The sequence below is a fragment of the Armigeres subalbatus genome, chromosome 2, assembly GCF_024139115.2.
Source record: "Armigeres subalbatus isolate Guangzhou_Male chromosome 2, GZ_Asu_2, whole genome shotgun sequence".
Taxonomy (NCBI): Eukaryota; Metazoa; Arthropoda; class Insecta; order Diptera; family Culicidae; genus Armigeres; species Armigeres subalbatus.
Window position 1 is genome coordinate 258,724,498 of NC_085140.1, and position 106,992 is coordinate 258,831,489.

At 38.5% G+C, this 106,992-nt stretch overlaps 4 protein-coding genes across 5 annotated transcripts; 1 reads left to right on the plus strand and 3 right to left on the minus strand.

Annotated features, from left to right (window-relative positions):
- Positions 1 to 17,910: 17,910 nt before the first annotated feature.
- Positions 17,911 to 19,296, minus strand: LOC134216229 (uncharacterized). Its single transcript, XM_062695177.1, has one exon. It carries the CDS (start codon positions 19,190 to 19,192, stop codon positions 18,065 to 18,067), a length of 1,128 nt encoding a protein of 375 aa, XP_062551161.1. The 5' UTR covers positions 19,193 to 19,296; the 3' UTR covers positions 17,911 to 18,064.
- Positions 19,297 to 37,522: 18,226 nt separating this feature from the next.
- On the minus strand, positions 37,523 to 86,523 carry LOC134212122 (ethanolaminephosphotransferase 1). 2 transcript variants are annotated; one of them, XM_062689692.1, is made up of 7 exons: positions 86,338 to 86,523; positions 85,968 to 86,129; positions 71,605 to 71,673; positions 41,480 to 41,932; positions 41,073 to 41,408; positions 40,832 to 41,008; positions 37,523 to 38,855 (listed from the first exon to the last, which is right to left on the minus strand). In XM_062689692.1, exons 2-7 carry the CDS (start codon positions 86,016 to 86,018, stop codon positions 38,784 to 38,786), a joined length of 1,158 nt encoding a protein of 385 aa, XP_062545676.1. In that variant the 5' UTR covers positions 86,019 to 86,129; positions 86,338 to 86,523; the 3' UTR covers positions 37,523 to 38,783. The 2 variants fall into 2 exon arrangements, with proteins under 2 accessions (XP_062545676.1, XP_062545677.1); XM_062689693.1 differs by having other exon boundaries at positions 86,378 to 86,512.
- Positions 86,524 to 93,612: 7,089 nt separating this feature from the next.
- LOC134216230 (anamorsin homolog) lies at positions 93,613 to 94,917 on the plus strand. The gene is made up of 5 exons (XM_062695178.1): positions 93,613 to 93,872; positions 93,939 to 94,136; positions 94,278 to 94,460; positions 94,520 to 94,644; positions 94,705 to 94,917. Exons 1-5 carry the CDS (start codon positions 93,731 to 93,733, stop codon positions 94,816 to 94,818), a joined length of 762 nt encoding a protein of 253 aa, XP_062551162.1. The 5' UTR covers positions 93,613 to 93,730; the 3' UTR covers positions 94,819 to 94,917.
- A 2,843-nt stretch (positions 94,918 to 97,760) lies between these two features.
- On the minus strand, positions 97,761 to 100,029 carry LOC134212123 (U3 small nucleolar ribonucleoprotein protein MPP10). Its single transcript, XM_062689694.1, has 2 exons — positions 99,776 to 100,029; positions 97,761 to 99,709 (listed from the first exon to the last, which is right to left on the minus strand). The coding sequence occupies exons 1-2, from the start codon at positions 99,874 to 99,876 to the stop codon at positions 97,825 to 97,827; spliced, it is 1,986 nt and encodes a 661-aa protein (XP_062545678.1). The 5' UTR covers positions 99,877 to 100,029; the 3' UTR covers positions 97,761 to 97,824.
- Positions 100,030 to 106,992: the final 6,963 nt, after the last annotated feature.

Here is a 106,992-nt window from a genome sequence, read left to right on the forward strand (position 1 = left end):
AGCCTCATGGTATACGAATGCAGAAATGGTAACTTGGCTTAGAAACCTCGCAGTTAATAACTGTGGAAGTGCTCAATGAACACTAAGCTGCGAGGCGGCTCTGTCCCAGTGTGGGGATGTAATGCCAATAAGAAGAAGAAGAAGAAGAAGAAGAAGAAGATCATCAGTAGCAGACAAGTGAAGCTTTCTCTCAAGATCAGTACTGCAATTTCTCATTTCAATTATAGAAACGCGAAAGATGAATGGCATGCTTCGAAAATCTCAAAAAAAAAATGTTCCGTCACAGGAAATGAAAGTATGCAATAGGCTTTATTTTCTTGTTTATTACCACTTTGAACTCAGTGAAATAAAGGAATATGATTAATTTATCAACTTGTCACTATTCTCCAAGTATGTCTATTAAAATAACTTAGGCATTTTAATTTTAAAATAAAGAACAGCATCCGTTCACGACTGCCTTTCATGCGAAATTGATCAAAGAACCCACGATTCTTTCATTTGGTCGCCTGAAATAGAAAAAGGCGCTTTGCTATCTGTCTTATGACGATCACGAACTTTTGCAGTACTGCTCAAGATTCTTATTTTATTTTGCTGCTGTTTGTGATTAGGAAGGAGCATGATTAAAAGTAAATCGTTTTTTTTCATGACTTTCTATACAAAAGAAAGCTGATCCGAGATAAAATTTCTTCAATGTACAAAACATAGTCGCTTAGTTACGGTAGAAAAATCAATCGCAACGATGTGCTTACGTTGTTCAACGTCTACCTTGCGGTCGTGTCTTGTACACAACCCTTCTGATTTTTCCCTAAATTTTTGTCCGTCTAGATTCACTGTGTAAAAATAAATATTATAATATACATTTAAAGGGCCCTCCTTAGCCGTGCGGTAAGACGCGCGGCTACAAAGTAAGACCATGCTGAGGGTGGATGGGTTCGATTCCCGGTGCCGGTCTAGGCAATTTTCGGATTGGAAATTGTCTCGGCTTCCCTGGGCATAAAAGCATAAAAGTAAGCTAGCCTCATGATAAACGAATACAACAATGGTAACCTGGCTCAAAAACCTCACAAACCTGTGGAAGTGTTTAATGAACACTAAGCTGCGATGCGGCTTTGTCCCAGTGTAGGGATGTAATGCCAATAAAAAGAAGAATATATATATATAAATATATATATATATATATATATATATATATATATATATATAAATATATATATATATATATATATATATATATATATATATATATATATATATATATATATATATATATATATAGTTACGCGTGAACCTTTCTGATCAACCAGCAAGGTCAGCATAACCGCCCTTGCTAAGACATCATCGCGCCACCGAGTCACCACGCCACCAAGTCACCGTTGTTACCAAGTGTAGTCAGCAGTTTTGGAGGAGTTCGACCCCGTTGGCCAGGTATTGCAGCGTAGACAGATTTAATTAATAAATAGGGTTCGATCAGAAGACGGACAGTTAGTCTTTATTCAGAGTAGGAAGTGTTAGTTACAATTAGATCTTAAGTAGTGAAACCATATTAATGTAATTAAAAGTGAATAAAGTTATTTTTTTATAATAAACAGTCTGTGAGACTTATAATTGGCGCAGCCGTACGGAACTGGCTGGAGTGAATCATTGTGATAAAAAAGTGGAATAAGGCTTGTACGCGACAAAATCTGGACACCTTTAAACACGTATAACTTTTGAAATAGCTCATCAACAAGTGAATTATTTCGTAGATTGATGAATGTATGTCTGTACTTTCTGAAAATATATTTCTCATAAGTGTTACAAGTACGTAGTGAAAGATGGCGTCGGAGGAATTGCAGGTTCGGAAAGAATTGTGTGCAGTCGCAATTGAAATTCGGGTCTCTCGATCCAGAAACTGACTAAAAACATTTTGTTTTCATGTGAACACTGTTCAAAGCGTTTTAAAATTTATCGATGCTTGTTTGACAACATCTAAAACGTTAGAGAGTAGAACAAAAACGGATTTTATTAGCCACCAGAAGGATACGAGCTCGAAACAAATTCTACTGAGGATGCCACATCTTTCGGCACGTATTATTTCTTTGAAAATTCAAATGTCACCAAGTTTCGTGCATACATCGAAGCATCGATAAGGAATGAAGCCATTTGAAGTAAAAAACGTACCGAAATAAACCAACAGCAGTTTATTTTTATTCTTAAAGTTTTGTGTCTAGATTTTGTCGCGAACAAGCCTTAGTTACGATTAATAACCGTGATTGAAGTGATTCCGTGGAAAGTATTCCAAAATACTTGAAACATCCGAAGCACCACAGGGAAGCTTTATCATCAAAAGTGAACCGCTTAGGACTTGAGGATCCCCCCGCAGTGAACACTTGGAGAACCAACACCGTCCAGCCGGGACTACGCACAACGACAGCATAAAATCGTGAGTAATTTTATTTAATTATCCTCATTCAGTGCAACTCAACCGCAAAGCGGGCATCAGTGTGTGATATTTTTATAAACATTCACGTCGTTAGTTTGTACTACCAGATAGGCAAACTAAGAGAGAAGCGAATCAACACTTTACGTGGGCTTCTTGGCAAGTAAGAGAGAAGCGAATCAACACTTTTAGTGGTCTTCTTAAATACTTCACACACAGAGATTTTTCTTTGTCCCCTTACATACGCATTCGACTGTGGTTTTCAGTGGTTTAATTTGATGCCAAAAACCAAGTCAGCGTTAAAGAAGCTCGAGCGCTGCTCAAAAGGTACAAATTAAAATTACCGACAGTAGCTCAGACTCAGAAGCTTCCAGTGTAGATTCTGGCGAATTCTCTCATATCCCAGTTGAAGAGACCCCAGATATCTGCTCTCTAACTTTAGAAAACATTACGATGGAACAGATTTCCGCCCAGATGAGTAACCTTACTCAAATGATGCAACAGTTAATGGAACGGCAAGATCAGCAACAACTGGCTATTAACTCATTATCATTGAACCAGCCAAACGTCGCTGCAATGCCGCAACAAAATAGAGGAACGATGGAAGACTTCTTTAAGCTTCCTGATCCAATTAAAGTCATCCCAAAATTCGATGGTAGCCGAAACCAGTTGACTGCTTGGCTCACAACGGTCGAAAACACTTTAGAAATTTTTAAACCCCTAGTAACACCAAATCAGTTTGCCATCTATGTGTCTGCTGTAATACACAAAATAGTAAGCAAAGCCAAACACATACTTTGACTTGTGGGCACCCGCAGACTTTTGAGGGAATTCAAGAAATTTTAAACAACGCTCTTGGCGACAGGCAGGAGCTAACATTTTACAAGAGCCAACTTTGGCAAACAAAAATGATGGACACTATGTCCATCCATAAATACTATTCAAGGTGTAAGGAGATTACGCAAAATATCAAGACTTTGGCTAAGCAGAAACAGAAGTACAAGGATAACTGGGATGCGATCAACGCATTTATTGAGGAAGATGCCCTAGCCGCATTTCTTGCCGGGTTGAAAGAGCCGTACTTTGGTTACGCTCAGGCCGCTTGCCCAGAGGACATGGAAGCTGCCTATGCTTTTGTTTGTAAATTTAGATCGAAAGAGGCTACCGCTTCCAATATGGAACAACTTCCAACAAGAAATAGACAGAAACACAAGAACTTTAGAAACGATGAGAAAAAGAACAGACCGAAAGACAAGACAGGCAAGACAGAAAATTTGAAAATAAGAAATCAGTTCAACCTATGGATATAGGTTCAACAAGATCGAAATTGACTCTTAATAGGAAACAATTATACAATACTGAAATCGCGGAACCAGATAAATCCTCAGAATCAGAATCAGAAGACGAAAACATTGATTCCTAAATTTTTGCTGGACTCAGCAAAAGTAAGAGAAACTTGAACTACCTACCTTACTTGACCAGTAAAACTCACAAACAGGACAGACCATTAGACTTTTAATAGATACAGGGGCCAATAAAATGTTATACGTCCCGGTATAATCACCAACATAACCACGACGAAAGACACCAGAATAAAGAATATTTCAGGAAACCACAGAATTAATAAGAAAGGAAAGGCAAACCTAATTGACAGAAACGTTACCCCACAAACATACTACGAATTGAACTTTCATGATTATTTCGATGGTATTATCGGTTCTGAATTTTGGCAAAATGTAAAGCTACAATCGATTACAATAAGGAAATCCTTATCATCAACAACCAAAAGATACAGTTTGACAAGTATTTTCCCGCTAGAAGATTATATTCACACACCTCGAAATTAATACATCAAAAGATGGAGATTGGATTGTCCCTACCTTTCAGAAACTGCACAGATCGATAGTAATTGAACCAGGACTTTATAATTCCACCAACAAAAAATCCATAGTTAAAGTAATTAGTAACAAAACTCAGTTGATCCATTAAAGAAAGGATATTTTGACCTTAAAGTAAATAATTTTGAAACGATAACACCCGTTGATTTAGAACCATGCTCTTCAATTGACAAAGACACACTATCTAAAATAATACGTACCGAACACTTATCACCACTTGAAAAGGATAGACTCTTCGAAACGATTCTGAAAAATCAAAGCGTACTTTTGAAACCAAGGGAAAAATTGACTGCAACATCTATTATAAAACATCAAATCGCTACCACTGATGATGCCCTGTCTATACTAAATCTTATCGATATCCACATGCTTACAAAAAGACGTCGAAGAACAGATCCAGGAACTTTTGGATAATGGTATAATTCGTCATAGTACTAGTCCATACTCATCTCCTATTTGGGTAGTCCCAAAGAAGAAAGATGCCTCCGGAAAACAGAAAATTAGAGTCGTCATCGACTACAGAAAGCTGAATGATAAAACGATTAGTGATAAATTCCCAATACCACAAATTGAGGAAATATTAGACAGCCTAGGAAAGTCCATCTACTTTACCACATTAGATCTGAAATCAGGTTTCCACCAGATTGAAATGGATCCAGCACACCAACCTAAAACAGCATTTTCCACCAGTTTAGGTCATTTTGAATTTACTAGGATGCCGTTTGGCTTAAAGAATGCACCCGCCACTTTTCAGCGGGCAATGAATAACATACTTTGCGAATACATAGGAACCATCTGTTTCGTATATCTAGATGACATTATAATTATCGGAAAAGACTTGAAAACCCACTTGGAAAATCTTTCAAAAATTCTTAATAGACTAGCATCATTCAATTTGAAAATCCAATTGGATAAATGCGAGTTTATGCGCAGAGAAACTAAATTTCTAGGTCACGTTATCTCTGAGGACGGTATTAAGCCTGATCCAGAAAAAATACAAAAGATTTTAGATTGGAAACTTCCTCAAACACCAAAACAAATTAAGCAATTTTTAGGGTTATCAGGATATTACAGACGGTTCGTCAAAGATTATTCAAAGCTCACTAAGCCTATGACAAAGTTTTTAAAAAAGAATCAGACTGTTAACACTGATGACACTGATTACCAAACTTCTTTTGAAAAATTGAAAAACATTATTGCGTCCGACCAAATCATGGCGTACCCGGACTTTAAATTGCCCTTTATTCTAACAACAGACGCTAGTAATTATGCTATTGGCGCTGTTTTATCCCAAATTCAAGAAAATGTGGAAAGGCCAATCGCTTTCACAAGCAGAACTCTAACCAAAAAGTGAAATCAACTACAGCACCATTGAAAAAGAAGCACTTGCCATCGTATGGGGAGTGAACAAGTTCAACGCATTTCTTCATGGTAATCAGTTCACTCTTTTCACGGACCATAAACCTTTGCAGTACATCAAAAACTGCAACAAAAATTCTAGGATTCTGAACTGGAGAATGGCATTAGAAAACTATGACTATACTATCAAATACAAACAAGGTAAAACAAACGTCGTCGCCGACGCTTTGAGCAGAAAATTAGAAGACAATTTAGAAATGAATTTCAATAACATACTTCCCCCCATTCCAGAAGATGAACCACAGGATAACCAAAGCAACCCATCCAACTCGGAAGAAGATGATGTTGATACCATCCATTCAGCGGAAACATCAGATGACTACTTCATCCACTGCACGGAGCGGCCTATAAACTACTATAGAAATCAAATTATTTTCAGGATCTCCTGAATCTGTACTGTCATTTCTGAAACCCCTTTTGAACATTTTCGACGTATAATAATATGCAGACCATGCTTCGACGAAAATACCGTTACAGATATTTTAAAGAAATACCATAATGGAAAGCAATCCGCTATCCTGGCACCCGAGAATCTACTACCAACAATTCAGGAATCTTACAGGAAAAACTTTAACGAGACCGGACACTTCGTAATTACACAATTACAAGTTGAAGACGTTACAAACAAAGAACGACAAGACGCCATAATCAATAAAGAACACGAACGCGCTCATCGTGGTGTGAACGAAGTAGAAAACCAAATTAAACGTAGTTATTTTTTCCCAAAAATGACCTCGAAAATCAAAATAGTAACTAAAACTTGTAAAATTTGCAACACCCACAAGTATGAAAGGAAGCCTTATAACATAAAGCTTTCTCCGAGACCAATTTGCGACAGACCCTTCGATAGAATACATATGGACATTTTCCAAATAGACAAACACAATTTCCTATCCTTTGTAGACTCATTTTCCAAACACGCTCAAATGATCCCAATGCAGACGAAAAACTTGATCGACGTTAAGAACGCCCTTGCACAATATTTTACATCGTTCGGAATACCCAGACAAATCATTACGGATCACGAAACTACTTTCAGATCCATTGATCTCAAAAACTATTTAGACCATTTGCACATAGAATTGAAATACGCGTCATGCTCTGAATCAAACGGACAAGTAGAGAAAACCCACTCAACAATTATTGAAATAGTAAACACCAACAAATACAAATTTCCAGATCTTAGTACTACAGCTATCGTTCTGTTAGCCATTTCCTTTATAACTCTTCAGTTCATTCAGTTACTAAGTTTACCCCAAATGAAATTATATTCAATAATAACAACATTGAGAGCCAAATTCAATTCGCAATAATTCAGAAGAACTATTTGAAAAGTTAAGGCTAACTTAGAGAAAGGTAAACAAGTTCAGGTTAATAGGAACCAGAATAGGAAGATCCACCAGAAATTTCAGAAAACCAAGATGTATTTTTGATTCCAAATATTAGAAAGAAATTGGATCCTAGAGCAAAAGCCACAACAGCACACGATATAAAGGAAAAAACTTTAAAAATAACAGAAACGTGAAAAGACATAAAAGTAAAATCAAGCGTATTAGGAAATAAAACTTATAATCCGATTCTTCTTTTTCTGATTTCGTTACAGCATTCGAGCGTTAGTCACCTCTAATTATTCAGAAGACACAAAGTAGAAATGTACACGAAGTTAATATTATTTTCGATTATTTTGAATGCGAATTGTCAGCACTTGGAAATCAAAAATTTAAATCATGATCCTCTTTTATTGCTACATGTTCGAAATTGTTATATTCAAACAGGCATTGTTAAAGTAATACATCCGATAAATTTGACTGTGTTAGAAGAAAACGTGAATTTATTCTTAGATATCTCAAGGAAAATAGATAGAACCCTTCCAATGTCGAATTTAATTGCGCGGAAAAGTAGGCAACTGTTAGACAACTTATATCAGCTAAACCCCTGCAGAAAACTCGCAGACAGAAGAGATGGGACTCCGTCGGGACAGCTTGGAAGTGGATCGCAGGTAGCCCAGACGCAGAGGACTTGCGAATCATTAACAACACCTTCAACGAGTTAATCAACGAGACCAACAAGCAGATACAGATCAACCATGTTATAAACGAAAGGATTACGAAAATCTCGGACACAGTGAATACATTGATCGATCATCATACAACTTTGAACACCATACTACTGAAGGATATAGACGCAATAATCTTACTTCTATCCATGGACGCAACAAACAATATTCTCGAAGACATCGAAGACGCCATTCTACGAGCCTGAGTTTCATTACCGAACAGCAAGCTACTAACAATCAAGGAAATTTTTTTGATAGAATCTATTCTCAACAAGCAAGGAATTGCGACAAGTTTTCCTGAAGACGCACTTAACTATGCCACCCCGAAAATAGCCAGTACCAATGAGATGATGCTCTACATTCTAGAACTTCCACAGACGAATGGAGATTGCAAGATTTTCGAAATTTTACCATTGATCACAAATAACACGGTTCTAACGAACACCCCAACTACGTGATCAAGTCTAACAAGAAGCTTTTACAACAAACTATCCAGAAAACGCCGTTCAGCAACTACACGAAGCAAAACCATTCATCGACTCTTGTGTATACCTGATAATTATGGGAATGGTAAGCCATTGCAACGCAACAACTACAAATCAAACGAATCTTCAACTCTTATCAGGAAATAGAGTACTCGTAAACAACGCAGTGAACCTGAATTTAACCACGAATTGCGGACCGCATGATAGAGCATTAACAGGAAATTATCTTATAGTTTTCATCAATTGCACCATCAAAATTGACAACCAGACATTCATCTCCAAAGAGATAACCATACAAACAAATCATTTGGAAGGAATACTCCCAGGATTGCTTATCAACAAGACTATCATCAGTCAATCAAACTTTTCAACGTTAACTTGGCAAACGTTGAGCAACAGAAAACGGATTGATCACGTACAACTCAAACAATTCGAGCATAGAAGATGGCTTTTTGGAATTTTCGGCGGTTTTTCAACCACCACTGTTTTAATATTGGCAATAGCAATTATCTGTCTTTACAGGAAACGAGTCGTTTTTAAGATTCATTACCCTCACACCAACGACAAAGCAACCAGAATTGAGAAAACTTCTAAGAACTCTACAAAATTGTCCGAGGACGTCCAATCTTACCCCCGCGTGAGTTACGCGTGAACCTTTCTGATCAACCAGCAAGGTCAGCATAACCGCCCTTGCTAAGACATCATCGCGCCACCGAGTCACCACGCCACCAAGTCACCGTTGTTACCAAGTGTAGTCAGCAGTTTTGGAGGAGTTCGACCCCGTTGGCCAGGTATTGCAGCGTAGACAGATTTAATTAATAAATAGGGTTCGATCAGAAGACGGACAGTTAGTCTTTATTCAGAGTAGGAAGTGTTAGTTACAATTAGATCTTAAGTAGTGAAACCATATTAATGTAATTAAAAGTGAATAAAGTTATTTTTTTTATAATAAACAGTCTGTGAGACTTATAATTATATATATATATATATATATATATATATATATATATATATATATATATATATATATTCTCATTTGTGACACATCAAGTTTCCTTTTTTGTCATTATCTTTTTTTCAACTGAACTCATATTATATGAAAACTATAGTTTTTAAAACTATAGTTTTATATATATATATATATATATATATATTTATATATATATATATATATATATATATAAAACTATAGTTTTAAAAACTATAGTTTTTCGCCATAAAATCAAAAATGAGTCAATACCAAATTTTAAAAACGACTTATCTGCTTTTTCAACAAAGATTGACACATGTATTTTACGAATATGATTGCACTCTAGGGTGGCTCAAATTAGTATGGGAAAAACTTTTTTAATTTTTTTGATGGGCCGCCCTCTTATTTGGTTCTATTTGATGCCCTGATGCTCTGGACAAAATTTCAGCCAAATCGGTCAACGTTTAGACGGTGATAAATTCGTTGGAAGTTTATATGCAAAAATGTATGTAGAAACATCCAAAACCAGTGAATTGCAGTTGGACGGCACAACTTACGATGAAGAACCATGATACTCATTCAGATCTTGAAGAATTTAATACAGAATGTTATGCAGAAAACCGCGAGAAGATTAGAGTTTATTAGGCAAAGATATTAGCATTTTACTGGAGTGTTGTATGCAGTGTTGGGAAAAACTCAAATTATTAAAACTCATGGATGATTCAAATCAATCGTGATTTGAAACGCATCAACTCAGTATCTAAAAACTCATGGCTGAGTTGAATCATCCATTTAAATCATCGTAGATTTTCTTTTTCTCCTTCGTTGAAAACCGTTAATTGACGTTCGTCGCATAGAACAATGAATACTATTGCTTGTGTAAAAAATAAATTGCCAGCAAATTGATTTTAAACGCTTTTTAGAGCGAAATGATTTTTTGACAAATGAGTTAAATGATGCATTTTGGCATGAAAAATTCTGGCGTGATGCAAATCTTAAAATTCGCAAACGAGTTTGCTCATGCGGGAGGGCTCGATTAGTGAGTTTTATGAATGATTTTACCAACACTGGTTTGGTGTGCTGTTAGATTCGTCAAATCGTCCGGAAAGTCTTTGTTTCAAAAGCAGATAAGTCGTTTTGAAAATTTGGTAAGTATTGAAGTATGGTTGAAAGAATATTTTCTTGAAAAAATCCTTCTAAAGGGATGTGCGACGATACGTAAGCCTCTAAGTGCTCGTAGTTAAAACCTAGTTTACTATCGGTAAAGCAATTCCGTTGAAGCTAAAAAGTGCGCCAATTCTACAACATAAGTCGTTTGGTACCGTGACTTATAGAAAACCGCTGTGTAGTGTTGTGTTTCGACGGTTTTTTTATGAAAAATAACTTGCTTCGACAATACAAGCTCTCGAAGAAATACCCCTTCAGACTTCTTTCTGTCGTGTGCCATTGTTCGACACTCAACCTAAATGTCGCTCAATAGTGGAATCGTAACTCGATCTGGATCAACATCTTCTTACCGGATCTTTAGCTGCGTTCTCGTGACGATCTAACAAAACACGATGATGGTGAGATTGCGAGCCTTGATGATCTCTGGATTAAAATGCAAGCGATGCTAACTAGTACCACTGTTCGTATTGAGACCAAAATTGAGAGCGGTAATGCGGCTTTGGAGAAACGTATCTCAAATATCGAGGACAAACTAAATGCTGTTCGGGATTAATGTGCCGAGAAGGTAAACAAGTTGGAGGTAAGTGTTGCTACCATCCGTACCGAAATGGAACTGGCTGTTGATGCTGCTAATCGGTTCAACAAAAATAAAGATCTAATCTTGTCTGGAATTCCATTCCACCTTCGTGAGGACCTGGCTGATATTTTCCGTGAAATTTCGCTCACAATTGGCTACAACGATAACAACCTTCCACTGGTGCATTTGTGTCGAATGGCTAGAAATCCTATTGCATCGGGTACCTCACCACTCATACTCTGTGAGTTCGCCCTTCAAAACGTGAGAAACGAGTTCTATCGTCAGTACCTTTCTAAGCGTTCGCTGTGTCTTCGAGATATCGGCTTTGAGAGTGGCAATCGCATCTATATAAACGAAAACCTCTCAAGCAATGCTAGACGAATTCGCACCGAGGCTATTAAATTGAAGAAACAAGGGCTTCTCGAGAATGTGACTACTCGAAATGGTGTTGTTTACGTTAAACGCATAGGATCAGAGGATGCTTCGGCGGTCTATTCACTTCAACAGATGGCCTCAGGAAAACCCTATCCTTCTAAATAACTCGTTTCCTACCATCATCCCTTGTATCCTGTCCTTCTTCTTCCTTTGATACCCATCGTTCCTGAAAGTTACAAAAAAAAAAGAAAGAAAACCTTATCCTTGCAATAACCATTTTCCTATTCTAGTACATATGTCCATGAATCCTTTCCTGAACGTTCCATGATTCCAGTCCTTCCTAAAAGTTTGTTGCTGCTGCTGACGGAAACGGTTCATCGATCCACTGCTGCTAATGTGAATTCTTGCTGTTATTGTTGTTTTGCTGATTTGCTGGACGAATGACGAACGATACTGATGCGGACTATGTTGATGGCTTCGGGATATTGATGTGATGGGTTCCTGCTGTTTTGAATGCTGCTGCTGCTGCTGCTGCTGTTGTTGTTGTTGATGGGGACATGCGAAGACGGGAATGATGCTCTGCTGCTTTGCTCGATAGATGATGAAAAATTATACTATCGCGGTGCTCAAAGGCGATTTGATGTTGATACGAAGAGTTGCTGCTATTTCGAATGCTACTATTGCTGTTGCTGATGTTGATGGTGTCATGTGAAGATGTGCTGCATGCTGGATGAAGGCTGAATATTTCTAGCAGTAGATTTGATAATGTACAATCGATTATTGTGAAGTTTAATATGCTGAATGTTCAACTGTTTCCTTTGCTAGTAGTATACTGCTAAAAAGTATGCTTGGAATTGTTTATACCTATTTTCTCTCTTTAAACTTGGTTTGGCTGCGACCAACTACATCAAATCAAAATCATAAGTCGTAATAGTATGTGCGTTATCATTAGAATTAGTAAAAAGTTCTCTTTAGATGTTAGTTATCTTTCTGTTGTTTGTTCCGTGGGTTGTGTCTCCTTGAAGTGTTTTGTTATGCTAATTGAAAATGGATAGTGCTACGCTTTCCAGTAGCAATGCTTTTGATGAAAATGTAATATCGAGGGCCGTTGTAAACGCTGTACTAATGCAAGACAAACTTAACATTGCACACATGAATGTGCAAAGTTTATGTGCGCGCAGATTCACTAAATTTGAAGAGCTGAAAAAGCTGGTAATCGCGAGTAAGATTGATGTAGCCTGTTTTACCGAAACTTGCACAAGTAACTCCATCAGTGATTCTATGCTAAACATCCAAGGTTTCAATTTAATCAGAAATGACCGTAACAGACATGGTGGAGGTATTTGCATTTACATAAGGAAAGGCTTGGCTTATCGCTTGGTTAGAAAATCAATCATAAGTGTAACTGATAGAAAAGAATACTTGATTTTGGAAATTCTTATTGGTGCTGCTCGTATTCTCCTTGCTGTTTACTATAATCCACCTGATGTCGATTGCTCTGAATTGCTCAAATGCCATTTCGAAGAATTTTCAGTTGGATATACGTCAACGTTCTTCATTGGTGATTTCAACACTAATCCACTCAAGCAAACTAGGAAGTCATTAATTTTCAATGACGTTGTTGCTGCTTTTGCATATAAAGTTGTCAACTCGGAACCCACATTTTTCTATCAGTCAGGTTGTTCACTCCTAGACCTGTTATTGACGGATACTCCTGATTATGTGCTAAAATTCAGTCAAATATCAATGCCTGGTATTTCAAAGCATGATCTCATATTTGCTTCTCTAGCATTTTATTTTCAAAAAGTTGAATCAGGTTATTGGTCTCGAGATTACTTCAACTATAATGATTCTTTGCTCTACGAAAGTTTCTTTAGGATCAATTGGAGTGACTATTTTTCTGTTGATGATCCGGATATTTTAACGAGTATTTTGAATAACAGTTTTAATAATCTTCATGATAATTTTTTCCCTTTGCGATTCCGCAAGTTTCGTAAAAATTCTTGGTTTAATCATCACATAGAGAAGGCAATGATTGAAAGGGATCTGGCGTATCGCAACTGGAAGAACAGTAAAACACTCGAAAACGATAGACTATTCAAAAGATTGAGGAATAAGGTTAATTCAATGGTTTCTAAAGCTAAAGTTGCTTATGATAAGCTAAAGTTGAATGTGGATCTCCCTTGTAAGCAGTTATGGAGGAATGTAAAAAACCTGGGGGTATCAACCAATGATAGTTCCCCAGAAGTGTATGAACACACTGCGAATGCCCTGCCTCTATTAGAGCACCTTTTTAATTCAATAATAACAACAAATAAGTTCCCTACAGAATGGAAACGTGCTAAGGTCATCGCAATCAATAAAAAAACAAATGTGAATACAATTTCGAACCTGAGGCCAATAAGTTTATTGTCTACCTTATCTAAAATTTTAGAGAAAATACTGAAAAATCAAATTACTGATTATATTAGCCGAATGAATTACCTTAATCCTCTACAGTCAGGCTTTAGAAATCGACATAGTACTGCGACGGCATTGTTGAAAGTACATGACGACATAGCAAAATCTATCGATAAAATGGAGTCACCATTCTAGAATTCCGGATAGAATGCCTGACGCAGTTGTCGAAGGAATTCCTGGGGAAAGCTTGCATATTGTTTTTTTCTGCCTATTTTATAATAAAGATTATTTCAGAGAGTATTTGTTTAGAAATTCAGATGTATGGTTCTAGTTTTCTATATCTTATGAAAGACTGCAGGATGTTTTATAATAATTCTTATGGCCGATTATATATTCTTTCTGAATATTAAGTTCGTTAATAATTTTCTCACTTTGTTAAAAAATATCTGATGAGCAATATATCAGGCATTTTTAAATCCATTATTTTTGTTAAATAAACGCACAACGCGAACGTTGCATTGTGAGCGTGAATGTGTCATGTTTATTGGCGTTGCGTTTTAGTACAAAACGCTGACTTCAACGCCCAGCGCGACGTGCAACGCACTATTGTAATCCAGCCTTTACTGTTGGTTGTGGATTTGTTTTCAAAGTACGATTCAGAAGACCTAAAAAAAATGCCCCCCTCTACTCTAAATTCTGGCTACGTCCATGGCCGTCGGTCAGGACTGGGCTTCGCTTTGGAGCTTCATTAAAAAAAATCAAGGGCTCTACAGGTCCTTGGAGCGACCCGGCTTCCCAAAAGGAGCAAATCGCCAGGCTCCGGATCGGACACACCAGGGTCTTCCACAATTTCGGCGTAGGCCCATTTCGTTCCCATTGCGATATCTTTGACGTAGTCAATAGTGATGAACACACCGGCATCCCGGTCAGTATTAGCCCAGTAAACCACATATCGTATATAAAATGATAAATTGTATCGCATATATTGCTATTTTCTTTCACATTCGTATATGACTGCTTATATAGATGGCTAAAATATGAATATTATTGTATATAATACCGGTAAAGGAAAATTTACGATTGCGTTTATGGAAGTCATAAACCTATATAAACAATATCAGTTTTATCGGATCAAATCGGAAATATCGTTTATGTATACAAATATTGTCATACAAATCATATACCGATGTGCGTTGTACGTATATAGCTTCCACCTTCTGCGCGTTGAGCACTGAGCCACTGAACCTTACCGATTGAATTAATTTCAAAATTACTTACTTCATTCCATCCGATCTGCCAAAATTCCGATTATTGTCGGTGTACTTTTTCACTTTCAACCAGTATCGCTCAATGTCTGCACTAACATTTTATCGAACAACTAAAATGTAATTAAGTTGTTAACACAGTTCGAGAGTAAACACGATGAAAGACTGATGCTGACATTTCATAATCGTTTATACGTGGGTTGAATCGTTTGGAATGATGCGCAATCGTTGTTATGTACGAACATTATCAGGATAATCATAAGTTGTTATCATATACGATTCAAGCCACATTTGTACGCACAACAACAAGGGATCCGAATCGTATCAATGTAGTTCATATCGTACACTGAAGCTCTTGTCAATAATAAATTGCCATCTAGATTTTGATTGTCAAAATTTTGCTGCTTTTCAAGAGTTGCTGAGTAGCGCAAGAGTAGAGCATCAGCCTTTAGTTCTAGAGGTCAAATGTTCGAGACAGGATTGTTACCATTTATTTTTCCAAATATTCACTAAGTCGTATAAATGTTCATGGAAACTCGAGAAAGTCGTTATTTGGCCCGTATATGGCCTCCACTTTAGTAGGTATATAGCGATTCGGTGCATTATATACATAATATCTTATGTGTATATAATGACCTATATCAATAGCAATAGGTATAAAAATGTTGACTGGGAGGGACGCACTTGCTGACGACGAAGCCGCTTCCAGAAAGACGCAGGATTATATTTCCCTCCTCCTCAGGCCTCATTTAATGATACATTTTTCCATTTTAAAAGTTTAAATTTGTACTAAAAACAGTGAAAATTATCAAAATGGCATGTTCTTAGCACAAATGACAAGTGACGGTCTACCCGAAAAACTGTAGTTTTTGTAAATTTTTACATTCGATGACAGCTGATTACACATGGATCCAATAATTAAAATATTGTTGAAGCCATCTTTCTCATGAGATGGTTTGTTATTTATATTTTTCGTTAAAATATATTCAGCGCAATGTTAGGAACAATTTTTCAATACAGTATACCTAATTTTGCGCACAACTCGTATTTCTTCGATATTTTCAACATTTATGATATAGGGTAACTGTACCCTTAGTGGAGGGCCCCGAAGAAGAAGAAGAAGAAGAACCCTTAGTGGAGGTAGCACCAATAGTGGAGGTAATGGGGTTTTAATAAGATTTATCATAATTAGACACTTTACGATGTTAAGAAAATTGAGCTTTTTAGTGGAATGTATTCACTTGTCATAAGACGAGTCTACCACTTTTAAAAAAAAGTTATGGAATTAAATGGGATTGCACAAACTCGTCTTATGACAAGTGACTTTACGATGGTTTCAGTTGATGTGTCGTCCTTTAAATATCCTGTAAATACAACTTATCCCAAGATTTCGCTTGAAAATCTATTGAAAACAATGATTTTTCCTAAAAAAAACTCCCATGCACCTTTAGTGGTGCAACTGTACCAATAGTCTCACAAGAAATCAATGGGAACCAAAATTTTTACCGTCACTAAAGGAACAGTGTACCCATTAGTGGTGCAAGCAATATTTTGTAGTTGTTGATGTTAAATGACATCAATCTCATTTTTGTTAGCAAATTCATTAGTTTATCTTTTGGCTAAGATATTAAAGCTGTAAATTTTACATAATTATCAATTTTGAAAAAATATTTTCTTTGGTGAATCTACTAATACCTCCACTATTGGTACCGTTGCCCTACCTCTTCGGAAAAAGGTTTGCGCAAAAAAGAACTTTGAACGTGAAAACATACTAAGTATGTCAAATCATAAGAAATTAATGCCGGGCGCAAAGTATGGTACTCAGCAAAATAAAAAACTGATATTCCGGCAAAAATGTTTAATTTTGCAAATGATTTGCTGAGTTAAGCAACAAAGAAACACCTTTATGCCAAACATTTCAGAAAAAATATGTTTCCTGAAAGCTCGGATGTGTGAATGTCGGTGAAAGCTCCAAAAATTGCTTATACCTATCACCCGATAAACAAATATGTGTGTATGGGACTAGATCTCTAGAAAACCACGCAAAGACCGCAACTCAAAATGTGCTATTCGAATGAGAAATGTTTGTCCAAGCAAATTATTGGTTCTCTCACGTAATGAAAACGCATATGTCGTCGAATCTTTTTTATGTTTCTTTCGCAACTGTGTTAGGTCATTTCTCCAATAAATATTATAATTTTGATTCGCATAAATGAATATTATATTCACAACTTTTAGTTTTGGTCTAAATGTGATCGATCTGAGTCGAAAAAGTGTCGACCATGTAGGCTTTATTTTTATAAGTATCAATTAGCGCTGTCCAACCGTTTAACAGGAAATCAACTACCTCATTATTGCCAACGTGACCCATATAATATGCATTTCTTGAGAAATGAGTGTGGTATTATTCTCGCCCATCGTCATCGTGTCGATCACAGAGTCTCGGAGAGAAAAAAAAAAGACAGTCACGAAACAGCAGCTTCTGCGATAACGCCGAATGTAGGTCGAACCGTATAACGGCACAAGCATAGAAGCTTGCACTACAAGTCGTCGTCTCCACATTTTTTCCACAATTCACTGCCTCTCCACGCGAACGACTTCTCAAAGATCACATGTCTCCCTGTTCGGACCGAAAGATGTAGTGAAAGCATCCAACCCTCTGATGTTTACATAAAATAGAATGGAAGTTGTCCGGACCGCTTACTTTCCTCTTAGACTGTCCAGCGTTGACCCACTAGCAGATTGATGATGCGAATGAACATTTACTTAAGCTTTTCACACTCGATCTGGCACTCAAAAGACAAACAACACTCAACGCCACGCATATAATCAGACAAATCAAAAGACCGGCCATGATATGCATACACAAACAAAATGCATTTTTATTAATATTATTTTTGAGATTCAAAGTTTTGTATTATCTTATTTGGCACTTACAATGTGATTGACAATAAATTAAATGCGATTGATCGCCGTTGGCTAATAAATAAGGCTTACAGGCTAGTTGTCGCGCAAGACGGACGGCGACACGCCTCATGGCGTTACAAACTGACACACACCATAACTGTCACGCTTGCGATCGGGGCCACATTGTTCCTGGGCTCCGATGAGCTTGAGCTCCCACTCGCCTCCTCCACCATCCCGTTCGTTGTCCTCTTGCAGTTGCAATTTCGTCATGTCGACGTCCGATCGTGGATATTCTAGGCTATCGAACGAAGAATCAGGTAAGTCTAGATAAGTTTGTTGCTCCATCATCAGGTAATTATCGTCATCATCATGATTTTGTCTACCAGTGTCATCCTCCTCAACGTCTTGGATACCACCATCACCATAATTGTTGTTATTGGTTAGTATAGCGTATACGGTATTAGTTCTAATTTCATCGTCGTACGTAGCCGGCCCGAGTAACGACTTGGAGGCTCTAACGGTGTTATGATAAGAATTACCTGACGGCTCTGGAAAATGGACCAAGCTAGATGAAGCAGGTTGCTCGACATGGAAGTTGTTGGGCCGATATACACGGTAGATCGGTGAAGGTTGATTGAAATTACGGGCGTTGCCAGAGATATCGACCCTGTAAGGGGTTCGCCCTTCGATGAAATCTTCGTTGGCTACTCTGGCATGTGATTGTGATTCGTCCAGCACTACCACCTCTGGGGTTATACGAGATGTCTTCTTTTGAGAATGATGATTTTTCGTATTTTTACGATGGCCCGATTTTTTCTTCTGTTGGTTCTTATGTCCAGCACGATTCAGAAGATCCAGAAGTGATACACCAGCGGATGGAGAAGATGGTACGACCACAATTACAAAGTTCTCTAGATCTGCCCGGATATTAAACTTGCCTTCCTGTCTCTGGTCGAAAGTTATGGTTTTACGAGGCTTATTGGTAGGAGCGAAAGCTGCGGAAGTTGTGGGTGCAGCAGGTGTACTGGTACTTGGCTTTGCTTCCGATGTAGATGCCTCCAGATATACCGCAGTGCTCGAAGACTCCGGGGTCTCGTTCAATGCCACTGCTTCCGTAACCGCAGTCGCCAGTTCCGTCACATTACTATTCTCCAATGCATTGTCCTCACTTCTGTTCAACCTTTTATCTCCCCGAATCACTGGTCCAGCCAACACCGCTGAACTCACAAACAAAAGAACCAATGTTCTAAGCATGCTCACAATCAATCTCGGATTCCGTTCGTTCACTGCAGTAGCTGTCCTCCGGGTTGCGCTGCCTTCTGGTTCAAGTTCAACAAGCGACTGACCACCGGGATATTTTATTCACGCCAAGTTCATTGACGACATCAGACCAGAAGAAATGTATAAAAACAGAAAACTGAAAAGATTTGCCGTTTTGCCGTTTCTCTGCACTCTCTCCACATGCTTGTGCTTAGGAAACCAAAAGATCGCATTCTTCCTCGCTTCTCTCTGTCTCTCGCACATACGCGCGTGAGCGATCACGCGCTCGCCCCCGAAGCATACAACCTGGTCAACGAAACTTACGCGCGGTCTTTTGCTTTCTTTTCGTCTTTCAATGGTATAAACCGCGTGCTACCAACCAGCTCTATTATATTGTGCTGCGGCTTTTGCGGCACGAAACTAATCGTATCCAGAGGCCGCATCGCACCGTAGAATTGATCATCATCATAAGTTCGATATATGAAGACATAAATAGAGTAATGTGGGGAAAGTTGATTCACATCAGCTGATCCTTGCCACTATATGAATTCTAGGACATATCACGATATGAAAATATAATAAGCATGCTGTTTTGCCTCTAAAGTAAACGGTGGCATTAAACCAATAACTTTAAACCCCCGTTCCTATCTGTGTAACAAAGTTAATTTACTCGATTTTTTTCCGTTTGTGGCCTTCGTTTACGTGAAACATCAAATTTGCATTTAACCTCACCAAAGAATTCACAAATCAAAGGGACAAAGGGATCCAAGGGACGTTGCAACGATGCTCTCCGATTTGTCTGAAATTTTCAGGAATTGTTCATATATGTAAAATAAGACATTGTGCAGATTTTTCATGGAGGGAGGGGAAGCGGGATAAAACGGTTGTTCAAAATTTAATGTAAAAAATTAACAAAATCAAAAAAATACAATAACTTTGGCGGTAATGGTCCGATTTAGTTCAAATTTTGTAAGCTTTTTCTGCCTATTTAGCACTTTATGTCAAGTGGTTTACATTGCTCCACAGGGAAATAACGCAACTAAAGAGCTTTCATCTATATAATAAAAATGAAATGGTCTGTGTTCGTATCCGCATAACTCGAAAATGGCTGGATGGATTTTATTCGTTATAGCTTCCGACGGGTTTATATGATATTTCCTCAGTCTAAAATCATTAGTTAGGTTGAGTAAATAATGAAATACTGATTTAAAGATTCATATGGGAATCTCACATAGGCAGTTCTCAACGTTCATTTTCGCCTACTATGCAGGACAACGTCTGCCGGGTCAAGGGTCTGTTCAAATATTACGTAACGCAATAGGGGGTGGGGGGTTGTTTAATTTTTGTTACGATTTGTTACGCAAATAATGGGGGGTGGGTGTCCTTCGAAATATTGTTACGCGTAACAAATTAATTGCATAGAGAAAGAATGTTAAAAATGTTAAAAAATGTTTATTTCTTTTAAAACAGCATAAAATATACAATGCATAATAATTCAGTAACGTGTTTTAAATCGTACCAAAAATCGAAAAAATAAATTAAAAAAATATTTGTTACGCGTTACGCATAGTGGTGGGGGTAGTTCAGAAAATTGTTACAGATTGTTACGAGGGGGTGGAGGGTTCTTAAAAACAACGTTTTTGCGTTACGTAATATTTGAACAGGCCCCAACTAGTTTGATATATATTTCAGGAGCGCCCACTCAAGAACCACCAAGAAAATTAGAATTTTCTGTAGCATTTTTTTAGGACAGTTCTCGAAAATTGTGCCCCTTTTTGTAATTATTTTTTTAGATCTGAATAAAATTGCCAAAGTTTTTAACTATACGTAGAAAAAAAATGTTTGGCAAAATTACAGGATTTTTCATTAGGGGTTGTGGGTAAAATAGCCATTTAAAAATACATCTTAAAAATTGATCATTTTTTTAAATGCGTTTCTCTTGTTTTAAATTGAACATGATGATCCAATTTTATAGCGCAAAGATTGATAGATTTTTCAAAACCGATTCCATTGTATTGTGAAATAGCATACATACATTTTTTAGGTAGGATTTTACCTAGGATAAATAACTAAACTCGTAGGATAATAGAGAAACTAAACAGATTTACTTTCGTATATATTTGAGCTACGCCAATTTAAGGACAACTGTGTGAATTATTATTTTCTACAACACTGTTTATTTAAAAGCTACTTTGCGAGACTCATGAGCCTATTTATTGGCGAAACTAGTCCCGATGCCTAGGAGAGGCTATAGCCCCTTCATGTATTTTCTCTATTTTTAGCTTCTTTTGAAAAATTCTCGAACAAGTTATCATAGTGGTAATATGATAAATACGGTTCAACCACCTAAGGCAACTGCGGATCAATCACACTCATCCATTTTTTTTCTCCAGCACGTGGTTTCTGTTGTAGCCCACACAACGTCTGAAATTAATGGCGTATGGTTATTGCATCTAAGCTGAGCTTTGTTCCCCACACTCAAAGGACAAAATGTGACGGATCGCTGTCAGGTTCCCACCGGTAGGCAGTGGATATTTTTGCATATTTTATTCATTTGTTTCGATGAGAATCCTTTAGTGATTTGACTTTAGGGATACCGACGGGAATCTTCAGGGATTTTGAGGGAATCCTCCAAGCATACTGAAGGAACCATCCAGGGATTCTAACGGGAATGTTCTAGGGAGTCCGAAGGAAATGTTCCAGGGATACAAAATTTTCCCGGGATGTCGACGGGAATCCTAGAGGGATTCCGACGGGAATATCTCATGGATTCCGACGGGAACGCCAATTTACTTCACTTACTTATGGATCCTGTACACCTCCGGTGGTGCAAAGGGCCGACTTAAATTTCAAAGAAAATCTCCGAACGATTTTGAAACAAATCTTTGAATGGTTCCGGAGGAATTCCGATGTAAATCAAGGTATGAAGCAAATCCTCCATGGATTATGAAGAGTATCCCCTCAGATTACAAAGACATCCCTCAATGGTTCCCAAAGGAATACTTCGATGATTCTGAAAGAAATTCTTTAGAGATTCCAATGAAAATTGTTCTCGGATTCTGATGGGAATTTCTCTCGGATTCTGATTAGAATCCTTCTCGGATGCTGATGAGAATTGCGGAGATTATTATGCAGCTAGGCAAGCGAAAGTCTGCTGGAAAACTGTGACTCCAATCCGTGATAGTTAACCATATGTCTTTGACTGCTGGCGAAGTAGGGGAACTAGGTTTAAAATGCGCCAGTCAGCTAATACGAGCCATTGCATTTTCTGGGTTAATAGGCTAAATTAAGTTACAAAACTGACGCCTAAACATGTTTTAGATCAACAAATTAAAAATAATAATCAAGACATCTATAATAAATTTTTTTAAAATAAATTTGGTTTTTTCTGCCTTTTGATAAAATTTAACCTTCCGTTCCCTCAAGGATTATCCACTAGATAAAAACATTTTTTCAATATCTTTACACATGTCTGGAAAAACAAATTAGTAAAGATTGTGTCAAGTTACTAAAAAGTTTACTTTACTACATTTTTCATAGAAAAACACACATTTTATTAAAACCTCTGCATGCAGGATAAAACGCGCCCATCTAATGTGCTTGACTATGGATGTCATAGTTTGAGAAGGGCGTGTGCCGATAATAATTTATTTTTAAAATATTATCAATTAAAAAGTAAAAAAGTAAAAATTGAAAAGTGATAAAATAAAAGTGAAAAGTAATGAGTGAGAAGATATGAGTGATATGAAGTGAGAAGTGAAAAACAACAAGTGAGAAGTAGGAATTCAGAATTCTACTAAAAAGGCCTAAATAGCCCTAAATAGTTTTATAATCAATCGAGAATTGTAAGCTGGATTTGGTATATGAGAACTGAGGAGTGAGGTGGGAGAAGCAAGAAAAAAGAATGGGAATTGAGAAGTGAGAAGCGAAAGGCAAGCAGTAAAAAGTGCGAAATAAGATGTGACCAGTGAAAAGCGAGAAGCAAGTAGTAGAAGGAGTGAAGTAGTAAGCGAGATACTTTGTGTGAGAAATGAGTAAAAAAGCTTGAAGAGGAATATGACAATTGATAAATGGGATGTGAGAAGTGAGAAACGAGACGTGAGAGGTGCAAGGTACAAGGAGTGAAATTGAAGAATAGAGAAAAAAAAGCAAGAATAGATGCGAAGGGAGAGAAGTAAATAGTGTGGAGACAACTCAGAATAGAGTTTTTTTCAGCATAGATTTTTGGGCATCCAATAAATCCTTTTGGATGTGTAGATGTAGAATATTATAAGTCAACGGCAGAGGTTTTCGGTCATCCAAGAAATCCATGGAGTTAGGTCCTCAGATCTACAAGCGTAGCTAAAGATCAATCGGACTGTTTGGAATGTGGTACATGCCCTTTTGGTTGTGAAGAATAGAATTAGTCAACGGCAGAGGTTTTCGGTCACCCAAGAAATCCCTGGAGTTTGGTCCTCTGATCTACACGCGAAACAAAAGAACAGTTGGACTGTTTAAACTATGGCACATGTCCTTTTGGATGGTTAGAATAGAATGAGCCATCGTAAGATCATCTGGGTCATTCAAGAAACCCCTGGAGTTAGGCCTTAAGATCTACACCCGTCACTTTAAGATTTATCGGACTATTTCAAATCTAGTACTGCAAAACCTCTATTTGCGCGTAAATTGAATCAGAGCGTAAAAAGAGGGAGCGTTATTTCGAATTTAGGGCGTAAAAAGAGGGAGCGTTATTTGTAATTTTGAGCGTAAAAGGAGGGAGCGCTATTTGGAATTTGGAGCGTAAAAAAAGTTTGCAATCTTTAATGTATTTAACACACTTTTAGTCTTAAGATGTGTCTTTTACCTATTTCGGTATTAGGGTCGTCCAAATTGTTTTCGTTATCATGGTCGTCCCATTGTTTGAGTGCTGAGGCCTTAAGATGTTCTTGGTACGCCAAGAAATCAAGAAGTCATAAGTGGTAAAGATCCTTGATGACGCACAGTAAAACGTTCATTATCATTTTCAAGTGAGAACCTCCTGGAGCTTTCGTCTTGTGTAGAAAGTGGTACAACCCTTTTGTGGCACAAAGAATAGAATGCGTCCGTTGCATAGGTTCACGGTGATCCAAGAAAACTCTGGAATACGCCTTAAGATCTACATGCGTAACCAGAGCTCTTTCAGCTTGTTCTAAAAGTGGTACAACCCCTTTGTGGTACATAGGATAAAATGCGTCCATTGTAAAGGTTCATGGTGATCCAAGAAAATTCTGCAATATGCCTTAATATCTACACGCGTAACCAGAGATCTTTCGACTTGTTTCAAAAGTGGTACAACCCCTTTATGGCACATAGAATAGAAAGCGTCCATTGCATAGGTTCATGGTCACCGAAGAAAACTTTGGAATACGCCTTAAGATCTACATGCGTGGCCAGAGATCTTTCGGCTTGTTTCAAAAGTGGAATATGTCCTTTCTGTTACATATAATGGAATGCGTCCATTGCATAGGTTTATGGTAACCCAAGAAAACCCTGGAAAAGGCCCTAAGAGCTACACGCATAACCAGAGCTCTTTCGGCTTGTTCTAAAAGTGGTACAACCCCTTTGTGGTACATAGAATAGAATGCGTCCATTGCATAGGTTCACGGTGATCCAAGAAAACTCTGGAATAGGCCTTAAGATCTACACGCGTAACCAGAGACCTTTCGTCTTGTGTAGAAAGTGGTACAACCCCTTTGTGGTACATAGAATAGAATGCGTCCGTTGCATAGGTTCACGGTGATCCAAGAAAACCCTGGAATAGGCCTCAAGATCTACACGCTTAACCAGAGCTCTTTCGGCTTGTTTCAAAATTAGTACAACCCCTTTGTGGCACATATAATAGAATGCGTCCATTGCATAGGTTCATGGTCATCCAAGAAAACCCTGGAATAGGCCTCAAGATCTACACGCGTAACCAGAGCTCTTTCGGCTTGTTCTAAAAGTGGTACAACCGCTTTGTGGTACATAGAATAGAATGCGTCCATTGCGAAGGTTCACGGTGATCCAAGAAAACTCTGGAATAGGCCTTAAGATCTACATGCGTAACCAGAGCTCTTTCGGATTGCTCAACAAGTGGTACAATCCCTTTGTGGTACATAGAATAGAATGCGTCCATTGCATAGGTTCATGGTCATCCAAGAAAACCCTGGAATAGGCCTTAAGATCTACACGCGTAACCAGAGCTTTTTTTCGGCTTGTTTCAAAAGTGGTACAACCCCTTTGTGGTACATAGAATAGAATGAGTCCATTGTAAAGGTTCACGGTGATCCAAGAAAATTCTGCAATATGCCTTAATATCTACACGCGTAATCAGAGATCTTTCGACTTGTTTCGAAAGTGGTACAACCCCTTTATGGCACATAGAATAGAAAGCGTCCATTGCATAGGTTCATGGTCACCCAAGAAAACTTTGGAATACGCCTTAAGATCTACACGCGTAGCCAGAGATCTTTCGACTTGTTTCAAAAGTGGAACAACTCCTTTGTGATACATAGAATGAATGCGTCCATTGCATTGGTTCACGGTGATCCAAGAAAACTCTGGAAAATACCCTAACATATACCAAAAGGGTCACACAACTTGTTTATTCTTCAATAGCCGCCTCCATTACGGAGGTTGACCCATGGACCTTGATTCTATGGAGTTCGTAGACTACCTGGCACCAATGACAACAACAAAAACTACTTGGAGTACAAACATATACCAAAAAGGGGTCACACAGCTTGTTTATTCTCCAATAGCTGCCTCCATTACGGAGGTTGACCCATGGACCTTGATTCTATGGAGTTCGTAGACTACCTGAAGCCCACGACAACATCAAGAACTACTTGGAATACAAACATATACCAGTAAGGGGTCACACAACTTGTTTATTTTCCAATAGCTGCCTCCATTACGGAGGTTGATCCACGGACCTTGAATCTATGGAGTTCGTAGACTACCTGGAGCCCACGACAACAACAAGAACTACTTGGAATACAAACATATACAAAGAAGAGGTCACACAACTTGTTTGTTCTCCGATAATTGCCTACATTACGTAGGTTGACCCATAGACCTTTACTTTCTGGAGTTCGTAGACTACCTGGCACCAATGACAAAAGCAAAAACTTACTTAGAATACAAACATATACCAAAAAGGGGTCACACAACTTGTTTATTCTCCAATAGCTGCCTCCATTACGGAGGTTGATCTATAGACCTTGACTCTATGGAGTTCGTACACACCTGGAGCCCATGACAACAACAAGAACTTCTTGCAATACAAACATATACCAAGAAGGGAGGGACACAACTTGTTTATTTTTCAATAACTGCCTCCATTACGTAGGTTGATCCCCAGGCCTTGAATCTATGGATTTCGTAGACTACCTGGCATTAGTGACAACATCAAGAACTACTCGAAATACAAACATATACCTAGAAGAGGTCACACAACTTGTTTATTCTCCAATAGCTGCCTCCATTACGGAGGTTGATCTACATTCCTTGACTCTATGGAGTTCGAAGACTTTCTGGAACCCACGACAACAAAAAGAACTACTTGGAATACAAACATATTTCAAGAAGGGTCACACAACTTGTTTATTCTCCAATAACTGCCTCCATTGCGGAGGTTGACCCATGGACCTTGACTCCATGGAGTTCATAGACTATCTGGAGCCCACGACAACAACAACAACTACTTGAAATACAAACATACTAACTAGGGGTCACACAGACACAACTTGTTTATTTTTCAATAACTGCCTCCATTACGGAGATTGATCCACTGGTCATGACTCTATGGAGTTCGTCGAATGACTGGCACTAATGACAACAACAAGAACTACTTGGAATACAAATATATACCTAGAAGGAGTCACACAGCTTGTTTATTCTCCAATAGCTGCCTCCATTACGGAGGTTGATCAACATACCTTGACTCTATGGAGCTCACGACAACAACAAGAGCTACTTGGAATACTAACATATACCATGGAGGTGTCACACAACTTGTTTATTTTTCAATAACTGCCTCCATTATGTAGGTTGATCCCCAGGCCTTGAATGTATGGTGTTCATAGACTACCTGGCATCAGTGACAACATTAAGAACTACTTGGAATACAAACATATACCAAGAAGGGGTCACACAACTTGTTTATTCTTTAATATCTGCCTCCAATACGAAGGTTTATCAACAGACCTTGAATGTATGGAGTTCGTAGACTTCCCACAACCCATGACAACAGGTAATACCACTTCGCATCCAAGTAATCTTTGGATCCGCATGTAGACCTAAAGGCCTATTCCAGGGATTTCTTGGATGGCCAAGAACTCATACTTTGATCACATTATATTCTGTGCATCACAAAAGGCAAGTCCCATATTTGAAACAGTCTAAGAAATCTTTGGTTCCGCGTATAGACCGAAAGGCCTATTCCAGAGATTTCTTGGATGATCAAGAATCTATGCTGGGTACGCATGCTATTCTATGTGTCATAAAGGGCATGTACCATGTTTAAAACCATCCGATCGATTTTTTGTTGCGTCTATAGACTTTATAGCCTTAATCCAGAGATTTCTTGGACTATCAAGAACCTATGATGTGAACACGTTCTATTCTACGTATCACAAATGGCATATATCACATTCGAGGCAGTCCGATATTTCGTTGGTTACTCATGTAGACCGTAAGATCTCACTTCTTGGAAGTGTGATACATGTACCATGCACAGAAAATCGTGATTTGGCTCCGTAATGCACAATGTCACATGCGCCCACCAAATAAATTAAAGAATAAACATATCTTGTATGCACACATAAACTAGTTACACGAAAATTTAGCAAAAAAAAAATTAACATTTCATTGCAGGGGAAACGAGAATAGGACTTTTCATAAATTGATACTTGATTCTTCTGTCAGTTCACTGCTGTTTGTTTACATTTTTAGGCTGGCGCGTTTTGGCCTCGGGGTGGCGCGTTTCAACCCGCATGGTTTGAAATTGCACGAAAATGCAGCGCTTCAAATTAAAATCGTTTTTTCGGAATATAATTGGCTTTTCGTCCAAATTTTTATTCCGTATCATAGATGGTAAGTTAAATTAGTGGTTAACACATTGAAAGTACATAATTTCGACCATTATCATCGTTAAATTCGAAGATTTGCTTAGGGGGCGCATATTGAACGTCTCTCCCCTACTACGATTGCTTTGATTGATATGTTGGTGGCTATCCATTGTTGTTCACATCAAGCTTGCTTTGATGCTTTAAAATCAATTGGCGCTTTGATGTTACATGAAGAAGAAGAAGCAGAAAGATGATAATCGAAAAAGTCTCCACGGGAAACCATACGAAGAAGTTTTTAAAACTCTTCCCAAAAATTCTAGAAGCAATTTAATTAAAAACGGTAAGCAGAACGGGTTTGGACTTTTCTTATACTGCGTATTAAGTGTAATATCACAAAATGAAATTTCGAGTAGTAATATTGTGTTAATTATACAGTAGAAGAAATGTCCAACCCCGTACTGCTTACCGTTTTTAATTAAATTGCTTCTAGAATTTTTGGGAAGAGTTTTAAAAACTTCTTCGTATGGTTTCCCGTGGTGATTTTTTCGATTATCATCTTTCTGCTTCTTATTCTTCATGCAACATCAAAGCGCCAATTATATATTACCTTTTCATAATTAACACCAAGTGCAATTTCCTTGCCACACAGAATCTTTTTCAGAAATGAGCAACAAGCGCATTTGTCTTGCACTCATTTCATTATGATATGGTGAATATGGGAGATATCTAACTCTTTTGTCTTCAAACATTTTCAGTAATGTAAATGGGGTAAAATAGACCTTCAAATATAAATGTCACATAATTAGATGAACGTAAACCGCTCTTCTTCGATTTGATTATGTCGTCCTAACTGGGAACTGTTGAACGGAGTATGCGTAGATCTAATGATCGATTTGTTTTTTTTTATCTTAACATGTAGTTTGCTTCAAAATTCTCTAAATTGTATTTTTATGAATTTTTCAACGTTTCCAGTGAGATTCACTTTATACACATAAGTTATGCGCCATCCAAAAAAATAGATAAAATTAAAAACCCTAATTAATTCACCTAGCGGTGCGGTGATGATGCCGTTTGCCGTGAGTTTGAAATTGTTATTTTAATAGCTGGAAAGGTCTTATTCCTCACATCTCTTTATACACTCCCTTCACGGATATGGAACACTTAACGACTTTCTCAACATTCAATTACATTTATAACGCCACAAAATTAACTAATTGTAGACATTAATACACGTTAGGATCTAAGCTTTCGATCCGCTGTGTAATATCCAATTTAAAATAGGTTTAATCATAATAAAATAACTCGACTTCAGATCGATGGCAAATGACCATATTATGGAACACTTTGTATCCAAGGAGACGGAGAATGTAAACAACGCTGTTTTAATGCAAATATTACTTACAAATCCGATTATTCTGCCAATGCAATTGCTGCAATATAAAACTAACGTACAATTATTGCTTCTCATCGTGGATGTCATTACAAAAAAATGGTTAAGAAGCAATTTATACAGGAAAGACTCAAATGTTCCATAACTGTGGGAAAATAATGTCATGGTAACAATTATGGAACACTGATCAAATCATATTTCTTTAAATAGGGGGAATGACGGCTTTGACAGGTTTTGTTCTATTATTGTCAGGGGGCTTTTTATGATTGATTATGTTCAAATTTGGTCTAAATATTCTTTGCATATCAAATAATATTGTGGCCAAATTTCATAAAATTCGGTCGACAAAAACCCCCCAGACAATAATAGAACAAAACCTGCCAAAGCCGTATTTTCTCCTAAATCAAATTTAAATAATTTAAAGCATTCAAATCAGTCAAAATTATGTTGGGTCACCAGGTAGATATCTAATATTGCTGATAGAAATTTATTTACCATGGGATTTAGTTAATTTGATTTATAAATTATTATTTTTCGGCAAAAGTGTTCCATAATTGTGGGGGGAGTGTACTTATTGTAAAATTTTCTGCCGAACAAAACTTGTGGCAAGCAAATCGGATGAGAAGATGATGGTTATGATGATGATGATACTTCCATCTATTGTAGCAGCGCACCTGCCTATTCTTCTTCTTCTTCTATTGGTATTACATCCCCACACTGGGACAAAGCCGCCTCGCAACTTAGTGTTCATTAAGCACTTCCACAGCTATTAACTACGAGCTTTTGCATTCGTATATCATGAGGCTAACACGATGATACTTTTTTGCCCAGGAAAGTCGAGAGAATTTTCAATCCGAAAATTGCCTAGACCGACACCGGGAATCGAACCCAGCCACTCTCAGCATGGTCTTGCTTTGTAGCCACGCGTCTTACCGCACGGCTAAGGAGGTCATATCTGACAAACGATTTGATCCTGGTTGTAATATTGTTGTATTTCGTCAAACTTCTGTATGAAGGGCCAGAAATATGTGGGGTGGTTCCATGAGCAGAGACCATAATGCGATATGCACGGGATATGTAGAAGAATGATGCTACAAATAATAATAATATCAAGCACTCGTTTCCCAGATAGTTATAATATATGAAGCGAAGAGCCCGCCCTTTATCCATTTGAAGCGATTTGAACCGGATGATCAAATCGGATGAGCATAAATGTCAATAAAAGTTATTATTCCTGTATAAGTTTTAAAATAAGAAATATAGTCATAACTTTTGAACTAATGATTCGATTTGGGCAATTTTTAATAGGAAATAATGAGACAGGATCTCCCGTCTAATGCAACTTATCGTGAGAAAAGGAAAAACTACAATTTGTCCTATCTCGCATTACAATGAAATCACATTCAAAACGTTTAACAGTTTTTGTGTGATAAAATTTGATACCGTTTCTCTGGTACAGTTAATCTTAGCCCTCGAAGAATCTTCTCCGAGTTCCAGAGAGGGAATCGTTAAAACCTTCAGACTGCTGGTCGGACCAACGGCAATCTTCCAGTCCCAGGGTCATAATGGGAGGACGCGTGGAGGGCTTCAAACCTTGTTAAGTATGGATTGGGGTTAGTTTCAGAACACTTTAATTGACTCATATGTACCTAGGGTTTTACAGAAGCTCGTATCGGACAAGAATAGTCGCAGTCGTCTCGTCACTGCGTGGATGCAAGCGGCCGAGCGATTAACGAGCGCAGCCTTAGCCGGTTTGAAGAAGTACGTGTCAACAATGGCGACGGCACAGACAAACAGACATAACACTCGTCAAATTCACATCGTTCACTGATTTACTGGTCAATTCAAATAATCATTAGTTGGCCAATCGATTACCCGCGGCGCGCTCATCGGATGTGCTCTAGTTTGACGTTTGCTCACTACCGCCATCTGGTTCGTGATTTGCCCAACTAACTGAAATCAACAGATGTCGTTAGTGTTTGAACGACGATGAATTTGATGAGTAAATGTTCAATGTGTTATGTCTGTTTGTCTGTGGCGACGGTGAGGCTTTAGAGGCGAGTACGGAACTGGAAAAACGGTTGCAGGGATGGTGACACGGTGTTATCTTATTGGCAAAAAATGTGGTCTTTTATTTTTCCTTGTCCTTATTGAAAACTCTATCTTTCGTTATGTAAACATCAAATGTAATCCATTGGTCAGTCTCCAAAAATAACGTTCTATTTTTATTTTTATTTTTTTCTTTTCATTTATGGGAATTTATGGGAATCACATTTACTATGCCCAATTAACCCCACCTATCCTTATGGTTCGGCCACTAACAGAAGCAACGTGCATCTTTCACCATCTATCTATTCTATATTTAACCACCACGCCGCATTTAAGTATTCCGCTGCGCTGATGATCGCGGGATGTTTCCTGTTTTGGTTGAATTTAGTCCATGCAAATGAGAATTATAGCTCGCGAATTATTAAATTATCTAGGGACTGATCCAATAAAACGTAACGCAAAAACCGTTCTTTTATAGAACTGTTGGGAAATCTAACTCAACTAATTTGTTTAATATTGCGTAGAAGAAAAATATTAAATATTTTATTTTACCATTTTTATCATAGAAAAAATCAAAATGTTTGTCTTTACTGTTTATCTTTGTGTTACTTGTGACAAACATGGGGCCTTCCTTAGCCGTGCGGTAAGACGCGCGGCTACAAAGCAAAACCATGTTAACGCTGGCTGGCCTAGATTCTAGAAGAGGTTCTGATAAACAATACAACAATACAACAATAACCATCTAGAAGAGGTTATGATAAACAATACATCCAAAGATTGACACGCAACTCATTTTAGGCAACAAAAATTGAACAATCTCCTTTTCGCTACGTAGTTTTTCAACATTACCTCAACAATTGAGCTATTCATTTCATTCTTCAGGCTGTTCAGAAAAATAGGGAGGATGTATAATAATAACTCATCATTTGCTCTAAAACGTACATTACAGTAAATGAAAATTTGCTGTAAAAATTCCCGATTTTATCTGTTCAAATTAATTACATATAGGTAGTAATAGGAGAAACGAGTTTTCGTAACAAATTTTGAAAATGTCTTCATAAATGTCTAAGCTAAGATAAGGTAAGCTAAGCCAAATTTTGAAAGTTCTTCATAAAAGTCTTCTACTGAACCATTTATCCATCTCCGCTACTAATTGTAGTGTAGTTTTTATCTTCATAAGTATATGCTTGATATGCCCTCTTCAAATGCTACTTAAATGAATCGAATACCAGTCCAGTCTGATGAGAAATGTCTCGACTTTCGTAGACAACATATAAATGATAACCTGATATAGAAAGCTTGCAGTTCATAACTAGGGTAAAACGACCTATTATGGAAGAATTGAGCATATCGTCGAAACAAAATTGATTTCGAAAATTCTTTAAAAATGAACTGTTTATCTTTTTTCACATTGCCGTAGTCGAATATGATGCTCGATAACTCTAATTTCGTAAATATGACGTCAATTGTGTTATACTTATGTTGTTTTTATCACAATACAAACAAACTACCGCAATAATAGGATAGGATGCCTATCATTTCGATATTTTTTTTGAAGGTCATTCCTATTGTTGCGGTATTGCTTGTATTTCTTATGGAGAGCGATACCACCACAAAAGGACCTTAGCACTACCGTGCAATAATAGGTTCAAGGAAGCAATTTTATATTGAAAAATGTTGATTTTTCATCGGAACGGAATTTTGTCAAACAAAAGGTTTTCTAGTGGTTGATTCGAAGAGTTTGAGCGGATGCACAATTGTTTTTGATGCAATTATATCCAGGATGGTCTATTTAAACACTACCGCAACATAAGGACCTACCCCAACGATAGGACGTTTTACCCTATAAAGTGCGAAATGACTGTATCTCGTTTAAAAAATGCAATGCTATCCACAGCAGAGAGCAAAACTTTCGTATTCAAATGATGGGCAACAGCCCGACCAACATGGTCTTGTCGATCCTCTCTGTGCGAATTATGATGTTTACTTAGCAAGTGATGGTGATACGGGGTTAGACAAAAAGGGTGAGATAAGTATAATTTTGCCAAAATTTAAATTAAGATAAATTCGCTTACAATAATCCGATTTTGAAAAAACCGGGACCATTCGACGTAAAACCAGGGGTCTGCGAAGCGACCATGTTTTTGATACCAGCATCAAAATCATCGATTAATTTAACACGAAGGCGTAATCATAGTCATCGAAAACCTCCCATTGAAAATATGTTTCAAATATCCTGATATTTTGGCGAAATAGAGCGCTTGGTGCCGATCGAAATATGAAAATTTATTAAAGGCATCAATCTTCTTGTTCAAACACACCTCGCATTCATACTTTCGCACAAGTTCTCGAAAAATGGTGAAAAGTATTTACGTCTATTTGGAAAAAATCAGTTCGGAACAATGGTTTGTTGACAAAATAGAATTGTCTGAGGGAAACCCGGGAAACCCAATTTCAACCAAACAATGGGAAACTCAAAGATGTTGGCTATTGTCAAACGTAGTGGGTAGGATTGGGGGTGCCAGATACCTGCGTAAAACTCTTCCAGTTTTCTGTCTATTTACTAAATTTCAGATTTGTCCGCAGGCAACCGGATTTTCCGATGTTAAAAAAGCATTTTTTTTCTTCTGTTTGCCATTTTATATGAGATTTACTTTCATCATATTTTATGTTTTTTCGACCAATGCTTGCTGTAGATCAAGAATCCATTAGGAATACGCATAGATATGCACCCTTATTCTTGTTTACGTACGAACGCGCTTTCGAACGAAAGTTGATGCGCATTCTCGTTTACGCCAGCAAAATCAAATGGGGAAATGATTCGAATGAACTGCATTCGTTCGAAAGTTTCGTTCGTCAGTAAACAAGAATAGGGGTGATGATCATTTCCGTGAAAATGTGGGTTGAAAAGGTCATAGATGTGGCCGTTTCCGTGAAAAAGTGGGGTCTTGAAATTCTCTCAAAATTCTAGGGCATAAGAGTTTAGTCATGTTAGCAATATTATATACTTTGCATTTAATAACTAAAGATGAAATTGTTTGTCGAACTGTGATAGGGAAAAATGTCCGTAGTTAGAGAATATGTAATGCCAAAATACACACAAAATAAAAACAAATAACGCGCAAGTCGAAACATGCCGGAATTATCTCCCAAAAGATCATGCATGATTTGATTTGTCCCTTTAAACATCGAAGGATTTTTCTGTTTTACAGATACCGTAGACTGAACTCGAGAACGTTTTGCAGTACCTTGAACATCTCGTTTTCGGAGAAATTGGGTTCATATATGCGCATTCGGTAAGACGCGCGGCTACAAAGCAAGACCATGCTGAGGGTGGCTGGGTTCGATTCCCGGTGCCGGTCTAGATAATTTTCGGATTAAAATTGTCTCGACTTCCCTGGGCATAATAGTATCATCGTGCTAGCCTCATGATATACGAATGCAGAAATGGTGACTTGGCTTAGAAACCTCGCAGTTAATAACTGTGGAAGTGCTTAATGAACACTAAGCTGCGAGGCGGCTCTGTCCCAGTGTTGGGATGTAATGCCAATAAGAAGAAGAAGAAGAAGAACTGGAGGTTGTTCAATGTTAGCTATTCTAGACGTCAGATTTTTCGCTTTTTTGTCAATATATATGTTTTTACTTCCTCCGTAGGTTTTTTCCAAGTAGCATGTAGCTTAGCTAGCTGATGCTTTTGTTACGATGAATTCATAAGATAAAACGCCTATTTCAGCACACTACTGGTGAACTAGGTAATAGTCCTGAGGCCGAATCATCTTGTTGTACACTGGGCTGAGAGTCTGTATAAGGGTACTTACAGAGCGAATTGTTAGTTCCAGACCATATAGGAGTCTGCTAACCACTATGCTGTTGCTGATGTTTATGATGGATTTCCTGTTGTTCGACTGATGTCTTCTGCTGATGGTCTTGATAGGTCTTGATGAGTCGTAACTTGCTTTCGCTTTTGGACTTTATTGTAGCAAAGTGAGGTGCATCTTCTGTCGATAGTTACACCGAGTACTCGAATTACTTTTTTGTACGGAACTGCTGTTCCGTTAATAGTAACAGGATTTGCCCATGGCTGGTGTGCCAACATGCAGCAATGAGTAATGGAGCACTTGTCTGCGGCCATTTGAAATCCTGTTTGTTCGGCCCATTTCGCAACTGCTTTTACGGATGCCTGAAGTTTCCGTCGTATGATTTTGGGTTTCTTTCCAACTACCGCAATTATAATGTCGTCTGCGTATACGAAAGTAAACACTCCTTTGGGAAGGCAATGAAATACTGAATTCATCGCTAACAAGAAGAGTGTTACAGCAAGTACTGAGCCTTGCGGAACGCCCGTCTCTTCAGGGTATATCTTAGATCTGGTGCTACCGATAAATACTTGGAATGTACGGTTTCTGAGAAATACTTGGATAAAGGATGAAACTTATGACTATTTATCATATTGGGTGTCGTTTTATCTAAACGGTCTGTCAGTTTATTGATTATTTCGTCATAATAGATCGTCATAATGTCAACCCCTGGATAAATCAAACCAATTTCGTCAAATATCGTGGGGTTGCTTAGAGTAATAAAGAGGTTTTTCTTCATGGCCTCCGGAATATTGTTAAGTTGGTACAAAATCTTCATTCTGTCCATATATTTACCGAAACTAGACCCTCTCACATAATGATCAACGGTACCAATAAGTGTAGTCATATTGAAATTAATAACCGATCTATTAACAATAAAAAATAAGAGATTTCAAAAATAGAAACGACTTACGTGACCTTGTATTCTTACTCTTGACCAGCCCGGTAGCACACGCTATTGGTAGCTCTTCAGTTCCATGCACTCCAAAGACACTAACGTCCTCTCCACTCTCCACTCTAGGCGACGTCGACGTCCTTCTCTCGCAACACTGCTCCAAGTTCACCAAAAACTCCGATGTTTTACAGCTTCTCCGTCTCTTTAAACGTCTCGTCTCACTTAGTGTTCCTTTCCGGAGCTCAAAGACTCACTCACCGGAATGCTCAGGAATAGACTCACTATACCTTGCTCATTAGCTCACTACCTGGCTCAAACGGAATATACTATTGTCCACAACTCACGACTCTATTGCGCTATTGTTACAGGCTTCCAAAATGGCGATCCGCGAACTGGCGTACTTTACTACCTCATTTCAGAGAAACCAGCACTTTTCCCAAAAATCTTCTTTTTGCATGCACACAAGGAATACCTATATGGAATATTTTTGATACACTAAAAGATTTCACTTGTAATTGAATCAAAGTTTCTCAACGATGGACCGCGAAATCGTTCTTGAGATAGCCACGCACCACGTTCTTTTCTTGTCCAATTGTCTAAACTTCTACCATTCACTGGGCACTTGAAATACAGTTTACCAGATTACTTTGAAAAACTTAACTGCACGCTGCCAATACTTAAATGGGAAACGAGGGAACTTTCGAATAAAATTTTCCTCTAATTTAAGCACTTTTACCCAACTCGTCGTCACTTATAATATCCGTAATGTGATTTTGTAGATAAAATGATAGCACGTCTTACTCAGTCGAATGTCTAGATACAAGAGAGAGACTTATTCTTATCGAGATTGTTTCGTACATAGTATTTATAATTCAGAACTCACTATTGTGATCGTTTAGCTATAAAGTTCATTTCATGGTATCAGACCTTATATCGAATATACAGGAAAAGAAACGTTGTGTGAATTTCGTACAACAACCCGGAAAAAATGGTATTCTCTCTGAATATGCACAGTTAGATTCTTCAGAACTAGTGAACAACTGAAATGGTAAAATACTACACACGTTCTATTGAAATTATTGTATTCATTGTTTTTTTTTTAATACATAAGAATTAATACATCACGTTACAATTAGTATAAAGTGTTGAGACAAATGCAGTACCTAGTTTTAACAGCAATGCCAGAGTTTTTGGGAACTACCACAGCGCCTTGTTGTAGGATTCTGTAACTGTCCATTATTTATATTCCTGAATCGTGACTTAGTACGACGGATACGTGTTTTCAATTCACGTTGACAATAAATACATTTAACGATAGTAAGCGTTTACGTTTGTTTATTAAATTATAAAAAAGCCGCTACACTGAAGTAGAATACATTATTTGTGAACGATACTAATCAAAATCTTACATTGATGTTTGAAAGTTCTGGGATATATTCATAGTTGTTATCAATTCCTGAAGTATAACATTAGTAGGGATGCAGTTGATAAAATAGTTTACTTCCGATGATGGTATGGATGAATACTCCACTTGTGGACCAATCTAATCAATACTTTCCAATTATTTTTGGTATTTTAACCGTTTTCTATTCCTCTTTCTCAGGTATTAACGTCATACAAATCCAAACAAAGAACTAATTGAACTCGTTGGAAACATGCGAAATATGATAAAATACAGTTTTGCATTAGGTATATTTAGAATCAAAGATACAATATGATAATACTACTAGAAATTAGAATGGCACAAAACGAAACTAAAATTCGAGACTACAATATAACTTTGAGATGAAAATTATTATGTGTTAAATAACGTAAAATAACTTCGGTTCTGTTCGAGTCCACTTCTTATTGTCGCGATGTTTGTCATGACAAATTAAAGAATTCCATCTATCTAACGCAATGATCGTATTAGTATGCTTGCCGTTCTCAAAGCAGCTCTTTGGGATAAATTTCTTCCTACATATAAGCCTATTAAAGCGAGAAAATTTTATTTTCGAGAACCATTTCACTGTAACCATATCTACGCTTTTAAATGTAGCACGAATGAACGAATCGGATGAGGTAATTGAATAGCTATAAATGCAGTTTCAACATTAATTGGGTTCCAACCCATCAAGAACAAAACTACAGTAGTCACTTTTTAGCTGACGAAAATAAATTATACTTAATTAGTGTGATGTTTCATTCTAATCGTTTGAAAACGCGCGTCCTATCTATACAGTTAACCGTAAATTTCACTGTTTCTGCACCCAAGTTAGCTGTGATGTAGACTTTGTAAATCTTTCGGGTTGAAGTGCAAAACAAATCCTAAAGTAGATTTGCAACTTTATTTTTTGATTTCCGTTGACTTGGTCACTTTGAAGCATATCCTTTTGAAGTGCTCGCACATTTGTTGTACCTTTGAAGGAGTAGAAATAGAAATAAATATTAGGTTTTCGTTACATTTTCATAACGTAAAACATTTAACGATTAACTTTTTTGTTATCATACGCTACACATAGCTTTGTACAAATATTCATATGACCTTTTCAGCAAATGACATTTTCAGCCGTTTGGCCAAATGGTCCTTTCTGCCCGGCAATCATTTTGGCTAAACGACACGTCAGAACTAACTACTTTTTCGGCCAAATGTCCTCTTTAAGACCTTTTCGACCTAATAACATTTTCGGCCAAATAGAAGTCGACTACATTGCATTCGAACAAAGGCTTTCCACTGAATGACTTTCAACCAAACCATGGAGAGGGCCATTAGGCCGAAAATCATTTGGCCGAAAGTTGTTAAGTCAAACATGTCATTTGTAAAGATCCATGTGGCTAAAAATGCCACTTTCCCATTTGGCTTAAATAGAGATACGGTTAAGTATAACGTTCGGCCGAACTGTTCCTTTGGGCGTTTGACAGAAAAGGGCCATTTGGCCGAACGGGTTTACTGTTCAGGCATCTGTTCAGTTATCTATTGGGGAAAACGTTTTTTTCTGGCAAATTTCATTTCCGTCATGCATATGCCCCCTTCAGCCGTATGTGTCTTTCTTAATAAAACTTAATAACCATATCGGCCAAACGTTAATTTCAGCCAAATGTAATTAGGTTAGATGGCTTTCGGCTTAAAGGATTCCCCTAAATTCACGCGACGCGATTCTATCGCTTAGCGACTGCGATTCTGTCACTTTTGGTACGGAATCGTAAATGGAACATTACCTGCAGCGACCCAACTATAGAATCGTGGCGACTAGTTGTCGCCTCCGTGGCGTTGAAATCGCTTAGGCTCGGAAAAACCTTAACGTGCTGTTCGGCCAAGTGGCATTCAGCCAAATAGCGTCCCACGGACTCTTCCACTTTTTTGACAATCTTCCATGTAATTTCCAAAGAATTTCTTATGAACAATACAAAGAATTTGACCGTAAAAATTCAAATAAATTACTTCAAAATTCAGAAAAAACTTTTCAACAAGTTGTTTCGGAATTTTGAAGTAATTTATTGGAATTTTCACAGTCAAATTCGCGTTGAAAACAGTTTTTCGTGAAACTTAAAAACTGTGCGTAGAAATTATGATGAATTTCTTGTGAAAAATGCTGAATAATTTTCCGTGAATACTACTAAGAGTTTCCCGTGGATGTTCCGGAGATTTTTTGTGGCAATTCTGAAGAACTTCTGAACAGCTTCCCGTAAAAATTTGGAGCGATTACACGTTGAAATTCGGAAGAATCTTCAATAAAAAAAATATTAGGATATCACGGAAATTCCAATTATTTCTCTTAGAAATTCTAAACGATTTGCCTCGGAAATCCGAAGTGTTTCCTTTGTAAAATCTAAAGCATTTTTCGTGGAATTATCAAAGCATAGTTAGTAGAAATTAAAAAAAAAAACAATTCTTGGAAACTTCTGCATATTTCCAGTTGAAAATACAATAAAAATGCTTATGAAACATTTCTTTTTGAAAACGGATCCAGCTTAGGTCCCAGAACCTTCAAACAAAACTAAATTTGCCGACAGACCGGAAAGCTTTTGTCGGTTTCGGGTACTGTAGGTACTCGGTTGGAAAATGGCACATGTCGTATGTAGTGATTACATGGGGACCAACGAAACGTTTGGCGAAACTGGCAGAGATGTATCGCCTCTTTAGCCAATTAGGTCAGAAGTCCTCGGAGTCCTCTCCGAGGATCCTATAGGTTTGCTACGCTCTAGCAATCAAAGTATTCACGTAGATATGGAACTTGAAGAAGAGTTCTTCCATTTAATTTTAACACTACGCTGTTACATTGGTACATATCTATGCCGAAATTTATTATAATCTAAAACTAAAATTACATTGTTCGGTATTGAATTCTTTGAATATGAAAACGATATTCATTTGAAAAATAATCAAATACTCACCACAACAGATCCGTAATGCCAATGAGCCAGTGAACTGCCGACAACAAGTAAATACAGTAGTGGTCGCTCAATAGCGGGCATTGAAATGCTCATTAATACGGCAACACACAGAACCCCAGTCATCCAGTTGAAAGTTTCAACAACTGTATTAGACATTTGCGAGACGATCAGTCGACACTGGAACAAAAAAATCACGATGGTCAATTAAAAAAATGCTACATGTTATTTATTTAAAACTTACACTTATGTTGCTGAAAATCGTGCCACTGAGGATGTAGACCGCCCGTGGATCCTTGTTCATAATATCGTTGGGAGATATAAACACCCACAGAAGCGACACGAACATGAACGTCCCATAAGTGAACAGTGGCCGAAGGGCTTCCTTCATTGTTCGCATCTTTCCGGTGCGATCCTTGTACGATCGATACATATTGTAAACCACCATCGGCAGGTTCGACATTGCGCTTACATGCAAACACAGTTCCATTAGCTGTCCCGCCGAAATACTCCAAGGTAGCTCCGTTTTCCACATCTGGTATCCATACTGCCACGTAGCCAAATACATAAGCACCGATCCCTTTGAAGTAAGAAATACAAATTAAGAAAATTCCTTTACAAGTGCATATCAAAATTTGGTAAGGTACTCACCCACATTCCTAAATCGTACCCCCATGGCAGATACAGCACGCCCGTGTTATACTTTTCCCAGTGCGAGAGGTAAAAGTTGAAGAAGATCGTCCACATGATATAATACATACGAATGGGCGGCACCGAGAGTTCACCTCGTCCAAAAATGCTATACAAACAAGCGGGAATGAAAAACGCCGAATAAGAGTCCAGTCCGTGGTCGAACAGCTCACCCAGTGGTCCGGAAAGTCCTATCCGGCGCGCCTGCTTACCGTCGATACCATCCAGGGTGTACGCGAGGAATATGTTTAGGGCAGCTATCAGCCAAAACCAGTTCGGGATGGGTGTGCAGTTCTCGCAGTCTGTGCTAGCGTAGAATCCCCAGTCGTACCAGGAGAGTATTACGAAGTTTAACACCGTGAATAGAAAACCGGCAAATGTCATCAAATTTGGAGCAACCCATTTTGGAAAGTACTGTTTGGGGAATAAAAGAGAAATGCGGATATTTTTATAATAAAGATGTACTGCAACATATTCAGAGGTTGATCAGTTAAAACATTTTTCTAGTAATTTATTGGAAAAGCCTCTAGGATTTTTTCGAAAAGTTTTTCCAAAAAGTTTCATTTCCTAGAATTCCTGAGAATATTCGAAGATAATGAACCAACTATAATCTCAATATTTTTGAGGGGTTTTCTTGATATATGCCATTAACAGTCGCAAAACAAGAATCTGGTTTGATTCTAAGATAAGACTTTTTAGGGTATATTATCAAGAATTCCTTGAGAATTTACTTCAAAAGTTCCTTCAAGTATAAATTCGGCAAATCACCCAAAAATGTGTGTTCAGGAATTCCATTGGAAATTTATCCAGATATTCCTTCGGAGATTCCACCAGTAATTCATTCCTAAATTCCTCCAGGAATTCTTATGAAAAATCCTCCCCAAATAAATCCAGAAATGCCTACAAGAATCCCTCCAGGATTTTTCATATGTATTCTCAGAAATTTCTTAGAAATTTCCTTTACAAATAACTTTAGAATTTTCTTTAAAAAAAAACCCTAGGAAATATCTTAATTAAGTGTTCCGGATTTTTTTTCGAAAAATCTTCCAAAAATTTCTCCGGAAATTCCATCAAGAAATCTGTCGGAAAATCCCTTAGGAATACTTTCAGAAATACCTCCAGGTATTCTATCAGATTCCATTTCATCTCGGAAATTTTTGCAGTAACTGCTTCGAAATTTCCTCCAGTGACTCCTTCGAAAAATCCTACGGAAATTGCTTCTCAGGACCAACATTCTATAAAAGGGAAGGATAGGCCAGAACGAATTTGGTTCAAAGTGAAAATTAATCGCTTGGCGACCGGAGCAGATTTTTTGCAGATAAATTGTCTTCAAGTGCAAATCTTTATCGCTTGGCAGAAAATTTCCTTCGGTAGTAGAATCACGAGTGCACATCAGAGCGAGAAGATGCAAAAATTTATAGGCATGCATAAATGTACTCCACCTCCACTGCGCTGCTGCCATGACCGCCACAGACGCTATCGTAGCGAAATAAACAACCGATAGTCCGAATGTTGCGAAAGAAATGGCTCGCGCTCGCGAAAAGCAGCTTTCCTGTAGTTAATAACTTAAACCCTCTAGCATCGCCCTTCGGAGAGTGTTATGGTTGCACATAATATTTGCACCCATACAAATTAGCAAAGAGGACTAATGCGCCATCTTTATTGATTACAAGGACCACCATTCTGTACAAGGGAAGGTTGAGCTGAGAGCAGTTTTGTTCAAAGTACAAATTAATCGCTTAGCGATAAAAGAAAATTTCTGTAGCTAGCAGAACCACTAGCGCGTGTCAGAGGGAGACGCTGCAAAAAATAATTCGCATGGATGGCATCAGTAGCAGTCAAGTGAAACTTTCTCTCAAGATTCTCATTTGGTTTTGCTGCTGTTTGTGATTAGAAAAACGCATTATTGAAAATAAATCGGTTCTTTCCAAGACTAACTGTCTATACAAAAGAAAGCTGATCCGAGAATAAAGTTCTTCAATGTACAACACATAGTCGCTTAGTTAGGGCAGAAACATCAATCGCAACGATGTCCTTACTTGGCATAAGACAAGTTTTTACAATTGATGATGACAAGTAAAGACATTCCACTGGAAGCTCTAAATAATTTTCTTATCAAGACGACCTATGTTCCCTTGTCATAAGACGAGTTCCACCACATAATTGTATCTTGACAGATACGTATTTCGACCTCAACAGTAAGGCCGTCTTCAGTGTCTCGTACTTGACTCGACTTGAAGAAAATGATCGCAGCTTACACTATTTATACTATGCGTAGGTATAATAATTTATCGAGTTACATTTACTACGGTGCTTAGGGGAAAGTGGGGTAAGATGGCCATATGGGGCAAGACAGCCAACGTTAATTATGCCTTAAGTGAGCATTATATTCACATTATTATTACAAGGGATGGTTCACAATAATGTAAAAGGGCTGTACAACTGAAGAATGCACTTTGACAACCTCACTTGTTCTTGTAACTTGTAATATTGATTTGAAGATGATTTAGTTGAAATTCTAATTTTCTTATAATTTTCTAGTTACATAATTTAACAATTGAAGCATAAATTACTCATTTTTCAGGACAAATTGATATTTACCGAAGCTTTTATATAACTATAGCCTATGTACAATAATAATTTGAGGAGATTCGCAGTAATTAGGTTCGCTAGGATATAAATCTTTGGATATACGTCGGCTTGGGGCGGTATTGCCAACTGTATAGGAACAAGGTCATCTCCAGGATTAAGAGTCGCCTAACCCTTAAATGCATTTAAAAAATGATCAAAATAGTTTCTGCGTGAATCAGAGATGGTTTGAAACAAAGGATATGATTTTAATAGTAAAAATTAGTTTTAGGCAAATTCTGATATTGTCGTAGTGCCAGTTGTCAAGAAATCAACATTAAATACGACATTTTTAAGCAAAGCATCACTTGAACATAATCCATAGAAGTGCAAGAAATGTGTCCCGTATTCAAAATAAATTTAGCACACTTTTGATATAGTTTTTGGTCCTTGCTCGTCTTGCCCCGAGAGGGTGCCCATATTGCCCCATATGGTGAATATAGGCATCTTAAAAAACTTTTTTTAAAACCAGTTTATAAAATACTGAAACTTCATTAATCAGTGTTTATTGATACTTATGTCAAAGACAAGGAATCATAAAGGTGTTTTATGGTCAAATAAGCAGAATTCAAAGGAGTTTCCCTATTTTACAAGAGTTACCGCTTAGGGTGGCCATCTTGCCCCACTTTCCCCTACTTCTACTCGCTTGTTGCGCTTAATGCTTAGGTATAAACTTGAAGAGCCAGGAGCTACCATTTCCTTGATCTTTATTCAACAACCGCGTTTGTACCTGTCGGTAGATTTCCAAGCTCTCAGCAACATCAAGTTTCCACGAAGAAGATCTTTCTTATCAAGACGACCTATGTTGTTCAACGTCTACCTTGCGGTCGTGTCTTGTACACGAACCTTCTGATTTTTTCGGAAAATCCTTTAGAAATTAAATTTATAAATTCTTCCGGAAATACCATTTGAAATCTCTCCGGGAATTGATTTAGAAATTACTTTAATTTTTCAAAGGACTCCAGCAATTATTTAAGGAATTTCTAAATGAAAACATTTCAATAATTCTTTAAGGAAGTCTTTCGTTTAGATCATTCCACAGGAAATCTTTCAGAACTTCCTTCAGGGATTCTTCCAAAAGTTGTTTTTAGGAATTCCGTCAGATATTCCTCCAAAAACCTTTTAAGCAACTCGTCCATGAATTCCTTTAGACTTTATCTCTTAAAAAAATCTATTGAGATTTCTTTTGAGAATCTCTTCAGAAATTATTTTAGAAATACTTCGAAAATTCTTATCGGAAATTTCATTATGAAGTTTCTTTCGGAATGTTTTTGAGTGTGCGGTTAGAAATGCCAAAAATTCCTCTAGGATTTTCATCGGACACTATTTTATTCTTTATGAATTTCCGGAAGCATTTCTGATCGCATATCAGAAAAAAATCCTCAAAGCTTTTTGTATGGTTTTTGCTAGAGGAATATTCGAAGGAAACATTCCGAAGGATGTCCTAGAATTTCTTCTCCTAGAAGTTCTCCAAGGAATTCTTGGGGTAACTTCCGACAGAATTTCTGGATAAATTTACAAAAACATTTTCTGAAGATTTTCTAAAGAAATCCTTGGAGAAATGTCCAAAGAAATTCCAGGAGGAATTTTCTTGAATATTCCTAGAGAATTTCCCCAGGATTTTTTCTCTGCGTGAAACAAATGCTCTAAGATGGTTCAAGTATCGACATCCATGTTTACCAATAGATCTTTGTAAGGTTTTGAAAACTCCAACAAACACTGGCAATAAATGATTAGTTACATCTAGTTTTTTATGCCACTTGTCCGATTTTTGATGCCGGCTTGTCTGATTTTACTTTAATGCCAACTGGCCTAGTTTTTTTTGCCAGCTCATCTAGATTTGATTGATTGATTTATCTTTATTTAAAAGAATTGCAGCCCTGGGCTGGCTCATCTCTAAGTCTGGATTTGCTGCCAGCTTGTCTGGTTTTTGATGCCAGCTCGTCTAGATTTGCTGCTTGTCTTTTTTATACCAGATGGGCTGGGTTTCTGAGTTTCGCTTACTTTTTTGATTCCTCTCCAGGCCCCTTTTCTATTATGCTTAATTCCTTCCCTTTTGCTTTTCATCCCACGTTTTCCATCAGGTAAATAACGAAAGATGCTGTGAAGGGCGAAGGCACAAACCTCCCACTATGTGCCCCCTAAGCCGAAGTTTCTGATTTTGATAGAATTCTCCAAGGATTTCCTTGAGAAACTTCTGAAAGAATTTCTGAAGAAATTAACAAAAGCATTTCCGGAGGATTTACGAAGAAATCCCTGGATAAATGTCAGAAGAAATTCTGGGGGGGAATTTTCTAAAATATTCCTGAAATAGTTTTCGAAATAATTTCTGGAGGATTTCCTGGAGGAATTTCCAAATGAATTTCAGGAGCCAATTCCGAATAAATTCTTGAACGAATTTTAGATTGAATTCATAAAAAAAATCCAAAGAAAAACCTAAAACGATTTTTCAAATAATTCTTTCGGCAAGAGCTCCATCAGGAACATTTGCAGGAATGCTTTCAAAATTCATCCAAATTCATCCAATCCATCCATCCATTAAAAAGTTTCTTCATTGGCGGAAAACGAACCCCAGGGCAAGTGAAAATACGTGATAAGTGGGTACTAGGCTGTCGATAAATCGATGAACGTTTTTAATCGTAACAATGTTCTAAAAACATGAAGCAGAACTATCAACGAATTCATCCGACATAAAAATATTTGGAATCAAAACCATTTGAGGCCACATACTGATGCTATTGCTTGATAATGACTTTAAACTACAGGGAAAAGCTATTACTCTTATTTTAAGTCAAAGGATTTCCAACAAGTTAGTCGTTTCAAAATGTATCATTGATGTGGAAAGTGATTATTTTGAGCAACTAAATAATTATGTGACATCGAAAAGCTTCAATTGAGGCCTAAATCTGCAATTTTTACTTGCCTTTGAGTTTTAACATACATGGGGCAAGTGGGACATACTTGAACAACATTTGCAGTAGAGCCATTTTAACTATTTGCGATATTTTCCCTATGCAGAATGTTTGTTATTGGCACTTAAAAATTGAATGCTGCTCTTTGTCATGATTGCCAAAGCCCTCACTATGTATATGGTTTCGAATAAACTTATTTCAAACAGACGGTTAAGTTGAATATTTTATTTTGTTACTCGTCACTGTATGTATTTTTCGTCACTGTTTGAAAGCCTGCCTAAATCTTTATCCTCATTGATATAAAAAGCTACCATTGCCATAGCTATTATTTCTAGACCAACATTTGAAAAGGGCGTAACAGCCAAATTTTATTCCTTCCTATTCTTCGTCTACATATAAAGCCATGTATGTGGACAAGGAATCAGATGTAATAAATTTTGGCTGTTACGCCCTTTTCAAATGTTGGTCTAGATTTGAGACATCGTTTCATAAAGGGAAACGCAATAATGCACTATTGCCTGGTAAAAATCTTCCAACTGCGACAAACAGATGCATAAATCAAGTCACGCAAAAAAAATAACATCCCCCACTGGGACATTGCCGCCTCGCAGCTTAATGTTCATTTAGCACTATCACAGTTATTAACTGCGAGGTTTCTAAGCCAAGGTACCATTTTTGCATTCGTATATCGTGAGGCTAACACGATGATACTCTCTTATGCCCAGGGAAATCGAGACAATGAACCCGCATCATGGTCTTGCTTGCGCGTCTTACCGCTAGGCTAAGGATGGCCCCCGATACCCGTACACATTATTTACTAGCATTAACATGTTATTTATATGATTCATTTTACGTGGAGGTTTGGCCCCATTTACGATGTTTATAACATCTAATTTTCGGCAACACGCGAAAATGATATCACTTTATGTAATTAGTTGACGCAGAAGACTTACGCTCACGCAAAATTTGATAATTGTGGACAACGTGTTATGTGTTCATAACGCGCAAGTAGATAACAAAGTGATGCTAATATTCAACAATCAATCGTAATGACATGGAAATATATCAGTTCGCGGTATACCGGGCAAACAGAAAGTCATCGAACTTTGTTTGTTTATATGATTGTCGATTCTACGTGTAAACAAATATCAAACTTATATATCATACAAATTATCTCCAATAGATAAATTTAAACCAAAACGGATCTAGGGCATATTTTTTGGGTTCAAAAAATAATACTGTGAATCACAAGTCTCTGTTCCTAGAAAATATGTTGAATAGCTTTACAACATTTCAACTTAAATTGTAAATTGTGTTGTATTATCAAAGCATTCAATCAGTTATTAATTTCCCCGGGAGTTGATAATGCATTCCACCAGCAAGTGAAGTCATGATGTCATGAAAATTGGCAGCATACTGGGTGATATCTATACGTATACGCTATGATACATGCTATTGATAAGCTGATATCGTAAATTTTGACATCATTTTCAAAAACGTTGCTCAACTGATGTTAGCGTTCAAACGCGGTATTGTAAGTTATAGTCTGAGAAGTAGGAATCGTTCATAATGGAAGAAGAAAAATACAGAGTATCAGAGATAAAATGATACACTTGAAATCTTCTATGTACACTGAATATCCACATATGCTCTATACAATACTTTATTCTTGTATGTATGCGGAGCATAGTGTGACCAAAAAAATAATGCTTGTTTGAACCTTTGGGAACTTTGTGTGTGCTAGAACTCAATCGCAACAGGCATTCCTAACAACAGTTCTATTGCTTACATTTTTTGATGTTGTAGAGTAAATAGTTTTTATTGTATTATTACCTGTTTTCCTTTTCCTTATTGAAAAATGTATAAAGTGCCGTCCCAAGCACATCTGTCCCATGTCGATTTTTATCATTTTTAGTTTTTTGCACCAAACGTTCTAAATTAATGTATATTTTAATGTGAACAAATAAATACATATAGTTTATTCGAAAATTTGGCGAAAAATATTGGCCCATTGTAGTATTTCCAAGCATAACTGTCCCATTGAAACAAATTTCATACAACATGTATTAAATTACTTCGAAGAGGCCAATTTTCATTATCAAATCATTCAGAGATAGAATATGGGTTGTGGTATAGTTTCAATGGGTAAAAAAGGTTGATCCACCTAACATCGTTGATGCCTTTCTTGTACATCATGAACATTGAAAAGTAATAATTGAAGCATATTTAGCATATTTATATTAAAACTTAAGTGAGAATAGTCTCTCATTTTTATTCGCATTCTATGTATTTATTTACACTTTTTCTTCTTTCCTTATTGGCATTACCATTTTTGCATTCGTATATGATGAGGCTAACACGATAATACTTTTATGCCTAATGAATCGCCTGCTTTGAGCGTGCTTACAGCGGCACACTAGAAGTTAACTTTCTGAAATCAGTATGGCGAAAGGCATCTAAGGTTCGATTTCTCGAAATTAAGCACCTTCATCGAAAAAATATTTGGTAGGCGTTGTAGCGGACACCTTCCTACATAACCACTACCAAATAGTTCCAAAAAAGTTCCTAATTTTAAGAAAACCCGCGTTAGATGTCTTTCGCCTTACAAATTTCTGGTGGTTAACTCATGCTGGCTATTTTGCTCATATACTATAGCGCCTGAATGTGAAAGCGGTGGGTAGAAAATCACCCACTGCCAATAATTCATTGCACCCGAAAATTCCTTTGACCGTGAGTCCAACCAAGCCACCTAAGCATCATCGCTTTGTAGTCGTGCTTCTAAGCGCATGGCTATAAGGTAGGCCCAATTCATTTTCATATATACAAGATTTTTGCAATAGCTTCGGAACGAAGTGATTAATCGATTTTCAATAGCAAACAATGGGGCCGAATTTCCCGTCAAGTGCAACTTATTACGAAAAAAATGTGCTAAACATGTGTTTTCAAATGTTCATACACGCAGGTGGAATTTTTCACTCGACACATCAGATGCTAATCTGAAATAAATTTCATAGGAGCCATCAAACACCTTCGCAGTATTGCGGTATTGAGTTACCACGGAACCTGATTTTGATGCTTCTTCCATCTGCGCTGAAACATAATTATCCTGAATTTATTTCAGGATCAAGTTATGTATAGGAACCAATTCTCACTGTCCTCACCCTTATGTAAGGTATTATATCAGACACACTCGTCCCCATGTCAGCATTTTTATACACATTTTTTTCTATGGAGCGTAAGAGTCCCCTCCTCCAAAAGCTTACGTTATTAGTGTACGGCCCCTTACTACAATACGCTTTGAAAAGACCTAATGCATCTAATTTGAATCAGGTTAATATCCAGACCCAACTGAACTTTTGCTAAGCGCAAAGTAATCTGATGATACTTTAGCACTGGGACAAATATGCTTGGAATTATCAATTTTGTCTTCAATTTCGCAGCATAAATGTCCCACTGAATAAATTTCACCAAAAAAACAGTGTTTATCCTTTAAAACATACTATGCCATTAGAAATACACTATTTTCATCGATATACGTTTATTAATCAAAATTTATTGGGCAATTTAGCTACAAACTGAAAAATATGTTTCCAACTTCAATCCCATTTTTCTCAATTGCATCTTTTTCGACATGGGACAGATATGCTTGAAACGGCAGTAAAGTAGTTGGAAGAAAGCTATTTTTCAAGCAAAATGTCCAATTTGGAGGGTTTCGACAAATCACAGTGTGTATTTATTACAAAAGTTAATCGTTTGCTTGAAAATATTGATGGAAAAAGTCAGTAGAGTAGAGTGGGGCAAGAGTGCGCGTGGGGTAAGAGTACGTTTTCGATTTTTTTAAGTAATAAAAAAATATAAACTAGCACCACTGCATCAGTTTGACAGGTATTCTGGCCAACTATTATCATGTGTAATTGTAAACGATTTGAATAAACAACAAGGGAGATATGGAGTTAGATAACTTTTTGGTCATTTTGCTAAAAATAATTGGATTTCCGCAACTAGTATTTCATTACCATATATACGTTCAATCAGGTGAACATTATACCATTTCGATAACCTATTGTATAGAGTACTTTATGGTACAGAACACCAATCCGGTTGGATTTCCAAGAAGTCTAAACCATTACTTGAATGATTTTTGGGACTGTGGGGTAAAAGTACGCAGGAACCGGTGGGGCAAGAGTACGCATATGAATCTACAAGTTATGATGTCAAATCCGTATCTCCGGCCGCAATAAGACTTCTTCCAAAGCGTAAAGATCCACAACTAAGGAAAAGGGAAAGAATTCGAAATTATCACAAGGTTTTAGGATAAGTTGAAGTAATTCAGTGTTAGAAAGGACTTAGCGAACAAAGCACTGGAGCGAAATAATGAAATTGTATTAGGACTTGTTGTACACCTAAACATAGTACGAAAACACAATTTCATCTAAATGATAATTTCATTTAATCAAAAGAAACATTCATAAATTACGTAACGTTTAGCTGGGAGGGGTTGCGAGATGTGTGACGATCCATATATTTTTTAGAGGATTCATACAAATAGTGTAAGATAGGGGGGGAGGGGTGATAAAATAGCCAAATTTTACGTTACGTGATTGATGGACTTTCTTTGAGGAAAATACCTTTGTATACGCCACGTGAAACCTGATATATATTTTTACCTCTGTAGTTTTTTGTATATATAAAAAAACAATGGTTTTTCGTATGAAAGTGCACATTTTTAGAACCCCCTCCCCCTTTAAGAGTTACGTAATCTTTAAGCATTCCCTAATATATGCTCATTAAACATCAATTAAATGTTATTAACTCTTATTTGTGTTAATATATACTTAAGGCACATGATTGGATAAATGCGTACTCTTACCCCACCCAATGCGCACTTTTACCCCACCGGTGGGGTATGAGTGCGTTTTTCACTTGTCTTGCAATAAGGGTTCTACTAAAACGAATCTCAATAATTTCAATATTTTGTCCACTGGGTAACATAAAGGAAGAGTATATGAATCATCGACACTGATTTGATATGCAGAAGCTTGCTTCATAAGGGCCACATGATCGATTGAAAACTAAGTGCGTACTCTTGCCCCACTCTACTCTACATTGGTGTATAAAGAAGTTACGTCCGTATAAATGGTCATTTCATGAAACTTATCATAAGAGAGCGCGGTTTTTTCCAAAGTTTTTCATTATCGAACTACGAGTAACAAATAATTATGGTGACCCATTGTGATAGACCTGAGTGGCCACCGGAGGTCCTCCAGAAGATCCGGAACATCCGTAAAAATGGTCAATTCATGGAACTCATCCTAGAAGTGCGCGTTTTTTTCACAAAGCTTTTCATTATCGTACTTTGAGTAACAAATGATTGTGGGGACCTATTTTGGTGGACCTGGGTGGCCACCGGAGGTGCTCCAGAAGATCCAGAATGTCCCTAAAATGGTCAATTCATGAAACTTATCATAGAAGAGCGTGGTTTTTCCAAAGCTTTTCATTATCGAGCTACGAGTAACAAATGATTGTGGTGACCCATTGTGATGGACCTGAGGATGCAGGGTGTCGACTCAAATTTGAGAATGAAATTCCCTGACTTTCCAGACCATTTCTCGAAAAATTCCAGGTATGAAAAATGTTTTTTTTTTTTCTATTCCTAGAAGCACATGAAAATCTCTGCATGTTACTGAAACATTTCCATTGACAAAAACATTATTCTCTTCTTGCGTCTGACTATGGTTATGGAGTATCGAGAAAACGTTTTATTGAGACCATCGCCACCTACGTACATGAGATAGTATGATGCTTTAATCCACTGTTATTCTCTCTACATGACTAGTACCTAAGGACGTGAGGTTCGACCAAGGACTTTAAAAGCCCATCATCAAATGAAAGTTCACAAAATGTTTTTAAAACATTTCCTACAGAATCTTGTTTGGGGATAATGCCGATGCTGTGGAGTGTTGTCAAAGGTCCACAAAAATAATTAGACTAGATAATTTTCAAATAATTGGGCGCTGAATTGAGCTTGAGCTTGATGACCGCACAATTCGTAGTTGCTACTCCGTGATTGACCAGAACAATCGAAATTGCACAGGGAATCAATAGTTGGGGCTTGGGATTAGCTTTCCAACCTCAATGTGCACAGATCGAGAGTTCAGTAATTAAAGGATCAATAACGGCGCCGGCCACGTCCTTACGGTCATCTGGGAAGGGAAGGAATAGTTGGTGTGACATCTGTTGTTACTAGAGACTGTTGTTACTAGACACCTCTGCATCTCTACAGTTGCCACAGGAGGGATTCTTATGAGTGGGCGGGGTAGGTGGTTACACGGATCAGGATTCACCTTGGTAAGTGATGCGATCCATGCAACTTCAATAACATGGAAAAAAAATGCTTTTAATTATTTAGACCGGGATGTTAGTGCTAACATATATGACGAACTATTCAATGAATTTTAAAGTGCAAAAAAAGAGAAGCATGTTCAAAACCCTATCAAGTTATTCTATTTACTAGAAGAAAACCCAGATTAATCCACCTAGCGTTGGTGATGCCTTTCTTGTATTTAGTTAAGACACCAACCTTATATGGGGTTTAAATGGTTATAAAATTCAATAGTGATCAACAAAGCTTTGTCCCCTGTCGAATGAAACTTGTTGCGAGAAAATCGGTCTATACGAAAAGTTGTCAAATGTGTTTGATAGCCTTTGTACACACACATACACACGGACAGACAGGCTCGTCGAGCTGAGTCGACTGGTATATAACACTATGGGTCTCAGAGGCTTCTATAAAAAGTTCGTTTTCGGAGTGAAATGACAGTCCCTCGGCACAACTCAGTTGTACGAGAAAGGCAAAAATGTTTTGTATATCGAATATATATAGAAAGTCCATAGATGGTGTGAAAAACAGCCTAAAAAGAATAAACGAAGTCTGGCTACTATAAAGAAAATTACTTAAAATACATTTGCTTGACCTTTTCAGTGGTGGTTCAATTATGAATTTAAAACTAAAAAGTTTCCACCAAACTATCAAACAAATAGCATGTGATAGTTAAAAAGAAATAACTTGTATCGTATTCACAATTTTTACATTTAAGATGAATATTTATATATCAACTACCCCAAATGAGCAACTAAGCACTGATAAAGCCACTTACATCTTTAATAAAGACATTGAATATAACTACATAATGAGAATAAATTTTTGGAGGACTCTAGTGCTTTATATTCTGATGGACTCTAACTCTAACAAAACAGTATACAGTCAAACCTCCATGAGTCGATATTGAAGGGACCATCGACTCATGGAAATATCGACATGTGGAATAGGAAATCTTTGGAAATCTGTTTGAAGGGACCATCACAGTAACCCAGAAAATATTTTTTAATATGGGATAATTTGCTTCCATGAGTCGATATCGAGTCATAGAACATCGACTCATGGAGGTTTGACTGTATAACCAAGTTTTTTGCTCATTCATATTCACTAATAATTGAAGTTGATTTGTACATGTTCAATTATGTTCTGTTTCATACATCATTCATTCGTCGTATAGAAGGCGTATTGATTCAAGGAACTTTTTTGTTCTATAAACATTGAAGGAGAGAGAATGAGTTTTATTCAAAGCTTTTGTTTTCAAATTTCAAATTTTTTTTCTAGAAAACCAAAAGAAAACGAAATACCTAGGTGAAATAAATGGAATATTATAAATATTGAGAATGTATGAAGAAAAGCGACAGATATTTCTAAAAGGACTAAACGCTTCGACACATCTATTAAAAAAAGCTACTGTATTATGGAGGACATTTTGAACTAGTTTCATAAAATTTTCGCTGATATTGAAAATTCACTGACTGTGGTAGTAGACCTTTAGATTGAGTGTGAACAAAATTATCATTCCACTAAGCACAGCCTATCACGATTCAAGTGCCCCATGCGTGTTATGTTAGCAGATTGCAAATGCACAATATGAGCAGTTAATCAGTTTGAAACAGTTTTTATTCATTTTTGTAAACAGGAGAAAAGCTAAATTAACTCAGGGAAAATATATTAATCACATAACGCGGATTTCGGCCTTTTTCAACTCGCTATATAAAGCATCATTGAATTTTGTCTGGATCGTTAGTTAAGCGTACGTAATTCATAAAAATTCCCTAAAAGTACATATGTCTACTAAACCTTTTCCAATCTTTGATGAATGAGCAAAAAAACTCTAGCTTTCAGTGAGCTATAGCTCCATTATGCCAATACTGTATTGTGCTGTACACATATAAAATACAAAAATATAGGTATAGTATACTAATAAAACAATAAAAATACATCCTTGCGTTCGATCCGTTGGTCTTGTTAGTTTTGTTCAACAAATAGCTTCATTTTATGTTCTTCATCGGCTGGCAACACACATTCTCCTAACTTATTATCACATTTTAAAAGTAATCCATCTTCCGGGGATCAAACTTTAATGATTGGATATTTTAGATGAAAAACCCGAAAAATAGAAAAAATGGAGTACGTGAAAGAAAAACGTCATGGGGAAATCAATACAGCATCCATTCGCTAACCGGGCTAAAACATCAGTCCAATTAACGAGCGCCGCTTTTTGACTAGGCTGTCGAGGCAGGGCTGGTAGCGACCAATGCCGCTCAAAATAGTGACTTAGTGACCAAAGCTGACGAAAAAAGGGACCAAATAGTGACTTTCAGTTGCAGAAAAGTGACCAAATAGTGACTTTTAGTTTCAGTTCCAAGTTTGATGAGACAAATTCAAGCGTTTTTGGGTCGAAGGAGAATATTTTTTCGTAATTTGTGGCGGAGAATAACTTTCACTCACCACAATCTCATAACGAACTCAGAAGAGAAACGAAAACCGTGCAAGCTAACTTTTGTATTGGTCGCTCTTTTTTTATCCCACGGAAACTAAATATCAGTCAGTCAGTCAAAAGCAGGATTACTCAAAATTATTAGTAGTCCTGCTAGCAAATCAAATGTTTGCGCCACTGGAAGTGAACGAAACAATGCTTGAAATGATTTCTCGGCAAAAATCTGCGTGAAGGAATATTCTCTTCTCGTGAGAATGAGTGAAAATCACGATCATTGGATTAGCTGAACACCTACTTAAGAAAGATGCAGATTTGTCATATGTACCATAGAATTTTTTGGAATTGTTAGTGCAAAAGAAACAACAGTACGGATCGTTTTGGTAGAAAACGAAACAACGAGCCTGGGATTAAACGCTCGACCTCCTGCTTATAATGCAGAACCATTGGGCTCGACTTCAGATTCAAAAGTTATCTATCAAATCTAACAAAATCTAAAAAAAAATCACAATTTTTCATATTGAAATCTTTTACATTTATGCCATTTAAAATGTATAAATTATCGGCATAAAATATATTTTGGAAAATTCTACAATATTGATCGAAGTGGATGTTGGGAGGAAAAAACGGCTTTTCTCATGTTCTTGCAGCAAAACTACTTTGGGGATCCCTTACACATTTAATGTACCTCCCCTCAATTCGATTGCAGTACAATCATAGATGCAAATATCATTATTTAGATTTAAAAATAATTATTTTTATTTTACCAAAATATCACGCGCTGAGAATCATAAGGGTATTAATCGATTTGTTTCGTTAATAACTCAACTGTTCCCAAAGTTACAACCGAGATTGTTGCGTCTAGTGCAAGTGCAAGATACAATCATCCTTTATCACACCAAACTATTCAATCTTCGGCAAACTATATATTCGGTGGGTATTGTTCCTTCTCCAAGAATTTGCTTTATGGAAAGTAGAAAAGTGCTCCCTGAACTTTTAAATATTTTTCCTCCAAAAAACGCAGATTTTTCGACTTGCTGTGCATATTCATGAATGATGTTTGCTATGGAATTCGACAGCGCATGCAATCTTCAAAATTGAGTCTTAATCTTTGAAATGATATCTACTCAATAAATATTTTTCGAGCGAACCCTTCATTACATCTATATCTACAAAAAATTATCCGCTTTAGCACAATTTATATTTTCTTGAATTTTCTCGCCAATTTTATGTGACTAATGAGAGATCAAGTCTCCTTATATTGGGGCAACAATTAAAAATCCAAATATTCTGAAATTATAATGAAATGTATGAATTTTTATCAGTAAAAACAATTAAGCATACTGACGGCTTCGTTCTGTGAAAAAAATGATAGCATTTAATCATTCTTGGGAGGAGTTGTTAAAAAACAACGCTAAAACAATCTTCAAGAGGGACAAAACACAGCTAATAATAAAATAAATAAGATTGTCAATCCAAAAAATAACTCGCCACATAACGATCATTTGTCTAGAGGATTTATTAGAAAAATACGCTCAAGTCTCCCAAGTGGTCAAGTCTCTCAAGGAATCAAGTCTCTCCACCTTCCCTTTCTGTAGAAAGTCTGATAGTTAAAAACATCCAAATAGGCAGGACTCCTGCTTGCATGACCATATACCAAATTATAAATTCTGACGTAAAACACCTTCAATTAGCTACTGGTGAAATGCCAATAAGAGCAGCGAGTAAAATGGCTGGCGAAGTTTCAGAGCAATCATTTTCCCAAAATCCGTAATTTCATTTCCGCCACGGATACATAAAGCTTCATTCATAAATCTTAGTCAATAGTTTCAAAATAGTTGAAAATAGTGACTTTTTGCGAGAAAAAGTGACTTTAGTGACTTGAGGTCGAAAAAAGAGACTTTTTAGTGACTTGCCCGAAAAAAGTGACCAAGTCACTAAAAAGTGACCCGCTACCAGGCTTGTCGAGAGGATTCACGATGCATTGTTAAGATCAATGTTTTACATGGATAACGATAACCAAAACAATATACCATTTAGGCTTTCCTCTCAGCCCAGTATTTGTCTTTTTAGGGATAACTGCTTTCTAACTGGGCTTTGGCCCAGTTAGCGAACGCCCAAATAAAATGCAGCCCAGTCAAAAAGCGCCCAGTTAGCGAACTGTTGCTGTATTTCATTTGGTTAAAATATTAACTGAATAATCCAAATAAATTAACTACTTAACAAGAAGAAATTTTCATGCTCAACATAAGGAGCATAAGAAGACATGAATAAGGCAATATATCAAAATACGCTTGCCTCAAGCAGGCGCTAAGTCAAGCCATCCCGGGTAGACGATAATGGCTCATTAACAGTAAATTGTGATATTGATAACAAAACACGACACTAACCTGCGAAACAAGAGCAAAAATAACAAGCGAAAACAACAAAAAATTGGACCGAAACATCATAAAAATATTAGATCTTGCCATTAACAAGAACTTATCAATATCTTGAGCTATTAGTTTGTTCTTCCTAATAGCAAACCCCTATACTTCCACGACACCTCGGTGCAACTTCCCACTATTCTCGCCAGCCATCCCCACTCCTACCCCAAACAAGTCAATATCATGCTTCGTTACCAATACCACGGTTTCCACCCGGGATAGCACCGCAATAATTCAGGTCCTGCCATTATACATGATATTATACCATTAGAAAACATAGCATGAAACGGACTAACAAAATATGGGATATGTCTTTGATGATAGGTCTCTCTTCAGTACCCGCAAGTCTTGAAAACACCTTGGTCATTGATATAATTTCTGAACAAAAAAACGTGACAGGAAGGAAAAAAAAATCTTTCAAATAATTGGGCGCTGAATTTTCATCAAAAGGTAATATGATATATTGTTGGTTACTAATCAGCAATTTAAATTTTTCAAGATAGATCGCATTTCTTCCAATATCATAAGTACATTAATTTAATTTTATTAAGACTTTCGCGATGGATGTTTAAGTATTTGAACGCTAGATGAGGAAATTGCAAATACAAATCAAAAACGACTCTGACACAAAACCACTCAATTTATTTGAATCAGGCCTCAACAGTGATCATTTGAACAACATGGATTTGGAACCTGTGTTATTGCTTAGAGATTAATAGAAACAAACTCGATTACCATGGGTACATGGAATGGGCCCGGAGTAAACTTTTAATCTAGAGACTGTCAACGGTCACACAAAAAAGCTTTAAAGCTATTTCAATGGATTAAAATGGTTCAGCGTTTCATTGTCATAAGTGTTCAGCATATTGCTCGAAATAAAAAAAAATCACTATAAATTTTCAACATTGGGTATTTTTTTCCTGACCTCAACCGAAATTCCCTGACTTTCCCTGACATTCCAGGTCCAAATTGGAATTACCTGACTTTCCCTGACTTTCCAGGTTTTTCCAGGTAGTCGACACCCTGTGAGTGGCCACCGGAGTTGAGGACCTAGGTGACTCATCATGGACGAGTGCAATTTTTACAAAGCTACTCTGAGTAACAAAAAACGTGGTGACCCATTTAAATGTACTTGAGTGGCCACCAGAGGTCCTTTCTAAGATCCGGAACATCCGTAGAAATGTTCATTCCATGCAACTCACCATAGAAGAACGCGGCTATTCCAAAGTTTTTCATTAACATTCTCTGAGTTATATAAAATTATCGTTACTCATTCTTATGGACCTGAGCAGCCACTCCTTCATGAATAATGCCCGTAATATTCCTAAAAGCTGCAAACTAACGAATCTCGAATCATATGAGCATGGTTTTACAAAAAATCTATTATCGCAATCTGAGCAAGACATTTTTGTCGTGACCCTCATTTATGAATTTGACTGGCCAGTGAAGGCCCTCTCGTGATCCATACACATGACTTAAGTGGTCACTGAATGGTTTCCTAAAGTTCCTACGGATCGGTCAACACTTGACACTTATCCTACTAGAACACGATCTTTTGAAAGTGTTTGTTATTCTACTTATTGATCATCTCATGAAGGTTGTTCTGATGCTTTCTGCGGGGCCCCCTTTCCCATGCGGTAAAATTCGCGACTACAAAGCAAGATCATGCTGAGGGTGGCGGGGTCGATTTGCGGTCCGGTCTAGAACATTTTTAAGTTGGAAATTTTCTCGACTTCTCCGGGCATAAAAGTTTCATCATGTTAGCCTAATAATACAGTATCGACCCGGTTTTGTCACTTCGCAGTTTTGTCTACCCTCGATTTTCTCTCGTTTTCGACCCGATTTTATCACATTCTCGACCTGATATTGTCACCCTAAAAATTAAGGAAAATTTTAGGTGCTCTTTTTATCATAGTTGAACCTTTTTGCTGCCATTATAGACCCCCTTTTAATAAAAATTTAAAATTATTAGGTAGGTTTTTTATGATCCATCATCTTGCAATAAATTTTTGACCAAAAGTTGTCAAAAGATTCAACCAAAGTCAAACTTTCATGAGTCGATGATTTATGACTAAATATCGACTCATGGAAGCATATTTTGGTACACTTGAAAATATTTTCTGGGTAAATGTGATTGCCCTTTTAAAAAAATAGTGTCATCATAATTTTTATGAATTGACTATAATTACAGATTTTTTGATCTTGCGGAGTTTCATTGGTGACTGCACACGTTCCTGAGAATGGGTTACAACGATCATTCATTACACAGGATACGGAAATAGGAAAACTATGACAAGTTTCATGAATTAACCGTTTTTACGGATGATCTGAATGTACTTGAAGACATACAGTGGGCATTCCATGCGAATTGGTTACGATCATTTGTTTCTAAAATTAGGAAAATAAAAAGGTTTAGACGAATTGTGTGCTTCATCATCTCTTGTATGGCGTGTTTTTCTAAGGTGGGTTTTATGAATTGATCACTTTTACATGTGATATGGATCTTCCGGAGGGCTTTTGGTTGCTACTCACATCCGTGAGAATAGGTCGCAACAATAATTTCATGCTCAGAGTACGACAAGGAAATTAAAAAAAAAATAAGCTCTTCTAGTATGTATTACATCAATTAACCACTTTAACCGATGTTCTGTACCTTCCGTAAAGACCTCCGATAGTTTCTTTGGTAAATAGGAATGGGCCACGACATTCCTTCGTGTCTTGCTCAGAGTTCGATAATACAAAGATTTTTTTACATACATTTACTTTTCTGGGTTGAGTTTTTTTTAAATTGATAACTTTTGTGGATGCTCCGAATCTTCTGAAAGACCCCGCTGACTGTTCAAAAAATGACCACTTTATGGGATATTTTAGTATTCAGTGTACGTCAATGAAGAGCTAGGAAGGAACTGTGCTCTTTTATGATGAGTTTCATGAATTAGCCTCTTTTACGGACCTCTTTTACGAATCTACTAGAGGACCTCCGGTGGCCACTCAGCAGTGTTGGGATAAGCTCAAAATCTCAAAACTCATGAACGATACAAATCAATCGTGAGTTGAAACGCACCTAAAACAACATGGCTGAGTTGAATCATCCATTTGAATCATTGTAGGTTTTCCTTTATTCTGCTTCGTACATTAACAGTAAATTAACGTTCAACACATAGAACGATGGATACTCTTGCGTGTGTGAAAAAAGATATTTTAGTTACTAGATAAAGATTGTCGCTTCGGTTCCCTTTGTTCTGCTGTCCGAAACATGTGTGGTACATACCTGTCAAATCGTATGGATTTTCCTTCTTTGACATTTAGCTCCCCTATCCTCGCCAGCAAAAGATGTTCCGGACAGCGACGACAGCGACAATCTTTATCTAGTAACTAAAATATCTTTTTGTGAACAATGAATTGCCCCCAAATTGATTATAAACAATTTTTAAGAGCGAAATGATTTTTCGGGAAATGAGTGAAATGAACCGTTTCAGCATGAAAAACTCAGTCGTGATGCATTATTTTAAATTCGCAAACGAGTTAGTTCGCGCGGGAGCACTCAATGATTGAGTTTTATGAATGATTTTACCAACACTGTCACTCAGGTCTATCACACGGGGTCACCATAACCAGGAACTAATAACCTGCCATAACCATTGGTTATTGGTTATTGGTTCCTGCCATAACCATTTGTGTGATTGATTCGCACTCTATACAATCCGCTCAACCCGTTGTTGGGGGCATATAATGCGATCCTCTCGTTTAATAAACAATGTGCACTCGCTTGACTGTGGATATACAACAGTAAAGCACATGTGGAGATTGGACAAATAAAGCATCCGAAAGATATTCAATTTGCAAAAAGAGCTAACAGCGGTGGAAGGTGGTACTCGGATTCTGATGGCTTTTACGCAAACGTGACCTTGTGGTGACGTGGTCTTGTTGTGTAGGGTTATATCGCCTATCTAGAGAGTAGGATGTTGAGGGTTCGAGTCCCTCCAAGACACGTGGATTCTTTTTCGCAAATTTCATGTCAATTTGTCCATTTCGAAACATGTGCTGTGCATATGCATAGCCAAGATATTTAACAAAAAAATGGTTTACGTACGGCCGAGTTGCCGAATAATAATTAATCACAATCATTTGTTACTCAGCGTTTGAAAATGAAAAGATTCGAAAAAAACGCACTCTTCTATTCTTCTATTTAATAAAAATGAAATGGTCTGTGTTCGTATCCGCATAACTCAAAAACGGCTGGATGGTTTTTCTTCATTCCTTCAGCAGATATGTTCGTTATCGTTTCCGACGGGTTTATATGATATTTCCTCAGTCTAAAATTATTAGTAAAGTTGAGAAAAACTAAAATAATGATTCGTATTGAGTATTTCGCATGGGCAGTTCACAACGTACATTTTCGCCTACTATGCAGGACAACGTCTGCCGGGTCGACTAGTATATGATAAGTTTGATGAATTGACCATTTTTACGGACGTTCTGGATCTTCTGAAGGAACTCCGGTGGCCATTCAGGTCCATAGAAATAGGCAGCGTTCGACAATTTAAAAAACGCACTTTTCTAGCATGAGTTTCATGAATTAACCACTTCTACGGATGTTCCGGATCTTCTGGAGGACCTCCGATGACCACCCAGGTCCACCAAAATGAGTCACCACAATCATTTGTTACTCGGAGTTCGATGATGAAAAGCTGTGGAATATCGCGCTCTTTTATGATAAGTTTCATGAATTGACCATTTTTACGGACGTTCCGGATCTTCTGAAGGAACTCCGGTGGCCATTCAGGTCCATCAAAATGGCCAGCGTTCGACAATTGAAAAAAAAAACGTGCTTTTCTAGCATGAGTTTCATGAATTGACCACTTCTACGGATGTTCCGGATCCTCTGGAGGACCTCCGGTGGCCACTCAACTTCATCACAATGGGTCACTACAATCATTTGTTACTCAGCGTTCGAAAATGAAAAGTTTTGGAAAAACGCGCTCTTCTTTGATAAGTTTCATGAATTGACCACTTTTACGGACGTTCCGGATCTTCTGGAGTACCTCCGGTGGCCACCCAGGTCCACCAAAATGGGTCACCACAATAATTTGTTACTCAAAGTACTATAAAGAAAAGCTTTGGAAAAAACCGTGCTTTTCTACTATGTGTTTGATAAATTGACTTTTACGGACGCTCCGGATCTACTGGAGCACCTCCGGTGGCCACCCAGTTCCACCAAAATGGTTCACCATAATCATTTGTTACTCGAAGTACGATTATAAAAAGCTTTGGAAAAAACCGCGCTCTTCTATGGTAAGTTCCATGAATTGACCACTTTTACGGACGTTCCTGGTCTTCCGGAGGGACACTGGACCATGAAATAACCAGGAATTGTGTTGATTCATGGAAATGAACAATGACTACATTCTATAAGAATTATTGCTACGCAAATTCATGAGTATTTCCAATATAACCCTTCGAAAGGCAAGAGATCACGCCAAAAAATAGCCTAATAATCTATGTTCCTTCAACATCGATTCCTGGGAACCAGAAAGGCCAAAGTGCAAAAAGTCCATAACGACATCCGTAAAATCCATACCTTCAATTTGGTTCCAAAAGATTGAGAATCGGTTTGAAAATGAACTTTTGGGAGCGAATTCAATATTGGGTCATTTTTGACCCGCTGATGCACAATGTGTAACTTTTTTTTAATGCACTAGGAAGGTTAAGAAAGCGTGATAAAACTGTAATGAATTAGTTATGCTTTAATATCTCTGTGTATCTCTTTTTGATAGTGTTTCCAGACACTAAGGAGCAAACGTGAGTGATGGTGGCATACTTTTATCGTTAGTACGTTAGGCTTAAAGATGTTAGGCATAAGTACGTTTGACATAATGGACGTTAGGCATAACGGACGCTAGGTATAATGTACGTTAGGCATAATGGATGTTAGGCATAAGGGAAGATCCATAAAGTACGTCACGCAAAAATTGGCGGTTTTCGACCCCCCCCCCCCCTTTGTCACACTTCTTGTATTAAACGTCTAAAATTTTTGTATGAGTAGTCACGCTGCTCGGAACCCCTCCCCTAGGAGCGTGACGTACTTTGTGGATGGCCCCTAATGGACGTTAGGCATAAAATGACTCAAAGAACAACCCCAGGGCTGGTAGCGACCTATGCTGCTCAAAATAGTGACTATAGTGACCGAATATGACAAAAAAGGGACCAAATAGTGACTTTCAGTTGCAGAAAAAGTGACCAAATAGTGACTTTCAATTTCAGTTCGTAGAGAACTCTACGTTTCGTCATAGTTGCCACGGAAGTTTTTGGAATTTTTAGCGCAAAAGGAACAACAGTACGGATGGTTTTGGTAGAAAACGAAACAAAAATTATGAAGATTGTACAACTGCTTATAATGCAGGACCACCCAAGTAACAATTATCACTATATTACGCCAAACGTCCATATAGGGCCAATATACGGCTATTTAAAAACATATAAGCATTAAAGTAGCACTATATGGTCGATTTGACGTAATATAGTACTTATTGGTTACTTGGGCATGCTCTCTGAACGATTAAATTATATAAAATACGCAGATTTTCCTACTTGCTGTGCGTACTCATGAACGATTTTTGCTATGGAATTCGACAGCGCATGCAATCTTCAAAATTAGGGAGACTTGGTCTTCTTTCTATACCTACTCAATAAATATTTTTTAGAGCAAACCCTTCATTACATCTGTCAAATCTACAAAAAAATAGCCGCTTGAGAACAAATTTTTGTATTTTGAGGCAACAAATCAAAATCCAAATTTCCTGAAATTGGGGTGGAATGTTGGCATTTTTATCAGTGAAGATCATTTAGCATATTTATGACTTTGTGCTGTAAAAAAAGATAGCATTTGGTCATTATTGGGAGAAGTTGTTCAAATTTTGCGTAGCCACCAAAAAACATCGTCAGGAGGGACAAATCACAGTAAATAATAGAGTAAATGAAATTGTCAATAAAAAAAATATAGCTCGCCACATAACGATCATTTGTCTAGATGATCTATTATAAAAATACACTATAACAATACTACTTTAGTTCCCGGTAAAACATGCGAGAATCAAATCCTAGAATCAATCCAAGGGGTCAAGTCTCCCAAGGAATCAAGTCTCCCCACCTTCCCTTACTGTAAAGCAGAGGCGTCGCGTGATCAATTCTTCAACCTGTGCACTATTTTAATATTTCGAGGAAAACACATAAAAGGGACCTGAAATGAAAAACGAGTCATTTACCAGCGCTTTTCTCAATATGTTTGCTTATTTTGTTGCATCTAACTGGTGCTTAGCTACTCTTATTTTCTGAATTAACTCAAACTTAACTAAGCTTAAAAATTATATTTCGTAAAATTAAAAATTACTGTCATCAGAATCGTTTCCAATGAGACAAATAAGAAAAAAAAATTGAATTTCTTTGAAAATGTTGACCCGTTTCATATCGCTAATTCTGCGACAATAAAGATTTTCATCAGAAGATGAAATGTCTGTTTACATTATGTTAATATTGTCGGATAGTTCAATGTCGAATGTAATTATCGTTCCTGTAAACAGGCTTATGGCCCGTTTACATATGAGCTAGTTCTAGCGGACAATGCACTATCCGACAGAACTAGTGCAAAATTAGCATAATGTAAACGCTTATTAGCGAGGACAATTCCTGTTTACATTGTGCTAATATCGCGATAGTATTGTCGGATAGTGCATTGTCCGCTAGAACTAGCGCATATGTAAACGGGCCATATACAAAGCGGAACTTTCGTTATGGAACGCTTTGAGGGAGCAGAAATGCGCGGGCTTTACCCTTCTCTTTCGATTTTGTTCCGATCGCGCTCTCTTCGCCGAATCGCGCATGCGCTGTTTGAAGCGGTTCTCGATAGGCATCAAACCGTGCACTGCCAGCGAAAAACGCTTCGACTACCTATACATCGCTGATTGCGGTTAGAGCAGATGATCCACACATACAAAATAATGCGTGTATGATGCATGACAAAGCGTTCTCGGCTGAGAGTTCCGTGTTGATACAACATGTGGTGTCGGCGGGTCGGTCCGGTATCGTAGAGAAAAATATAACGCGTCCCCATCGCAGCATTTGGTTGCCTCACATCACATGCCGCCTATAAAAAAAACATGCATATTTTCCGTTTATGTATCTAGTAGTCAAATTTGCATGAAATATCTATCAAGTGCACATAATTCAAATATATGCTTGGATAAGAAATACAAGAAATCTATCTAGAGTTTAAATGTTGGGGATAAAATTGCCACATGTGCAGTGCACAGGTTGCACATGCGGACGCGACGCCTTTGCTGTAAAGTTTGAAAAAAATCGGAAGAAATCGGCAAGTCTCCTGCTTGCATGACTGTATACTAATCATAAGAATTTTGGCGTAGAATACCTTCAATTAGCTACTGGTGAAATGGCAATAAGAGCAGCGAGTTAAATGGCTGGCGAAGTTTCAGAGCGATATGTTTTTCCAAGATCCGTAATTTCATTTCCACCATCAACAACAAAGCATCATCTGACGGATACATAAAGCTTTGTTACAAAAATTCTTAGTCAGTAGCTTCAAAATAGTTGAAAATAGTGACTTTTTGCGAGAAAAAGTAACTTTAGTGACTTGAGGTCGAAAAAAGAGACTTTTTAGTGACTTGCCCGAAAAAAGTGACCAAGTCACTAAAAAGTGATCCGCTACCAGGCCTGCAACCCATAACATAAAGAAGGCATAATAGGGCACTGCACGGGCTGCTTTGTCTCTTTCTCGTTGCAAAGAAATTAGAAAACAACAAGGCCAGTAAACGTCAAAATTTATGAAGAACGAAAGAGAAAGAGATTTTTCCGTGCAGTGCCCTATTATGCCAAACGTCCATTATGCCTACCGTCCGTTATGCCTATCGTCCATTATGCCAAACGTAATTATGCCTAACGTCCTTATGTCTAACTTACTTATGCCTAACGTCGCGGACCCCTTTTTGCCTTTTATGCTTTTGGTTATTATTTTTCTCGTTCCAGAGGGCGAGTAATGGCTAGTACACCGATGGACATAAGTATTGGTCATATTTTCATTGTAATCTATATGAATTCAAACGAATACTTTTATTCATCAATGTATAAGCCAGGGCACTAAACTAAAAACTGTGTCCCATCCCAGGACGTCGAGGACCTAAGGAGTGTACATTAATCCTCTTAGCTAAGTCACTCCCAACGATTCATCAATCAACATTTATAAAGTAAACGGAGCGGGGGACATCTCGTACAAGGAAATTCCACAACGCTGCACAGTGGGCCTGGCCGATTTTATGTTTGAACTACATTTATAATGTGCTTCAAACATAAATAATGACAAGAAAAATTTTAGAACTAGTCGATTCTATCATTTTCCAGGATTCTTTCAAGAGTTGGCTGTGTATGTGTAGTAGCAAACATGGCTTGCATTGTTTTACGTCTGTCTTCCAAAGTGTCCAAACAATAGAGGTAATCTGAGACAAGACCTGCAAAGACTCTGCTTCTTTTCCCTTGATTTGACGCTTATTTTCATCACAGTTGACCAATGAGTTTTAACTGTTTCACCTAAGCCCCGGGTGAACTCTTCTGAGCACAATAAAAGTGTATCCAATTCACGAATTAGTGAATTTATTTTAATGGGGAATTTTATACCGGAAACAAAACACACGTTCATAACTGATAAATAATAAACTAACCGGATGATTTGGAATACTCGTTGAAGTGAAAAAGTTTTCGTAAAACAAAAACCATGCGGAATATTTTATTTGGGATACCATTGCTTTCACACAAAAAGCTGCTGACTGCATCTGACAGTTCGTGACAGCAGTTGACTGGCCGTACCTTGGGATCCTATATTAAGAGATGTGCGAATACTTTTCCAGACGATTTAGCAACGCTGTTACTTTCGTGAACAAACGCTGCCAGCACTTACCATGGCGCAAAATGTTGGAGCTCGAACATGACTTTGCGCATAATAGCATTTTCAGACTTCATTATCTAACGTCCAACAGTGTATTATCACTAAAATAAAAGTGCAATACAAATGAACAAAGTACCATGCATGAACTAGACAACTTCAACTTGCCAATGTAATACAAATTGTTTATTCGACAAAACTTTTCTTAAAATCTTTTCCATTACAATCGCAATACCTTTCACTCTGCAACAATAACGATGTTCATTTTGACAAATCGCAATGCTCGATTGGCTCAAGATGGCCGCTTTCGCATATCTCTGAATGTAGGATCCCTAGCCGTACCGTACGGGATCGTGCTATCCATCTGACAGTTCGTGACAGCAGTTGACTGGCAGTAGATGACGTTACATTTTTTCCTCTTTGAAAGTCTCGAAAGTTAACGGGGCCTGTAATGCTGGGTAGACCGGTAGACACCTTTTCATGATGCATTACGGAGAAAGATCTACCACACTGTGCTCTAGTTCTATTCTTGTTAATACTTATGATCTTATGATTGATGGTCGGAAGAGTATGGAACGACTATAATTTGCTTTTAGATGACCCACCTTTTACCTCTTTGGGATGAAGTCAATGGAGTAAATTATAAAAACGTATCAATCTTAGGCTGGTTTTTAGGCCGACAACATGAATCTCCAAGCTCCAGAGCGCTGATTAATTAGAAAAGAAGTGTATACGAATTTAGTCGATCTGCTGCTGCTAAACCCTCTGACTGATTTGAGCTCTGTGTAAAGGTGAGATTCCGAAATGCCAAACGCAATGAAATCAGATCTCTGTACAAAAACAACCTCGGAACTCATAAGAAGAAGAAGTTCAGTACCGATGCGTGGTCAAAATCAGTATTATCCCACTTATTGTTGAGCCGAAACTGATTAAGGTCACTCCTGACGGAATCCAAGATTAAAAGTGCTCGCGATTTTGGGGGCACACCACTCGATTCAGAGGCGGCGCACTTTGTTGATTTAGCTTTGCTGCGTCGCAGCATGCGTGAAATAATCCAGCTTTCCACGCTCGGTAATGGCGGCTTGTCGGTGTGTAAAATCAATAGGTCTCTGTACTTTTGACACTAGCTGGAGGAAAACTCACTGGCGAAAAGACCTTTTTCCCTCCCCTCACCAAGGAACGCCAGTGAGCTTTTCTCCAGCTAGTGTCAAACAGTACAGTGACCGATTGATTTTTACACACCGATAAGCCGCCATTACCGAGCGTGGAAAGCTGGATAAAAATGACAGTTGTGCGTTGCTTCCGTATCGAGTGGTGTGCCCCCGAAAACGCGAGCACTTTTAATCTTGGATTCCGTCAGGAGTGACCTTAAGGGGCGCGCCTTTGAGAGTTGGTATAAGCAATTTCTCGGAGGGTATAAATAGCGGTACCTTAATCTACATTAAGTTTGAGAAATATCTGAATAAAAAACGATTACTTCGGGTCTGTCTCATTTGGAGAATTAAACTTAAAAGTGAAAGTTCGAAAATTAGAAAATCACCCGACCATTAGAATGGCTGGTGCTACCCAGCATTTCCAATAAGACATCGATGCAAAATGATTCGATATCTGTCAGCAGGGTTATTTGATAATTATTGAAATGTCACTTTTCAGTTTAATTCCAGTTTAATTCTCCAAATGAGACAGACCCTTCATTTTTTCTCAATAGAAATGGAGCAGAAAGACGTGCACTAAACAAATGACACAGATATACAAAAGTTCAACGAAATGGATGCAGTGGTTCATCCAAAACAAAGAAATAAGTTTTCAAACGGATTTTTTTATAGGCAAAATTGACAGTTTGTAATAAAAATGTAAATCGGCATGTCAACAAAATCATCAAGAGGATCGGAAAGAAACACACTGTCAATGATTTGTCAATATCCAGAAACAGTAGAGCCTGTGGCAGCCCGAAAACGGAATATAAACGGTTGAAGCTGTTGAAAATCCAATAAATTGAGATTGTTATGAATATCGCAAGGTCAGATAATATATTCAACGAAAATAAAACAGATTCCTCAAAAGATTGAAGGTTTAAAAACATTGACAATACAAAGTGTCCACTTTATAAACTGAACAGTCCTTATTTATTTGGATATAGATTTTATTAGCAGTTTGTATGGAGAATGGTTTTGTGTGCACTTTTGTTAATCTTAAAGTTAAATCTGTGTGGATTTTGAGTACATAGTGTTAGAGGCTTTTCCCCAGCACCTTCATCAAGACCAAGATTTTTTTATGTATACAGGTTATCCGACTTGTCAATATCCCCAACTCAGCCATCTTGGATTTTTGTATGGAATTTATGCTCGTTTGTTTACATTTTGCACTGAAAATGTACACGGTTAGAAAAAAGTACCTAATATTAGGTACTTTTCACTCAAATCGAGGGTTCAGTGTGGGAACTCAAAATTAAGTAATTGTTTCTTGAAATTAAGTAAAATTCACTCAATATTAAGTAAAATAAACTTTATTTTAGGTAAAAACTAACCACAAGTTAGGTAAATTTCACTCAACTTTTGTAAACATGCGATTACTCAACGTTGGGTTCCCACACTTTAATGCCCTTATTGAGTGGTTTTGCTCTTCATTTTATGACAACAAAGGAAAGAGGGAGGGAGATGCAAGAGAAAAAAAGTACCTAAAATTAGGTACTTTTTTCTAACCGTGTATGTTTCCCCCCCGCGCTGGTTATTCCCATCTACTGACGAAGTCGGATAACCTGTACATAAAAAAATCTTGATCAAGACTTCGGTCAGACTTCATATAATGAGAATAAATAGGGACACGGCAGGTATTTCCGTCCATCGTCATAGGGGCTAAAACCAACGAAAGCAACGTACATTTGCTAGAACTCCACTATAGCAGAACGTTTCTCCTGAGCTTACGATTTGGTACGTATGAGTTTTCCAAAAAAGCGTCTCTTTTATTGGTTTTCGAGACTATGACGAACAGACGAAAATACCTGCCGTGTCCCTTCTTGTCATAATACAAGTTCGTACAATTCCATTTAGTTCCACCACTTGATTTTAAATTTAACAGATACGTATTTCGACCTCAACAGTACGGCCGTATTCGATATCTCGAGAGACACTGAAGGTGGCCTTACTGTTGAGGTCGAAATACGTATCTGTCAAAGGTACAATCAAGTGGTGGAATAAAATGGAGTTGTTCGAACCTGGGACGTTCTAGCAATTGCTTTACTGTCCCATGTATATAGGACATTCCAGCAAACATAGGAGAAATATGCGTATGACGGCAGTATAGAACATGAGAAAATATATTTTTTCAAGTTATGAAGCATGAGTTTTTCACTTACCTCTACTAGCCAATTCCAGAAAGGGTGCATCACATAGATACTCAGAGGGGAGGTATCTCTAGCACTATACTGTAATTAAAAAAAAAACAAACAAGTTTAAATTAGTTAATTACACATATATATAATTTGATACATAGCTTAAAGGAAGTATTTTGTTTTGGACGTATTTTGTATCGTATCGTATCGTATTTTGTGTTGGACGCAGAATGATCGCTCGATTATCGAAATTTCCGGTTCTGTTTAGCGGGCGAATAAATTAATAAGAAAACGAAACAAGCAGTGCACTGCCGTGGTCTTTAAAATTATTAGTATTGTTTTCATCGATCAAACTTTACGCTATACACGGCATACCGTTTACCAAAACGAACCCTGCCACACTCCCTACCCCATGTATCCAACATACCAGTGATTTCTCGTGGAAGTGCAGATGACTCGTCGGCTTCTATCAAAGCGAGAATCATGTCAACATTTTCCTACCTATTTCTTAAGGTGATTATAGAATAGCCCTCTCCATCCCCATCAGTGTTGGTGTCGTGTTCAAAATTTTCCTTTGTTTGCTGTTAGAACTGTCATATTTTTCTTGTTTGCTGTTAGAAAACAACAAACAATCCGTTGATACACTAAGAAAAATATCGCAAATTTTAACTAGACATCAGGTGAAAATGAAAATTTTCATTTTGATTCAGTGTGCAGCGAAAAAAAAATCACTCTGTGATAGTGTTGGTAAAATCTGCTTGGAGACCTGACCTGAATTTCAAATTCACCACACGTTTATTTACATTCATTTCCAAACGCCCAAATCTGGCGTAATAATTTTCGCACAGTGCCGAAACTCAAATTATGATTGTTCAGCATAACTCAAGACAAAATTTTCAAAACGACTTATCTGCTTTTGTAAACAAACATCGATTTGACGAATGCGATAGCACTCCCACGCAAACCAACACCACCAATAGGTAGGTGAAATTTTCCGCTACATGTTGATGGTGTTGGTTTGCGTGGGAGAGCTATCAGATTCGTCAAATCGTCGTTTGAATCTTTGTTTACAAAAGCAGATAAGTCGTTTTGAAAATTTTGTCTTGAACTAAGCAAACGATCTACCATTATTTCAGCCCCATACGCGTTATGGTTCTTTAATCTCGTGCTCTTGAAAAAAATATTGGAAAAGCACGTGGTTTACAAAATGGCCGATTTCTGGCTTCATTCTATAATCACCTTAATTGTCCTGCATTCGGACACGGCCGGCGTTGGTATTGCTTATTTTTAGGTCACCAGTTCATTCTCATGGTCTCAATTTGATACATAGTTCAAAGGAGCTCGTAGAACTGTAATTCTCTCAACCTCGTCGAGAAGACACACATACTCGCAGATGTGCTAATGAACCGCGGATTCAGCATTGCATCCATGCAGGAGGTGTGTTGGATGTGATCAATGGTGCGAACGTTTAGAGATAATCATATATACCATCTACACGATTTGCGACAACACACGCAAGCTGGACACAGCTTTCATAGTGATGTGCTACATGAAAAGGCACGTAATCGAACGGTGGCTGATCAGTTAGAGAATGTGCACGAATTAGGCATATTTGGGGACAAACGTGATATGATCGAAAGTTGGAATCACCATTTCGAAGAACACTTGGCGCTGAGAGTACAGGCAGTGAGGATCAGGACAGACGACTACGTCAGTTCAGCGGGAAACCAATCACTTCCACTTTGAATGAAGTTAAGGATGCCATCCTCAAGAAGAATAAAGCTGATAAGGATGATATCGAAGCTGAACTCATCAATTTGTGCTCGGAAAATCGGGTCACATGTCTGGACAGTCAGAATCTGGAAAACAGAACAGCTACCGAAGGAGTGAAACGAAGTGGTCATCTTCCATCGTCTGTCATTAATAGTAAATGAGTTTGTGGGAATGGGAAATTATCAAGCCGGTTTTGTTGAATGCCGCTGAATATCAAGTCTCTTCGCACTATCTGTTTATCGATTACAAGGCGGCATATGAAAATATAGACCACGTAGAGATATGAGAAAATTGATACGAGTCATTTAATTTATTTAACACAACAAGGTAACTATGTTACACCGCTCTACGTCAATGTTGCTATGATATAGATTATGGTACTCCTCAACACTCCTTAACATTGACTAACCGGACACCAATTGCTTCTCTTAGTTGTTTTAGTTTTGCTGCTCCTAAATGTTTTGTTCGGAGATCTGCTTCCATCTGCCTGACTAAATCATTGTTCACAAGATCCTTGACAAAGCAGTATTTTGTATCAATATGTTTTGATTTCCGTGTAATTATGTTTACAATGGTAAGAGCAATGCAACTTTGATTATCTTCATTCACAAACACGGATAACTTGAACGGTTCATCTAGATCTTGCAGCTGTCGCACTCATTGCAATTCCTGTAGACATTCAGCAAGTGCGATGTACCCCGTCTCAGTGCTTGATAAAGGAACACTGGAACAAATCAACCGTTTCTATTGCCGCCAAGCCCATTGTCCCTTCGATACAACCAGAAAATAATGCTTCAAAGGGGGGCCAGTGCACAACCCACCCTCGAGGTTAGCTGCGTGTCCTTGCAGCATCGAACATCGTGACTCACTGTTTTTAGAAGAACAGCATGGTATCGTGCCAGCGCATTGCCGGCTTTCCAGGTGGCCTTAACACGCCCTATGTCCTCGGAAGGTGGGAAGGGTCGACTTCGCGCCTGCTTCGCTCTGCATGACTGGTATCAAGAATGATGATGCCGCGTGCACCCCAAATTGACCTCTCTGCGATAGGGTCTATTCGCCAACACACAGAGGAACTTGCCGACGCGGTGCCTACGCCTGCCCCAGCCTTGACGAGGACCCCTTTCCGTCCTCGGGCTCGGAACCCGCCCGGTTGACCGACGCCGCGAAAGCGACGATACCATGTTGTTCTTCGCGCGGCCACTTGTTCGATAGAAGGATCGAGTTCGACCACAGGGCACCGGTATGACCCATGAAGCCGACTCCGAACCCTTGGACCACCTCTTATTTGCGCCTGAACTAGCCATTCCTCGAGTTCACGCGCCACCTTCTGTGTAGCTCCGAGACGGTTTGGACGATAGCCGATAAAACGGCGTTCCAGCCAACTTCATCTTTACACATCCTCCGGACTAGGTTGTCCGGGGTAGTGCCCAGACCACATGTGGCAAGCATGTGGTCACGCATTGTGCGAAAGCGTGGACATACGAACAACACGTGTTCCGCCATTTCCTCTAAACCTGCACACACCGGACATTCAGGCGAGGCCGAGCAAGCCACCTGCGTTACCTGCAGCACGCTTAAACGCCGGGCACTTCGAACCCCTCATGGGGTGCTTGCTGTTCGCAGCTTTGTTGGAACAGATCAAACAGTTGGGAGGTTTGTGCAGCATTGTGCCTTATGTCCCTCCAATCCGCAGCGTCGACAGAGCTTGCTTCTGTCAGGGCCTTTCCAGTCCCATTGCTTGTGCCCCGGTTCCAGGCACTTGAAGCAAACTTCGGGTTGCTCATATATGCCCACAGGGCATACCGACCACCCCACCTTGACGCTCCCTAACTTGACTACCTTGGAGGCGCCCGCTGCAGATAGCCGAACCAATGCTACCTGTGTCCCTACCGGACCTTTCCGTAGCCGAACGAGCTCTTCAACTTCGGTGATTTCGTCCAGGTCTTTAACCCTTAGATTCACCTCCGTCGTGAGTGCCCTCACCTTGTCCGTCTCGCCTAGGACTTCCTCCGCCAACTTCTTGTAGGCGGCGCCCTTTTGCGAGACGCCCCGCTTTAGCTCGAGGATCATCTCGCCCATCCGGGTACGTCTTATTCGACGTAAGTCGGCGCCAAGTTTACCGAGCTTGACGTCACTCCTCATCGCCTTCAAGACGTCCGAGTACTTAGCCTCGTCTGTCTTGATGACTACCCTAAACTTCTTGCTACCCTCATTCGGCTGGGCCTTTTTTCGGCCCTTGACGTCTTCGGTTTCCTCTTGTTCTTGACCAGGGTCCAGGAGGCGTCATCCCCCTCTATTTCCCTGGTCTGGGGCGGCTGAAAGCTCTCAGCCTGCCGTAACCCGTTACCACCGTCTTTCCTAGGTGGACGGACCTTTCCAGGTCCTTCCTCCCCCGGTTTTGGAGGTACCTGGCCGGGGTTCAGCTTCCCAGCCCCACTACCTTTGTTCGGGGTAGTAACCCTCCGCGTTTTGGAGCGGCCCCCGTTGGAGCAGTCACCCCCGACGTGCCCGCGAATACTTGAGCCTCAGTCTGGGTAGACTGGGTTTGGGTCGATTCGACCTTGCCCGAGTCCGCGAATCCTTGGGCCTAAGTCTGGGTAGACCTCGACTCTACGGATTTCACGGGTTTACACTTGGCCGTCCCGACCGCCCTCTCCAGCTTGGCGTCCAACATCGACTTTCGAAGTTGCAGCAAGCTCCTCTTGAGGTCCTTACTGATATTATGCTTCGATGACGCAAAGTCGATGATGGCGTCCAGCTGTTCCGTCGCCACCTCGAAGGCTGAAGGCCCATCGCGTTTGCGGTTCATCGCCCCCACAAGCCATGGGCCATCCAAACCCTCTACCGGCGTAGCCGAGGAGAAGGTTAAGTGACCGAGCTGCCGACTATTGCCTCTGGCTTCCTAGGCGGAGACCTGAACAACCCACCTCTTGCCAAGGGGTTGTCGCCTACACTACTACTACTAATTGAAGAATTGACTTGGTTTTCCATTTTGGTCTCACGAATTGCTCGGGGAAAGAGGTGCACCACGCCAGAGCCCAGCATGACGCGGTAAGGGACAATTACTGTGGAGGGTGCCCTGGTACCCCACAGGCTCCGTTAAAGGCCTAGCTCATTATATTATAGCACGGGTCACTTAACGCCTTAGGATTAGGGGTTAGGGACGATGGTCCCCTTGGTCGCACTCACACACTCTAGCTGATGTCAGAAGGACAACAGTGCCCAGGCTGCACTACCAGCTAAGTACAAAACCCTTAGCTGGCGGTCGATTGTCATTGGAAGACCTGTGGAAGCATGTGATTGGAACTTGTGAGGACCAGAGCTGTGTAAGTCGCTCCTTCCCAGATGTGAACTCACCATTTCGGAGCCCGTGTCAGGTCTAGTGTTGACTGCGATATATGTACAACAAACAACCAATCACGTTCTCGAACTCTTCATGATTTTCCAGTAACTGCTCCTCCTTCTATTGTAGAAAGCCGGTTGTCATAGTAATTTTCGAAGCGAAAAGATAAATTATTCCAAATGCAATTGTCACTTCAAAAGCTCTTAGACCTAAACAAGCGAGCTCTTTGTATATATACTGGACTTTTTGCCTTTCTCGTATACTAAGTATACGTAAAGGCTATATGTTCGCTCCAGAAACAAACTTTTTAGAAGGCTCGGAGACCTTGTTATATACCCACCATCGACTCACTTCGACGAATTGAGGTGATGTATGTGTGTGTGTGTGCGCACCAAAAGTGCAAAAAATCTAGCTCACTTTTTTCACTTACCCTCAACCAATTTACTTGCAACAGGTTGCGTTCGACGCAGTACCATTGTTTCCTATTGAAAATTTGTCAGATCGAACTATGGGCTTGTGTTATGGCCAAAATACTTTTCCTCATAAAAAGCGCGTAAAAAGTCTAGCTCACGTTTAATGAACTTATTCTAAACGGATTTCCTCACAACAGGCTGCATTCGACGCAGTATCTTACTCCATTGCTTCCTATTGAAAATAGGACGGATCGGACAATGGGTTTGGTAGTTATGGCCAAAATATTTTTTCTCAGGAAAAAAGCGCGTAAAAAAGTTTAGCTTATTTTTAATGCACTTACCCCTCACAACAGGCTGCATTCGACGCAGTATACTGCCCCATTGTTTCCTATTGAAAATTGGACGGATCGGACAATAGGCTTGGTAGTTATGGCCAAAATACTATTTTTTACCGCACGAGAAAGGCATCATCGCCGCTAGGTGGATTAATCTGGGTTTTTTTTAGGAGGCAGGATGAAGGCAAATCTGCATACAGACACCTGAAATTATCACTCAGGGAGTGGGGTTGGCGCGGAAGGCAGAAGGGCAGAAGGCCAGACCTCCGGACCCACTAAACCCTTGAGTTACTTGAGTTACCCTCTCTTCTAATGCACTGATCCCCCGGGACTTCTTCTTCTTCTTATTGGTATTACATCCCTCACTGGGACATTGCCGCCTCGCAGCTTAGTGTTCATTAACCTTCTGTCTGTGCTCAAAAAAACTTACGTTGTCTGTGCTCTGGGGTCAAATTGACCCCAAATTGAAATTGCTATAACTTTTTTAATGCTTGGCCAATTTTTGATTTTTTGGGCTGTTTCGAAAGATAATTTAATCATCTTTCAGGTCGTTACAAAAGATTAACTATTGGTGGGCGGGTACATTGCGGGGAGGGGTTTTAGTGAACAAGGATATTAAACCAGTGGTTTTTTATGATTATTTTACTTATATCCGAAAATCTTACTCCTTTCTCTTGACCTGCACCTTTTTTAAAAAGGTTATGCAGGAAGGCATGTGCTCTGGCATGATGCGTTGTTAAGTTTAGAACTCGGCCGCCAGGTGGAGGTATAATTGAATTCATTATTTTGGACTTAAGATATTCCGATATATAGAATTCTCCTCAGTGTAAATATTCTTATCGCACAAATTCAAAAATTGGAAGACGTACTCATTATATTGAGCACCGCTTTGTAGTGCTAGACACCCTGAACAATGTTACCGAATACAACTTGAGTGTAGATATGAGGGATCTCAAGCTAAAGCAATATTTCATATATGCAAGAATATTGCAAGTCCGCTAGCGCCGCCTATTTGTAAATTTCCTAATTATTCATTTCGTCACATGACAGTCCATTCCCACCAGACGAACTTTATTAAAGACGTCATCTTTACAAATTTCAAATTTGTGCGATAAGAATATTTACAATGAGGAAAATTCCATATATCGGAATTACTTGAGTAGTCTAAAGTAACCCAAATAGCACACGCAACATCTTCCAAAAAGCACCTTGTTTCTATTCAGTTTCAATAAAGGCATTGGAAAAACATCAAAGCACGAAAAAGTTGCATCAAGATGTCAAAAACTTTCGAGTTGTGATCAATGTTTCATTACCATTGCAATGCAGTACGTGTTTGACATTTGGAAACAAACAACCAAAAAATACTGCACTTTATGTTGCAAACACGAAACAAAATCATCAAGTTGCATATTTTTTACCATGTAACTTCAATGCGTCTTTCAAAATTTATTTGTTTGTTTAAATTAAGTTGCAGATAAGTTGAGTGTGTCTTCATGTTTAATTTAGCATCGTTCAACGTTTTGACAACTCACATTTTTTCCGGTGATGGTGCAATCAAGTAACAGAAAACCCGAGTTCAAAACTTCATAATCGTATGGTTTTTATGGTGAGTAAACATGCAGTCCCTTCGAAGTGTTGAATGGTGCTGTGGTAGAGTGAAGGACTATCAATCACAAGATCCATAAATCGAATCCAGTTTATATTTTTATTTTATTTTTTTTTCGCTGTAGTGTTTTGCAACATTATTGCAATTTTACTGCAATCGAAGTATGTTTCCGTAGGCTCCACCTCTTGCGCTTTTTAGATTGCAAGAGAGTTATATTTGATGGCACATACGCAAAGATTGTTTCTTTCCGAATAGTTGCAACACAGTGAAATGTTCAGTAGTGAAACAAGTTGTGCTGTTTGGGAATGAATTCATATAAACCGCCACCTAGCGACCAAGCTCTAAACTAATCAATGCCTCATATCAAAGCACACGCCTTCCTGCATAACCTTTTTGAAAAGGTGCAGTTCAAAATGGGTAGGATTTTCAGATATAAGTAAAATAAGCATGAAAAATCACTATTTTTGTACCCTTTTTACGAAAACCCCTCCCCGCGATGTACCCGCCCACCTATAGTCAATCTTTGGTAACGACCTGAAAGATGATTAAATTATCTTTCGAAACAGCCCCAAAAATCCAAAATTGGCCAAGCATTAAAACAGTTATAGCAATTTCAATTTGGGGTCAATTTGACCCCAGAGCACAGACAACGTAAGTTTTTTGAAAAAAGTACACTGTAGGGCATATTTTCAAGATTTTTGAAGTGAATTTGCACCTAGGAGACAGATCTCGGTTAATTTTACCAAACTACCAAAAATTAGGAGAATCGGTTGAAAATTTAAAAAATGGCAGCCACTCAAATTGGCCTGGGGTCATATTGACCCCAGAGCACAGACAAAAGGTTAAGCACTTCCACAGTTATTAACTGCGAGGTCTCTAAGCCAAATTACCATTTTTGCATTTGTATATCATGAGGCTAGCATGATGATCAGTACTGAGATTTTCATTTTCATTGAGAGAGGTCACGCGATATTTACACTTTATTCTCTCCCGCTTTCATAGAAAACATAAACAATGAAAGGAATTCTGCCAAATTTTCACAGATTTTTATTTCATGAAAGCGCATCAAACTAGTGTAAACAAGCTGTTTCTTCTTCAATAATGTTGCTTCTAACTCGAAAATCAAAAACAATACAATCATTGTATCGATTAGTCATCGTTATTTGCACAAATCCATTGAAACTGTTTAGAAATTTATATTTCAAAACAAAACACATTCCCATCATGACTGCTTGTAATGTGACAGGTGACCGGGATAAGGCTACATTTTCATTTGGTCTCTTGAAAATGAAAATGCAACTGTTTTCGCTTTTACATGACAGTCACGAAAACTAGCAGTACTGATGATGATACTTTCATGCCCAGGGAAGTCGAGACAATTTCCAATCCGAAAATTACCTAGACCGGCACCGGGAATCGAACCCAGCCACCCTCAGCATGGTCTTGCTTTGTAGCCGCGCGTTTTACCGCACAGCTAAGGAGTCCTTCCGGGACTACCTTACAGTGTTACTTCTGTGGGGGAAAGCAGTACTGAAAGTACTCCTCCCAAAACGACACCTTTCACAGTGCCTCTCTTCGATGTTTTGTTCTACGTCTGAGCCCTTTGGCTCCCTTCTTGGTGCCAGCAAGCACACAAAAGCGTTGAGCTCTTGGGACCTTTATTTTTTCCTTGTGACATTCAGCACATCTATTTTCTTTATTTTTGGAGCCATCTAGCTCTCAACGTACTCGCAAGCTACTCAGATAGTAGTCCCCGGCGGTGGATCTATCCTGCTCCGACGGGGAGTCCCCCGGCGGCAGAAGCTCCCCCGATACCGATGACCCGCATCCGTGGAAGGCTGTTACATTAACCACACTACACTTTTACCTGGTTAGCATGGTCATAGATCTGCTCAAGTCAAGTCCTACGCACATTCTCACTTCAACGGGTGACCGGATGAGTGCCGAGGTCAATCCAAGGATTCCGGGTGGAAATATCTTCCGGTTCAATGGTGCCTCGACGACCCGGAGCCGGTGCATTCGCACGCCACGATCCAGTCAGCTGATCCCCGGCGTTGGGCCTAGCCAACTCCGATAACCGAGTTTCGATTGCCTTGAGCCATTCAGCTATTCGATTGAGCCATTCGATTGCCTGAGCCATTAAGCTCCCGCCCGGTCGCAATCGCGAACGACTCGGATAGTCCCCAACGGCGGATCTAACCTACTCCGACGAGAAGATCCCCGAAAGCGGGAGCTCCTCCGAAACCGGCCGTTTGGTCACGTTCTGAGGCTACGCGCGGTAGCTGGCGCTGGCGTTCCCATTCATTATCGACATATGAAGCATAATTTTCATAACGACGTATGTAACAATTATGAGGATTCGAGAAATCCTTTGCAGAAAGTTGGCAAAACTTTTTCTAAAACTGTTTTAAAACTAAATCTTTTTTCAATACTTTTTTCCGCTGGCATGCGTCATTACATCCCAAGTAACATTTCGAGTTTTATCATACTCTATTAGCAGTTTTGGAGAGTAAATTTTCAAGACTAGCAATAAAACTCAAATCTACATGACAACCTCTTGATGACCGCTACAAGATTATGTTATGACTAAGTGGACCACTCTTGAGATCGTCTTCAAAACAAGTTTAAGGTTATTCATAAGAGTTCCATAAAACCGCTGTCAAAAAAGGGAATTTCTTTTCCGTGGAGCTTTTTGTTATTGTTTTGAAGAAAAAGGATAACCAAAGAAATGGAAGAATGAAATTGAAAACAACATCACGGGCATGGATGAAAATAATATTCAATTATTGGAAATTGGATGCCCAGAATTCGTTCGCGTGCTTGCAAATTTTACTGCGCGTTCGAATTTCTGGTGAAAACAGGTAAGAAAATCAGGTTTTTCAAGTGCGCCGTCGTAATACTGTGATTTACGACCAATTAATTAGTGTAGATAATAAATTGATATGCTGCCTTTTCCTCTAGTGGCATTCCGATTTGCAAGGAAACATTTCTCGTGCTTCAAATTGTAAAAATCATCTTGAAATGCAGCGATTATTACTAATTGTCATTAATAATACTCGCTGCATTTCAAGAGATTTTGCAAAAGATTTACGCCGATATAAAATTATTTTTTCCTACCAGCATGGCTGCTACTACACTATGGGCAGTTTTGACGGCCAAAATAACATTTTGCATAACTCTCAAATACAATAAGTATTTTGCTGACAGTTGCTGCAATCTATTCCTTACGATTAGTTTTTTTCATGATCGTTCTATATTCGCTTGATTTTTATTATTATATATGCAGCTCAGAACCAAATTTTTGAACTTACGACAATCAATCTTTCTCCTATTAGTCGCAAGTTTCATCACAGCGCATCTGGTGCGCTGTATAGCGTATCCGGTTACAAATAATGTGCACCAGTTGCTCAATGATGCGCTATAAGTTGAACGCGAATAAAATCGGCTTCGAAATTCGATTTTCAACTGGAATCACAATATCTGTTTCATTTTCAGAAGTGGAATTTGACCAATAAACAACAAAATCTTAAATATGCGAATGCTCAGTTAGGAAAATTTATGTATTTTTTATGTTCTTTGTTTAAAATATTTGGGAACATGGAACAGAAACATCAGTTTTAGCCATTCGATTGACAATAGTTCACCAAGTTCAACATAAACATTATGTTCTTGTTCAATACCATTATAAACCTAATTAAAACTACTAAGTTTTATTTAGGTTATGCGTAAGACAAGTCTTAGACCAATATATTCGGTTTTATGACAGTTTTCAAAATTGGTTTTATTAGAGTCCTCAAGATAATCATTAGGCCCCTAATAAGCTCATAAAGCATTTGACATTTGTGGTTTTATTGAACGTTTTATTATGATTTTGAAGATAGCTACAAGTCTTCCAATAAGGCTAGTCTCGCGGTATTGATCAAAGCAGCGATAAAGCCGTTAAAAAACTTATATAAATCTATGAAGTCTTGAAATTGTTACTTGGGATGACACGTAATAAGCGTGCTTCACATCAAATCTCAGTTCATTCAAATTCACTGTGAAAAACGATAAAATTATACATACACCGGTATGCTGCACGTACGTCGGTGTACATTGGTCGGTTTTCCATAGTGCACGATTGACGCAACTGCAGTTTTGTTTTGTTTTTCTTTTTTTGATACATAGGTCGCTCTTAGTTCCCATATGTTAAAGCGACGTATCTAACAGTGAGGCTTCAAAAATTGATTTTTGACATACGTCGATTCGTAAAAAGATTGAATTAAAGAATTTTAAGATCTGAAATCAGTAAAATCGATGCGTATTATATAAAGCCGCGTGTGATTGTCACGTTGTATTAAAAAGCTCGTTTTGTTTACTTTTGTTACATACGTCGTTATGAAAAATTTTGCTTGATATATATTTACGACTTCCGCTGCGGAGTACTCATGATCCGTTATCCGTAAAGGCTGCCTGCTGTTGTAGGATGTCGGCTACCCTGGACGTCGCTCTTGCGACCGCTCTCCACTGTTCTGGGTTCTGGCACATTTTTCTGACGATGTTATCGGTGGTAGTGTCCGTTCCACATGCTTCCAACATCGCACGCCTCTCCGTTTCGAACCGGGGGCATGTGAACAGGATGTGTTCAGTCGTTTCTGTCACGTCTGGGCATTGCGGACAGGCGGGAGAAGCCGCGTGTCCGAACCTGTGTAGGTACCACTTGAAGCATCCGTGGCCTGTTAAGAACTGGGTCAAGCCAAAGTTTAGCTCTCCATGAGGTCTGCTAATCTATACCGACACACTTCCTTTAGCCGAGCTGTCCCACTCCCTCTGCCATTTGACTACCGTTGCTGCCTTGATATTCCTTCGAGCGTTTTCGGTGCTTCTGAGGGTGTAGCACTCCTCGTCTTCCTTCCAGGGATATGCGTTGATAACTCTCAGGCACATTAGCCAATGAGTACTCTCCAGCTTTCGCACGTTGCAGTTTACACTCAACGCCGATACCCGGCACACCTTAGAGCTATTCGCCATTATCCTCGATAGTGCCGCTATTGCCGTCGACGCGCGCTTGCAGGTGTAGTCGACGTGACTTTTAAAGCTCAACTTATCGTCGAGCATCACCCCCAATGGGGTGAAGGTGATGTCGCAGCCGCTGACTCTAAACATATACTGGTCTAGTAACTGGCAACTGTCAGTTCAAATATAATTTGAAAAACATTATTGGACAAGTTCAGAATGATAACTGTCGCTTTTGTAATACTGAAAGCGAAACATCGGCTCTGATTATGTTAGGTGGCCAATACTTATATAGTAAATACCCGCGAAATACAAAATTAAGTTTTATTGCACTGAATTGTTGATTCAATGTTATCTGTTAAGGTGTATAATTAAATTAGTATTAACCTCTCCAGTAGCCTTGCGAGCAAAGGCGTAGGATTGCCAATCCGTAGATGGCGATTTCGATTCTTGGTCCGGTCTAGGATGTTTTCGGGTTGGAAACATTCCCGACTCCCTGGGCATAGTGTATCAATTGTATTTGCCACACAGGATACATACTCATGCAATGGCGGGCATAGAAAAGCTTTCAATTAATAACTGTGTAAATGCTAATAGAATACCAAGTTGATAAGCAGGCCAAGTTCCAGTTGGAATATAGCGCCATTGAAGAAGAAGAAAAAGAAGAAGAAGATTGACCTTTAGCTGAGCACGATCTAATTTATAAAAGTTACCCATAAAAAATGTGAGAACGAAAAGTATTTCATTTTTTCAATTCTTCAGCAGATAGCCAGAAGCGGTTAGAAATGTAGGTTCGCCGAGAAATTTGACCTTAAATAAATGAAAAAATCGATTGAGTGAACAAATTTTGTTAACGGGAAAGGTCAATTAGGGTGACGGGGGTAATGTTAGTCCTGGATGTCCTGGATTAATCAATAATTCAACAATAAAACATAGTTTTGTAGAGAGATATTTATCAATGCTTCTTTGAAAAAGTGTATCAAGCCGACGTTATTAATATTACGCAAGATTCATGCACTTCTTCAACTGATAAATGCAATAAATCTGCGTGAAAATTGCTTTGAAGCGGTTTGTTAGCAACCACTTAAGTAGGCAGGCAGTGCAAGAGATTTTTCTTTTGCCCAATCAAGTAGTTTTTGGAATAGACTTACCTATTTTTGCACATTAAATGAACGGATAATAATCACACTATTTTAGCATTCATGTTAAATTCACTATTTTCATTATTATAGTGACACAATTAACCAAAACCTTTTTGAACAATATTAGAACACTCGTTGCCAAAATTCGGCTGACAATTTTCACTTGAAGCAGCACATTATAATTGCCTACCTTACGGCTTATACAAACGATTTATAGTGAATAATGCACCAACATTTCATGGGCCGAAAAAGCATCCAACACCAGAGCCGAGATTAGGAAAATTGGCCGAACATAAAGTTTATTTCGCACAAAACTTTTAATAGATTTTTAACCATTATTGTTGTTTTTTACTACTTAGCGTAATAACCAAAAGTAAGAAGCCGTTTGGTGGCATAATTTCGGTTAGATCTTCAATATATGAATATTTAAATCGATAAATGTGCTCAACCACAGCATAATAAGCTAAGGTTTGAGCCTTATACCCTATGAATCATTATCAATAATTATAATTCACAACGTCACTATCGTACGTCTTCATATGTTTATTTACTTTAAAACTGGCGCCTATATCTGAATGGAACTTCTACAAACAGTCGCGTTTTATATGTGAAATTGTATCCAAAAACCACCACATTGATGTAAAATGTATGTTCTGTATCTTATATAATTCAGCATTTTAGGATACAACAAATTTAGCCATTCTTGCTATCACTAATGTTCCTAATCACAATCACTCCAACGCAAAACCAGATTTTACTCGCTTTCCAACACAAACTTACCTTATAACTATCAAACCCGGCGAGGTGTTCCTTCGTTAGGTATCCAGCCATTCTGCTGTGTTGACCACCAACCCGCAAACACCCGAAATCCGTCTTTCCTGTCCCGTATTCTGCAGGCACACGTCAATACACAAGGATTTTTACACTTCACTTCCGTTCGCCCTTATGACGGATCAGTCAGGTAAAACGCAGAAGCGCACAACAAAGGGTGGCAGCGAAGGGCCACGGTACGGTTCAATTGACCAAATTGCAGAAAAATCAGAAGGGATATCGAAAAAACACGAAAGCCGGGGCACACTCCCACGTCGACGCAGTCACCGCAGTGAGCAGCAAGTCGCTTTCTTTTGGCCGGTTGATTTGCAATGCTCACTTTTACTACTAGGTGATAACTGGAGTAATTGGGGTATTACCAGTCACAATTCACACAAATTGTGTGATTTATTTTAACTAATAGAAAACTTTCAAAACGAAAGCACGTAAATTCACACTCTGCCGCGCAGTCCACTGCAAAAAAATACGAACGGTTGACTTTTTTTCACTTCTGAATGACAGATCAAATCTCGCGTCAAAATGCGAGTAAACAAAACGCATAGGGCTACCAAACGATGCCCGCACCCGTCGCGGTGTAAAAAGATTATAGCCTTTTGGTATAAAGTTGTTTGGCATAATTTGCAGTCAACGAGACAAATCATTATTATATGGATGGCCCTGGAAGGTTTTCTTTTTTTTTAATTCTTTTCGTATCGTACATAAATCAGATGGACGATATATAATTACATTTCTCGAGCAACATATGATTAGGGCCGAAAAACCAACAAAGTTGAACCGAGAAAAATGAGGTTCAAATTTTCTATGACTAATTTAATTCATTTATTGAAGTAGAAACTCATTTCATTGCCAAAACCATGTCAATACTATACGTAAATGGTTATATTATAACAGCAGATCAAGATTATTTGAAAAACCATTCGAAATCTACAAAATTTCAGCTAAAACAAAAATCGCGCCGTTTACTCGCATCACCGGCAACACGTCTGGTTTTTAAGCCGTTTGCTCAAAGCTACTAACACCATCGGATTTGTTTAGATTTGTTAGCCAGAGCAGTTCTGCTATGCGATATATCGAAAACCTAGTAAGAATATACATTTAAAAATAACTTGAAGTTAGTTTTTCTAAATAAACAATATAAAGTGAACGGCCTAAAAACCAAAGCAAACATTCCGCATGGTAGTTAAGGGCGCCAACAAAGGACTTAAAAACCACAATGGTGCAAATGGTTCATGAGACGTTCACTCAAAATAGCAATTAATGGGTTTCTTAAGAGATATCAAGAACGGAGTTTTAACTAGCATGAAGAATAATTTACAAAGCAATCGTTCATGCCAGAAAATCAAAAATCATGGTTTTGGTTTATAAGCCGTAATCATATGTTACGCGAGATTTTATCTAACACCTGTCAAAGTTACTATATCAGTTGACTTCTTCTTATTTTTACTTGGATTCGACCAGGGTTTGCAGAAATCGCTCTCAACAGATAATGAACAACGATAAAAGAGAGGCAAAAGTGTTCCGAATCATAACATGCCATTATAACAAATTTATCAAACTTGGATAGACGAATCCAAGTAAAAATAAGAAGAAGACACACGAAGGTGTTAACTTTGACAGATCCTACAGGGCAGCATAGGAAGATCGTTTTAAAATGCTTGTAATAAATTCTAGACAAATCGTAATTAAAATCTGATTGATGTATGATACGGAAAAAGTTCCGAAGTTTATGATAGATACATTTTTGGAAAATATACAAAAAAAAAATAAGTAGTTCAGAACTTTTTCCGTATCGTACATCAATCAGATTTTAATTACAATTTGTCTAGAATTTATTATAAGCATTTTAAAATGATCTTCCTATGCTGCGCTGTAGGATCTGTCAAAGTTAACACCGTCGTGTGTCTTCTTCTTATTTTTACTTGGATTCGTCTATATAAGTGCGAAAAAACAGAATCGGATAGGCAGCCCCCAAAGAAAAATTGTGATTCTAGCTTTGTTTTCGCTCCTTTCGTGTTGGTTACTGCACAGCTATGTAGAACAAGTTCAAATGCATCATCAGAGCCACTGCTCCCCGCATTTGGAGCTTTCTAAAAGAAATTTATCATGAGGTATAGCATCCCGAATCAGTTCTCTATCATGGCAGCTTGCGAAAAAAGTCTCTCGCGATGTGCTATGTAGGATCGCAGTAACCTATATGTATTACATAGTGCAATGTAATGACACTTCAGAATAAATAAAATAATTCATCATTCAACAGCATTCAACCGTTTACCAGAGCAGACGTCTCTACAAAATTGGCGTCGAGGATAAGAAAAAACTAATCCGAAAGAAGAAAGGAAAACATGGCTTGGCCAATGGTATGCAATAGTATTAAGAAATTTTCTACGGGATGATTCCAAGATTCCTGACGATGGACCCCGGATTCTAAGGGATGATCCCCAGAATCTCAGGGATGAAATCCATGCATGAAGGTTTGGACCCGGAACATACGCATAAAGAAAATGCCAGCTCTTAGGGATGATTCCAAAACTCCTGACGGTGGAACCCGGGTTCATATGGGTGAAATTAAACCCGGAGCCTTAGGGATGACATCCACACGAGATGGTTTGGACCCGGAGTTAAAAAGAAAAAATGGAAATGAGTCCCTGAGGCGAACCTCTAGGGATGGCACTCATAGTTTATGCTGAACCCATGATTAAGGGATGATACTAAGCATATATTGGAGCCCAGAGGCGATCCTCGAGGGATGATTCCATTGATTTGCGGAACCCAATATATCTGGGATGATAGTACGCAACAGAAAACCGAAAGAATATGAAACCATTAAATATGGGTTTCACGATATTTATACGAACGTTGTTCTTCATATATCCAGGTGAATCCACTGGTCCCACCATTCGTTGAAGATGCCGAGGGCCCGGTTTCAATTCGATGGGGTAAGTGGCGTGAACATTTTGACGCATACCTCGCATGGAAACAAATTGAGGACCATGAGGATAAATTCAGGACGCTGATGATGTTTGGCGGTCCAGATGTACGGAAAGTAATCGGCAAAGTCCACGAAGTTGATCATGCAGCAGATAACCGATATAGGATTGCAGTCAATCTTCTAGATGAGTATTTCATCCCACGGGTATCGAAAACATACGAACGTTTGAAGTTCCGTCAAATTACACCAAAGGAAAATGAGAAGTTGGACACATTTGTCATAAGATTGAAGCACCAAGCAGCCTTCTGTGATTTTGGAAACCAGCTGGAAAATTTAGTCGTCGATCAAATATATACTATATATACTACTACGAATAATTCGAAACTGAAGCGGAAGTGTTTGGAAAAGGATCTTACGTTAAATGAAGTACTGGCTATTGGACGCACAGACGAATCGGTACAACTTCAACTCAAGGATTGGGAAAACCACAATACAAGAAAATCCGTACTAGAAGATACAACATCAAACCCAGCAAAGGACAATCTTTTGAAAGTCAGCTCAAACTATGTGCCTAAACGAATCAGGTGCACTCGCTGTGAAGGAAGACATAATTCCAGTGATGCTGCGTGCCCGGCAAGGTTAAAGAAATGCAATATGTGCGGTCAAATTGGCCACTTCAGCCGATGTTGTTTAACGAAGCGAAAGAAGTTTAATGGATCTACACCATCCACCCGGATGGTTCGCCAAGATAGAAATAAACGATTTGTTCACGAAATTGAGAGTTCCAAAGAAAAAGCGGAAGAGGAAATATTCGAACTATTCCATCTTGGATCAGGAAAGCGGTTCATCAATGTTCAAGTTGGAGGAATAACAGTACCGTTTATTGTCGATACGGGAGCTGATCAAGATGTATTATGCGAAACCGACTGGAGATTGCTGAAAACAACTGGATTTGCGGCATACGCTGTACGAAGAGGAAGTCAGAAGATTTTCAACGCATACGGTTCTATCAACCCACTTGAAGTCCTTGGTGAAGTTGATGCAGAGCTCGTGTACGGGAACAAACAGGTTGACACGACGTTGTACGTGATTGCCAAAGGGAAGTGTTCACTATTATCTGGTGACACCGCTATTAAACTGGGCATTATCAAGTTTCTACAGAACATAGACAAGGAATTTCCGAAAATCAAGGGTAAGAACTAATTTACACTACGCAATTTATAAATAATATATAAAATATACAGAAAAATTGAACAAAATAAAATTTAATATAGGAATAGTGGCTAACATAAAAATCGATAAAACTGTTCCTCCAGTCCGTCAAGGATTACGTAGAATTCCCTATCCGCTAGAACACCTAACACTTATGAAGTTGAAAGAACTAGAAAGCCAAGGGATAATAGAACGTGTTAACGAGGCATCCGAGTGGGTTTCTCCCATGCTCGTTAAACGGAAGAGTCAAACTGAAGTACGAATTATTGTTGATCTCCGCGAAGCTAATAAGGCAATTGTGCGAGAAGTACATCCCCTCCCAACACTCGAACAAATTACTAAGAAGATTGGTGGTAGTAAGATTTTCACAAAACTCGATATTCGGCAAGCGTTTCACCAAGTTATCCTGAGTGAAAAATGTCGCTATATTACAACCTTTATCTCTCCCATCGGATTAATGAGATATACAAGATTGATGTTTGGCCTCTCAGCCGCTCCTGAGTTGTTCCAAAAAGTAATGGAAACTATTTTTGCAAATTTTCCTTGGCTCATCATCTTTATCGATGATATACTTATCCCAGCCAAAGACGAAACAGAACTACAGTACAGAACAAAGTTAATATACGAACAACTTCGACGTTATAACATACTGATTAATCCAGACAAAGTAGAAACAGGAGTAACAAGTCTAGATTTCCTAGGATATCATATCACGGATAAAGGAATTTCTGTTTCGCGAGAAAAGCTAGATGCAATAAGAAATATGCAGCCTCCGAAATCAACAGAGGAAGTTAGAAGCTTTCTTGGACTAGTGAATTTTGTTCATCGCTATGTTCCTGACATGGCTACGATCACTCACCCGCTTAACTTGTTAACTCGGAAAGGAACCAGATTTCACTGGGAAGCAAAGCACCAGTGTGCGTTTGAAGAAATCAAAACCATATTACTGAAAGAAGAAACTCTTGGTTTTATAATCCCAATGACGACACATATGTTATCGCTGACGGAAGTCCAGTAGGTCTAGGGGCAGTTTTAGTTCAGAAAGATGGATCCAACCAGTACCGAGTCATATGCTACGCATCCAAAACACTCACTAGTACCGAACAGAAATACGCGCAAACAGAACGGGAAGCACTATCTTTAGTATGGGCTTGTGAAAAGTTTTATTACTACTTATACGGAAAATCGTTCTGGCTAATCACTGATCACAAACCTCTTGTGGTAATATTCGGTGAGCGTTTAAAGCCCTCTCCCCGTATAGAACGCTGGAAGTTACGACTTATGTCTTACGATTATAAAATTATGTACCGCCCTGGAAAAGGAAACATAGCGGATCCATTGTCTAGACTTTGTCAGTTGGTTCCTGGTAGACCGTGCTACGATGAAGAATAAGAAAGAATTGTTAAACTAATGGCAGTTGATGCTTGTCCAGTAGCTTCATTTACAGAAAATATTATCACAGCAACTAATAATGATATGGAACTACAAGAACTCATCCAATGGCTGCCATATTCTCCAAGACGTTGGCCGAAAACATTATCAAGATATAAGCAATCAGCGAGTAGCATAGCCACCAATGGTGGTGTTGTCATGAAAAACCAAAGACTTATTATACCCAGGAGTATGCAGCATCGAGTATTGTGTTTAGCTCACGAACCACACCTCGGTATATCATCCATGAAGCGTCGACTGAGATCCAGAGTCTGGTGGTGCGGCATGGATCAAATGATAGAGCAGTTCGTTGAAAGCTGCACTGGCTGTATTTTAGTGTCCATACCAAATACAGCTCCAATCTCAAAACAGATCTATTTAACAGACCATGGGTGAAAATCGCTATCGATTTCACTGAGGTTCCAGAAGGATATCATTTACTAGTAGTAACAGACTATTTCTCTAGATATATTGATGTGGTCATTCAAACATCTATGACAGCCAAAGTTACAATCACAAAATTAAGAGAAATGTTCGCACGATTTGGGTTCCCAGGCGAAATCGTTTGTGACAATGGACAACCATTTTCCTCAGACGAATTCAAAACATTTTGCAAAACAAACAACATCAGTATTAAACACACGGTTCCGTATGCGGCTTTTCAAAATGGCTTAGTTGAAAGGCAAAACCGTACACTTCTAAAAACTCTAAAAATAAGTGTTTCCATGGGGCGTGATTGGAAGAGTGACCTGCAAGATTTTCTGCATTCTTACCGGGCAACACCACACAGCGTAACAAACTATACACCATCCGAACTAATGTTTGGCTGGAATATACGAGACAAACTTCCAAGTACATCACGACATGTAGATTTGAACGAAGCAAGAAAAAATGATATCAAGTCTAAAGAAAAAGGAAGAATATATACGGATCACAAACGAAAAGCTAAGCCATCTAACATTGATGTCGGTGACAAAGTGGTGGTGAAAAACTTCATCAAGAAAAACAAATTATCTCCAACATTCAATCCACAATTACATATTGTAATTCAACGCAACGGAACACGACTTCATCTTAAGAATTTGGCAACTGGTGTTATCTCTAATCGTCATGTAAACCACACAAAACGGATTGTCAGTGAAAACCCGATGTTGAACCAAAACATAGAATCAGGTATCAATGTGAAAAGTTGAATTGAATCATTATAGAGAAAGTTTAAGTATTATAATGTTCATTTATTTACAGAAGACGAAACAAATATTGAATCTACAACGCACAAACATCAGAATCAAGTTCAAGATACACAACAAATGCCTCCATCAAACCATGATAAACGAAAACGTCAGGCGGACATCGAACCTTCACAACAACAGCATAGAAAAAGGAGAGTTCCACAGCACTTGAACAATTACCAGCTATACATGCTTAATTATAAATAGTACAATTTTAGAATGTAAAATAATATACATGTAAAACTATGAACTAATAGAGAAGGGGAAAGATGTAGGATCGCAGTAACCTATATGTATTACAAAGTGCAATGTAGTGACACTTCAGAATAAATAAATCATTCATCATTCAACCCTCAACCAGAGTAGACGTCTCTACAGTGTATACATATCGTATATGTATACAGAGATGATAAGTGAGAGACTTGTTCTTTCTCTTTAGAATTCAATCCCTGGATTCGACTGTTTACGATTGTATTTACCATGACGTCTTTTTACACGATATGAGGGCATTATTTACAATTTTTTACCCGTGTTTACATTTTTTTATATATGTGGTTTTTGACCGATGCAATCGCATCTATTCAGCAGTCAGTGTAGCTGGGGCAAAATTCAGCAAAATTTTGCTGATTTTTGCCAAACAAAATTTGATGTGTATTTTATTGTCGGTGTGTTTCATTCGAGCAGTTGCAGCTGCCCCTCGAGGGAATGGAAGTTGATGATCGATGTTAATGATCGATTATCCTTTCTTTGTTTTGTCTGTTTTTTCCGTTTTTTCATCTTTCAGTCCTTTGGTCCGTCAGTTCAGTCTTCAGTCCAGTCCAGAGCGCTCAGTGTCTTTTTTGCATCACAATTTATTCTTCAATATTATTTTTGCAATTTTCAACATTTTCCATTCTTGAGTTTTGAAAATGAATTTCATACAGACGAATAATCACGTTCTTTACATATGGAGCGGAACTATCAGCGCCGACATTGAACAGGAAGTGAATCAACTGAAAACCATTCCAAACGTTCAGGTGAACGTGGAGAATGCCGATCGTGTCCTGCTAGGTGAAGGCTTCGAAAACTTGAAAGAACTGACTAGTTCATAAAGCAACTTCCTTGATTTTGTTCTAGCTGGTTATGGCCAATCACAGTTCGATGTGGTGCTGGCAAACGTTTACTCGGCAAATGCCGAACTGGCTTCCCATTTACTTAAGCTGGTGAAACCGAAAGGAAAAGTAGTGTTCAAGGATGACTCAGCTAATGCCGATACTACTCGTTCGAACCTGCTATTGTCTGGCTTTATCAACATAACATCAGAGAATGGAAATGGTTTGTATCAAATTATTATCATCTTGTCACGTACGATTTATTTTTGATGCTAACCGCGGTTGTAGCTGATTTTGTAGACTGATGCATGTAATATAATTAAGTTCATATTAATTGTTATGTTTTTCTTCACTTTTTACACAGTGATCGGAGAAAAACCTAACTATGAGGTGGGATCAGCGGCAAAGCTCTCGTTGGGAGGTAACAAAGCAAAAGTAGCAGCCGTTTGGAAACTCGATGTCGATGATGAGGAGGATGAACGCATCGATGCCGACGAATTACTAGACGAGGAAGACAAAATTAAACCAACGGCAGAATCATTGAGAGGTAAATGCATTTGAAATAACTTCCTATGTGAAATATAAATGTTCAAAATGATATTTTAGTATGCGGAACGACCGGTAAGCGCAAAGCTTGCAAGGACTGCTCTTGTGGCCTGGCTGAAGAGCTAAATGCTGAATCGAAGGGAGCTACCGTGCAGACAAGTGAAGCCAAATCCTCATGTGGAAGCGTAGGATACTTTTGTTTTGACATTATCTAATAAAACTATCTCATCCATGTTTTTTTACAGTGCTACCTAGGAGATGCGTTCCGTTGCGCTACCTGTCCGTACCTTGGCATGCCGGCTTTCAAACCAGGAGAGAAAATTTTGCTGACGGATACCCAAATGCGTGCAGATATTTAATGGAATTTTCAGGTATTTTGATAATAACTACGCTTCGAAGAATGATTTTGATAAACACTTGAGTTTAATACCTTATCAATGTAGCGTTGATAGAACTGATATACTTACAGTTATTTGGATGACTTCCCTTACTTCAGTTGCACTGATAATCAGTGGATAATTAGATAAGTGATTGCAATATGTCTAACTGGAACTTTCCGTGAATATTGCAAATATTTTCTTATAGAAGAAGTTCAGAATAATTTCCCGTAAAAATTCGGCGAAATTCAAAGTATTCTCTTGTTAATGTCTTCGAAAGTATCCCGAAAAAATACAGAATTTTTTTTAAGAAACGCTGGCGGCTGGAATTGATTTCGGCGTGACGCAGAAAACGCCGCCGCCGACAAAAATTAGCACTACCTCTAACCACGTGAATGGCACTTCTGTTAGGGAAGCCTCGACTAGTCACCATTTGTTTTACTCCGAGAGGTTATGGGCCCAGGAGTGGTGCACATTTCACATCACACGCCGGATGGAGAAGTTAGGAATACTAAACTATAAGAAGTACAGCATGAAATTACTCCTCATTCGCGAGGTTTTATGGAAGGAGATGTAGCCAGTTGGGATCAAGGCAATCAACGGTCCCAACAAGGACTCATTAAGCAAACGACCACGGCAAAAGAAGCCTGAGGGAAAGCTGAAGACTCATTTTGAGGAACCTACCCTTACTTCGAAAGTCTCGTACCTGACAAATCTCATATTGAAACGGTACTCTGAAGGCGACAATATGGAGCGGCATGTCACTGAAATGGAAGAAGCATTCGAACGACTATCTCTATTTTTTAATTGAGTGCCATTCGCTAATTGAAAAGTAAACATGTTGCAGTTATCGAACGGATAGTGTACCTACTTCGCATGTAAGAATATCCGCAAACTCACCTGGCAACATCCGAGTGCAGATACTTGCTCACAGATAGACCACGTGCTGATCGACGGACCAACATTGATATAAACAATATGCGGAGGTTTTACGCAACTGTTTTACGTGCGGTATAAAGAGCCCCGCACATAGGATACGTTTGTGTTGCGTTTGACAGTTTGACAGGCAGGGAAATGTGTCAAACGCAACGCAAACGTATGGTATGTGCGGGGCTCTTAAGACTGCGCCAGTGCCCGCCACGTGCAATGGCCAAGAGAGGAATTAGCTGATAGCAAGGTTTGAAGAAATCGCTCTCAAAAGATAGCGAACATTGATAAAAGAAAGGCAGAAAACTGTTCCGAATGATAACAAACCATGGTAACAAATTTATCAAACTTGTATACTGCCTGTAATCACATATCTGTCTCATATGAATAGGAAACCTAGCTAAGATGGGACAAACAGAATCTGATAGGCAGCTTCCACAGAGAAGTGATGATTCTTTGCTTTGTTCTCGTTCTCGTGGTGATTGCTTTGTTCTCATTAATTTTGTGATGGGGACCGCACAGCTGTGTAATGCATCATCAGAACCAGTGCTCCTCGCGTTTGAAGCTTTTTAAAAGAAATTTATTTATTACTAGGTATAGCCTCCCGAATCAGTTCTTTATCATGATAGCTTGCGAGAAAAGTCCCTCGCAGTATGCTACATATCGTATATGTATACAGAGATGATAAGTGATAGACTTTTTCATTCTCTTTTGGATTCAAATATTGACTGACAGACAAGATTATGGTCGCAGCCAGGTGGAAGAAGCACTTCGAAGATTTGTCGAACGGTGAAAATGAAGGTGTATTAAGAAGCAGGACGGAGATAGTCGGCGACGGTCAAGCTGTGGAACCACCAATGCTGGACACGGTAAAGAAGGCTCTAAACGAGCTGAAAACAGTAAAGCTGCTGGGAAGGACGAGATCCCGGTCAAGCTTCTCAAACGCGGGAGTGGGCAGCTGCATCAACCAATCCACCACAGTATCCAGAAAATATGGGAGGATGAAGAACTGCTTGCCGGCTGGTTGGATGCCTCATATGCCCAATCTATCAGAATGGGCACAGACTAGAGTGTGCCAATTACAGAGGCCAGAGGGATCACCCTTCCGAACTCGGCGTACAAAATTTTGTCGCGTATTCTGTTTAACAGACTGAGACCGCTTGAGAAGTTCTTTGTCGGCGAATACCAGGCCAGTTTCCGTGAGGGCCGATCAACGACAGATCAGATGCTTATCCTGATAAATGATGATGATCCTTGATAAATTCCGGGAGTACAACTTTACTTGCAGACTCACCGTCTGCTCATTGATTCCAAAAAGCAGGATTCAGTGAAAAGAAATGAGCTGTGGCAGAATGTCGTATGTGACCTTAGACAGGTTAAAGCAGTCCACTGGCACTGAGTCTGCAATTCGATTTTTCAAAGGCTGTTTTTTATGCACGGTCAAAACGCCATGTATGTAGCCTGACGTATCTATCTGCTTCTCAGTTCTCACTTCGTTTTTCAAGACTATTATTCCTACAAGGCGGATTTGACAATCATAGATGGTTTAATTGTTGTGTGATGCAGCTGAAGTTGGTTTTACTATAATATTATTTATGCTCACCTACAGCCATCTATTTTAAATAAATAAAATTGGTTTCAATACTCTTCAATTCTGTACTCTGTATCCAAGGTCAGTACTTCGTGAACAAGAACAAAATTGTTGACTTGGAGATTTTTACAATACACTTGGATCTTTATCGGTGTATATTTCTTATACCTATTTCATATATTGATACCAGATTTATATTTGATTTGGTTGGTAATAATTATAGTGGGTACAAATGAGTTTTTCTTTCGAACTTTTTTACAACCGACGGTGCAAAAATAGTGACTTTAATGACTTTTGAAAGCAAATTGGGGCCTGTTAGTGAATAGACTTAAAATCGTGACCAAGTCATTGAAAAGTAGATACACACAGGAACAAACATGGTCATCATCGCAATTACACATACCCATTTAAAATTTCTTAATTATTCTTTTATAATTGAAAACATTACACTACAATGTACTTTGTAAACATTACAGCTTAATATGTGTTGCCTGCAATCCATTGGCACCTTTGTTTTTGGACTTTTTTCGATCCCCGTTCGCTTTGCTCTTGATTTGCGAGCTGACTTCATCCTGCAGCTGCGAGAAGAATGCGGTCGACGACTTGGCTACCCCCTTGGTCTCCGCCATGGTGCTGACGTTCTTCGCTTGAGAAACCTTTTTCACCAACTTCTCGTGAAGGTCTTTGCCTTTCGGTTTGTGGCCCTTTTCCAGCTGTTTTTGCTCCTTTTCCGCTTGCCGTTGAAACTTTTCCCGCTGGAAACGCTTCTTCAGCCGGCGTTCGCGGTTTTTATCGGTCTTAGTGCGTTCTCCTTTGGACATGACGTCTCCTTTCGGTCGGTTATGCACTTCTTCTGGTGCTAGTAGAGTGGCATTGCTCGTGGCTACCGGAGCTACCTCTTCCATGTTGATGGCCGGAGTGTTGGTGATAATTTTCAAATCCGGAACGGCAGGACGTGGGGTGTAATGGAAGTTCGACAACGCATCCAACTGAGCGAGAAGGGTTTTCATTTGACCACGTATTTGTATGTGATCTTTTGGTTCCTCCTCTTCGGTATCCTGTGCATCTGGATTGGCTTCTTTCAACTGTTTCAGATAGTCCTTTTCGTATATTTGAGCCAACGATTCTTTGCTTTTTTCGGAATCAAGAACCAATTGTTTTCGGTATTCTCGTGGATTGTCTGGTGGACGTATTTTTCGCTCAACGTCGTCGAAAGCTTTGTTTTTTATTCGCTGCTTTATGATATCCTCGAGACGCATCGTGGTTTCTTCGGTCACCACCGGCGCAGGACGAGTAGTGGATTCAAACTCCAACACTTCTTCTAGCAGAGAATTCTGAGGTCGAGTATCAGCAGAAATTTCACCCTTCAATTGCCAAGGTTTGTCTTCTAATAATTTGTTCTCCATTTTTTTAATCTTCTGCTGAAGCTTCTCTTGTCTCAACTCGAAAGATGATTTCTGGCCTTCCTCTTTTTGCTCTTTTTCTTCATGCTCTGCTTCTTCATTTTTTTCCTCATCGTCTTCAACCGACTCAGACAAAATATTATTCGATTTCTTAGAATATTTTCCCGGCAAAAAATCGCCTGAGCTATTATACAGCTCAAAGCGCAGTCGGCGGTTACGTTCTACTTCGTCTTCCGATTCTTGCTCATCTTCTACCTTTTCTTCATCATCTTCAGCTTCGGAATTTTCAGTTCCAGCACTCATTTGATTATCCTGTTGTTCTTGGATTGATTCCGGCTCGCTCTCACTATCTTCCTCATCATCTTCGAAAAAGTCAGCGTATTTCATGTCCTCTGAATCGCTGTCTTCATCATCTCCTACGTTTTCACTGAAATAATCAATCTCGATCAATGGATTCTTTTCCGGCTTGCCCGCTTGTCGTCTCATTTCGCGGGCGTCTTCTTCATCTAGGAATCGAGCCATGTCGTCTAGTTTAAAGAACTCATCATCCACAATAGATTTCTTTTTGTTTTTCTTTGTCCCCTGTGTTTTGGTCTTTTTTCGTTTATTGGGAGTAATTTCTTCCTGTTCTTCCAACTCGCTTTCGCCTTCCATCTCGTCATCTTCCGCTCGAATGTCCATTTCATCTGCATCTCCATCTTCAGTTCGGAACAGCAACTGGAACCTTTTTTCGCTGGCTGAGAGTAACTTTGACGTTTTGGGAAGATTATTGTCCAGCAGTTGTTCGTTTTTCAGCTCCAGCTGCTGCCAAATTTGTTCCTCGTCCATTTCATCCACGACCAGCTCATCAAGATAGGGTTTGCTTCCGGCAGTTTCCACATCCAGCCCATTTGCATGATCGTATAACGATTTAACAAGTGATTTTATCTTCTCTGATCGCGTTGATTGTGCTCTGTAATTTTTTAATGTGATCTTAGAAATTTCTCTAAATAGGTTCCTGATAGTTTTTAGCACTCACGTTAGATAAACCTCCGGATTTTTTGTATGACTGCGAAAGTGTTTCAACGCTGATTTCAGTCCTTTTTTCAGCGGTGTTGTGCCATTGCTTATCTTCACCATTATTTCTGCTATTTACCAAGCCAGGTATTTAATTGAAATTAGTAAAATGTAGGCGATAATTGTACATTAGTTTAGTATCAAAAAAATATTAACACAATGTGTTCCATCCAGTTTCGAACGAATCGCTCGTGGCTCGCATGTTTTTATGTTGACGTTTCACAAGTAAATAAAGCTTCTAATGATGTGTCATTATTCATTATTCATCAGTATCAGTCATCAATTAGCGGGGTGGGTTTAGTTGGTCTACAGATTTTACACCGCATGTACCTGACCGTAACCGCAAACCTGATTAAACTCAAGAGCCGATTTAGCCGATAGAGCCTTACCCATACGTTTAAAACTGGCTTAAGCACTAGCGGAGATGAAGAAATCGGTCCAAAATGTATTTAGGGTAACCAACTTGATTTGGACCCCTACACATTTTGGACCCTCCTGGCGACATTTTTCTGATTTCTGAACTAAAAGCAATGCCGCTGCTAATTCCCCCATTGGCTTCAGGAAATTAATATTGATCAGCATCTATTTCACTGGTTTCCCGTGCGGAAAAAGCGATATTTAGATGAAATTAGTTTGTTCAACAAGGCGAGCGTTACAATGCGTTACGCTTACAAGTATACATCACTGAAAATCTCAGAACGTACACAATAAGTTTTTATCGAAATTGTGAATTTAAAACGCAGGAATCTTCTCATTGATGCATGCCAATGGAAAGATAAGACTTGGCTTCGACTCAATTGACAAATTTGAAATTCGACTTTGAAGAGACTAAATTGGGGGTGTCCAAAATGTGTACATTTGGGGGTCCAAAATATGTTGCCCTGTCCAAAACAAAGAATATTTTCATTTCAGAAAATGGCAAATTCCACTGATTTATCAATAACTGAAGCTCATTTCGAATTTCTATTTCATAAATAAGACTTTCATCTTTGAAATGGTGTCATTTCCGCCCATATCGAACCTGTATTTCAATAGATAGGGTAAAACGTCCTTCGTCCGGCTACTGCTGGCATGAGGAGATGGTTCCGGATAATTTGGCCGCAGACCTGTAAAAATATGTTATAAGTTACGTTACGGTACTCTCCCAAATTTTATGCCGTCGACTAGCACCAACTGCAAGGGAGTTCGTGGGGCAGTACCAGGCGGGTTTTATGGGCGAACGCTCCACCACGGACCAGGTGTTCGCCATTCGCCAAGTACTGCAGAAATGCCGCGAATACAACGTGCCCACACATCATCTATTCATCGACTTCAAAGCCGCATATGATACAATCGATCGGGACCAGCTGTGGCAGCTAATGCACCAACACGGTTGTCCGGATAAACTGGGTTGATCAAAGCGACGATGGATCGGGTGATGTGCGTAGTTCGAGTTTCAGGTGCATTCTCGAGTCCCTTCGAAACCCGCAGAGGGTTACGGCAAGGTGATGGTCTTTCGTGTCTGCTATTCAACATCGCTTTGGAAGGGGTAATACGAAGGGCAGGGATTAACACGAGTGGTACAATTTTCAATAAGTCCGTCCAGCTATTTGGTTTCGCCGACGACATAGATATTATGGCACGTAACTTTGAGAAGATGGAGGAAGCCTACATCAGACTGAAGAGGGAAGCTAAGCGGATCGGATTAGTCATCAACACGTCGAAGACGAAGTACATGATAGGAAGAGGTTCAAGAGAAGACAATGTGAGCCACCCACCGCGAGTTTGCATCGGTGGTGACGAAATCGAGGTGGTAGAATAATTTGTGTACTTGGGCTCACTGGTGATTGCCGAAAATGGTACCAGCAGAGAAATTCAGAGACGCATCATGACGCTCCGATCGAATAGAGTTCGCCGCCGTACCAAACTGACAAAACTCTAATTAGACCGGTAGTCCTCTACGGACACGAGACCTGGACGATGCTCGTGGAGGACCAACGCGCACTTGGAGTTTTCGAAAGGAAAGTGCTGCGTACCATCTATGGCAGATGGCGGACGGTACGTGGAGGAGGCGAATGAACCACGAATTGCATCAGCTCGAATCCTATGTTGCCAAAATCCTATGGGATCTTTGATTTTGCAGGATGTGTTGTCACCGTGTATGCCGCCGTGTATTCCGTGCTTTTCTTTTACGCTGTTACCGAATTTGATCGGTGTTGAGCAGTACAATCAGGAAGGAAAGTAAAGAACGCAGCTGCAGTTAGTACAAGCGTCTTTATTACTAAAAGGTATAATACTGAAATGAGTGAAAAAATAACAATCGCTGATTACCATAGTTACATCATTGAATTCGAAATCATCACTATGCCAACACTCCTCCTTGATGTTTCTATTTCATTACATAAACTCATTTAGCTTATAGATGCCACCTACCATGGTTCCTAACAAGATATTTTTGCCGTTATTATCAATAAAACAATGTTTCGATCCAAACTTAACATCAGCTACCGATTCTATAATCAATCTAACGAAAATGAGACTAGTATTTAATTTGGGAACAAATAGAACATCATTTAGTTTCACTTTAGTTGCCTTGCCGTCATCACCTATGGCGATTAGGACACCATCTCCGACTCCGATAGACACCAACTCTCTTCCATCCGCAAGTTTGATAACGTCCCTTCGTTGTTTAATGCTTGTAAAAAACTTTCTATCCGATGTCATATGACGTGATGCTCCAGAATCTATCACCCATCTCTGATCCGCATGCTCATATTCGACTGCAGAGAAACAGATCGATCGACTATGACCAGTCTCCTCCTGAACTGCGATCTTCACACTTGATGTTCTTGCCTGCGCTCGTTCATCGGTTCGTTCATTTTTCGTACAAGACTCCACCTGCTGTTCCTCTGCCAATCTTGCTAGATACTTGTAACATCCCTTCCGTATATGTCCGGTCTTCCCGCATTCAAAGCACACTCGCTGGTCGTTCCACAGTCCTGGGAATTGACGCTCCGTTTTGTGCACAACCTTCATCGCTTTCTCCTCCTTAATCGAAACTTTCTGCTGACGCTTATAGTACTCGTTCAAAAGCTTGGATTTCAATGATTTCATGGTATATCCTCCATCTATCCCTTCCATTACCGTCACAAAACCATCATATGACTCTGGTAAACTCGCCAGTATGAACGCACCTTTCAACTCATCTGCCATGTCACATCCTACTTCCGCTAGCTTGTCAAACATCGCGTCCATTGCGATCAAATGTTCTTCTACATTACCTTGCTCTTCCAGCTCTAACCGACTCATGCGCTTCAATAATCCTACTCTACCAGCCGATGTTTGCTTCACGTGATAGTCATGAAGGATGTCCCACGATTCTTTGGCTGACGAGGCGTTCTTGATGAGTTGCAATTGGCTACTCTCCACCAAGTAACCAATTGTGGCGGCTGCGCTCGTCCTTGTCAATCCATGCTTCTGTCCTTTCTGTTTTCGGTGGTAGAGCATTGACAACCACACGACACAAACCTTCGCGAACCAGTAATTGTTTGGTATTTTTTTTGCACGATGTCGTAGTTACCAAAATTCAAACGAACAGCAACCGCCTTCAGTTTCATATCAATTTCTCTTCTACCGTCTATGAATCACATAAAACCACGGTTCCTTTTCAGTTATTTTAGTTATACACGACCACAATATATACAACGCAACTGGTTTTTACTTCCCTGGGCCCATAACCTATTGAGCAGTACGATTAGGAAGAGGAGTAAATAACGCAGCTACAGTTAGTACAAGCGTCTTTATTACTAAAAGGTATTATACTGAAATGAGTGAAAAAATAACAATCGCTGATTACCATAGTTACATCATTGAATTCGAAATCATCACTATGCCAACAATCGGTACATATAATCAAATAAGAAAACCTCGTCCGTTTGTTTTCCCATTGAGATTCTCACGTCCGAATGTGTGAGTGGCGATAAAAGGAAAACAAACACTCCTAGATGGTGCTACTCAGCAAAGTTTGGGTAAAAATGAGTATATTTCCATATATTTTTGACTCCTTCGCAACCATCGTGATGACTCGATCAATTTTGAGGTTATGAGCAGTAGGAAAACTAACATGTATTTACACATGCCGAATTGCACATCAGTGTGCGAGCGTTAAACGTCACTCATCTCTATTTTCGTGATGGTGTTGCTCTCCAGTTGCCAAACAATAACAATCATCAATCCGGAATTGTGTTGCCAGAAACCTTTACATAATGGTAAAATGACTAAACCGTCGTTGCTTAGTTCAACAACTTACACTGTGAAAAACAAAGTTTTGATTTTTGAATTAATTATTCATATTGACAAGTTTTCTTTTAAGTTTAATGTTTTAGCATTGAAAATTACCAATATTTGGCTCTTGTTGAAATAAAAGTTGAAAGTAGTAAAAATCCCAATTTTATTTTTCTCTGTGTATAGTTAATATTACTATAGTTATAATTCTTATAGCAAAAAAACATAAGATATTCGTATGGTTATCACTAGTTTTCTTGGTTGAGTGTAATACTAATGACACACTGGTGGAATTCGTACCATGGTACAAGTTGTACCACTAGTGTGTCACCTTGTACCATGCTGGTACAACGTGGAAAACCTTGGTAATACTTGTGACAGATATATGATGCAGAAATCACTGTACAGCATAAAATCATATATCTGTCACCCAGAATCATGGTGGTATTACCCAAGCAATGATGATTCTACGCTGATACGTACCCTGCTCTGCGCCCGTTGTATACAACGTTACAGGTACAGCGCAAAGCAAATTTGAATGCAAGCAATGCTAGTAACGCATACAATGGCGCCATCTGGTTGCGGTCACTACCAATTATTGACGTTAAAACATAATAAGAAAATGTTTTTTTTTTCTTGTTGGAATATGAAAGCGACCAATGAACGTTTACTTCGGCGATATATTTGTATATTCCATTTTTATTAAAACTACTTATTTTACAAATTTATATCACTAAATTTACTAAATGATTTGTTCAGTAGGCATATATTTATAAAAATATTGTAACTGTTTGTCCTGGTTATACTTGATGACCTAAATCATTTTCTTTTGCCATTATCAGCTTTTTAAATTCTGAGTTTAAAACAAGTTTGGAACGCTGATCTTTTTTCTTAGTTTGTTGTAATTATTTATTTTAAAAGAAACGTCAACATATTTTCTATTTATATCTGAACTAATTATTTCCGAACGATTAAATGATTATGTCATCACGTACAAGAACACTTCTAAAGTGTTTTATATTTAATTATCGATCAAAAAGAAAGATTTTTTTTGTGTAAGTAATACTCAACAGCACAGATAAATCCAACAATTGTTTTACTAATTTTAACATGAAGTGTACAGACGTCTCGGATTATGCAGGACAGTCCCGGACTCAGCCTGCTTGACCCGAATTGCCCGGAAAATGTCATGCATTCCCACATGATGAATCTGTAAATTCTGGATAAGTTATGGAATTCGTAAGAAATTGGATTCAAAAGAATGGTCCAGATCCGAAAAACCAGAAGAAAAAAATCTTGGGCACTCTAGAGGGTCTACTGAACTTGGAGAATGGAGGTTTAAATAATTTTGAGAATCATTTCCGTATATGTACTGAAAAATCAACAAAAGTTGAAATAATGTGTCAAACTCTGAATAACGAAATCTAAGGAATCTGAAGTAGTTGAGATGGTTCAAAGAATGTGGGAATATTAAGAATTTGTATGATTAACGGAGTTGAACGTATCTGAAGATATTCTGTAAAGTTTAGATAATGATAATAATCCAATCGAAGCTCTAGTATCTAAAAACATGGGATATCAGAAAATGTGAAAAATCATTTTGGAGTATCCTTAAATCTGCAAAGGTCTACAAATCTACAAGCAGGAAAACGTCTTCAAAATCCGAAGAATGCGAAAATGCACAGTGATTGATCAGACTGAACATATTTTGTAAGACAACGGACAATGCTTGGTAGACTGGTGAAGAATATTTTGCATATCGAAGAGTTTCCAGCCTTGGAGCGGGAATCGAACCCTCACTTCATAACAACACAATACACTCAGACGGCCGCTGATAGCACAGTAAACTATGCTTGGAGAAGGCACTTCTTTTTAACTGGAATAAAACATCTACTACACTTGTTGAATGCTGTTCATCGAATGAATTTATTGAAACTTTGTTACAATTAGATTGGTTCTTAATTCTAGTACAGTTACAGTTTGTTCGATACTTAATTCTAGTACTATAGTAGGAGGCGGAGAGAAACCCGGAGCTTATTGACTAGTTGTCCAATCAGAGAAAAGAAGGGTACATAGTTAAATACCAATACGTGTACACTTAGTGTGACACTGGTATGGCTCAAGCTATGTGCTGTTGGCATAGATCAGCACCGAAGAGGAGTTAATATGAAAGCATAAGAATGCATAGCTTATTGAGGGTTATGTAAATGCAATATGACACCATGGGACCGTTTGTCTGATGGTGCATTGCGGTACCGATTTATGACTAACTCATTGGCTGGGAGGTAAGTGTTTTGAAAATGTTACAACGTTTGGAACAATGTAAGGAGTCGAATTGCTACACTTGTGTTTTATGGAATGTGGGCAATAATTGATTAACTGTGACACGACATGTCCCAGATTAATTCATGGAACATGTCTTGTAAAAGAAATATGAGTAAGCATAACCACACTTGCTTGGGATCATAAATGAGGTGGATTTGTTATGGTTTGAAAACATGTGAAACTTGAGAAAATATTAGAGTGACTAATTTATAGTCCTGGGAAAGTCTATTATAGTACATCATCCCCTTTCCGGTGAATGATGCAGTATAGCGAAATCATTCTGCGTTGTCAACATGTTGTGTACATGTAAAACTTTGCCCCAAGTTTCTTCACAACATTTGACATCTGTATTTAAATTGTTATTATTACTTTTTATTTAAATCAAAAATTTAGTCCAAGAAATTTTTTTTTTTTTTTTTTTGTTTTTGTTGAATATTTCCTAAAATTTGCTTTGTCTATTTTTGTTAACTAAATTTGATTGATTTGATTGCATATCTATGATTTCACAATTCGGGTTATTGATACTTTTAACTTTATATGGACCTGTGTAAAAGGAATCTAGTTTGCGTCTGTTTTCATTCTTTAGAAAAA

Coding starts and splice junctions, on each gene's coding strand:
- LOC134216229 (XM_062695177.1), bottom strand. CDS start 19,192: ATGCTTAGAACATTGGTTCTTTTGTTTGTGAGTTCAGCGGTGTTGGCT.
- LOC134212122 (XM_062689692.1), bottom strand. CDS start 86,018: ATGGCTGGATACCTAACGAAGGAACACCTCGCCGGGTTTGATAGTTAT. Junction 41,933..71,604: donor TCTGGAATTGGCTAGTAGAG/GTAAGTGAAAAA, acceptor TTCCCCAAACAG/TACTTTCCAAAATGGGTTGC. Junction 41,409..41,479: donor GGTACGATTTAGGAATGTGG/GTGAGTACCTTA, acceptor CTTACTTCAAAG/GGATCGGTGCTTATGTATTT.
- LOC134216230 (XM_062695178.1), top strand. CDS start 93,731: ATGAATTTCATACAGACGAATAATCACGTTCTTTACATATGGAGCGGA. Junction 93,873..93,938: donor TGCCGATCGTGTCCTGCTAG/GTGAAGGCTTCG, acceptor ATTTTGTTCTAG/CTGGTTATGGCCAATCACAG. Junction 94,645..94,704: donor CCAAATCCTCATGTGGAAGC/GTAGGATACTTT, acceptor GTTTTTTTACAG/TGCTACCTAGGAGATGCGTT.
- LOC134212123 (XM_062689694.1), bottom strand. CDS start 99,876: ATGGTGAAGATAAGCAATGGCACAACACCGCTGAAAAAAGGACTGAAA. Junction 99,710..99,775: donor AATCCGGAGGTTTATCTAAC/GTGAGTGCTAAA, acceptor AAAAAATTACAG/AGCACAATCAACGCGATCAG.